This window comes from Mesocricetus auratus, unplaced genomic scaffold (genome assembly GCF_017639785.1).
Source record: "Mesocricetus auratus isolate SY011 unplaced genomic scaffold, BCM_Maur_2.0 Super-Scaffold_100014, whole genome shotgun sequence".
In the NCBI taxonomy this organism is placed as follows: domain Eukaryota; kingdom Metazoa; phylum Chordata; class Mammalia; order Rodentia; family Cricetidae; genus Mesocricetus; species Mesocricetus auratus.
Window position 1 is genome coordinate 13,842,161 of NW_024429197.1, and position 131,269 is coordinate 13,973,429.

The 131,269-nt window shown below is 46.8% G+C and overlaps 4 protein-coding genes across 21 annotated transcripts; 2 read left to right on the top strand and 2 right to left on the bottom strand.

Annotated features, from left to right (window-relative positions):
- Positions 1-10,110: 10,110 nt before the first annotated feature.
- Positions 10,111-40,923, top strand: Kiaa1522 (KIAA1522 ortholog). Of its 3 annotated transcripts, none has more exons than XM_040756566.1 (7): positions 10,111-10,332; positions 34,332-34,502; positions 34,589-34,644; positions 34,892-35,012; positions 35,824-35,937; positions 36,021-38,579; positions 38,957-40,923. In XM_040756566.1, the coding sequence occupies exons 4-7, from the start codon at positions 34,949-34,951 to the stop codon at positions 38,962-38,964; spliced, it is 2,745 nt and encodes a 914-aa protein (XP_040612500.1). In that variant the 5' UTR covers positions 10,111-10,332; positions 34,332-34,502; positions 34,589-34,644; positions 34,892-34,948; the 3' UTR covers positions 38,965-40,923. The 3 variants fall into 3 exon arrangements, with proteins under 3 accessions (XP_040612500.1, XP_012975673.1, XP_012975671.1); XM_013120219.3 differs by having other exon boundaries at positions 10,113-10,332; positions 36,021-38,609; XM_013120217.3 differs by lacking the exon at positions 10,111-10,332 and adding an exon at positions 20,726-20,912 and having other exon boundaries at positions 36,021-38,609.
- Positions 40,924-41,208: 285 nt separating this feature from the next.
- On the bottom strand, positions 41,209-68,360 carry Yars1 (tyrosyl-tRNA synthetase 1). Its single transcript, XM_040756567.1, has 13 exons — positions 68,147-68,360; positions 61,247-61,393; positions 60,942-61,117; positions 57,940-58,069; positions 55,747-55,827; positions 52,815-52,907; positions 50,394-50,529; positions 49,551-49,636; positions 46,078-46,213; positions 45,451-45,548; positions 44,253-44,446; positions 42,948-43,089; positions 41,209-42,026 (listed from the first exon to the last, which is right to left on the bottom strand). The coding sequence occupies exons 1-13, from the start codon at positions 68,309-68,311 to the stop codon at positions 41,916-41,918; spliced, it is 1,695 nt and encodes a 564-aa protein (XP_040612501.1). The 5' UTR covers positions 68,312-68,360; the 3' UTR covers positions 41,209-41,915.
- LOC101832004 (S100P binding protein) lies at positions 67,696-107,733 on the top strand. Of its 16 annotated transcripts, none has more exons than XM_040756576.1 (9): positions 68,559-68,653; positions 75,983-76,099; positions 77,316-77,881; positions 78,008-78,118; positions 78,513-78,595; positions 80,485-80,576; positions 92,361-92,483; positions 103,706-103,790; positions 107,353-107,733. In XM_040756576.1, exons 3-9 carry the CDS (start codon positions 77,318-77,320, stop codon positions 107,492-107,494), a joined length of 1,200 nt encoding a protein of 399 aa, XP_040612510.1. In that variant the 5' UTR covers positions 68,559-68,653; positions 75,983-76,099; positions 77,316-77,317; the 3' UTR covers positions 107,495-107,733. The 16 variants fall into 16 exon arrangements, 15 of the variants coding, with proteins under 15 accessions (XP_040612506.1, XP_040612510.1, XP_040612508.1 ...); XM_040756574.1 differs by having other exon boundaries at positions 77,316-77,639; positions 77,748-78,118; XM_040756577.1 differs by having other exon boundaries at positions 77,316-77,516; positions 77,748-78,118.
- Positions 107,734-114,080: 6,347 nt separating this feature from the next.
- On the bottom strand, positions 114,081-121,062 carry Fndc5 (fibronectin type III domain containing 5). The gene is made up of 6 exons (XM_005079481.4): positions 120,926-121,062; positions 119,333-119,448; positions 118,587-118,785; positions 118,187-118,276; positions 116,367-116,500; positions 114,081-116,027 (listed from the first exon to the last, which is right to left on the bottom strand). The coding sequence occupies exons 1-6, from the start codon at positions 121,011-121,013 to the stop codon at positions 116,022-116,024; spliced, it is 633 nt and encodes a 210-aa protein (XP_005079538.4). The 5' UTR covers positions 121,014-121,062; the 3' UTR covers positions 114,081-116,021.
- Positions 121,063-131,269: the final 10,207 nt, after the last annotated feature.

The window sequence follows — 131,269 nt, forward strand, 5'->3', positions numbered from 1 at the left end:
AAGGCGTGAGCCACCAACGCCAGGCCTGTTTTTCAAGACAGGGTCTTTCTATGAAATCTCCCTGGCTATCTTGGAACTCACTCTATAGACTCACAGAGATCTGCCTGCCTATGCCCTCCCAAGTGCTGGAATTAAAGGTGTGAGCCACCACCACCCAACTTTGTTTTTTTTATGATGTATTTTTATTTTATGTGCATTGGTGTTTTTGCGTATCTGTGTGAGGCTGTCAGATCCCCTGGAACCGGAGTTACAGTTATGAGCTGCCATGTGGGTGCTGGTAACTGACTTTGGGTTCTCTAGAAGAGCAGCCAGTACTCTTGACCACTGAGCCATCTCTCCAGCCCCAGCCTTGACTCTTCGGGCCTGGGGATCTGAACTCAGGTCCTCATGCTTGTGCCTCAGGCACTCTAGCCTGAGCCAGCTCCTTAGCCTCGGCACTCTGTCCGTTCCTCGTGTCCATCCGGCCTTCCTCCCTCCCCTTTCTCCCTCACTCTCTTCCTTTCACCCCTTACTATCTCTCTTCAGGCTGGGGGGTCTAATGCAGGGCCTTGTATACTCCAGGCTAGTTTCCTACTCTGTAGCCCAAGCCTGTATGTTTTACATAATCACATTTGCATAAAGCAGGGATGATGCTACCAACCACACTGCTTGCTGGAAGTTTTAAAAAGATCTGACAACATCCTTTCATGCTGCCTCCTGAAGAATTGGCCTCACTAAGAGTCAGCCATTTTCCCTTCTCTTTCCATTGCCTGGACCTGGAGTTTTACTTGTTAAGTGTGACTGTGTGTGGGGAGCTAGTCCATGCGTGTCTCCTGTGGTTTATGGGCTGCTGAACATGTGTCTGTATGTGTATACATACATACATACATACATGTGTATAATCAGTGAGTATATATGGGGATGTGTGCATTTATGTCATCTGAGTGTACCTGTGTAAGCAGATGGAGTGGGTGTGCTGGCAGTGATGTGTGTGTATTTAAGTGTGTGTGCATCTGAGTGCTTCAGAAAGTGTCTGTTCTGTTCTGTTTACACGTGTTTACATGTCTGTCTGTCTTAGCATATCTGAGTTTGTGTATTCATGTGTCTGGATGTGCCAGTATGAATCATTGTGTATGTGGGTGTGTGGGTGTGTCCCTCCGTTTTTTCTGCCCCACTGTGTTTGTGTATGCTTCACTGTGGATGGAAGGCTGAGAAGGTTGTCTCTGAGAGCCCTCATCTCTTTCCCTTAGTTGATGGGCAGGAAGCTTTGCCCCCACTCCCTCAGCTCCCAGAAAGCCATGTTGCCCTCCTAGCCCTGCCTTTGGACCCAGGGCCAGCAGTGCTGCTGAGGACTGGTGAAGTGGGTGTCAGCAGACACTTGGAGAGGGGCCCCTTCCACACTCCCTCCAGGGAGCTTTTCCAGCTGACAGACCAGGCTGTGTCAGAGATGTGTGATCCCTGTGCTCGGAGAAGGTTGAGCCTTCTGCACCTTAGGTCAGGAAATGCCTGCTCTTCCAAGCTAGGTCATCGTCCATCTGGGTGAGCTCTGTGAGCTTCTCAGATACTGTCAGACAGTTGGGGGAAACAAAGCCTGTCTCCATGGCAACCCGCCTCTGCCTTCCAACTTGGGCAGTTCAGTGGTTTCATGGGGCCCAAGTTAGGCCCAGTTCTGTGATGGGGGTGAGTGGAAGATGAATTAAGACGACTTCTACATATGTGGGCTGCACCCTCACAGTCCACATACCCAGACACTTCCATTGGCCCACCTCATGTGCAAATCAGACATTCATGCAAGGAAAATTGTGTCCGGACAAGGCAAGTTCCTTGCCCAAGGACACCCAGCAATTAGTGATGGGGGGGGGGTGTGTGTGAGAGCCAGGTTGGCTTCAGGGTCCCTTTTGTGGTTTCATTCTAGAGCAGTGATTCTCAGTCTGCAGCTTGTGACCTCTTTATCAAACCTCTGTCTCCAAAAATATTTACAATACAATTCATAACAGTAGCAAAATTACAGTCATGAGGTAGCAACAAAAATAATTTTATGGTTGGGTTCACCATAACATGAGAAAACTGTATTAAAGGGTCCTAGTGGTAGGAAGATCGAGAACCATTTGAGACACCCCCACACCCACCCACACACTCAGTTTATTTGGAAGCCAGCAAATTGACTCAGCAGATAAAGGTGTTCTCTACAAAAGCCTGACAACCTGAGTTCCAAACCCAGCCAGCATAAAAGAGAACCAATTCCCCAAAGTTGTCCTCTGCCACCCCCACACACACACACACACTGTGGCACACTGGTGCCTCCACCCCAATAATAAAAGTAAACATCTTAAAAATTAAAATAAGAGGCCAGGCATTGGTGGCCTTTAATCCCAGCACTCGGGAAGCAGAGGCAGGCGGATCTCTGTGAGTTCGAGGTCGGCATGGTCTACGGAGCAAGTTCCAGGACAGCCTCCAAAACAATACAGAGAAACCCTGTCTCGAGAGAAAAAAACCAAAAAAACAAAACAAAACAAAACAAAACACACACAGCCGGGTGGTGGTGGCACACGCCTTTAATCCCAGCACTTGGGAAGCAGAGGCAGGCGGATCTCTGTGAGTTCAAGGCCAGCCTGGTCTACAGAGCGAGTTCCAGGACAGCCTCCAAAACAATACAGAAAAACCCTGTCTTGAAAAAACAAAAACAACAAAACAAAACAAAAAACAAAAAACCCCCACAAAACACAAATAAACAAATAAAAATAAGATGCTGGGCGTTGGTGGCTCACACCTTTAATCCCAGCACTCAAGAAAGAGGCTGAGGCAGAAGCAGGCAAATCTCTGTGAGTTGGAAGCCAGCCTGGTCTACAGAGAAAGTTCCAGGACAAGTTCCAAAGCAATACAGAGAAACCCGTCTTGAAAAAACAAAACAAAACAAAAAAACAAAACAGGGGGGCAGTGGTGGCTCCCGCCTTTAATCCCAGCACTAGGGAGGCAGGGGCAGGCGGATCTCTGTGAGTTCCAGGCCAGCCTGGTCTATAGAGTGAGTTCCAGGACAGGCTCCAAAGCTACACAGAGAAAAAAATTAAAATAAGGCTGGGAAGTGGTGGTGCACACCTGTAATCCCAGCACTCAGGAGGCAGAGGCAGGCAAATTTCTGAGTTCAAGTTCAGTCTGGTCTACAGAGAAAGTTCTAGGACAGCCAGAGCTGTTACACAGAGAAACCTTGTCTCAAAATCAAAAATAAAATGTTATTTGGAGTCTGAGTCTCACTGTGTGACCAGGCTACCTACTTTTAAGCTCTCTATGATAAAGTCCAGACCAGTCTTGCACTTTCAGCAATCCTCCTGCTTCAGTCCAAGATATGAAAACATAACATCCTTTTTTTTTTTTTTTTTTTTTTTTTTTTGGTTTTTCAAGACAGGGTTTTTCTGTGAAGCTTTGGAGCCTGTCCTGGAACTCTATAGACCGGGCTGGCCTAGAACTCACAGAGATTTGCTTGCCTCTGCCTCCTGAATGCTAGGATTATAGCCCTACACCACCACCACCCTACCTGAAAACATTTTTTAAAGTAATGAAAAAAGAAATCTATAAAGTTGGGCTCTGTGCTAAATTTTTTTTTTTGTTTTGAAACAGTCTCATGTAGCCCAGGTTGTCCTAGAAATCACTGTGTAGCAAAGGATGACCTTGAACTCCATACCCTCTTGCCTCTACCTCAGGAGGGCTGGGGTTACAGGTGTGTACCGCAATGCCCAACTCTGTGCTAACTTGTTTTGTTTTTGTTTTTGCTCTTTTTCTTGAGGCTGGCCTCCAACTATGCCACCATACCCAGCTTTAAGCATGGCTGGCTAATGATGAGACTCTGGGCAGAACTCAGTATATTTCTACCAAGTAGCTAGACATTCTCACCATTTGCCCCTGCTTGTCTTTGAGACTCAGCATTTTTTAATTACTGGCTAACTCAAATCGTGGCAGAAATAAATTAAATACTGGCACTCATTTAAAACCATAACCACCACCTATAACTCAGAGGTTCACATTTTGAGGCCATCAAAATGTCATCGCTACTCCCACTGATTCACTTTATGGCAAGTTAATATTATCACGTGGGCTTTCTTTCTTTTTCCTGACAGGGTGGTAGGTACTCAGCTGGCTTTGGACTGTTGATCTTCCTGCCTTTATCTTCCAAGGGCTGGGGTATTGTCATATGCTATTACACTCAGCCAAGGCTATAGCGCTTTGATTCTTTTGTAAAGTGTATGTATGTGGGGCTGGAGAGATGGTTCAGCGGCTAAGAGCACTGGCTGCTCTTCCAGAGGCCCTCAGTTCAATTCCCAGCAACCACATGGTGGCTCACAACCATCTGTAATGGGAGTTCAGATTCCTTCTTCTGGTGTGCATGAAATACATGAATAAATAAATCTTTTTTAAAAAGTGTGTGCATATATCCTGTGTTTAGTGCAGGCTCATAGGTATCCTGGCACTCGTGTGGAGGTCAGAGGACAATGTCACGTGTCATCCTTGCCTCTTTACCTTGTTTGAGGTAGGATCTGTTCTTTGCCAATGAATCTTTGTCCAGGCTATCTGGCCCAACAGCTTCGGTGGATTCTCCTGGCTCTATTGCCCCTCTCCCTGCAGACTTTCAGTGTGTCCAACTTCATGTGGCTTCTGGGGATCCAAACTCAGGTCCTATCCTGTCCAGGAGGTTCTTCACACTCAGAGCCATCTCCCCAGCCCTAAAGTTTTGATTCATAAAATAAAATCCACTCCAATTTTATCCATTAGAAGTGGGGATGGACTGGGTATGGAGGCAAGTGGATCCCGAGTTCGAAGATAGCCTGGGCTGCACAGAGGAACTCTTTCTTCAAAAATAAAAGGGCTGGGCAAGATGGTTCATCAGGTTAGCAGGTAAAGGCCATCGGGCTTGGCAAGGAAAGAACCAACTTCTGAAAATTGTACTCTGACTACACATGCTATGGTGCACACACACACACACACACACACACACTAAATAAACAAATAAAATTTGTAAAAATCAAAAGGAAGCCAGGTATGATGGGCCATACCTGTGGTCCTTGGGAAACTGAAGTGGGAGGATTGAGGATATAAAGTTAGTTCTAGGCCAGCTACCATATGAAACTCTGCCATAAAACAAAACAAAACAAAACCCAGGGCTGAGAGGGCTGGAGAGATGGCTCAGCAGTTAAGATTGCTTGCTGTTCTGGTAGAGTATCTGAGTTTGGTCACCACTCAAATATAACTCTAGCTCCAGGGAGTATGACTGCCTCTCTGAGTTCCATGGGCAGGTGTATACATATTCACATAGACACATACACATAAATAAAAATGATTCTTGAAAACCCCATGAGGCCTGGGTATTCAGCTCAGTTGACTTAGCACATCTTTGAGGTTCTGGTTGGTTCCTCTCCAGCATAGTATACAGTAGGAGAGAAAGCAGACACTTGTAATCCTAGCACTTGGGAGGTAGAGACGGGAGGATCAGAAATTCAAGTTGAGTCAGGAACGCAAGGTCATCCTCCTCCTCAGCTACATAAGGAGTTTTGTTTTGCTTTGTTTTAACTGGGGAGGGCATGAAAATAATCGTAGACTTTGAAAGACAAAGGAATCCTCTTGCACACAATATGGACTGAGACCTGAACTCAGGGCCTCGCTGGCTTGCACTCAACCACTAAACTGTATTCCTCCACCCGCAGTGTTTCTTTTTGAGATGGGACTCTCAGTGTGGCCTTAGAACTGAACATCGGATGGCATGCTCCTTCCACGTAGCGTAGCTGGATTACAGGTGCTGGCAATACACCACCAAGTCCAATTATTTTACTCTGTAGGAAGTGGATAATAGGGGCTGGAGAGAGGGCTTGGAGGTTAAGAGAACTGGCTGCTCTCCCTGAGGATTCAGGTTCATTTGGTTCTCAGCACCCATATGGTAGCTCATGTGGAGTTACAACCATCTATAACTCCAGTTCCAGGGGACCCAATCAACACCCTCTTCTGGCCACCATGAGCATCAGGCACACGTGTGGTACCCATACATACATGCAGACAAAACATACACAGAAAATAAATCTTGTTTTTAGAAAAAATACATGAATAATAATAGGGCTGGAGAGTTGGCTCAGTGGTTGGGAGTGGTGTCTGTTCCTCCAGAGGACCCCAGTTCAGTTCCCAGCACCCACATGGCAGCTCACAACTTTCTGAAACTCTAGTTCCAAGAGATCTAACACCCTCACACAGATAAACATGCAGGTAAAACACCAATGCACATCAAAACGTAAAATTTAAGAAATAAGCGAATAAGCCGGGCGTTGGTGGCGCACGCCTTTAATCCCAGCACTTGGGAGGGGGAGGCAGGCGGATCTCTGTGAGTTCGAGGCCAGCCTGGTCTACAAAGTGAGTTCCAGGACAGCCTCCAAAGCTACAGAGACCCTGTCTCGAAAAACCAAAAAAAAAAAAAAAAATTCAGTGATTGTGGCCGGTTTCTGGATGCCGGGAACCCAGAACAGGTGTTGAGATGTCTACTGAGACAATGAAGGGGATCCCCACCTATTCCACAGAGGAGGCTGCTGGGTGGCAGCAGTGACCTCTGCCTTCTGTTCTTCTCATTTCTCCTTTCCCCCAGCTTCTAGCAAGCAAGCACTAAGTGGGAACTGGGCGTACCTGCGCTGGGCCACACACCAGTGACCCTGGGCAGTTATTTCACCTCTCTGCCCAGAAGGGTTGGGAGAGGCTCGGTGGGTGGACTTAGTCTGGGGCTCTGACTCCAGGAGACAGAGGGAAGATCAAACAAAATCTTGGCAGGGAGCTTGTTTGAAATGTTAACAAAGCTGCTAGATGCCCAAGGAGCCTCACAGTGGAGGACACAGGCATGGGTGGGCTGTGTGTGTGTGTGTGCATTAGGGAGGAGGTGGAGAGTGTTTCTCTTCCCAGGGTTTGGTTTACTGGAGGATCTACAATTTTGCAGGATTGCTCCGCCCTCCACTAAGATTTCAGCCCTTCCAGTTGGTACAAAACTGACAGGGGAGGGGACAGGCACAGCGGCTCCCAACCCCTTCCAGTGTCCTGCTGAAATGAGGGACTTTTCACACCTGGCCAGGAGTCTGTCCTGAAGAAAGCAGGGGCCCAGAGACACAGCTGGTGCCTGTGGGAGGCAGATCTCTTGAGCTTTCCTAGAGTTTTAGAGCAAAGTTAGAGGGCCCTTGGGCTGCTGCCCCAAGTCTGGCTATTGCTAGTTCCTCTCTGGGGACAGGTTGGCAACTTCCTGCTGGGTCAGGTGACTGCCTGGTTCCAGGTTGGACTTTGTGCATGGGTTACAGGGACTGCTGGGAAGTCAGGCAGCTCAGCTGAACAAGCACAAGTCCAGGGGAAGCACTCAGCCGCAGCTGGAACCCAGGCTGGCCCTTCCCAGGTTGGGTGTCCCAGAAACGTATCTGAACACTAGGACAGAGGACATGGTGGGCCACTGCACATTGGAATGTACAGGGCTGTGCATTGGAATGAGTGAGAGAGAAGAGAACATAATCCTGGTTTTTCTGTGTTCTTTCCTTCCCTGTCTGAATCAGGGGCTTCCATTCTGTGGGTCATTCCATGAGAGGAACTGGATTTTTGGAGTCACTTATGGCCTTGAACTCAGAAAGGTCCTGGGTGAGACAGAACATTTTGTTGTTGCCCCACCCACCCGGATTCTCATAAAATCCAGGCTGGCCTCAAACTCACTGAGTAGCTCAGGATGATCTTGAATTGACCTTCCTCCTGAGTTCTGAGTACTGCATTATACAGATCTTGAGAGCTGGGGCTGAAAACAGGGCTCAGTGCTTGTGGGGCAAACATTCTGAGCTACTAGCACGGATGCTTTCCTGAAGTCCTTTCCTTTCTCTTCCCTTTGTGTAGAGATGAATCCAGGGCCTCAGACATGGGAGGCAAGCACTCTGCCACTGTGCTACAAGTTCATGGAGAGCAATGATTTAATAATACACTTTTTGTTTTGTTTTCTCTGTAGCTTTGGAGCCTGTCCTAGAACTCACTCTGTAGACCAGGCTGACCTCGAACTCACAGAGATCCGCCTGCCTCTGCTTCCTGAGTGCTGGGATTAAGGTGTGTGCCATGACTGCCCGGCCTTGTTTTTATTTTTATGTGCATTAGTGTGAGGGTGTCAAATTCCCTGAGTAACAGACAGTTGTGATCTGCCTTGAACCTGGGTCCTCTGGAAAAGCAGCCAGTACTCTGTGCTTTTAACCACTGAGCCATCTCTCCAGCCCCAAGAGCAGTGATTCTTTGCAGCCAGGCCTGATGGTGGTAGCAGCTTACATAGGTCCATCATGAGATGATGACATGATAGTTGAACAAGGGGCCTTGTAAATTATATAGCTAAACTCTGCCACTGGAAGGGGTATTGAAAGAGTTGGTACTGGGCAAGAATAATGAACACTGTGCTCTTTGCAAAAGCCAGAGAAAGGGCTGCAGTTGGATCTCCAATCCACCTTCCCCCTCCTGCTGAGTGGCTGGCATTAAAGACTTGTTTACACAGAAAAACAAACCAATGAAAATCCAGGGTGTTTACCTTCGTACTCCTGAATGCATGCAGACTATCCCTTTCCTGAGGCCCTGCTCACCTTTCCCTGTCCTTTGACAGTAATTAACAAGAGGAAGAAATGGGGTCCTTAGGTTAAGATTAGATTTCCAACAAAAGCACCCTGAGGTCAGGGCCTGGTGCCTGTTTGGGAATGAGAGCTCAAAGAGAGGGTAGGAAACAGGCCAAGCTCGGGCAGTAGGTGATCTGCCTCGGGGCCCAGGTTCACCACAATTCTTGGGACAGTCAGGGCTAAGGCAGGTGCTGTAGTCAGCTCACAATGTTCATGATTGAGGTCTACTGCATGTCAGGGCAGATGAGGCTGTGATCAGATCCTGTCCCCGTCCTTATGCAGGCCAGCACCAGGAGGAAGCTGTGTGACAAGTTTCTAGCTGATAATGGGGGCGATCACAAGACCTTTCTGGCCTGGTGGTGTGGTGGCGCACGCCTTTAGTCCCAGCACTTGGGAGACAGAAGCAGGCAGATCTCTGTGAGTTCGAGACCAGCCTGGTCTACAAGAGCTAGTTCCAGGACAGCCTCCAAAACAATACAGAGAAACCCTGTGTCAAAAAACCAAAAACCAAAACAAAACAAAACAAAAATAAAAACGAAACAACAACAACAAGACCTTTCTGGGACCCCATGGGGGAGGTTTCCTAGCCTTCAGGCAGAGGTAAACTTCAGGATAATCCTCCTTCTGTCCTAAAGGGTAGCATTCCCTACTTTGCTTTCCTCATAGCTTATAGAATCAGAGCTATAAAAGGGCTTGGTCAGCTATAATGAAGCACCAGAGGCCTGCAAGGAAATGAACACAGCATTTTCCAGACTTCTAAAGCCTTTCTCTTTACCGGCTTCCCCAGGCACTCCAGTCACCTACTAGGACCCACCCTAATTTATCTTCCGTGAGCATCTCAGTGGGAAAGCCCAAGCCTTAACAAGGGTGCCCTGGGGAAAGCAAAGGCCAGGTAAGGGTAAGTTGAGGCCTGATCTTCTCATTCTAGGTACTTAGGAATCAACAATCAGGAAAAATCAAGAACACAGAACACTGCTGGAGGCTGTGGCTGCTGTGGTCCTGAGCCAGGGGAATACCTGTTACCCGCCACCGGTCTCAGGTGTTTGGGAAAAAGTCTTCCTTAACCAAACCGGAGACAACCGGCTCTCCGGGGGTGGTCCAAGCCCAGCACTGCGCTGCTCCTTCCTGCCCTACGGATCCTGAACTCTCTCGGGGTTCTCCGCGGGAGAGACTTTCACAGCTCGGGGACACCCCCCTCCCCTGTGGCCCGACCTCCGTCTTCGGGGCTCTGTTGGCGGGGACGGGCGATTTGCCACTGTGCTGCCACCGTTCCCCCCGGCCCCCTTCCCCGACGGCCGCTCCCGCCGCTCGCGCCCCGCCCGCCCCGCGGCCCCGCCCGCGCTGCCCCCGCCTCTGCAGCGTTCGCTCGGCCTCCGCCGCCCAAACTTTTCTCCGGGCGCGACTCCAGCGGCGGCCGCCCCCGCGCATGGGCGCTGCGCCGCAGGGGGCCTGACCCCCGCCGCTGCGACCGCGCGCCCCCAGCCCCGCGCCATGGCGGCCCGCGCGCCCCCCGCCGCACCTGCGACCGACGAGCCGGGGAGTCCCGGCGGCCCCCCGCGCAGGAAGAAGTCCCGCTCCGGCCTCCGCCGCGCCTTCAGCTGGCTGCGGGGCAAACGGCGCAAGAAGAAGGCGGCCGGGGCTGAGGGCGCGGAGTCAGCTACCCCCCGGGCCAAGAAGGCGGACGACAAGGCCAAGCGGACCAAGGGCAAAGGCCGGGGTAAGGTGGCTGGACACCTGGGTTGAGCGCTCTGAGGGCGTGGCAGGGTGGGTCCTCTGGGGGGTCGGCAGTAAACGGAAGGGTTGTCTCCTAGGCAGCGGTGTTGGAGGAGTTTAACAGACTAGGGCACCCCAAGATAGGTACTGCGCCGTTCCAGGGATACAGCCTAACTTGGAGGGGTCGAGACCCCCGTCTGGGCCAGGGATCCCCTGGCTGAAGCAGGAAGTGCTGACTGGCTGGCTCTCCCAGGTTCTGCCCTCTGCTGAGTCAGGGGGTCAGAGACTTGACTCTGGCCTGGGGCCAATGGGAGAGGCAGGTGGCCTTGGGTCTTGGGGAGTCGGTTTCTTTGGGTCTTTAAGGTCAACCTACTCAAAAGGAGTTTTTGCCCTCCAGGTAGATCCTGGTTCCCAGCTCCGCAAAGGTTTCAGCGCGGAGTCCTTTGCCTTAGGTTGTTACCAGTGTTAGCTTTTCTCACCCCCACCCCCTCCTTACCTGGGCCAAACCACAAACATCCACCTCCTGGGGTGGTGAGATCACCATCCTGAACCGAAGGCCTCTCCTCTTCACAGTCCTGGTAGCGACCTGCTGGTGTTGACAATGGGGGGAACTGAGGTACACATTAATTGGAGAGGCTGTGCCTAGGCTGGGTGGGTGACAGTCCAGCAGCTGTTTCCTAGTCTTTGAGTTTGAGCCCATGGCTCTTCCTGGGACCTAAGGGATGGGCAACCTGAGAAATGGGGAAGGACCTGGCCCATCCCTGTCAGGGTCACTATACTTACTTGTGGCCACTTACTTGACTTTTCCCTCATCTGGTTCTGCCTTTAGTTTGGTGGGGAGAGTTTTAGTCTCTGCTGGGGGCGGGGGTTGAAGGCTGGAAGAAGAATGTCTCTCCAATGCTACCCAGCTCCAGGGCTGAAGGTGAGGAAATCGCAGGGGTCAGGGCCCACCCCGCCTAGCTGTGTTTGCCTTTTCACTGGCCTTTCACCACCTCTGGAGAATTAGGAGGAACTTTAGAGGGCAGGAAAAGGGTGGAAAACCTGTTGTGCGATTGCATCCGGCCTGATCTTCCTTTTGGATAATGGCCCTGCTTCCCTGTGGCCTAGCCACAAATAGAAGTTGGGGTGCTGGGACTGAGATGAATGGGCCAAGCCCTGAGGGAAGGTTTGGATGCTGCGGGGTGTCTCCAAGTGTTCTGCAGTCTCTAGCTGGAGGGTGTCCGGTCAGGGTTCCCCACTAGAACGGCGGATGAAGTCATCCCCATCTCCCTTAAGACAGCCTGGGTCAGAGCTGCAGCAGTGTGGGTTGCGGTCAGGTTGTCAGGTAGGGTATTTCCAGGTAGCCAGCCTAGAGGCAGAGCGCTGCAAATACTGAGTTGTAGGTTGGTACTCCAGCCTCCTGGGGTCATGGAGTCAGAGACCTAGCCTCCTCCTACCTTGTGTTTGATATTGAATGTCACTGGGCTTTCTGGGTCCACGTGCATGGGTGACACCCTCTGCCCTGAGCTGTTGCCTTCCCAGGTCTGGAGGTGGCCCCAGGTACTTCTGAGGGAAGTCTTGTTCCTTTTTGCTCCAGCCTTCTATTGTTCTGATTGTTTCCTTGTCACCTGCCTGGCCCAACTTCTCTGTTTATTAAGAGAAATAAATCCGATCTCTGTAATCTCCACTGGCCAGGAAGGGAAGGCTGGAGACTTAACTCTTTCAGGGAAAATGGCTATCAGGATGGAGCTTGGGGAAGGAGGAACACAGAGGGGCATTTCTGGGAGGACAGGGAGGCCTCTGTGGAAGCTCATCGGGTCCATCACTTCTCAGAACCTGGGACCTGGGAGACACAGGCCTCTGCTGCTCTGTATAAAGTGGGAGAAGGTGCTGGCAATGGGACTTCGAGCTTCACATCTTCCCCCAGGACTCTTGTACTTCCTCTTTCAGACTAGAAAAAATGTGACACTGATTGATTACTCTGACTGTGCCAGAGACTTACACCCATTTCCTCACTAGATCCCATTTGCAGAGCCCTGCACGGTGGCAACACACTTACACTCCCAGCATTGGAGCTGCTGAGGCAGGAGAATAAATTTGAGGCCAGCCAAGTCTACATATCAACACTTCATCTCCAAGGGGCTGGGGAATCCCATTTGTAGAAGAAAAAAACCTGAGCAGTAAATGATTAATTTGACCAGACTGAGATTTAAATTGAAAATCAGATGTCTCCCCAAAAGACACAGAGGTGAGGCTTGGAGATTTTTGTTTTGATTTGTTTTTCGAGACAGGGGTTCTCTGTATGTATTGCTTTGGAGGCTGGCCTCGAACTTACAGAGATCTGCCTGCCTCTGCCTCCCGAGTGCTGGGATTAAAGGCGTGTGCTACCAACACCTGGCTTTCTTTTTTTTTTTTTTCCTTTCTAGACAGGGTTTCTCTGTAGCTTTGGAGCCTACCCTGGAACTCGCCCCGTAGACCAGGCTGGCCTCGAAATCACAGAGATCTACCTGCCTCTGCCTCCCAAGTGCTGGGATTAAAGGTGTGTGCCACCAACGCCTGGCCGAGGTGAGGGAACTTAACAGAGTGGGGATAGTATCAGAGTCAGGCAAGTGACTTTAATTCTGATACAACTACTAAGACCCATGACGCTGGACAAGCAACTTCGCTATGCGCTCACAGTGCTTGTAGTTGCCTCATGGGAATGGGAAGGGACTGTTTCCTGGACACAGCCTTGATCCAAGGTTCTTATAAGAGATGATATAAAACTTACAGGAAAGAGAAAGCAATATGGAATGCAAGGGGTTACTAGATTCTGTTTATAAATGTGGTTGAGAGTCTGGCAGGAGTGGGTTTGGAGGCCAGTGAGAACAGTCTTGCTGTCCCTCTTGAGCTGCAAGACACAGGCTGCCCATTCACCCTTCCATGCCTGCCCTTCCTTATCTGTAAAATTAGGTGTTCAAGAATCTAATTGGAGCCGGGCGTTGGTGGCACATGCCTTTAATCCCAGCACTCGGGAGGCAGAGGCAGGCAGATCTCTGTGAGTTCGAGGCCAGCCTGGTTCTACTGAGTGAGTTCCAGGACGGCCTCCAAAACAATACAGAGAAACCCTGTCTCGGAAAAAAAAAGAATCTAATTGGGGGGTTGGAGGGATGGCTCAGTGGTTAAGACACTAGCTGCTCTTCCAGAGGTCCGGAGTTCAATTCCCAGCAACCACATGGGTGGCTCACAACCATCTGTAATGTAGTCTGGTGCCCTCTTCTGGCCTGCAGGGATACATGCAGGCAGAACACTGTATATATAATAAATAAATCTTTTTTTTTTTTTTTGGTTTTTCGAGACAGGGTTTCTCTGTATTGTTTTGGAGGCTGTCCTGGAACTCGCTCTGGAGACCAGGCTGGCCTCGAACTCACAGAGATCCACCTACCTCTGCCTCCTGAGTGCTGGGACTAAAGGCGTGCGCCACCAATGCCCGGCTAATAAATAAATCTTAAAGAAAAAATCCGATTAGAAAACAGATATGCAAAACTGTGAACTGTGGAACATGGTTCAGTGGTGGCAGGCTTCTTAGGTGGGATGCTGAGAACTTGGGCATTAGTTTAGTCATTTTAGTCCATGTTTTATTAATCTCAGACATGAATGGTGATTATTACTGATGAGAAGCCACAGAAGGGGAGTCTTACCTCGTCTCACATAAGAGGAAGTTGAAAAAGCAAAAGCAAACAGGAATCCATATTTCCATAAAGATCACCTGAACAAGTGTAGGGATGGAGTGTTCTGGGACTGAAGCCAGGACAGGTTTAGTGATTCACCAGGGAAGGTTTTCTGGAGGTGGCCGACAGGAAGAGGGTCCAGGTTGAAGGGTGAAGAGAATTAACAGGCTGGTCTGCCGGACTCCGGCCGGCTCCTCTCTGTGTTTGGAGGTAAGTGGCTCTCACCAGCACAGGTGAAAAAGTTCTCAGAATAGAAGCAAGTTGGTCTCATGCATTGGAAAAGGAGTCTTTAGTACCCAGTCAGGCATTGCTCAAAGTGATGGGTATACCTGAAGCCAAGTTTAAGAGCCCGAGAGCTCAGAGGTCCTGAGTTCAATTTCCAGCAACCACATGGTGGCTCACAGCCACCTGTAATGGGATCTGATGCTCAGAAAGACAGAACACTTATATACATAACACTGGTTTTGATTTTTTTCTTTTCTTCAAAGACTGGCCGCTTGGGGCTTGGGACGTAGTCCAGTTGGCTCACCCAGCATGAAGCCCTGGTGCTGGTCTCTGTATCCACAGTACAGAATGAACTGGGTGTGGTGGTACACACCTGTAAGCCTTAGACTTGGGAGGTGTCTGGATTTCAAGGTCACTTCAGCTACACAAGAAGGTTAGGCCAGCCTGAGACCCGAGACCCTCCCCATCAGTGGAAATGATAAATGATGTTTGGTACAGCATTGCGTGACAGTCTTCAAAGGCCATGCTTTCAAAGTAATGTGACTACTGTTCATGAATTTCTGACTGGAGAGCGTCTACCTGAGACCTTTCACCAGGACTAGCTTTGGGGAAGGGGTGTGTGGCCCTCCTGTTTCCTTTGGGCAGTGATTGAATTCAGGAACTCCTTCTCACTGCCAGCCCAGCAGAGGTCACCCTAGGAACTCCTTACCTTCCATTTGGCCACTCACTGAGGGAGGGCTGGCCTGGGTGCAGGCCTGTGGAGAGTCTAGGATGGCTTTTTGTTTGTTTTTAAATTAGGCAGAGTCACTCAATATTATATTCTTTTTTTTTTTTTTTTTTGTGGCTCACACCTTTAATCCCAGCACTCTGGAGGCAGAGGCAGGTGGATCTCCGAGTTTGAGGCCAGCCTGGTCTATAGAGTGAGTTTCAGGACAGTCAGGAATACAGAGAAACCCTGATTCAAAAGACAAACAGGGCTGGAGAGAGGTTCAATCCTCAGTCTCTACACGGCAGCTCCAGAGGACCCGACACTCACACAGATGAATATCAAAACATCAATGCACATAAGCAACTTCTCAAATTTTATTTATTTTACGAGTATGAATATTTTGACAGCATGTTGTATGTGCATGTGTCAGGAGCCTGTGTTGGGGTGTTGGATCCCCTAGAACTGGAGTTACCAATGGTCGTGAGCCACCATGTGGGTGTTAGGAATTGAACTGGAGTCCTGTAAGAGCAACAAATACTCTAAAACCAGAGTCATCTATCCAGTCCCTGTCCTTCCCTTTTTTGAGACAGTTTTACTATGTAGTTCTGGAACTCACTATGTAGACCAGAGACCTAGTAGCCTGGCATTTCTACCTCTCTGTGCTGAGCTATATGGTTCTAAATTTTATTTATTTATTTATCTATTTATTTTTGAGACGGGGTCTCACTGTGTCACCTTGGCTGTTCTGAAACTTGCCATGTAGATTGGGTTGGCCTCAAACTCGAAGAGCCCTGCCTGCCTTTGCCTTTTCAGGTGCTGGGCGTAAAGGTACCTATTATCATGCTCAGCAACTAATAATAGTCTGTATCATTCTATTTTGTTTGTTTGCTTTGCTTTTTGTTTGTTTTTGAGACAGAGTTTCTCTGTGTAACCCTGACTGTCCTGGACCTTGCTCTGTAGATCAGACTGGCCTTGAAGTCAGAGATTCGCCTACCTCTGCCTCCAGAGTGCTGGGATTAAAGATGTGTGCCACAATTGCCTGCTGTCGATATCCTTCTAAAAACAAAGTGATGACCCAGCGTCTCTTTGGGCACACTTTGCTTGAGGCCGGGTCTGCTTGCGTTTGGTTGATGCCGTGTATTTTCAGGTGCTGTGACAGTATGTTCATTTTCTTTGCCTAGGATGTGTTTGTCTTCATTTTTCTATCCATTGAGCTTCTGTCCATCCTTTAAGGCACCCCTGTCTTCATCTCTTTGATACTCCTAGGGAACATCATTGCCCTGGCCTTTAAAGTACCCTGCTTAAGAGATTTAGGCTAGAATTTGTTTTTGTGATTCTCTTCCCTGTGGGTGGGTTTCTCTATCCAGGTTTTTAGCTTGGGGCCTAGGCCATGGTTATAGAGGCAGGGGTCCCTCTGCTACAGTAGAGTGGTTTTTCACACAGGAGACAGTGGCTGTTCTATGTATCTTCTAGTCCCTGTGATCAGAAGTGCATTGCCAGTCTTTTAGACAGCAAAGGGAGACAACTTAATTTCACACCTGCTGTGTGCCAGGCACTGAACAAGAGAGGTGAAGTCTCGGTCCTTGAACCTCAGAATCTGTGAGAGTCTAGCTGGGAAGGACGAGTCATTGAACAAATAAATGAAAATCATGACCAGAGCTAGGTGTGGGGCACAGGACTACACTCCCAGCACATGGTTGGTAGAGGAAGAAGGACCAGAATTTAAAGCCATCTTCAGCTACACAGCAAGTTGGGGGCCAGCCTGGGCTACAGAAGACTCTGTTTGAAAAATCTAAATCAAAACAATAAAGAAAGGGCACCGCAAAGACCCTTTGGGCGACAAAGGACTGCTTCCCGAGGTGACACATGGGGTGAGAGGAAGAGGGGTGAAGGAACGTGTAGCACTTGCCTTAGGTGGTCCTTGCTGGCCTTTTGGAGAGTTGTAGGGGAACCTGGATCACCATACCTTACTATTCAGGAACCCTGAGACCAGGAGCTGGGTGGAATGGCTCTTGCCTTGGCCCTGCCCAGCACAGGGCCTGGCACTAAGGGACTTTGGGTCATAGATGATTCAGCACTGGCAGCTTTAAATCCTAGATGGTCAGAACTGATACCATAAGGAAACTTCATGGTACCATGGATAGGCTCTGAGGAGGGGGTGACTTTCAAGGACCTGCCTCCTTGAGAGGCTGACCTGAGGGGGCTGGGTCTTAGTGCAGGACTGGAGCCTACCCCAGGTTGGGGGGGGGGGAAGGCAGGCAGGCTGACTTTGGATTCCCCTACTCCTTTGTTCAGACTTCAAACAGAAAAGCCCTTCCCAGAGAGGTGCCTCCACCAGGGTGGGAAGAGCAGGAAGGAAGCCAGGAGAAGCCCAGGGAACCTCCCCTTCCCTCTCTCAGACACCTTCGGGCCTTGTTCAGTTCTCGGCCTCATGCATCCAGCTTGAGCCTCCCTCAGGCCTGGGAAGAGCTTGCAGTCTGTGGGCTCTCCCCCACTGCCCCCCTCCAGTCCTGGAAGCAGCACTGGCCACGGGGTCTGCTGAGCTAGGGTATGGAGCAGCCTGACACTGTGACCAGGAAAACCCACCCCATAGTGTTGCAGGGAGCAGAGCAGGACGCCCTCCCACACTCCTGGAAATCCCCTCTCTCTCCCGAACCCTCAAAGCCCTCTCAGCTGCTCCTGGCCTGTCACATGCTGAAGATCTGGAATGAGAGGGAGCATTGTAGCATTGTATAGTGTTTGGCTTGAGCTTGATTGGGTGGGGAGAGTGGGTCTGCAGCCCCCAGGGCCACCTCCAGCTGAGCAGCTGCCCGGGGCAGGCGGATTGCAGTCTCCCACCTTGCCCAGTGACAGCCCACACTCTGTGCTCCACTGTTCCCAGGGCTGTTCTGCAGAGGTCTGCCGGCTCCACTCACTGCTGGCCACACACAACTGCAGGAGAGACAGCACGGCCCACACAGGCATTGAATCTGAATCTGAGTGTGTGATGCACTCTGGGGTGGGAGGAGATAACCATGTCCGGCCTCCTGTCTACTGTGGATGTTCTCCCCTGTAAGTCTCCAGCCAGGTGAAGCCTTCACCACCATTCTGCAAGTGGGGGTGGTATCACAAGGACCCCAAGACTAATCATGTGGTTCCTGGGTCCTTGGCCCACATGCTTACCATATTGATCCCTCCTAACCCCAGCTCATTCTGCCTTCCCCATATTTGACAGCCAGGGTCTAAACCCCTTCCCCAGGATCCTGCAGCAGGTACTGTCTTTGAAACGAAAAGCACAAATGTGCTATTACCACTGCCCCCATCAGGACCACCACTGCCCCCACCAGACAGACACAAGAGCCACACTGCTGCTTCTACACAGTAAGCAGGCCTTGCCATCTCCATCCTCACCAGACTCAGTGTCACATAGGGCACTCCTGCTGTGTGCTGAGCTTGAATTGCCAAGGGTGACGCACACAGTTACTACCCTTGTGGATATTTTTGTGGTTGGTAAAGCAGATAGCTAAATAATTTGATGAGTAAGTGCTGGGGTAGAGTGTTGGGAAGCCCTCAGGTGTGTTCAGTAGATCACATGGCAGCACCTGGTGAGTACAGAAAGTTGATCCAGAGAGAAGGGTACATGGAGGAGCAGAGGGTCAAGCAAGGCTTTGAAGATGAAAAGGAGTCTTCCAGGCAAAGAGAGGAGTCCGTAGGTGTGAGGTCTGGAGGTGTACACTAGAGAGGTTAAGTCATTTTGCTAGAACTCTGAGAACTGAGACATAGCTGGAGAGAAGGCTCCTGGATAGGCAGGGGCAGGGTCTGCAATGCCTCTGGTGGCCAAGGCACCCTCCCAGGGTCCTTGCTCACCTGTCCACATCAGTTCCTGCCAAGGACAGATGTGCACTTACTTTGTGAGTGTTCTCCGCTCCCACACACCACCTGTCCCTACTGTGTACCTTGGTTTCCTCATCTGTGAGTGGAGTAAGGTCTCTACCATCTTTCTCCCCTATTTTTTTACGTGTTCATTTATTTATGTATTTCTTGTGTGCGCATGCCACAGCATGTGTGGAGGTCAGAGACAACTAATGGGAGTTGGTGTCCTCCCCTGTGCATCCTGGAACTGTAACTTAGCTGGCAAAGCTGTCAGTTGGTGATTTTACCTGCCAGCCAGTCCTCCCTAGCTTTGGTACAGGGTTCTAGTCTGTCTACAGAGCAGTGAGATTGGTGCATACTTCTTGGAACACAGAGCATCTCAGTTTCTATGGATGAGTAAAATGCCAGCTCTTCAGGGACTGCACTGTTGTTAACCTCAGGTTCTTAGTAAGAGCAGGGCCTCAGGGAGGGTTGGGATCAGCTTTGACCCTCCCATTTTGCAAGAAGAGAGGCCGGTGTCCTGGAATCGCTGGGCCTTCCAGCAGTGTGGTACAGTAGAAAGACTTGCCCAGCTGGCAGAAAGAATAAGCCATGCTGCACAGAAACTAGAACCAAGGGCTCTGGACTCAGCCCAGCTTGAGAGGTCCGGTGAAGTGATGATGACTGAGGGTTGCTGTGGATGCTGTAGGGCAGTGGGTGTGCAGTGCATCGCCCAGGGGCAGCTGTGAGTACACAAAGGCAGCCTTGGGTAGCCTAGAAGACTTTCAGAACTGGTAAGGCCTAGTGTGGGTTTTGAAAAGAGAGACTTCTGTGAGGGACACACAGCTCTACAGTGTGATGCATGGGTGGCTTCAGATGTTTATACCTACATGCACACACAACAAGCACAACTGCAATATACACAAAGCATAGTCTTATTGGCAAACATTATGCATATATATACACAATGGTTCGTTACAAACTCAAACACAAACAAATCAGTGATATTCAGCTACCCTGATCAATACAATCACAATGATTAACAAATACACAAAAGTACACATTCAGACATGCACACGAGTGCATCACACATGATTATACTACTCAGAGACAACCCAAATGTTTAGGGTGGAGGATATATATATATATATATATATACACACACACACACATATATACATATGCATATATATATGTCCACCTACACTATATTAATGCCCCCAGCTAATACACATATCCAGGTACTCATCCTTCAAGGTCAAAGACAGATAAACAGAAAGAAAGGCATGGAAGACTGTAGGTACTGGTGAGTTTGGAGGTGACTCCTAGCTCTTTATCTCAGTGAATGCTCTTGGGATATGGGTCAGTCAGCTGACTTCAATGAACTCTGTCGGTAAAATGAATAAGACAAAAGTACCTACCTTGTGGAATTATTTTTGTGGATGAAGTGAAACACTGCATGAAAGCACGGTGCTTCGCACACATTGAGCACGAAGTAAAACGATGCTGCTATTATTTTCAGCATTCTAAGTACAGAGGTAGTTAGTTCAATGTGCAGGTAACATTCAGGAGAGAGGTTATACACAAACACGTGACACTCACGGGGTGGTGGCTGGTGGGCCCAGCAATAGCAGAGGTCCGGCCCTCGCTTGTCTGGAAGCCAGCCCCTAGTTCTTCCAGTTCCACTGCAGTCCTCCCCAAAGGCAGGCCGCGCTGGGCTGGGAGATCTCGCGACCCGCCTACCCAACCTGGATAGCCGAAGCCCTTTCCCGAGCGCTCAGGGCGGGGCGGCTCAGCAGGTCTCCCTGGTCCCTTGGAGGGGTGGAGCGGAAGGGCCGTCCGCCAGGCCCCGCCCCTCCGCTGGCCCCACCCTCGGTATGACCATTGGCCGCAGCACTTGGGGGCGTGTCCGGGCTGGGGCTGGGGGCGCCTGCGGTGGCCGCCCGCGCGTCTAGCTGCCTCCCTCCCGGGGCTGCGGGGCCCGGAGGCTGGGCTGGCAGGGCCGCGTTTGGGTGCCTACCCCAGCTCCCTCACTCGCCATGGGCAACTCACACCACAAGAGGAAGGCTCCCAGCGGCCCCCGGACCCGCAGTTTCTGGCGCTTCGGGCGATCGGCGAAGCGGCCCGCAGGTAGGGGTGGGGGCGGGGCAGGTGGGGAGGAGGGTCCCTGCAGTCTCTGCGGCCGCTGTAATGTCCCCTCCCGGGGCCTGGTGGGCGTGAGAGTGGGGCCCCCGGAATCGGTTCAGATCCCACCCCTCACTTGCGCACGGACACACACGTACCCACTCATGCCTACGGGTGGACGCGCATACATTTTTACATTTTTGCACACAACACCCATTCTCAGGTTTGTCGGTGCAGTGGCTAAAACCACATACACAGTCACACCCACACACTGGCACCCGGACACAGATCCCGGGGCGCAGGTATATATACCTGTGCACACGGTTTACATGGCCACATGAGCTACACCCACGCTCAGGTTGACACACAGGCACACACACGAGTCATGTAGGTACAGTTGTCCAGTGTCTTAGGCACCCAGCTGTACACACGGGCAGATCCCAAGACGCTGTGTGCTAAACACATGGATGTGCACACACAACACACGCACTTGTCCTCCAAACCTGTACCCCCAACAGTCTGAAAGTTTGCAGGAGGGAGGGGAGACAAAGGTGGGAGGGAGGAGCAGGAAACTAGGGCTGAAGGCTGGGGACCTCCTCCATCTGGCTCGATCGGGAGTCTAACTGGCTCTCTGAACCCACCCCCACCGCGCCACTGCATCCTGTCCGTCACTCCAGCTCCCCCTCCCCGCAGTTCCCGAGGTCGCCGCCCCATCTCCCCCCCCCCCTTTCAATGCAGCCACCGGGCTGGAACGCAGTTGCAGCTCTTCCCGTCGTGCTGCGGGATCCCTCCGCGGGTCACATTCCAGTCCCCAAGGGTGGGGGCTAGAGAACGAGGAAGGCCTCCAATCCCAAAGCTGAGAGAGAGCATTCTTGGTCTCCCCTTGTCAGTGCGACAGTTCTGGGTATCCCAGAGAGTCCCAAGGGATTCTGGAGGGGGTGCCCGGTTTTCTCACCTTGTAAATGCACAGATTTAAAATTGCACCTCGTCAAAAAAAAGGGGGGAATCCAAGAGGAAGTGGGACGGGGCCCTGGAATACATACACCTCTGTTCTCAGGATGGCCCACATTCCTAGAGGACAGCATGTAGCCTGATGATCTCATTCTTCCACCAGGCTCCACATGAGGGTGATGGGAAGCCTCCATAGGGAGAGGGGGTCTGTTCTCAGTGTGGCACAGCCAGAGGCGCTGGTGACCTTGGGCAGATTCTTTAGGTTTTCTGGACCTCCTTGGCTCCTACACTGGACCTGTCTGAAAGGAGGGAACCTTAACATTGGTGACCTGGAACCCTTCCAGTTCTGGCTGGCTATGTCAAGGATGAAGAGATTGGGGTCTTCCTTGTTCAAGGTCATTTGCCTTGGATGGTGTTGAGTTATTGTAATGATGATCAAACAGTAGGAAGGGGTTAATATCGTTAAGGGGGACTCTGACAATTTCTCAGAAGGTGGGTGTTGATGAGGAATTCCAGTAGTTTCCCTGCTCTGTCAACTGTGAAGTCCTGGCTGTGGCTCTCCCTCCCTCCCTCTGGGAGCTGCACTGAGCCAGCAGGCTGGGCTTGGGCAGGGCTCCTCATTTGCTTTCTGATGGTTGATCTGATGTGTTTTTTTTCTGAGAACCAAGTGTTGGTACAAACTTGTGACTGAAGGAAAGCATAAGAAGGCGGTGTTTAGAGCTGGTCATGATAGCACGTGACCCCTTAAAGGATGGAGCTCACGGCTCACGGCTGTTTTACTTGTTTCTGTGAGATAGGGTCTCACCTTGCTGAGGCTGGCCTCCTCACCTTACCCTGACTCCCAAATTCTGGGGTTATAGGCACGAGCCACAAGGCCTGGCTTTGACATCCTGTTTCACTCTGTGACTTCAAGCGACTCTTGTGCTCTACTGACCTGCTGCTGCTTCACAGCTAATCAGGCTCTGAGGTGTTGCTAAGAAGCCAGAAGCATTGTCAAGGCAACACAAGTGGCAGGGCTGGGAACCGACCAGGCTGTACATCAAATCTGTTGTGCTGGGGTCAGTTGTAGGAAGCTAAGGCAGTGTTCTGGACTCAGTTTTTGGAGTGACTTACAGGATTGAGGTTATCTCTGGATTGTTGGTGAAGCTAGAGGGCACAGCTGGCGCTTTTTTGTACCTGTCAAGTATGGCGTGGCATAGAATTGGGACTGGGCATGGAGGCCAGAGAGTTGTTGAGGCTCCTTCTTTGTGCCTGGGAGAAGAGGTTCCATTGTTACGTTTCGGTCCCTTTTGCTTATTTTCTTTTTGGAGGGAGGGTTGAGATAGGGTCTCAACTGTGTAGCTCTAGCTGTCATGAAACTCACTCTGTAGACCAGGCTGGCCTCAATTCATAGATCCATCTGCCTCTGCCTCCCGAGTGCTGGGATTAGAAACATGGGTCAGTCCCTTTGTGTGTGTGTGTGTGTGTGTGTGTGTGTGTGTGTGTGTGTGCTTTGTTTTTTCGAGACAGGGTTTCTCTGTGGCTTTGGAGGCTGTCCTGGAACTAACTCTTGTAGACCAGGCTGGCCTCGAACTCACAGAGATCCGCCTGCCTCTGCCTCCCAAGTGCTGGGATTAAAGGCATACGCCACCAACGCCCGGTGTGTGTGTGTTTTTGAGACAGGGTTTCTCTGTGTTGTTTTGGAGCCTGTCCTGAACTAGCTCTGTAGACCAGGCTGGTTTTGAACTCCGCCTGCCTCTGCCTCTCTAAAGATTTAAGGTCGCTCTCTCAGTCCCCTGGGTCCAGGTTGGGACTGGCTTTTGAATGCTTGCACACTTTGTCAGTCTGTGAAAAGGGATTGAGGAAGTGCAGGGTGGCCAGAGGGGACTGAAGAATCCAGGTCATGGGGAGTCAGTGACAGTGTTTGAGAAAAGGGAGGAGCCCACAAAACTGGTGTTAGGAAGATGGCTCCGGGGCCAAGGCAGGTGCAGGCAGGGCAGGTTACCGTAGGGGTGGGGTGTGAGAGTGGAAGCTCAGACTCTATTGCAGTAATCCAGGGGAGAGGTGATGAGTTGAGGGCTGGGCCAGGGCGGGGGCTGTGGGAGTGGAGGGGCAGGGGCAGCAGAATGGACCATACCTGGGACTCATTGGATGTGGGGGGCAAGGCTGTGGGATGGCATCAGAGATGTTAATGTAGAGAAAAGTTAGGCCCAGTGCTAGCGTCCTTCACTAATTCATTTCTCTTGCTACAGTTAACAAGAGAGAAAAATCTTTGCTCCATTTTACATATGGGTAAGGTAGAGCGACAGAGTAAGGAGATGTAATTCAAACCCAAGTCTGTCAGTTCATGGGTGGATGGTTTCACATTGTAACTGGTGCACAGGTCTAAGACAGAAAACGTGTACCCTGGGAGATTTGGACACTGCGGCACCCACACCAGTAGGAATCGTTCTGGGAGAGGGGCAGGAGTTAGTTTTGAGGCCCCGGGCTTAGAGAGTGAACAGAGAGGAAGGGAAGCCTGGAAGGTAAAGTCCTGACTTGATCAAATGCCCTTGGAGGGTGGAAAAGGACCTGGGTGGGTAAAGCAAAGCCTCCCACCCCTGGGGGAGGGGCGCTAAAAAGACATTGCATCTTGCTTCTTAGGTATCCAGCACAAATTGTCCTCCCAAGCCAGCAGGGTCCCTGGTCCTGGGCAGGTTGGGGAATGAGCATTGCAAACTGAGAATGCCGGAGAGCATTGTCCTGTCAGGTACACAAGGCCTGGTGGGGAGACCAAGGGAAGGGGCTGATGGGTCAGACTGTCTGGACTTGCTGTGTCTTCTGGAGAGCCTGAGGTCTTCCAGGTTCCAAGACTGGGAGGAGGCAGAGGCCACTCCCTATGTCCCCTTCCTCTTATGGGGGAGACTTGTGACCAAGGGCTTCCAGATAAGGGACTTACCCAGCCTGCAGTGATCTGAGGAGTCTGATAAGCCGAACCGCCTTTCATTTTTTTATGATTTATTTTTATCTTACATGCACTGGTGTTTTGCTTGTATGTATGTGACTGTGTGAGGGTGTTGGATCCCCTGGAGCTGAAGTTCCAGACAGTTCAGAGCTGCCATGTGGGTATTGGGAATTGAACCTGGGTCATCTAGAAGAACCATCAGAGCTCTTAACGGCTGAGACATCTATCTCTCCGGCCCCTGGATCACCTTTATATTCCATGTGTGATCCTAAGTGGGGACTGCTGCTCCCCTTCTAGGGCCAGAGTTATACATACAAAAGGGCTTTTTAGAGGTTATCTCTCCCACACTACAATTGGAGAAACCGAGGCCTATACAGATTAAGCTGCAGTTGAGGGACAGCCAGAGTGTAGGCTAGTTCTGACTTCCAGGGTTGGAGTCTGCCCGTTCTTGGGCCTGGACTGCCAGATAGGGCTAGGTCACTGAGGAGAGATTTGGAGCTGATGTTAAGTGTGCTTTATCAGACTTTATCTTAATGGTCATTAACTCCACTTGAGATTGGAGGAGAGCTCCGGAAATGGGCAGGGGCAGGAAGTGGGCAGGGGCAGTGAGCAGCTGGTTGCATGGGAAGAACCTGGTTTTGTAGCTAGTCAGAGCTGGCTTACAGAGTGACTCTCCTCTGTCTTTTCTAGCCCTGTGACCTTGGGCAAGTCACTGACCCTTGAGGTGTGCCTCAGCTGGCCTTCAGGAATACTCGCTGTTGCTGTGTTGTGAATGGAAAGGCCTTTTCTATACTGCCCACGCCCTGAACAGGCTGAGGCCAGCCCAGATGCAATACTGTGTGTTTATGCTGGGTTGTGTACCTTTCTCTTTTTGGACAGGGTTTCACGTAGCCCAGGCTGGCCACTGTGCCCCTTTTTATGGGGGGCTGGAACTCAGACCCAGGACTTCTTGTAAGCATTCAGTCCAATCAACTTTTTGTTGTTGGATATCAGACCCATAGCCTCTCATCATGCCGGGCAAGTGCTGTCCCACGGAGCCTATCTCCAGTGTAGCTAGCTTCCTCTCCCTTTCAAATGATTAATTTACATATTTTATGTGTAGGGTTGTCTTGACTGCCTGTAGGTATGGCGTGCTTGTAGGACTGTTCAACAGATGTGTGCTGTGCCCCCAGAAGATCCACTGGGGACTGGAGTTAGATGATTGTGAGCTGCCTTGTGGGTGCTGGGAATTGAACCCCGGCTCTCTGGAAGAGCAGTCAGTGCTCTTAACCGCTGAGCCATCTCTCCAGCTCTCTCTTTGAGACAGGCTGAGTCTCAAACACACAGTAGTCCTCCTGCCTCTGTCTCAAGTGCTGAGATTATAGGTGTCATCACCATTGCAGCTGGTGAGGTCCTATCTCAGAAAAGAACAGACAAGGCGGAGAGACCTAATTTATTTGTCCAAGGCCTGGAATCCGGTTTTTCTGACTCTTAGCCCTTTCCCCTACTGATTCCTGCTGGCTGCTTCTCTGGCATCCATAAAATGGGGATAACCATGCTTGGAGGGAACAAAAGAAAGGGCTTGGAAATTCAGAATTCCCTGGCCGGAAGGGGCCATTATGTCATTGTTGATAAATGCTGACCTGGAGACTCATTATGACACTTATTATATTATTGTAGCTAATTCTTCCTTCACTACCTCCTGTCCCCCTAGGGCACCCTGTGGGACCGGATCCTCCCCTTCTGCTCCAGGCACTCCCTGCCCCCCAATATTTACACTAGAACTGGCTTGGTGTGTCAGCTCTACCCCATCGAGGTGGGGCTGGACTCTGGGAGAAGGGAAGTAGATCTCTCATCTTCAGAGGTGAGGTGCACCTTTTTTGGTCAGGGAAGGCCTGAGGCTCTGGCTATTCTTTACCCATTAACAAACTTGGGACTGCCCTGGCATTTGGTGTGATTTAAATGTGGAGCCCACAACTTCCTGGTAGGGTGACCTTTAGCAAGTCAGTTTCTTTGCCTTGAGTCTCCTTGTGCCCTTTGTAGAAAAGTCAACTAATCGTGTTGGGTGGTGGAAGAGAGTGCTTGTGAACAGCGAGGTGGCGCCTCCACCTGAGTTAGTTGCACTCTGTCCCAGAGTTGTCTTGCTTCCATGGGAAGAGCAGCTACTGACGCTTTTGGTTCTGCCTCTGCTTCTAGAATGTGTGTCTGGAAGAATCCTTCCTCCCCTTTCTCTCCCCAGCTTGTCTATCTGGATAGAGAGGGATTGAGACCAAGAGCCTCTAAACACCCTGAATCCTGGCTGGAGAGGTGACCAAGGGCAGAAAAGACAGAGCAGGGCCTGGCTGGAGGGAGGGTGCCAGCTCCTGAGCAAGGCCACCTGGCCGGCTGTGCCCTCCCCCCTCATTCTTCTCCCCTGAGTCAGGCCTGCTCATTTGTGGGTGCGCCACCCCGCCCCTTGCTCTGGAATGGGGCAGGTTGAGGCCTCACCCTATAGAGGATGGTGCCAAGAGAACACGCGCACATGCGCACACGCGACTGTGGCTCTGAGGGCGCCAGGCCCGGGTCTCTGTCTCTAGGCTCAGGAAAGCCCCTGAGTGTAAGCATCCACACCTGCCTTCCTGTACATGCAGCCACTTGGCAGGCCCTGTATGGGTCTGCGCCCTGCGGTAGGTGAGGAGGGAGGCCTGTTGGCTTTGGTGTAGTCCTGGATGTACCCTTCTGTGGAGGTGGCCACAGTGGGACGTTCTCAGGGCACATGCCTCTGCCCCGGTCATGGACGGGCGTGCTGTGTGCTTCCTGGTGTGCCAGCTTGATGGGACCTGGCAGGGACATCTTAGATCTCGAGGCCCCCTCCCTTGGACAGGTGAGGGTGGTGGCTGTGCTAGACTTCACCTCAAGGTCCCTGCCCCAGGCACACCTCTGGCCTGTGAGACTGAAGCCTGAACTGGGACCCTTTAAGTGCAGCCTTGGAAAGCTCCTCCCCTTTGTGAGGTGTCCCTCCCTATCAGGAGGGTTGCAGAGCCCCTCCCCAAGCAAGTCACCTATGCCTGGGTGGCTCGGAGCAGGGTTAGGGTAGGGGGAAAGGTGTTGAAGCCACCAGATGTTATCAGGTGTGAGCACCTTGGCTCTCTCTGGGGTTGTTTTTGTGACCTTGAATGCCAGCTGTGGGTCTAGGACTCTGGCCTAAAGTCACCCTACCCCATTTTATCAGGAGCCCAGCCCGCCCCCCCAGGGGAACTGCCCTGCACAGTGAAAGGCACAGGAACTGACTGGAGCTTGAGAAGTCTCCTAGCTCCCAAGCCTCCTGGGTCCTTGATGAGTTACTAGGAGAGTACCTGCCTTCAGGGCTGTGTAAGATGCAAGGGTTTTGCTGGGAGGTGGTGGCGCAGGCCTTTGATCCCAACAATCAGGAGGCAGAGGCAGGCAGAGCTAGTTACAGAGCTAGTTCCAGGACAGCCAGAGCTGTTACAGAGAAATCCTGCCTTGAAAAACCAAAAACCAACCAAAACAAAGCAAAACAAAAAAACAAATAACCTCTCCAGTTTATAGGGATGATGGAGTCCTGCCTCCCTGCCCCCTCAAGCAGGGAGGTCATGTTTGTAACTGACACAGTAAATAGGACATGACTTGGGTTCAGGTTGTCCTCAGTGAAAAAGGTCCTGCCACTTAAGCAGTAGAGGCCCGAGTGTGCAGCTTTATAACATCTGCCCCCACTGTCCCATTTCCTCATCTGTAAAATGGGATGAAGCACCTGCTTTAGGTAGAGGATGTGGCTCATTTGGTAGAGTACTTGCTTAGCATGTAGGAACCTCTGGGTTTGTTCTCTTGCAGTACATAAATTGGGTGCTGTGATACAGGTCTATAATCCCTGAACTTGGGAGGCAGAGGCAGGAGGGCAGAAGTTCAAGGTCAGGTCAGAGAGATGGGTCAGGGAGTGGGCAGAGTGCTTGCTGTCAAGCTCAACTACCTGTGTTCAGTTCCCCAGGATCCACATGGGGGAAGGTAGAACCAACTCTTTTTTTTCTTTTTGGTTTTTACGAGACAGGGTTTCTCTGTATTGTTTTGGAGGCTGTCGGTCCAGCCTGGCCTCGAACTCACAGAGATCCGCCTGCCTCTGCCTCCCGAGTGCTGGGATTAAAGGCGTGCGCCACCAACGCCCAGCAGAACCAACTCTTGATGGTTATCTTTTGACCTCCACATGTGTGCAGTATACTCAAAATGTATAATTAAGGTTAGTTTAAAAGGTCATTCTTGGCTGTCTAGCAAGTTTGAGGCCAGTCTGGGCTACAAAAAGCATGTCTCAAAAGAAAAAAAAAGGTACCTATTTCTACTAGGTATGAAGGCACATACCTGCAATCCTAGCGCTTGGGAGGCTGATGCAGGAGGATTGCTACAAGTCTGAGGTCAGCCCAAGCTAATATGTATCGAATTAGCCAGGTCTACTTTGTTGTTGAAAAACAGAATAAAAACCCTCCACTTCATATGGGTGGTAGTACAGGCCTTTAATCCCAGCACTCAGGAGGCAGAGGCAGATTGGTCTTAGAATAAGTTCCAGGACAGCCAGGGCTACACAGAGAAACCCTGTCTCAAAAAACCAAACTAAACCAAACCAAAACAAAACAAAAGAAAAGAAAAAAACCAAAACCAAAATGCCTTCATTTCTTGAGATTGTTGTGAAGGCACAGTTATTTCATTGCTGCATACACATAAATGTTTCCTTCCTTGCTTCCTTCCTTCCTTCCCTCCCTCCCTCCCTCCTTCCTTCCTTCCTTTTCCCCTTCTCCTTTTCTTTTCTGACACAGGTTTCTCTGTGTAGCCCAGGCTGTCCTGGAACTCTGTAGACCAGGCTGGCCTCTGCCTCCCAAGTGCTAGGAATGAAGGCATGTACCACTGTTGTCTGGCTAAATGTTTGTTTTCTAGAATGAGGTTTTAGTCAGTGCTTAAGTAGTCTCTGAGAGGCCAGAGCTAAATGGAGGAGGAGGAGCTGAGGGGTCTTAGAACTTTGGAGACACTGAATTCTTAGCTCTTCAGGGAGAGGTAGTGAGGGACAGGTAGCCTCACAGTTGGGTTGGAGCAGGACACCACACAGATCCTTTAGTCTCTGCTACTGTGGACTTCCTAGAGGATCTCAGAGTAACTGTCACTGCCCAGCTGAAACCTTCATTGATGTCCCAGGTTAAGGGCTAGGTCGGGGGTCCCATGATCTGGCTCCTGATTCTCCTGGCAGCTCTCCCCAGCTCACTGTAGTCCAGCTGTGCTGACTCCCCTGGTTAGAGAAACCCACGACTCCACCTCAAGGCCTATGCATTAGGCAGGGACTGCCCTGGCTAGTGCCTCATGATTCAGGGCTCGGCTCTTGTGTCCTTTCTCTTTCTTTATTCACATTTTTAACAATTCTGTTTTAATGTTTATGTAAGTGAATGTTTTGCTTGTGTGTATGTGTGTGTGTGTGGTGCTCAGAGGCCAGTCAGATCCCTTGGAACTGGAGTTACAGATGATTTCGAGCCGCTGTGGTACTGGGATTGGAACCTGTGTCCTCTTCAAAAGCAGCCAGTGCTCTTAAACTCTCAGCCGCCTCTTCAGCTCCTTTTTTTTTTTTTTTTTTTTTTTTTTTTTGGTTTTTTTCGAGACAGGGTTTCTCTGTGGCTTTGGAGGCTGTCTTGGAACTCGCTTGGTAGTCCAGGCTGGTCTTGAACTCACAGAGATCCACCTGCCTCTGCCTCCCGAGTGCTGGGATTAAAGGCGTGTGCCACCAACGCCCGGCTTCAGCTCCTTTCTTGTTTTTTGCTTTTTTTGAGACAGGGTTTCATTTTGTAGATCAGACAGTCTAGAACTTGTGACCATATGTCTGTTATATGTGGAGGAAATAGGTGTGTGTTACTATACATGACTTGTTTCTTCACTTAATTAAAATTTTTTTGTTTGGTTTTGGTTTTGGTTTTTTGAGACAGGGTTTCTCTGTGTAAAAATTCTGACTGTCCTGGAACTCACTCTAGACCAGGCTGGACTAGAACTCACAGAGATCTGCCTGTCTCTGCCTCCCGAGTGCTGGAATTAAAGGCATGCGCCACCACCACCTGCCTTCATTTAATTAAAAATTTTTTTATTAAAATAAACTATGTCTTAGAAACATGCATGCATGCTTCACATGTTAATCCCAGCTCCCTCCTTCATTTATTTATTTTTGTTATTTTTTTATTTTTGGTTTTTCGAGATAGGGTTTCTCTGTATTATTTTGGAGGCTGTCCTGGCACTCGCTCGGTAGACCAGGCTGGCCTCGAACTCACAGAGATCTACCTACCTCTGCCTCCCGAGTGCTGGGATTAAAGGCGTGCACCACCAACGCCCGGCTCCCTTCATTTTTTTTTTTTTCTCGAGACAGGGTTTCTCTGTAGCTTTGGAGGCTGTCCTGGAACTCACTTTGTAGACCAGGCTGGTCTCGAACTCACAGAGATCCGCCTGCCTCTGCCTCCCGAGTGCTGGGATTAAAGGCGTGTGCCACCAACGCCCGGCCCCTTCATTTATTTTTATATATGTATCTGCTCTCCATGTGCTAGTGCCTGAGGAGGATAGAAGAGGGTGTCCAGTCCTTGAGGGAGTTACAAGCAGCTTGTTATGAGCTACCCGGTATGAGCTCGGGAAACCGACTCCTCAGAAGGAGAAGCAAGCACTTGGAATCACTGAGCAGACTTTCCACTTCTGCTCCACCCCACCCCAGACATGTTCTTGCCATGTATCCCAGACTGACCTGGAAGTCACTATGTACACTGAGCTGGCCTTGAATTTGCCTCCCTCCTGGCTTAGCCTCCTGAGTGCTGGGACTGCAGTGTGCACCACCAAGCCATGCCAGATGTTAACCTTGCTTTTATAAGGTGAAGACTTGTGTTAGATTTGAATCTCCACTCAAATCTGGCATTCTTACTAACTCCTGTCTTCTCTCCTCTCCCCTGCCCTTCTACCTGTTTTTCTGAACGCCACCTAAGGCTTGCTTCTGGGGTAATTCTTTGCTCTGGTACCTGCTGAGCACTTATTCTCATGATGTCCGTTGTTTGTCAGGGAGGAACTGTAGGCTGAGGGAACAGGTCTGGCCCTGCTGTTTCTCAGCCTTTCTAACCACATTGCTGAAGTGGAAATTAAGTTCTTCAGACAGCGTGGGGCTGACCTCGTGTGAGTGTCCTGGAAGTCTGTAGACCAGGCTGGCCTCTCTGATTCCCTGGACATCTCTCTGGTGTCACATTATGGGTTGTACTCTGAAGCCGGCTCTTTCTCTGCCATCCTCACAGGCAGCCCTGGGTCCTGCCTTGTTTTTCATGAGCTGATCTCTTTCCTCAGAAAATTACCTTGTTCGTCAGGATGGCTGGGTCTTGGGCGTGGGCACCACGCCAAGTCTGGTCTGGTGGCTCATCCACATGCCATCTGGCCGCTGGGACCCTTCCCTTAGCTTCGACACCCAAATGGTTTGACAAGACCTTGGGGGCACAGTCAGTGACCCACAGCTAGAATTGCATGCCTTCTCTGTACTACCGCCTGTCATACTCAGAAGCAAAGCACCCAGTCTCTGGGCCTTAGTTTCCCTTTCCCTGTATCCTGCTTGGAGGTAGTGGGGTGGGGTTAGTGCGTGGGCGGGGTCTGTGGCAAAGGTGGGAGGAGAACCTGGAGCAGCCTCGCCCCCTCCTGCTGGACCTGGGCTGTGCGGCTGGCAGGAAGCTTGCTTTGCATCTCTGCATCTCCGAGTTCCCTTGGGACTGGGCTGTATTGAAAGCGCAGTCTGCTGCTCTGGGAGCCATCTGCTGCAGACATGGTGGTGTTCCTGGGCCGACACCTCCCGGTCCCTCTTGAGGTGTTTAAGAAGGGTGAGTGGGTGTGGCTGTGGGGGGAGGGTAGGGAAGGGGTGACAGCTCCCTTTGCCAGCCGCTTTAGGGTAGTGGCGACCTAGGCTAGGGAGAATGAGGCGCGGGGGTGCTGGTCACTGGGCTGGCCGCAGTCTGAGTGTGCAGCCATGCTTTGTCCAGAGGCTTTGTTGCAGCCTTTGTGTGAGCGCTACCTGTGATCCCGGAGGACGGACCAGGTGTTCTGACCTTGGAGTCTGCTGCCCTAGCCCAGACTGCCTTCCTGCTGGGATACAAACTAAACATCCCAGTTTAGAGAGAGGGCAGCCCCCTCCCGAGTCATCTCTGGGGTGGGGAGGATATATGGGAGCAGAAAGGACAGTATGCTGGGAAGCACACTTGGAGGAGGCAGTTTTGAAGGTGCACTCGTTTGCCTAGGAGCCTGGCCTTTAGACCTGGCTTCTGTCTTGGAGGAGCTATAGTTTCTTGCACTTTTGGAGGGTCGGGTCCCTTCTGGGAATGCAGACTTAAGTCCTGGCTGGTTGAACCATTTGCTCTGACTGTAGGCAAACATTGCCATGTGAGCCTGTTTCTCCACTTGTAAATCATGGGGTTGGGGTGAGGGCGGGGCACCCAAGACCTCCTGGGGCACCTCTTAGTTCTGACTTGGAAGGACTCCTGGGCCTTTTGGGGGCAGGTCCACTGGTGCTGAAGAATACTGAAGAGGGGAGATGGCAGGTGTCTGCTTGAGACAGTTAAAGGGCTTGTTTTGTTTCTGCCCCTCTTCAGGGTACTGCCAAGGTCACATGACCCTCCCAGCGCTTTTGCTTATGTTGTGGCTTTCATTTGAACAGGGGCAGGGACTGCAAAGTGCTGACACAGCCCCTATCCCCAGGTTAGATGACTAGCCCCTCTGTGGACAGAGCCTGTAACAGGATCCTTGTAATGGAGCTCTGGCTCCTCTGGACCTGGGGCCAGGCTAGGGCCTCCAGGAGAGCCCATACCTGGCCTGTTCCCCCAGGAGAGGCTCAGCTCCCAGTGGGAGTTGTAGGGTCTGATCCCTCTTCTCCCCTCCCCTGCCCGTCCTTCTAGAGGGCAGCCATATGGGTAAGTAGGTGTCCTGGCCTATCCTTCCCTCAGGGTTTCTGAGAATCTAATTGTGACTGACAGCTCCCTGGCTTTCCATAGCATCTTCTCCTTGGACTTGGGCCAACGGGCAGTTTGAAGAAGGTGGTTTGTTTCCCCTTAAAGTGGAACTTCGGGTCTTAGAGATGAGAAATGTGTGTGCTGTAGGCTCTGTGTGTATCAGGGTTGTCTGTGGAAGCCTGAGTGACCCGTGGATGCAGTTTTATATGTACTTAGATGCTGTTTGTGGTATGCAGAATGGTGTTTGGGTCTGTGGAAGCTGGTATAGGTACATTGTGGTTTTATACTTGGATAGTGTTGTATGTATACATCACTGGAGCCTGTGAATATTGTGTGGATATAGTGATCTGTGTGTTCTGTGTGTTGGCCTATGGTCCCATTATATGATATGACTACATATACATATACATACATATGCATGTATATATATGCATGCACTCTCGGGTGTTGTTAGTGTGCGTACATGGGGTCTGTATGTCTAGACAGTATGGTAGGGTGGACATCGAATGTATGGGCACTACATGCCTGTGTTACTGAACTTACGAATCTCCAGGCCCGTATGTGTTTGGACCTCACTTACTCCTCCCATCCCATCAGGCTCTGCCAAGGCTGAGAGTGACAAACGTCAGAGTGCAGGGCCCAGCCAGGGGCCAGGATCTGTAGTAGATGAGCACCAGGACAATGTCTTCTTCCCCAGTGGGAGACCACCTCACCTGGAAGAGCTGCACACGCAGGCCCAGGAGGGGCTCCGCTCCTTACAGCACCAAGGTAACTCTCCCCTGCCTTTTCCAGTGCTGCTCTCAGCTCCTGGGGGTCAGGGGCCTAGGTCAACACACCCTTCTGGTATCTTCTAGAAAGACAGAAACTGAGCAAGGGTGGCTGGGACCATGGAGACACCCAGAGCATCCAGGTGAGCCCTGTGCCCAGCTCTGCCCTGCTCTTTCCTCCTGGCTTAGCTCTGGCATGCATGGCTTTGGGCCTCTCTGGACTGGCTTCTTCTGTATGTTGAAGAGGTAGATGAAATGACCTTTGACAGCTAGTGCAGGGTTGCTCCATCTGGTACCTGCTCAGTGCTGGGTGATGCTGGGAGAATCTGTGAGGGAAAGTTCTAGTGAGAGGCCTAAAGCAGCCTGTCCAAGCTGATCTTATTCCAACAGTCCTCCCGGACGGGGCCGGATGAAGATACCATCTCCTTCTGCAGTCAAAAGTCCTACATGACCGAGAGCTCCACAGCGGAGGACGCTCTGTCTGTCCGCTCAGAGATGATCCAGCGCAGAGGTGTGTTGTCACCTGCTGGGAGTCCTGGGGGGGGGAAGGGAGAGAGGTGACAGGCACAATCACATCCTAGAACCTTGGCCTTCCCTTTTTCCTCCTAATCCCAAACTTAGTGATTCATCGAATTTAGGAGACGGTGCCCTTTATCCTCTTGGAGAGTCATGGTGGACACTGACCCAAAGCAAGCTAGTTAAGGGTTGGGGGACCTGGATTTGTGGTAACTTAACTGCAATGTGACTAGGAATATTAACCCTTCACTTCTCTGAGAGTTTGACTGAAGTTCTATAAAAGATGAGGGATTGGCTTGGGATATAGCTCAGTTGATACTGTGCTTGCCCTTGTATGCAGGAAGTCTCTGGCATTATATAAAACCGTGTGGTAATATGCACCTGTAATCCCAGCACTTGGCAAATAGAAGTATGAGGATCAGTGCCATAGTGAGTTACATAGTGAGTTAGAGGCTCAAAACAGAAGCCAAAGGATTGGCTTGGGGCTGCCTCAGAGGACATGTGTAAGGTTTTGGGTTCAGTCTCCAGCAGTACCCCTTGCTCCAGACAAATCAGATGTTAAGAGCATTTACCCTATTGGAATGAATATCAAGCATTTAATATGATGACATAATGTGTTCACTAAGTAATAAGAACCATTTGCTCAATGGAAAGATCGTTGTTGAATTAGTAAGGAGATTTCCGGAAGTCTTAAAGAAACCTAGCCTTGCGGGAACCCTTACTAGTACCGTGTTAGTACAGGGCAGTGTGCTATAGCGTGTTCAGAGCCCTGCTCTCACTGTTTTCTCCCCTGGGCTGACCCTTAGGCTCCACCTTCAGACCCCATGACTCATTTCCCAAATCTGGGAAGTCGGGGCGGCGGCGGAGGGAGCGGAGGAGCACCGTGCTAGGGCTGCCTCAGCATGTGCAGAAGGAACTTGGTGAGCCTCTGTTCAGTGGGCAGTGGTGGTGAGCGGAGAGCCTGGCCAGCCCCTCGCTGACTCCATCTCCTTGTCCGTTTCAGGCCTGCGGAATAATCGTGAGGCCCCAGGCACTCCACAGCCGCCTGGTCCACGGGATACTGTCCGCATTCCCACAGTGGATGGTCGTCCCCCGGGCCTGGCCTTGGGGACAGGGGTCCGGGTGTCCCTGCAGGCTCTGGAGGCAGAGACAGAGGCTGGGACCGATGCAGAGGCTATACTACAGCGCCACATTGACCGTGTTTACCGTGATGACACACTTGTTGGCCGATCCACAGGAGCCCGGCCACCGCCATTGACTCGGCCAATGTCTCTCGCGGTGCCTGGACTGACGGGAGGGGCAGGACCTCCAGAGCCACTGAGTCCAGCCATGTCGATCTCACCCCAAGCCACATACTTGTCCAAGCTGATCCCGCATGCTGTGCTGCCACCCACAGTGGATGTGGTGGCTCTGGGCCGCAGCAGCCTGCGCACTCTGAGCCGCTGCAGCCTGCTGTCTGCTAGTCCAGCTTCCGTCCGCTCACTGGGCCGCTTCTCGTCAGCGTCAAGTCCGCGGCCCCGCAGCCGCCATGCGTCCTCGTCCAGTGACACCTGGAGCCATTCTCAGTCCTCTGAGACCATTGTGTCTGATGGCTCCACCCTCTCCTCGAAGGGGGGCTCTGAGGGCCAGCCAGAGGGCTCTGTGGCTAGCAATAATGTGGCACCCCCTCCTCCAGGGGGTAGTGGGAGGGGATCCCCCAGTGGGGGTAGCACTGCTGAGGTCTCAGACACAGCCAGCATCCGCAGCAGTGGGCAGCTGTCTGGCAGGAGTGTGTCCCTGCGGAAGATGAAACGGCCTCCCCCGCCTCCCCGCCGGACTTACTCCCTCCATCAGCGGAGCTCAGCAGTGCCCGATGGGCCCTTAGGGCTGCCGCCCAAACCTGAGCGGAAGCAGCAGCCGCAGCTACCCCGGCCACCCACCACAGGTGGGTCTTCAGGGGTGGCAGCAGTGCCTTGCCCACCCAGCTCAGCAGGCAGCTGGGGCTCTGGCTCGTCTCCAGGTGGCTCCAGACGCCCCCCACGTTCCCCAGAACGAACACTTTCTCCTTCCAGTGGATACTCAAGCCAAAGCGGTACCCCAACTCTCCCTCACAAGGGTCTGGCAGGTGCCCCTGCCTCCCCAGGCAAGGCTCAGCCCCCTAAACCAGATCGAGTGACATCCCTTCGATCTCCTGGGGCCTCTGTGTCCTCTTCCCTCACATCTCTGTGTTCTTCTTCCTCAGACCCTACTCCCTCTGACCGCTCTGGCCCACAGATGTCCACCCCCTTGGGTGACAGATTTGTCATACCTCCTCACCCTAAGGTGCCTGCCCCTTTCTCTCCACCACCTTCCAAGACCAAGAGCTCTAACCAAGCTGTCCCTGCTGTGGCTGCCCCTGCTGTGGCTGCCCCTGCTGTGGCTACCCCTGCTCTGGCTCCTGGGCCGGTTTCTACCATTGACACCAGTCCTGCATCTCCTTCCGTGCTGCAGACAACCCTGACTCCACCCCAGGAGTCTCCCATTGCCTCCAAAGACCAGTCACCCCCACCGTCTCCACCCCCATCTTATCACCCACCTCCACCGCCTAGTAAGAAGCTTGAGGTGGTTGAGGAGGTCCCACCTACTCCAGAGACAAGTGAGGACTCCCTCCCAGATTCCAGCTGGCCACCACCACCACCACCTGCACCTGAGGAACAGGACCTGTCCATGGCTGACTTTCCCCCACCTGAGGAGGTCTTCTTCTCTGCAGGCCTGGAGCCTGGCCCTCTGGAGCCCTGCAGCTCGCTGGCTGCCACCCCTTCAGCTGCTAGCTCATCCCAAACCTCACCCCAGCATACCGAAACTCCTCCACCGGCTCCACCACCTCCACCTCCCCCTCCAGCTCCAGCTCCAGCTCCAGCTAGTTCTGCTTCAGAACTTCTGGCCAAGCTTCCTCAAAAGGACTCTGTGGGCAAGAACAGTGGGGCTCCCAGGGAGGATGCTGGCACACCTCTGGTCACACCCTCACTCCTGCAGATGGTACGGCTTCGCTCTGTGGGTGCTTCCACAGGGCCTCCAAGTTCGCCTCCAGGGTCATCAGCTCCACAGAAACCACTTCGAAGAGCCCTGTCAGGGCGGGCCAGCCCAGTGCCTGCCCCCTCCTCTGGGCTCCATGCAGCCGTCCGACTCAAGGCCTCCAGCTTGGCTGCCACCGAGAGCCCTGGAAATACCCTGTCCATTGGACCACCAGAGGCAGAGCCACGGTCTCCACAATCTCCTGCCTCCAAGGCCAGCTTCATCTTCTCCAAAGGCACCAAAAAACTGCAGCTCGAGCGGCCCGTGTCCCCTGAGGCCCAGGCTGACCTCCAGCGGAATCTGGTGGCTGAACTCCGGAGCATTTCAGAGCAGCGGCCATCACAAGCCCAGAAGAAACCTTCCAAGGCTCCCCCACCTGTGGCCCGCAAGCCCTCTGTGGGAGTCCCTCCTCCCTCCCCCAGTTTTCCTAGGGCCGAGTCTCTTACTGCTCCAGCCACCAATGGGCTCCCTCATGCTGAGGACAGGACTAAGGTGGAGCTGGCCGAGAATGGAGGTGTGCAGCTGGCTGGTACGGAGAAGATGGGCCCCCCTGGTTCAGGTACTGTAGGCACTGGTGTAAAGTCAGTTTTCTGGAGGTCTTCCCTAGGGGTGAATGTTCTTGGGTCTGGTTTTGTGATCTCTGGGATAAGTGGACTTCATCTTTAAACGTGGTAGGGAATTGGAGGAAGGAGGGTATATGGGACACACACTCCGGGAGCAGACATGAGTATATTCCAGTTTTGTCACATCCGTTCCCATCTCAGTTACGTTGTAAAATGAGCAGACACCCATGTTCCAGTTTGTGGAAAGTGCCTAGCCCAGTGTCAGTCAAGTGAGGGATACAGAAAGATTAGCTTACTGTCAGAATCGAGCTGGGAGGCTTGCTCAGTGTCACTTTCTTCACAGATCCATAGAAGAGACTGGTCTGACCATCAATGACTGGCACTGCTGACCCATCCCAGGAATACAATCTCTCAGGGACCCGAGCAGCTCCAAGGAAGAGAGGATACGGCACACAGTCTAAGAAGGATGCCAGCAGCCTTAATTTCCACAGCCTTCCATGTTTATGCAAGCCTGGTGTCGCTCCTCCCTCATGCCTTTTCCTGAAAGGATTCACCTCCAGCAGCCCGTCAGCCGTGGCCTTAGCCTCATCTTGAAGAAGGTAGCTGGTGGGAGTGGGTGGCTGTGCCCCCACCCCCTCCCAAGGCCACAGAGGTGGGAGCAGAACGTGTTTATTTTTGTTTCATGTTGAGAATCATGTATATTGTAGTCCAGAATCAAAGCACTTTGCAAAGTGGCTGCGTGTGCATCCTCCAGGACTCATGAAACCACATTCCAAGAGCCTGTTTACACAGTGGCAGCATCAGTCCTTGGTAGCCAGCCCCAGCTGGGACCAGTCTGTCCATTCTGCCAGTCCAGACCTTTCCTTAGTTCTTGGAGATGGGCAAGTCATCCCACAAGCTTCCCGGCTGGTGGCAGGAGTGAGGCTGTGGAATTCCAAAGCACAAAAGGTACAGATGGGGCTAGCCTTCCTGTGCCTCACCTCATCACCAACCACTCTCCTGCCTTCCAGTTCTGTCAGGTGCTCCTCCTTACAGGGGGGTTCATGGATGAGGGGAGGAAGAACCAGAGGTCTGTAAGCACCGTGCACTAAGAAACCAAAATCAGACCAGAGTAGGGAGCCATCTGGGATCTTGGCATGCCAGGTACCTGTCCTGTGACACTTGAGTTTGGGTAGATGGGCACAGCTTCAGAGCCAGGAGCTCATGGGATGTGTCCACTTCATGTTGGGAATACTGCCAAGATGGGAGGAGACTGGCAGGGCCTTACTTGGGCAGTGGGCCCAGGCCTGGCCCTCACTCTTTGTCTGATCTGTCGCTACTCTTTGGTGCATGTTCCCTCTGCAGCTGCCTTTCAGCCAGGTGGAGGGAGCTGAGGCTGAGTGGCAAGGATGGGAAGCCAAGGGGGTGTCTTGGCCCAGATTCTTCCCTAGTCCAAGAGGGGATACCCAGTGATCCTAAGTATGCAGTCTGGTGGCTATCCCAGGTAGCAGTCTCTGCTACTAATCTCTTCCTGGAATCCAATGACCCATTTTCAGCCTGGACCACCTCTCTAGGTAGGCTGGAGTTCCTGTCAGCGCCCATGGCTGTGCCTCCTTTAGGGCCACCTCTTGAGTCTTTCTTACTGGGAGCTTGAGCCTGGTAAGAGAGCTTGCTTTTAGCTTCTCCACTACCAAGAAGAGAGTGACACAGTACCCTCGCTCCTGACTTTCCTGTCAAGAGCTGGGGAAATGGGTGAGTCCAGGTCCCTTAGCCCTCTTGCTAGGATTGCTTGTTTCACTGTCTTTCCCTTGCTCAGTGTGTGATGGGGGCTGCTGCTGGGTGGATGTCACTGTCCCATGAGATGGGGAGGGAGGACAATAAATCAGTAAGCACTGTTCTGCCCCAGGATCCAGGACTGGTAAGGCCCCATGTAACCAGGCCCTGGCAGTAGTCTGGGAGCTTCTGGGGGTGGGGAAGCAACAACCCCACCACCAGTGTTACTGGAGCTCTTGCCCTGACTTGGGATCTTCTCTGCTTGTTTCCCCACTGGGTAGGCCAGAGTACAGAGAAGAAAGGAGAATCTTGAGGGACAACCTCTTTCTCCTCTGGGGTAAATAAGTTTGATCCTGTGCAAATGGAGAGACCAAAAGCCTCTGATTTTTAATTTGCATAAAAATGTTAGAAGAGACATATATATATATATATATTTCCTTAAATTTTTGAGTCTTTGATATATCTATATAAACAGTTCTCTCCCCACTCCTCTGAAGCTTGAGTGAGTGAGACACATGACAAAGCTGTGTTTCATTAAAAGGTATTAAATGATTGAAACTTGGCTGTGACTACTCTTTTCCAGACATCGACAGCAGGTGATGCTGGGCAATATATGTAACAGGGTTTGGGGAACACACACCTCACAACAGCATGAATCTAATCCTAGGCTAATGAACCACAAAAGACCTGGCTGTGCAGGGACAGGGCAGTGCTCCGGCCTCAGTCAGAAGAGGTGGTGCCTTGCCTGCTGCCAGCACGGCCCCAGGTGAGGTGACACAGTTGCTGCTGTGTGCGTATGCCATCTCCTAACATAGTGTGGTTTTGACGAATCCATCCAGATACCCTTGTTCAGACACTTTATTTGAATTTGACAGTGGCGATTATTGATTTGATTGAGATGCCTTATGAAGTATCCCACGTTCTGAAGAGAGCACCACACTATGTCAGTCCATTCCCGTCCTGCTGCTGACACACATCTGCTTTAGTGAGTGTTCCAACCTAGCCAGATCAAGGGAAACCCAAAAGAGCCGGGCCAGATCCTGCCACTGGTGCTAAGCCTCAGGGCAGGCAGGCCTTAGAATGCTTCCAGCCCTGGGAAGCTTGATAGACTTCTAGGCTGTTTCCCCTTCTTTTCAAATCCCACAATTTCCTGTTGGGGAGAAACTATAATTAGCCCAGACCAGGCAGTAGATCCCAGCTAGATGTACAGCTGTGGGGAGAACCCCTCGGAAACTTAGGAACCGGTGTTTTTCCAATTACAAGGATGGGCAGAATAAACTTTTTCTCTTGGTTCTATTGAAACCAGATTTTTCAAGTCAGCTGCCAAGGGAAGGAGGTGCTGCTGGGCAGCCTTCCTTACCCCAAGCAGTCAATTTCCTTGTAGTCAGGTGGGATGATCCCAGAGGGTAGGAAGGTGAGCTATCCTTACCAAGTCCCATGTCTAATTAACAGTTTCAGACCTGGAGCTTCAGTGTCCTGAGATGGGAACAGGTGACGGATGAACAAGTTGAGACGGCAAACGGCATGGTGGGAGGAGGATGCTGGGCCAGCTAGCTAATGTTCCCCCCTTTTAGTGATTTACAGGAGATGGACCCCAGCTTGGTCATAAAGTTGGCTTGTTTCCACTGTGCAATGCATTCCTCAGAAATCCTAAAATCAGCCTGGACAAGACAAGACAAAAAATAAAGTTATGGTGGTTGACACAAAATTCCTTACATTACTAGCATGAACTGGCCCAACTTTTTCATTTTGGTTTTTGAGACAGGGTTATCCTGAGTAGTCCTGGCTGTCCTGGAACTCAAGAGATCTGCCTGCCTCTGCCTCCTGAGTGCTGGGATTAAAGGTATGTGCCACCACTGCCTGGCTGGGATTAAAGGCATCACCACCCAGTTACAGCAGGTGAATAGGCCCCAATACACTCATTATACTCATGACCCCTCCTGATATTTAATAAGAGGAAACACTTTCAGGGATAAAAAGCAGACTAGCTTGAATGCCCCTCTGTCCAGCAAAAGATAGTCTCTTCACTTTAGCCTTGTATTTAAGAAACTTTCCATGTCTGTTCCACAAAGAGCTAATTTGCTACACTGGTGTAGTCCAGGCATTTAGGACAGTGCCTGACACACACATCCGGGACTTGATATTCATTGAAAAAGAATAAACGAGTGTGTTCAGGACAACTGGAGCAGCTGTGTTAGTATTCGTGCTCTAAATTCTGCTGGAGAGGAGGGAATCTCACTTCCTTTTACTCACTTATCTCTTGTGGTATGGAGGGTCAAAGCCTGAGGTAAAATGGGAATAACCTCCTATCTGCTGTTCTTGGATTATGATCACATGGACAAGAAAGTCTCAAGTCTCTCCCTCAGTACTTCGTGTCGGCACTTAGCACATGCAGGGTCCTGCTGAGACACTAAGCCCCTCACATTCATCCAGACCTGAATGAACATGAAGGGACTCGGGTGCAGAAGTGTCGACTGGAAAAGAGGCAACTGTTGATTCAGTAACGGCAGCCTGGGGCAGCCTGGGCAGGAGAGGACAGCACCCTGGGGCAGCCTGGGCAGGAGAGGACAGTAGCATTTCACCTGCAGCTTCTCAAAGACTTTCTTCTTGGGCTTGAGCTCCTCATCTGGTTGGCCCTTCTCATAGCCCTTTACAAATACTCGCTCACCAGGAGCAGAGCCTGCGGGAGGGTCCAGAGGTTCAACCTGGCGGCTCACCCCTTCTCTGAAAAGACACAGGGCAAAAAAGGCAAGATGATGGGTTTCCCAACAGCTGTAGATGTTTGTTTTTGTTTTTCAAGGCAGGGTTTCTCTATGGCTTTGGAGGCTGTCCTGGAACTAGCTCTTGTAGACCAGGCTGGTCTCGAACTCACAGAGATGCTCCTGCCTCTGCTTCCTGAGTGTTAGGATTAAAGGCATGCGCTACCATCGCCAGGCCACAGCTGTAGATGTTAAAGTGATTGGGGCCCTAAAGGGATTTAGGGTGCCCTTAGTGCCATAGCCACCGCCTGTCTACAGCTGTAGGTGTTATAGTGATTTGGGCCCTAAAGGGATTTAGGGTGCCCTTAGTGCCATAGCCCAGGAGGTTCTGGTCACTTTTCCACATCTCTGAACACTTAACCCAGGATTGTATTCAATACCTCTGGGTCTCCAGCAATGATTCTGTACCCAATCACAACAGGTTTGCATCCTGGCTCCACTTCTCACTAGTAGTGTGACACCCACGTTTGTGTTTGTTTGTTTGGAGAGTCTCATGTAGCCTAGGCTGTACCTGAACTGCCTCCTGCTGCTACTTCCCCGGTGCTGAGATCATGGGTGTGGGTTACCACAATCACTTTTATGAGGTGCTAGAGATCAAACCGCCAGCTTTTGCCAGCTAGGCAAGAGCTCCACCAACCGAGCTGTATCCAACCTCCTTCCTTTCTTTTGGCAAGACAATTTCACTGTGTAACTCAGGCTGATCTAAAACTTGAGGTGTAAACCAGGCCTATAGAGATCCCTCCTTCCCAAGTGCTAGGATTAAAGGTAGGTGCTGCCGTGCCCAGCATCCATTTTTATTTCCTTTTTTAATAAAAAAAATTTTCATGGCAGGATCTTACTATGTAGCTCTGGAATTCACTCTGTAGACCAGGCCGGTCTTGAACTCTTGATGGTCTTCCTATCTCTGCTTCCCAAGTGCTGGAATTAAAGGCGTGTTTCACTATGCCTATGTCTAGTTTTAGCTTAACAACTTGACTTTTATGCAAGGCATTTAATTCACAGCACTTGCACAGCAACCCTTTCAGGCCTTATCTTTAGCACCAGTGTGGCAAAGGGCGTTTTCTTAGGGCTTGCACATGGCGTATGGAAGCGTATCCTCCCCTGCTGGCCCACCAGGTCCTCACTCACACGGAAGCACACAGCAGCATGCCTTGGGAGTCCACGCCTCTCATCTTCTGAGGTTTTAGGTTGCACAGCACCACCACCAGCCTGTCCTGTAGTTCTTCCTTGGGCACAAACTGTACGAGGCCGCTCACCACAGTTCTGGGTTCAGCTTCCCCCACGTCAATTTTCTCCACATACAGGCTATCTGCATCTGGGTGCTGCCAGCAAGAAATTCTTATCAGAGGGCCTGAGATGTCTCAGTGGGTAAAGGGGCTTGTTGCCAAGCCTGACTGCCTGAGTTAGATCCCCAGGTGCCACATGGTGGAAGGAGAAAATGAATCCTCTAACTTCCACACATGAAGCATGCATATTCCCCTCAATCCCCAAAACAGACATAAATAAATGGGAAATGATCAGAGTGGAGTAGATCAAACACCCAGTGAATCAGCTCCACAAAGGGACATCTCTTTCCAAAGCTCCCCTGGACCTGTCTTTTTTTTCCTTTCCATTTTTGAGACAAGGTCTCACTATGTAGCCAGGGCTGATCTTTAACTCATAGTGATTCTCCTGCTTCAACTTCCCAAATCCTAGGATTACAGGCATATGCTATCATGCCTGGCTTTGAGAACATGCCTTGAAGAACCGTTTATTCTTCAAGGGACTAGATTTGAGAAAGTGAACGTAATGGCTTGTAGAAAAATCTCTTAATGGAGATTAGGTAGCCTGAACTGTTAGTGACTGCCATTATGTCCCAAGTGCACTAAGGGTTTCCAGATGTCTGGGAGGTAAGAGCTGATGAATATTGGCTTCACCATCTGAGGTGGGAGTACCTGCAGCCATATCAATAGTTTATCCAGTAGTTGGGAGGCTTAGGACCATAGAGTGTCAAGCCAATGACTGATTACATGACCTGTCTGCAAAAAAGGAAGCCCACCTTTCCCCAGCCATTGTCTAAGGGGCAAATGGCCAACTTAAGGTAAGACCAGAAGTAGTTCAGGCAAGCTGGTCCATTCTAGGTACATCAGGCCACATTCAATGGCTAAGTTTTCTGACCAGTGTCCCTCTCTCCAATCCAGAGGCTGCCTGCAATTAGACACCTGGGTTCTGACTTGCAATATGAGCCCAGGGATGCTACTTCCCTTCTCTCGATACATTCCCTCCAGATGGAAACATACGAACCTAACTCTTCTCTGCCTCTTTGGGATGTAATGACAAATGATACCTTCTCCACGCTGATGATTTTGCCTACACGGATATCCAGCCGGGATGGGATGACTTCCTCTGGTTCTGAATTCTTGGCAGGGCCTTTGGCAGTGGGCTCTGGAAATGAGAAGAACTCCATGGAGTTGGGATTGTCCTCTCCCACCCTAATGGCAGGTCGGTTGTGACTGCACTGATGAAGGTACTGAAACCAGGCAGGATTTAGGAGAGACTCTCAGAGCCTGTCCACTGAGTTACACTTTAACACGGGCCCCGCAGCTTCGCAGAAGGGACCAGTTTTCCCTCCCCACTCTCTCTGTTACTGCAGTAGTATGGCCACCTTTGGATGTATCTACTCATGAAATTCATGCAGAATTTTCTGAGTCTCTTCTGGATGGGTCACACAAAGGTATCTACAGCAGTACCTCAGCATCATGGGTAACTGGACTCACAAGGCAAACAGAGAGAGGGGAGCAGGGAGGCTGTTAAGATGTGTTTTTTCAAGAAGCCTGAGCAGCTGTGAACAGACTGCCACTGTGAATACCAACTGGGGACATGTTCACTAAGCCCAAGAGGTAGGTTTAGCAAGCATAGACTAGAAGGTTCTAAGTGCACTCTCAATCCCAGGCTTCTTTGCAGCTGGCCTTACTCTGTTTTGAAGCATCTGGGTAGGCAGCACTGGCGAGTTTCTTCAGGGCTGGGGTATTAAACTTTTCTCGAATGGGGTCCAGCAACTTGTTCAGGGCAACTTCCACAGAATTCTTTAGGTCTCCAGGGTGTACAACCTACAGAAGTAAGCAAGGCCTGGTGAGATGAGGCCTGGATATCAGATCTATTGGAGAGGTGACATGTGACACAAGTCTGTTCCCAGCAGTCTTGAGCCTTACAACACTTTTATGAGACAAGGTAGAACAGGAAGAGTGACTTGTCTCAAAGGCAGATGCCTACGTGTCTCAGACAGATTTCACTGTGTAGCATAGGTTACACTCAAACCCACAATGTTCCTCCAGCCTCAGCCTTACAAGTGCTGGAATTACAAATGCTTGCCACTGTACTCAGCCTGGCATCCAGATCTTTTGACTTTGGATTCTGTTCTAGCTTAAGGGCTTTTATAGGCTGAATGTGCTCATTATTCTCTTTTTTGTCTTGTTTTTGTTTTTTTGAGACAGGGTTTCTCTGCGTAGTCCTGGTTTTCCTGGCACTCACTCTGTAGACCAGGCCGGCCTCGAACTCTGGGATATCCATCTGCCTCTGCCTCCCAAGTGCTGGGATTAAAGGTGTGCACCAGCACCACATGGCATTCATTATCCTAATTCTACCAGTCTTTCCATTTATACTTTGATCCATAAACCAAATGCTATCCACAGGAAAATGTTCACACAGATAATCCTAGGCCTAGAGACTGAATTAGACATACAAGGATTAAAGTTCTGGTTAGGGGCCTGGGAAGATGGCTCACTAGTTAAGAGCACTGGCTGTTCCAGAGGACGCAGGTTCAATCTCCAGCATCCACATGTCAGCTCACAATTGTCTTTAACCCTGTAACCCCAATTCCAGGGGACCTGACAACCTCATACACGCAGGCAAAAAAACCCAAAAAAAACCAACCAAACAAAAAAACAATGCACCTGAAAGAAAAAAAAAGTTCTGGTTAGTCGTGTAATTGGACACTTACTCCCCCCCTTTTCTGTTTTTTTGAGAGAGAGTCTGTGGCTTTGGAGGCTGTCCTGGAACTAGCTCTTGTAGACCAGGCTGGTCTCAAACTCACAGAGATCCACCTACCTCTGCCTCCTGAGTGCTAGGATTAAAGGCGTGGGCCCCTTTTAAAATTTGACATTAATGACTTTCACTACTTTTCCTACTCCCCCCCCCCCCCCACAAGGTACCTGGGGTTGAACCCAGTCCTTGTACATGCTAGGCAAGCTCTCTATCACTGAGCTACATACATCTCAGCCCAGTCTTGGTTTACTTATAAAATGAGAATAACAGGCCTCACACCTATAGTCTCAGCCCTGGAGAAGCTGAGGCAGGAAGGTTGCTTAGAGAGAGCACCCTAGGCCATGGTGCAAGATTCAGACTTAGAAAACCAACATTAAATCGTTAATAAATTAAACTGAGGATGACAGCAGGTATATCTGGGTCAGACTGAGGACTAAGCCACACAACATGGTGGCAATGGTGAGTGCCGCCGCTACATGGTAGTGCCCCTGAACATCCCTCACCTGAGAGGCAGATCTGAAATGCTTCCAAGTCTGAGCACCAATTAACACAAGAACAATCCCACATACGACCTCATATGAAATGCTACAGTCAGAGCACCAGCACATTGCCGGGCATGGTGATGTACACCTTTAGTCCCAGCCCTTAGGAGGCAGAGGTAGCCAGATCTCTATGAGTTCAGAGACCAGCCTGTTCTACAAAGTGAGTTCCAGGACAGTGATGGGATTAAAGGCAAGTGTCACTACCTTCTGGCTGAAATTCAGAGTTTTGTCTGTATCCTGTAGTTACCTTTTAGTACCTAAATCTAGTCTGGAAGTACTTAAGATACTTAAGGTTGAAGGAACATCCTTAGGTATGATTGCCGCAACACATTAATGACTATTTTTGTTTCTGATGCTACTTATCTCCTTGGGAACAGTTAAAACTTTGAAAGCTTTAGGCCTGCAGCTATCCAGATGCAAATTAAAATCTAGTTTATTGGTTGCAGGCTCTACACCACAAGTAAACAGCAAGTGGCTTCTCTCTCAGGCAGTGAAGACCAAAAACACAGACACACCAGACTTGAAATTCTACCGTGGCAAGTGCTTTGGGAATACGTGGCTGCAAAATTTTCCAGAAGCATTCCTTCTAATTCTGCTCAGCATTCCCACAAAGAACTGCTTTCAGGGGTGTGGGTTCTGTGGCCTGCCTCAGACAACAGAGAAGGGTTTCAGAGTAATGTCTGCAACACATCCCCAAATGGACCACACAGCTTCCAGACCTCAGAGATCAGAGTCACCTCCAGCTGCCACTCAAACCCACTTACATCTAGCATTGCCTCCAAGTGGTTTTCTAGCTGTTACCCCCACACCTCTAAGGGCAGGGTCTGCAAAGTCATTTGAGTCAGCTCCCTTTCACCAACTACTGAGGCTATCAGAAAGTTTCTCTTAGTTGGGGCATCTTAGTGTCCACCTTTAACCCTAGCACTGGAGAGGCAGAAGCAGATGGATCTCTGTGAGGTCCAGGATAGTAAGGGCTATATAGAGAGAGCCTGTCCTAAAAATCCAACATAACTCTTTTCTCAAAAAACCAAAAAACAGCCAGGGGGTGGTGGCACACGCCTTTAATCCCAGCACTCGGTGGAGGCAGAGGCAGGTAGATCTCTGAGTTCAAGACTAGCCTGGTCTACAAGAGCTAGTTCCAGGACAGCCTCCAAAGCCACAGAGAAACCCTGTCTTGAAAAACAAAAACAAACAAAAAACCAAACCAGAAAAATTCAATACATGCATATAAATCTTTTTCATTTTAAAAAAGTTCCATGTATATGTGTGTGCTTACATACGTGTATACTACTGCCTTTGGAGGCAAGAAGAGGGCAGCAGGGCCTCTACAGCTAGAGCCATAGGTGTTGTGAGCTGCCTGGCATGGGTAACCGAACCCCAGTCCTCTGCCAAGAGCAGAAAGTGCTCTTAACCACTGAGCTGCCTCCAACCCTTCTCTCCCAACCTACAGTCTTGCATCAACCCTCTAGAGTCACAAGAAACCTAGTCCTTCCCCTGGGAAGCTCTTCTTATAGCTGAAGATGGACTATATACTTGCTTTCTGGCTAAACATGCCTACTATTTTTTTTTAACTGAGATTTTATTTTTATTTTTAATTATGTGTATAAATGTGTCTGATGTGGACATGTGCCTACAAGTACAGGCATGGAGAAAGGCTCTTTATTGTAATGTATTAGCCCCTTGAACAGTGATGAATATCAGTATCTTAGGTGTTGGCCATTCACCCATCTACTTAATAAACTAGTTGAATCCAAATCTAAGTCATTAACAAAACAGCTGGTGGCTCATCTACTACAAGTGGCAGCCAGCAGGGAGAAGGCTGTTAGACTCCAGTGCATATTCATTTTTCCTCTAGTATTACCTCAGCAGCAAAGTCCTTTTCCAGTTCCAGGTAAACGGTGTAGGTTTTGTTTCCACCCCACTTCTCATCTCTCAGGATCACAAACTCTACAACATACCAACAAACAAGTCAGTAACTGCACGCACAATATCCCTCCATCCAAGGCATGACATTTGTAGTTTTTGCTATTTATATTTGTGTGTGCATGCTCACATATGTACACACTGAGCATCATATTTAAAGTATTTACTTTTACCAACTGAATCATCTCACCAGCCCTGGCATTTTACTTTTTCATATTTTAGTGCTAGGACTAACCTATGATCTGATGCGTGTTACACGTGCTCTCTACAGTGAGCCTTCCTATTCTTTAATTAGATAAGCTTCCACACTGTGTATTCAATTAAAAGCATGGCTTAGAATTCTTCTGTATTCAGCTTGGCAGTGGTAACCCCTGCCTTCAATCCCAGCACTCAGGAAGCAGAGGCAGGTGGATCTCTGTGAACTGGAGGCCAGTCTGGTCTACAGAGCAAGTTCCAGGACAGCCAGGGTCACATAGAGAAACCCTGTCTTGAAAAACAAACCAAACAAAGAGGAGTTTTTATATTTGAGCACAGCATGTCTGTCTCCACTCTCATTTCTGACACCCCTCTACAGCCTGGCAATCTCAGATCCTGCCTAGTAACGGACACACAGACAACAACTGAGGGACAGCCTCACAATGCACGTGACATATATGAAAACAGGACAGAGATTCAGGGCAGCCAGAGCCTGCAGAAGAATCTGTGACAGTTTTAAGCATAGTCAAGCAGGAGCTTGGAGCTTCCAGCTTGGCCCCTGAGAAACAAGCAGGGGGGCTCTTACCAGACTTGAGGGGAAAGAGGACATGCTTGATGAAGGACAGAACCCCGTTGTTCTCCACGTTGCCCGGCTCACAGAAGGCCTTCTTCAGCTTTTTCTTCACATCCTCCTTCCGATCTAGGAGGTCGATTTTAGACTCCTGGAAGTCATGAGGGAAGAGACCTCTAGTGGTTGAAAATGAGAAAGCACTCAAACTAATTTTAATATATGTAATTTTTTAAAAAGCTTATTTTAATGAAGTCAAATCTGTCCATTTTTTTCTATCATGGATTACGCACATTCTTTTTTGTCTTCTTTTGAGCTGCGGTCTCTGTAACTCAGGTTGGACTCAAACATGCTATGTAGCTAAGGATATTCTTTTTTTTTCTTTTGGTTTTTTCGAGACAGGGTTTCTCTGTATTGTTTTGGAGCCTGTCCTGGAACTCACTCTGTAGACCAGGCTGGCCTAGAACTCACAGAGATCCACCTGCCACTGCCTCCCTCGTGCTGGGACTAAAGGCGTGCGCCACCAACTCCCTGCTTGCTAAGGATATTCTTAAACTGAGCGTTCTGCTTTTACCTCCCCAGTGCTAGAATTTTGGTATGCACTATGAGGCCTGCTTTATGCAGTGTTCAAACCTAGAGCTTCATGTATGCTTGGTGAAGACTTTATCCCAAGCCCTAACCATTTATCGATTGTCTAAAAAAATATGTGAATGTGTATATGCCTGAGTAAATAAATGTATATGCTAGATGCATGCAGGTGCCAGAAGAGGGTGTTGGATGCCCTGGAACTGGAGTTACAAGTGATTGTTCTGATGTGGGTGCTGGAAACTGAACCTGGGTCATCTTTAAGAATAAGCGTTGAGACTGGAGAGATGGCTCAGTGGTTAACAGCACTGGCTGCTCTTCCAGAGGTCCTGAGTTTAATTCCCAGCAATCACATGGTGGCTCACAGCCATCTATGGTGGGGTCTGATGCCCTCTTCTGGCATAATGGTATATATGCAGACCACTCATACGTAAAACAAATAAATAAATCTTAGGAAACAACAATAAACAAAATAGGGAGTGCTCTTAACCGCTGACCCATCTCTCTAGTCCCATATACATTCCTTACCCCCACCCCCAGACAGATAGGGTTTCTCTGTATAACAGCCCTGGCTGTCCTGGAACTCTGTAAACCAGGCTGGCTTTGAACTCATAGAGATTTGCCTGCCTCTGCCTCCAGTGTTGGGATTTTAAAAAAAATTTTAATGGAGATTTTAGTTATGTGACACATCACTCACTAACAGTTTGAAGACAGGCTGGTGAGATGGCTTAGCAGGTAAAGGTGTTTGCTACCAAGGCTGACCTTTACTCTCTATCCTCCTGCCTCAGTCTCCAGAGTGCTACCATTATGAGTGGATGGCATCATCAAGGCCAGCATAGTAGGGCTGAACTTTATCATAGCCCCATGAAAGAAGACATGTAATCTGACCATCCTGGTTATCCTCAAGATGGTTAACACAACTGGATGACATAGTGTGCCTCCCAATACAGACACCCAGACGCTAGTTAGCTAGGGGACTGTTCTTTGCAGTCTTCAGTCTGTCTTTTGCTGAAGTTTTCTAGATTCAAGAAATGGTTGTGGGGAACTAGCAAGATGACTCAGGCGGTGAAAGTGCTTGCTTACCAAGCCTGATGACCTGCGTTCAATCCCTGGTCCCCACATGGTAGAAGGAGAGAACCAACTTCCCCAAGTAGTCCTCTGGCCTATTTACACGGGCCATTGCAGGTGTGGACCCACCCACACATATACATACAAACAAATCAATGTAAGAAAATAAAAGTGGGGCCAGGCGGTGATGGAGCACGCCTTTAATCCCAGCACTCGGGAGGCAGAGGCAGGCGGATCTCTGTGAGTTCGAGACTAGCCTGGTCTACAAGAGCTAGTTCCAGGACAGCCTCCAAAGCCACAGAGAAACCCTGCCTTCGAAAAACCAAAAACAACAACAAAACAAAAAACAAAAGAAAAAAGAAAAGTGGGGCTGCAGAGATGGCTCAGAGGTTAAGAGCATTGAACTCAGGACTAAGAGGTCCCGAGTTCAATTTCCAGCAACCACATGGTGGTTCACAACCATCTGTAATGAGATCTGGTGCTCTCTTCTGGCATGAAGGCATATATGCAGACAGAACACTATACATAATAAATGGGTAACTCTTAAAAAAAGAAAAGAAAAGAAAAAGAAAAAAGAAAAGTGGTTGTGGCCTGGGATGTGGCTATGGAAGGGTGCTTGCCCGACATGAGAGAGGCCTTAGGTTCAATTCCTAGCATTAAATAAAAGGGAAAGGAGAATTGCAATCTTTGGGCTGGCGGTGTGGCTCATCGGGTGAAGGACACGTGGACACACACACCAAACAGATAAATAAATGTAGAAATGTAAAGAAATAGTTAGTGATTTACCTCTTCTGAAGAGCTCATTTTGCTCCCAGTTAACCCTGGGACCATGGGATTCATCAGATGGACCCGTTTTGAGTATCCAAGTGCAGGGAGGTACTGGAATGAAAACACAACAATAGCAGATATTAATATAAATTCCTCCTCAGTGTTCTGTTCTCATCTGGTCTGACAGGCAACTTTGGGGCACTATGTACCACAAATTCTTCCTTGTCTTTTTAATGAACATATATAGTTTTTAACAGTCATCATTATGTTAGTAGGCTTTCTTGTTTTGTTTTGTTTTTTTTTGAGACAGGGTTTCTCTCTGTAGCGTTGTTTGTCATGGCATTCACTCTGTAGACCAGGCTGGCCTTGAATGCACAGAGATCTGCTTGCCTCTGCCTCCTGAGTCCTGGGTCCAGGGATTAAAGACTGCTGGGGATTAAAGGTGTTCACCACCACTGTCTGGCATGTTAGAAGGCTTAAAAAAATACGTGTGTGTGTGTGTGTGTGTGTGTGTGTGTGTGTGTTTGTTTTGTTTTAATTTTATGTGCATAAGTGTTTTGCACTCTACCCACTATGAGTGTAGCTAGCCAGAGCTGCATAGTAAGACCCTGTCTCAAAGATAAAAATACAAGGGCTGGGAATAGGGCTCAGTTGGTAGGTGCTTGCCTAGCGTGCACTAGATGCTGGGTTTGATCCCTAGGACTGCACAAATTAGGCATGGGGGTACATGCCTATAACTCCAGCATTTGAGAGGTGGAAGCAAGAGGATTAGATAGTCAAGGTTATCCTTGACTACATAGGAAGCTAGACGCCAGATTAGGCTGTAAGAAATCTATAGGGGTGAGCCCACAATACTGTGGTACAGGGGTAGGTGCGGGACAGGTAAGGATATAAGGGCAAGAGAAAGCAAAAGTCCTCTCTCTTGGAAGCTAGCCAGGTTCCAGATCTCCTATCCCTCTGTTTATCTTGTAAGTATCTTTAATAAATATATTAGACCTCCTTTTTCAGATAGCGTTATTTTCATCTTCTGAGATCCTATCTCACCAACCTGCTATGCCATGTCATATCCCTTTAATCCTAGCACTCTGGAGGTGTAGGCAGAGGCAGAAGGAGCTCTGATTGTAAAGTCAACCTGGTGTACTTAGGGAACTGCAGTCATCCAAAGTTACATTGTAACGTCCTGCTTCAACTCCTTCCTCAGCCCCCCAATTCCCAAACTGTGCCACCCTTCCCAAAAAAACATTGTATACATTTTCCCATCCATTAATAAATCTGAAAACTATGTTAATATAGTGTGTATGTGTGTGTGTGCATGCATGTACATGCATGTGTGAGGGTGCCTCACCCATGTGGGTGCATATTAAGGCCAGAGGTCAATACTGGGATGCCTTCTTCAATTGCTTTTCCACTATATTTTTAGAGACAGGGTTTCCCACAGACCAGGAGGTGGTGGCACGTACCTTTTTACCTCAGCACTCGGAGGCAGAGGCAGGTGGATGGATCTCAGTGAGTTCAAGGACAACCTGGTCTATAGAGTAAGTACCAGGACAGGCTCCAAAGCTACAGAGAAACCCTGTTTCAAACAAACAAACAAACAAACAAACAAAAAAAAAAAGAAGAAAAGAAAAGAAAGACAGAAAGAGAGAAAGAAAAAGAAAGAGAGAAAGACAGGGTTTTTTACTGACACTGGAACTTGTTGTTTTGACTACACTGGCTGGCTAGTGATCCCCAGGATCCATGGGTCTTTGCCTTTCCTACAGACTGACTCTAGACACACACCACAGCAGCAGGCATTTAAGTGACTCAAACTCAAGTCCTCCTGTTTGCAAAACAAGCACTTTACCCACTAAACCACTCTTCAGTCCTCATAACATGTTTATCTAATTCTCTGCCGTTGGACATATTTATTTCTAAATATTTGCCTTAAGTTAACAATGTGGCAAGTACTCTCACACACAACTCAAGTTGTATTTGTTTGTTCTTATTTCCTTAGGTCAGGGTTCCAGGAGCAGAATCTAGCAAGTCAGAGGACAGGAATGTTTTAGAGCTGTCAAAGTATTCTAGGAATTTCTATTTCTGCTCAAGTTGTTTTCTTTACAACTTGCCAATATCAGGTTTGGAAAAACCTTGAAAAATTACCAACTACAGAGGCTGGGGAGATGGCTCAGTGGTTAGCAGCACTGGCGCTTTTCTAGAAGACCTGGGTCCAGTTCCCAGCACCTACATGGTGGCTCATCACCACCTCTGACTTCAGGCTTAGGGTATCTGACATGCTGTTTGGGCTTCTGGTGCACAGACATATACAAAGGCGAGATACCCATAAACATTAAGAAAACAAAAATAAAAGTCAGCCCCCGCCGGGCGGTGGTGGCGCACACCTTTAATCCCAGCACTCGGGAGGCAGAGGCAGGCGAATCTCTGTGAGTTCGAGGCCAGGTTGGACCGACAGCCTCCAAAACAATACAGAGAAACCCTGTCTCGTAAAAACCAAAAAAGTCAGCCCCCAAAACCCAAACTAAAAATACAACAACCTTCACAATGTATTCAAGTTCTTTCTAAGAAGAGAACGATGTGTTTGTGTTGATTTCCCCCTGGACCCTGGTGAAGTTTATCTCTGAGACCCATGGGTTGTATGAAATAGTAGGCAGTGCAAACCAAACAAATGCTCTAGAAGAGAATAGCACTCCTGACTGATAGCAACAGGAAGGAACCAAATCCAGCAAGTCCTGGAGCATCTTTCTGGGGGTAGACATTGAGACAGTGTGTGCTGCTGAGGCAGACAGACCTGGCTTGGTTATGCCTGTGTTGTTTTGGACATTGTTTTCTGGTTCGAAGAGCAAGAAGGGCACCTACCATCCAGTGTGCATCTGGCGGGTGTGACTATGTATCATAACTGAGTCAGTTTCATCTGTGTATCTCAGAGGCATGAGAGTCAGAAGTGCTTACTTACCTTCTCTGCAAAGGTAAAAATCTTCCTCTGGTCAACACCACCAAACTGGGCATCCACTTTTAAGTATTCTTCATCCAAAGCCTGTGGAAAGAAACACGAGTGTAAACACCTGCTCTATTTGTCTCCTATGGGTCTGACACAGAGAATTTTGAATAATGCCATTTTTCACAGGGTAGAGCCAGGAGGGAAATAAATAACACAGCGCCTCCCTGGTGGCTCAGAAACCGTTGCTGAGTATCTGTGTGAACATTACCACAGATGGTGTAGGCTCTGCTCTCAGGATGCTCCTAGTCTACCGAATTCAGTGGGAAGGGAGTGATGTTGAAGGTCCCCCACTGAATAAGGCAGCCTGTGTCACATCAAAGAACTGGCATAAAGTAGTAATTCCTGCCTGCTTGCCATGACATTTACTTGGGAGGTAGAAGCAAGAGGTTATCCTGAGGTGTTTAAGACCAGCCTGAACAATATAGCAAGATGCTGTTTGGGAAAAAAGGTGCATGAGTCAAGGGTAAGAGCACATGCTTCACTTGTCTAAGGCCCTCAATTCAGTCCCTAGCCCCAGACCTCACACAAAGGGCTGGATGACTTAGATAAAAGGTAAAAAGAGGTTCTTTACTCATGATGCTCTCTTACAGCTTGCAGGAGCTGACTCTCTCCTTTCACCCTGTGAGCCTTGGGAGCTCCAAGTCAGATCATCAGGCTGGGTGGAAAGTGCCTTAACTTTCTGAGCAATCTCACTGGCCCAGTATTCAGATCCTTTCTATCGATTTGCTTGATACCTTTAGGAAAGGGGAGGGTAATACTGAACCGGGCTTAGTGGCTTATGACCATAACCCCAGCAATCAAGAGGCTGAGACACAGAGATTGCTAGAATAAGTGAATTGCAGGTCAATTGTCCCATTCTTTCCCAATACCAAACAACAACAACAACAAAAACCCCAAATCCAAAAAAGCAGTAAACCAGGATACTAACTGAACAGTGTCTACCACTCATTACTTGTCAGGCCTGGTGCCAGCCCTGCAGATCCAGAGATGAATCAGACCTATATCCTCCCTGCAAGAAGCCCAATTACCTACTTGGGGAACAGGCAAACAGATCATTTCAGCACGGTGTGTAAAGGCTAACTACATGTTCACGTAAGGAACAGGGCTGTTATCAAGGAAGAAACCATTCCTGCGGTCTAGTCAGCTGGGTGGGGGAAGTCTTCCTAGAATCAGACTGTGGATTGGACTTGGTTTAAGAATATCTAGAGCTGGGCATGGTGGTGCAGGCCTTTAATCCCAGAACTCAGGAGGCAGAGAGATCTTTGTGAGCTCCAAGATAGCCAGGGCTATACAGAGGGACCCTACACAGCTGGGTGTGAAGGTGCACCACAGCCCAGGAGGCAGAGGCAGGCGGATCTCTGTGAGTTCAAGACCAGCCTGGTCTGCAAGAGCTAGTTCCAGGACAGCCTCCAAAGACACAGAGAAACCCTGTCTTGGAAAAAACAAACAAAACAAACAAAAACAACAACAAAACAAACAGAGAGAGAGAGAGAGAGAGAGAGAGAGAGAGAGAGAGAGAGAGAGAGAGAGAGAGAAGGAGTGGGTATGGTGGTGCACATCTTTAATCCCAGCACTTTCGAGGTAGAGGCAGGTGGGTCTCTGAGTTCAAGGCCAGTCTGATCTACAGAGTGAGTTCCAGGACAGCCAGGTCTATATAGAGAAACCCTGTCTCAAAACAAACACAACAACAAAAAAACTTTCCATATCCCATTGGGCAAAAACAAAACAAAAAACAAAAACCCAACAAAACAAAGACAAAAACCAGAAAGGAAATGGGAAATAGGTACTTACAAATAAAAATGTCTCCAGGAAGGAGACGAACCAGGAAAGAAGGTATAGAGCTACCTGAAGAGTGATTACAGGGTACAGCCAGTGCCCTGAAAGGTTTGCATCTACTCACTAGGAACAGTGCAGAGGGCTGGAGAGATGGCTCAGTGGTCAAGCACTGGCTGCCCTTCCAGAGGACCCAGGTTCAATGCCCAGCACACATATGGCAGCTCCTGACTGTTTGTAACTCCACTTCCAGGGAACCTGATACCCTCACACAGATACACATGTAGGCAAAAACAGCAATACACATTAAGAAAAAAAAATCTTAAAAGAAAAAAGCGTACAGGAAGGTAACTGGTACCCTGCCCTCTTAAGTACCTGCAGTCCAGGGTACAACAGGCCACTCAGTAAAGGATGCTCCACCTGCTTCACGACCTCAGCCCCGGCTTTCTTGGCATCATGCTGTGTAACCACGGAGGACAGGCGGTACACATCCAGTGTGTACTCTCTGAAGAGAAAAAGCAGAGGAGATAGCCGTAAGACTGGGCCTAGATCTCAGCATCCCAGGACAACCCCTGACCTTAGGACGTTCTAAAGATAGCACTGCCATGGCTTCTACAACCTGAGATCCATCCATTCAACCAAACTATTACTTTAAACTTCTATTTTTCCTTTTGGGAAATGTTTTGCTATTATCTTATGACACACTGTATCTTTGCCACTCCCCTTTCTCTTCTGGAATCCCTAATCAATAAATACTATAATTTCCCAATCTTTCTTCCATATTTAAAAAAAAGGTTTTAAGTATATGGTATATGTAAGAAATAATGAACTAGATAGAAAAGGTGGCTTGGTTAAGAGAATTTGTTTGGCTGGGTGGTGTCAGTACATGCCTTTAATTCCAGCTCTTGGGAGGCAGAGGCAGATGGATCTGAGTTCAAAGCCAGCCTAGTCTACAGAGCAAGTTCCAGGACAGGCTCCAAAGCCACCGAGAAACCATGTCTTGAAAACAACAATAATAATAACAACAAGAAAGAGAAGTTGTCATGCAAAGGACCTGGGTTTTGGTTCCCAGCACCCACACAGTAGCTCACAACGGTACATAAATCCAGTTCCAGGGGCACTGACAACATCCAAGGTGTGTGAATATATGCATGCAGACAAAACACTCATACATATAAAATAAATACATCTAAAAAAAGAAAAGAGTACAATACAATGCACAGCACCTATCATGCAGTTTAAGAAAACCTCTGCAGTTCCCAGTGCCCTCTCCTAATTCTACCCACTTATGCTCCCATTAGAGGGACCTTATCTGAAGCATGTTGCTGATTTTTCAGCTTTGCATTTGTGTCTGTAAGCAGTAGCCTGTAAACAAGTGTCTATACTGGTATATACAGGCACATAACCTTTTATGTGGTCCAGATTCCCAGATCAGAGGGGAGTTACATCTCAAACTGTAGTGGATAATGTCAAACCATTTCCCAAAGTGATTTTTGTCAATTAAAATTGGAGTTTTGCCTGCATGTGTGTCTGTGTGAGGGTGTCGGATCCCCTGAAACTAGAGTTGCAGACAGTTATGAGCTTTTGTATGGATGCTGGGAATTGAATCCAGGTCTTTGGAGGAGCAGTCAGTGCTCTTCTTAACTGCTAAGCCATCTCTTCAGTCCAATTTCTGTAAACTTTATTATCAATTTTGCCACATTAAAAAAAACCTCCTGGGGTTGGAGAGATGGCTCAGAGGTTAAGAGGACTGGCTGCTCTTCCAGAATTCCTGAGTTCAATTCCCAGCAACCACATGGTGGCTCAAGACCATCTATAATGAGTTCTAGTGCCCTCTTCTGGCATGCAGGCAGAACACTGTATAAATAATAATAAATAAATCTTAAATAAATAAATAAATAAACCTCCCATTTACTGACTACACTGTGATTTTTCACTATGATTTTAATCTCAATTTCTCTGCATAACAACCAAGGGCCATTATTTTTTCCATATGATTAGTAGTCACTTGAGAATTCTAAGAAATATTCAAATGACCAATTGAAAAAATTGACTATGGGACTGGAGAGATGACTCAGAGGTTGAAAGCATTGATTACTCTTCCAGATGACCCGGAGTTCAATTCCTAGCACCCATGTGACAACTCACAATTGTCTATAACTCCAATATCTGACACCCTCACACAGACATACATGCAGGCAAACTACCAATGCAGGTAAGATAAAAATAAATAAAATTTTAAAAATTGACTGTAATTTTTATTTTTTTATTTTTTGAGGCAGGGTCTTTCACTAGATATCCCTGGTTGGCCTAGAACTATGTAGATCAGACTAATCTTGAACTCATTGTTTGAAACCAAGAATTTATGTGTGCAAAGTATTCAGTATTCACTTTACCACAGAATTACACTCTACCCTGTGGCTTGATATTGTTTTAATTTGATGTAGTGGAGGTCATACTTTGATATGGGAGGTTTCTGGGAATTCCATGCAGGACTTCATAAATAGCAAGTGTGTGCTCTACCACGGCACTTCAAATATCAGAGTTCTGATTATTTAATATTTAATAATTTATACCCTTCATCCTATCTATTCTACCCATCCAAAGAGCATATGCTCCAATACTTAACACTCAACATCTTTAAAATTGACTCTCACAAGCAATGGTATGTACATGACTTAGCAGTTATTTTAAGGTATTTAAGATACCCTTTGGGGGGCTGAGGAGATGGCTCAGAGATTAAGAGCACTGTCTGCTCTTCCAGAGGTCATGAGTTCAATTCCCAGCAACCACATGGTGGCTCACAACCATCTGCAATGAGATCTGGTGCCCTCTTCTGGCGTGCAGACATACATGGAGGCAGGCTGTTGTATTCATAATAAATAAATAAATCTTTAAAAAAAAAAAAGATACCCTTTGGTATCTCAGGATGCACCAACTATACCAAGAGCCACAAATGTCCAAATCTGCCCCTGACTAAGGTGGCATAGCATCTCCATGCAACATCACAATAAAAACTGTCGGAAGAAGGATGACTACCTCCTCTCACGTTTCTTTTATCATTATTTGTTTGCTGGGGCTAAAAAAGAAAGGGAGGCTGGATGTTCCTCATCCTTTTCCCACAGGCTATGGGCTCCAAGGCTGAGGCTTGGTTAGGGTTACATTTATATCTGCAGCAAACAGCACAGAACCTAGGCGTTTCCAAGCCAATGCATTTTTGATGGGTGAATTAAACCAACAAATGCTATAAACTGTGTAATGGTTCTTAACAGGTAGTATCAAGCAGCTTCCAACCCAAATTTTAAAGAGTGCCTGGACTCCACAGCCCTGTAATTAGCAAGGAATACCAGATCTACAAGGAGTGATCAAGTGCTTACTTGCTGAGCTGGTAGTCAGTGCCTTTGATAAACTTGAGTTTCTCCAAGGGTACGCCAATGCTCTCCAGCATTGCCTTGATCACATTCTCATAGTAACTGGTCCGAAGTTCTAGAAGTTCCCAGGGAGCTTTCATGTTGTCCAGGTAAGCATGAAGGTCCGCAAACAGAATCGTTACCTTGACAGAAACATGAGAAAGCCACCAACATGTAAATTTGCCCCAGGACTTCCCACCCACTTCCCCACCCCCAGGTTCTCTCAGTCATTTAACAGTGACAACTGCTTGGCTCCCAGCATGGGTTCTCACCTCACACCCTGCCTTCAAGAAGTCAGCAATTTTGGACATGGGCACAAAGTAAGCCACATGTGGCTTCCCCGTGGTGGCTGTGCCCCAGTAAACTTTAAGTTCCCGCTCCTTCAAGATCTCCTTCAGCTTCTCTTCCCCAAGAACCTCCTGTTACGGAAGAAGAAGAGCCAGTTTAATGCTGATCCCCTACTCTGGCCATCCTTTACCCTGAAAACAAAGTCCTGTTCACTGGGGGTTCAGGCTCAGAGCCTATGAGCAAATGTCACTGAAGTCAAACATGTTCTCAGTGCTGAGAGCCTACATAATCTGTTCCTGCTGCTGCTGGTGCCTCTTCCAGAAAGTGACACTGCTGCTAGGTATGAAGGCACAAATCTATCCATCTTTCCCATCTTGATGCCCTCAGGTACCTCTTACCCTCCTTCCTTCTGCCGTCACCTCAAACATTTTGTTTTTCTTTTAAAATTTCATGTATATGGGTGTTTTGCCTGTGTGTCTATGCACCACACATGTGCAGTGACCCAGAAGGCCTGAAGTGGGTGACAGATCCCCGAAGACTGGATGTACATTACATATGGTTGTAAGCCTCCATGTAGGAGCCAGGAATCATGCTGGCAGTGGTGGCACACACCTTTAATCCCAGCACTGGGGAGTCAGAGACAGGTGGATCTCTGAGTTTAAGACCAATCTGGTCTACAGTTTCAGTATAGCTACAGTTATATAGACAAACCCTGTCTTGAAAAACAAAACAAAACAAAACAAGAAAAGAAGTCAGGAACACAGGTCCTCTGCAAGAACAGCCAGTGTTTTTAGCCACTGAATCACTCCTCAGACCCTGGAGCCACCTTCTTAATTTAGCCACCCCCTCTGGTCTCATTTGCTTAGGTTTCAGGAGCCTGAGGCAACTAACTGCAATGAACGCTGTTTAGTCCTCTTCCTCCTGGAAACACTTTCTTCCTTTGGCTCCCTTACTCTTAGTTTCCCTCCTCTCTTTCTGCTTAGGCATCTTTGCTACTGCTCTTTCAGTCATTAAACATCAGCAGTTCTCTTTGATCCTACACTCTCTGTTTTGTTTTGAGTCGGGGTCTCCTGTAACCTAGGCTAGCCTCAGACTTCTCATCCTCTTGCCTCTATCTCCTAAGACTGCAGGTGTGTACTGCCATGCCGGGCCAGTTAGGCATCAAAACTAGGCCTTAGTGTATGCAACGGTGAGTGAAACCATTTTTGTGTAACCTGGAAACCATGTTGAAAACATGTCATATTGTTTTGAGCTGAGAATTTGTTTTGACAAAATGAATATAACATGTTTTGACTTAAAGGATATTGCTGTAAAAGGAGAAAAATATTTACAAACAATGTGAACATTAAGTTTTGGCTGTTAGTAGAAAAATGGTTAAGTTAAAATGGTGAGCCCGATAAAGCCCCGAGCTGACACACTCAAAGAGTTTAAACTGAAAATAGGGGCTGAGAGATTGCTCATTGGTTATGAGTACGGAGGTCTTGGGTTTACTTCCCACATGGAGTCTAACAAACATCTATAGCTGTCGTCCCATGAGAGACGATGCCCTTTTCCAGTGTGCAGACATACACGCATACAAAACACATACATACATAAATCTTTTTTTTTTTTTTTTTTTTTTTTGGTTGTTTCGAGACAGGGTTTCTCTGTATTGTTTTGGAGGCTGTCCTGGAACTCGCTCTGTAGACCAGGCTGGCCTCGAACTCACAGAGATCCGCCTGCCTCTGCCTCCCGAGTGCTGGGATTAAAGGCGTGCGCCACCACCGCCCGGCCATACATAAATCTTAAAAAACATCCCTGAAACCAAACAGTGGACCCCAGGATTGCACCACCATGCTCCCAAGACCCCCCATAGGCAGGTAAATTTGAGACTGGCCACTGTGACTGTCTGCAGGACCACAGAGTTTCTGGCATTATTGCTGTCATCACACCCGCCTACCTATCAGCCCTAGCTGATGGCTGAAGCTCTAAAGGACCTTCTGGAGGTGTCAACAGTGCCACCATCTCAGTTTGCCCCAGCTGAAGGTCTCAGGTCAACTTTGCTCCTACAGTGCCCTCCAAGATGCCCAGTGGAAGAGTCAGTATTTCCTGCCCTACTGTTCCCCAAAGGTGAGAAGTCTGTTTCTGTAATCTTTGTAAGGAAATGTTTGTGTGACCAAACCCAGCATATTCGTGAGGCAGATCTCATGTGGACACCCTGATTGTTGAGTGCCTCACAGCCCACTGGCTGTGCTTGTCACACTAGACAAGCACTTTTTTCTTTTAAAGATCATTTATTTATTTACACCAGAAGAGGGCATCAGATCTCATTATAGATGGTTGTGACCCGCCATGTGGTTGCTGGGAATTGAACTTAGGTCCTACTGGAAAAGCAGCCAGTGCTCTTAACCTCCCAGCCACCTCTCCAGTCCACTAGGCAAGCACTTTATCAATGCAGTTACATCACTTCTAATTCCTAATTCCACATTCTGCCTAAATTTACTCCCTTTGGTACACGTCACTGTATGGCTTTTCTAAGGGTTAAGCATGCTTGGAGATGTGACTCAGTTGGTAGAGTGCTTGCCTAATATGAAGAAAGCCCTGGGTTTGAGCCTCAACACGGAATAAAACCGGGTGTGATGGTAAGGCACACATCTGTAATCCCTGGAGGCCATCCTGGATTATATAAGAAACTATCTAAAAACCTAAAAACCAGAAAAAAACAAAGATTTAGTACAATTATTAATTCAGTCATTCCTAGCATTTGCCGAATGGTAAATGAGCATTAGTTTCAATTCTTGAATGATTTATTTCTTTAAGTTACATGTAGGTTGGTGTGTACAAGTGCCTTTGAAGCCCACTCAGCTTCCTTGGTGTTGGGGTTACAGGCAGTTGTAAACTACCTGATGTGGGTGCTGGGAACTGAACTTGGGTCCTATGCAAGAGCAGCACATACTCTTAATTGCTGAGCTGCCTGTTCAGTACCCCCAAATAAGTTTCAGGGGAAGCCAGGTGCCTTGATCTACATAGAGAGACTATGTGGTGATATCTGCTTCTGAAAATACCTCCTACTTTCAAAGAGATGGGACTTTTCCAGGACCTAGCTGTAAAATTACTATGCCTCGACACCATTGAAAACCATATACCCAGTCTGCTATCCTACTGTGTATTTGGTCTGCTATCCTACTGTTCACTCAAGTCTGCTGTCCTACTGTGTACTCAGTCTGTGTAAGCTTAACCTGCCTTTAAGAGAACAATGCAACTAACCTTACTTGCCTAGAATTCCCCATGCAATGAGTTTTTACAACCCAAGCTAAATGCAGAGCTCTTTTACTTTTAAATTACATACTTTCCTATGCCCCTGACTGAGAACAATGTACGTGTGTACGTGTGTGTGTATGTGTGAGATTTACTGAAAGCAGCCAACACCTGTGTGAGGTTTTGAGCTCTGTTCTGGGTCAATGAAATAACTTCTTCCTTAGTAAAAACTCTGCTAAAGATCTCTGCAGAAAATTGTGCCTCATTACCTTCCTATTCCTTATTTTTGTGCTGTTCAGTAAATTCAGAGCAAAATCCTTTGTTAGATACAGACAACAGGAACAGACATGCCACAGACCATAAACTTAGACAGATGGAATACACAGGGAAAGAAACAGAGAATTCAAATTTTATTTTCTCTTTTGGTCTAAATTATTCTAAGAGGAAGTATCTTTCTTTAATTTCTTTCTTTCTTTTTCAAGACAGGGTTTCTCTGTATTGTTTTGGAGTCTGTCCTGTCTCTCTGTAGACCAGGCTGGCCTTGAACTCACAGAGATCTGCCTGCCTCTGCCTCCCGAGTGCTGCGGATCAAAGGCGTGTGCCACCAAGTAAGTAGAATAACTCCAATGGCCATCAGTTATTGAACGGATAAATACAATGTGATATGTTCATATAATGGAATATTAGTCTCAAAAAGGAAGGAGGAAGACAGACTGCAGAGCTGCATGTGAATCTACTTTGAAGGTAGATCAGATCCAATTACTGTTAGCCTGTCGAATAGGCTTAAGAGAGTAGACCGTGGGCTTCCAGGTCCCAGAGCTTTGATAGCTGGTTATAGGTATCGTTTTCTTTTCTTTTTAAAGACTTATTTTATTTTTAATTATGTGTACCTGTGTATGAGTATAGGTGCCTGAAGAAGCCAGAGGCATCAGATTCCTCAGAACTGGAGTTTTAGGTTGTTGTAAGACATGAACTTGGGTTCTCTGCAAGAACAGCAAGTGCTCTTTAACCATTGAGCCATCTCTCTAGTCCCCATTTTCTTTCTTTCTTTCTTTCTTTCTTTCTTTCTTTCTTTCTTTCTTTCTTTTGGATTTGGTTTTTTGAGACAGGGTAACAGTCCTAACTGTCCTAGAATTCACTCTGTAGACCAGCCTGGCCTGGAACTCATTGAGATCTGCCTGTCTCTGCCTCCCGAGTGCTGGGATTAATGGTTTTCACCACCATCACCCACCCCCTTTTTCTTTTTCAAAAAATATTTACTTTGTCTCAAAAGCCACAGTACAATAAAGGGCAGTGGCATCTGCTTCTTCTTCTTCTCTCTCTCTCTCTCTCTCTCTCTCTCTCTCTCTCTCTTTTTGGTTTTTCGAGACAGGGTTTCTCTGTATTGTTTTGGAGGCTGTCCTGGAACTCGCTCTGTAGACCAGGCTGGCATCGAACTCACAGAGATCCACCTGTCTCTGCCTCCCGAGTGCTGGGATTAAAGGCGTGCGCCACCAACGCCTGGTGGCATCTGCTTCTTCTTGTCTCACTGTCCATGCTTTGGTCTCTGTAAATGTCTGGGCACTGTTGGCTCTTGCTCTCTGCTTCAGGGTGTCTTTGTCTCTGGGTTTCTGTTCCCCCTCCTAATTCTTTCCTACATACCAGAGCCCTTTTCCACGGGGAAGGCAGTTTCTTGTTAGAGACCAAAGGTCAGAAGGTCAGATAGGCCAGTGAGATGGGGAAAGGGATAGGGAGGCCTGCGGAGGAGCGAGAACATGGAAGGGGAGAAGGGAAAGGGTGGGAGAGGCTATGTTGGGAAAGGAAGGGGACTGGAGAAGGGAATCGAGTGGCAGGAGAGTGAGAAGGCTGGAAGGAAAAGAGGAGTGATGGAGAAGGGGAGGAGGTGAGGCAAAAACAAAACAAAACAGGAGGCAAAGTGGAAAAGAGCTGAAAACAGAAAATACGAGTGAGATTCTGATAGGAACAAAAACACAGATGAGCCTGTACAACTCTGTCCTGAGAAAGAAGCAGATCCCAATGGGCACATGTTATAGGATTCTAGTCATAGGACACAAACTGTCCAGGAGAGGCACACACAAACAGAAAGTCGATTAATACTTCCTTAGGGCTGGGGTGAGTAATAGAGCAGTGAGCTAATGTTACAAGTTTTTCCTTGTCTTTGAGATAGGGTCTTATACAGTCCAAGCTGACCTTGGGTTCAGCTGTGTAACTGAGGGTGACCTTGAATTCCTGATCATCTTGCCTCCACCTCTGGGATTGCAGGCATGTACCACCATGCTCAGGTTGGTTCACATTTTACTGGGGGAAATAAAAGTGTTCTAGAACCCCAACCTTGTAGATATACAAAAACTGACTAAACTGTACCCTTTGAAGATTTCTAAGGAAACAGGGTCTCTGTATATAACCCTAGCTAGCCAGGAACTATAAACAGGAGGCTGGCCTCCAAGCTGCAGTTACTCTCCCGTCTCTGCCACCCAGGTACTGAAATTACCCACCACACCCAGGAACTACAGTTTAAAAAATAAAATAAGATAAAAGGCCAGAAAGACGCTTCGTGGTGCAACTGCCCTTAGCATAAGTCTAATTCAGTCTTTATCTGGCTTGCTTGTAAAACAAAAATTTACAAGGCCCTCATGACTTGGCTCCTGTCTGCCTCTCCTAAAAGAACAAGTCAAACCGACAGTGTGAAGAACTGTGGAGGGACACAGAGACGCGGGCCCAGCAAGGGTGAAGACGGCTCTACCCGCAAGGAGTCTGAGCAGCACTCTGCATGCCCTACTCCAGATAAATCCGTCTTCTTGGAGTAAGGGTATGAGGCGGCTCTGAAGACTGAGCCCAGGGCCTCACAGTTGCTCTTCCAAAGAACTATACCCCCAGCCTTCTCTCTGAACCCCAATACTCTTGCTCCCTTCTGGCCTTCCCTGTCTGAAACTGCTCCTCAGGATTTTTCTGGTTAACCCCTACACTTGTAGTTGCTGACAACTGAAGAACCCGCCAAGTGAAGGGACGATGCACGTGTTGTTGGGCACAGTTTGGAGGACACTTCCTCAGAGGAAGCCCTATTCCTAAAGTGTGCATTACCCATGGAGGCCAGAAGGGGGTGTTGGGTCCCCTGACGTTTTAGGACGTGTGGAGCTGCCTGACACGGGTGCTGGGAACCGAATCCGGGTCCTCTGCAAGAGCTTTTAACCTCTGAGCCCCACCCGCCCCCGTTTCTTTTCTGGACTCCAGTCACAGGAGCTTTCCATACTTGCTTTGCTTGCAGTGTTTTCAGTTCTGGGTCATTTTAAATTTCTAGTTCTTTCCACAAGCGCTCTGGGAGGACAGGGCCCCGACTCCCTGGAACCTAGCACTGAGCCCGGCATACGACAGGGTAGATGGAGTGGGGTTCCCGGCTCCAGGACGCCTACAGCACAAGGTACGTGCACACGAAAGGTGAGCCCGTTGTGGTTTTTGTTTGTTTGCTTGCTTTTGCACCCCGGGAATGGCTCTTGACTGACTTACTGACCAACTAGTAGAGAGGGCCTTAGAGCCGCCCAGGCGCGCAGAACCAGGCCCTACACACTCAGGACCCGGGGTCGGGCTCGGGATCACCGGACTAAATAGTCCCCAGGACCCAGCGGCGCATTCCAACCCTAAGGCCCGACCTGCAGGTTCCGGGTGATAAGATGCAGCTTCTCTTCAGGGCTGGGAGCATCCCCCATGGCTCCGCTTTCTCCGCTTCCCGCGCTCAGACGGCACCCGCGCCCTTTTCTCGTTCGCCGCCTCCGCCGCGTGCCGGGAACTGTCACGCTAGTCCCTTCAGGTTGCATCAGCTGAGCTCGGAGCTCCGCTTGCTAGGCCTAGATTCTCTTCCGCCCCAGGAGCAGCCCGAAGTCAGGAACAGTAGAGAGTCGAACGGATCGATGGAAAACAGGAAGGGGCGGAGCCATCAGGCAGGGTAGGCGGTGCGGAAGGCGGGGTTGGGAAGGCTGCCCGGGACGCAATCCTCTGAGGGGCGGAGCGGTTTCCTGCCAATCATTGTTTGCTCGCCCTCCCCCTGGTGTTGGCCTGGTTGCCTCGGGGAGGGGGAGGTCGAGAAGGGGGCGATAAAATGGCGCAGGGGGCGGAGTGAGGTGCAGCCGTTCGCCCAGGCTTTGGCCCGGCTTCCGGAGGTGAAGAGCGGGAGGGACGAAGGGTCGGCGTTCGTCGTTTGGGCGGAGGGTCGGGGTCGCCTGTTGCATCTCCAAGGGGCCGCAAACATCGTCTGCCCCGGCGAGGAGGAGGGAGGCCCCCGTCTCGCTGAGGGAAGGGCTGATTTCTCGCTCCTGAGGTGATGGCGCGCGGGGAGGTTGTCCCTGCCCCCCACCTCCACATCCGTGGGCGAGTGACGCCCCTCATCCTGCTCAGGGAAAGAGCTGTCAGGTCTTCGGGCCGCGAGCGAGGTCGCTGGCCCTGCCCGTGGGGGAAGGGGTCTGTCTAGCCTGCCCGGGGCTCGTGCCGCGGTGGGTGTTGCCAGGGAGAGAGAGCTAGGGTGGCGGGCGGGCTTCCCGCGGCGCGTCGGGGTGGGAGAGGACGACCCACTCCCGGCGTCAGCGGGCCGCAGCCTGCCGAGGTGTGGCTGTCGGCGTCGGCCCCCGGGGGTCGGCTGCACCGCCAGAGCCCGCGGGGACCTGTGTCGCCCCGGGGGGAGGGGCACGGAGAAAACCCGCGCTTCTCCCGCTACCCGCGAGGAGGCGAGTACTCGCTTTCCCAAGTGGGAGGAGGGACGTGCGAAGGCCCTGGGCGCGGTGGCAGCGTTCCTCCAGGAGGCCGGGCGGGAGCCTTGAAAAGGCATCCCTGGGCCACCGTTGCTCTTTTCACCCAGGCCCTTAGGGAGAGGCCCCAGACATCTCAGGATGAGCCCGGAAGAGGGCCACCGAGAGAGGACGTAGTTCCCTGGCTTGTCCTCGTTTTTGTTTTGTTTTGTTTTTTCGCGGTTGTTAGGGGCCCCGAGCTTTAATAGAGCATTCTTATAAAAGAAACCTGTTGCTTCAGTTTAGAAAATTCCTGCTGCTTGGGCCGGTGTGGGACTCTTTTGTCACCCTAGCCTCGGGAATTGTTACCTAAAGCAGAGATTTCCAAACGAGTTATCTTTCCATTTTACAATGTTCGCAGTTACCACAGAGGAAGTTGCAAAATTCTTTCTGACAGTTTCAGTTCACTTTGTTTTTGTTTCAGTTTTTTTTTTTAAATTGGGTCCATTTTAGTGAAAAAGCTTTTTCTGTGTGCTTGTGTACTTCACGTGTAGTGTTTAGGAGAGGTTGGAACTCAAAGGCCGGTGAGAAGCCCCCTCTGCAAAATGATCCTTCTTTTGGCCCTGCGTATCAGACTGTAACGGCTTTGGTTTTAGAGCCTTGAAAGAGGATGTGTAGTGTACATATGGCATTGGCGTTTTGCTGTCCTAAATAGAATGAGGCTTTGTGCTCTAAGGCAATAGGTTTTCTGAGGTAAGATAAAAATAGATAGGGCACCCGTTTCTGAGGTTGCAACCAGGAGGTTGGAGAACAGAGAGGGGGTGGCTCGCTGAGCGTGCAGAAGGGGGTGGACAGGTGAGATGTGGAAGGACAGAATGGGGTCACAGGGTGTGGAGCAGGAGAATTAGGAGGATTTGGAGATAGGAAAATACTCCCTTAAAAATAAAGAAGCCTCCATGTTTAAGGGGTTTACCAGGCAAGTGGGAAGTGCAGGTGATGGGAGCATGGGAGACAGTGATTGTGGAACTTGAGAGCCTCAGGCTTATTATTGTTATTATTATTATTTTGAGACAGGGTCTCAGTAGGTACCCTGGCTAGCCTGGAACTCAAGAGACCCGTCTGCCTCTGTCTCCCAAATGCTGGGATTAAAGGCATCTGCCACCATGCTTTTCAAGAATTTCAGTTTTATTGAAGGTTTCCTTCCTTGAAAATTCAAATTGACTTTATCTCAAACACTTCCCTTCCCCTCCCACCTTTCTCCAGTGTAGCACATACTGGTTTGGAATTGGAAATGGGGCCTCAGGTAGCCTTGAATTCACCTTCCTAAATGCTAGGAATACAGATGAGTGGGCTCATTTATATTGAAGTTCAGAGACTTTTTTAAAAAAGATTTACTTATCTATTTATTACATATACACCAGATTGAATTGTAGATGGTTGTCAGCCACCATGTGGTTGCTGGGAATTGAACTCAAGACCTCTGGATGAGCAGTCAGTAATCTTAATCTCTGAGCCATCTCTCCAGCCCCCAAAATTCAGAGACTTCAAATGAATGAAGTCTTTGAATTTTAGCCTGGTGCCTCTAATTATACAAGACACTTCATGGGCCATTAATTTGAAGAAGTTACCTGATATTTCAGCTATCCATCCAGTCTGGTTTAGTGACAATATGATTAGATGTTTCACTAAGCAGATTATACTGAATAATTTCTAAAGTGGGCCTGGGGAAAGTTTCTTATCAGTTTATTCCTTTCCCTACCATTCCTGTGTTTAAGATTCTTCAGGTGAGGTGTAGGTTGTAGGTTGAAATAATAACCGTATCCACCACTTCTTAATTGTATCTGTAGTGTACTAGGTCCTTATGTTCATAGTCTTACTTATTCTTGTTAATAACCTTGTGAGAGTGATGTATTGTGAAGTTTCCTATTTTATAGGGGAAAATATTTGAGACTTGGGGTGTATTTTTCACACTGGCTTTATAACTTAATTTTTGTTGTTGTTTTGTGTTTTTGTTTGTTTGTTTGTTTGCTTTTGAGACAGGGTCTCTACTGCCCTGCTGGCTGGCCTTGAAGTGACAATGTAGACTAGGTTGGCATTGACCTCACAGAAAGAGATTCAACTGTTTCTGCCTCTTGAGTGATGGGATTCTAGGTGCATGTCACCTTACGCACCTATAATTTTAAGGCCAGTCTGGTCTACATAGTGAGTACCAAGCCAACCAGGGATACAAAGTGAGACCCTGTCTCAAAAAGACCAAAACCAAATTTTTTTGGGGGAGGGGGATTTCAAGGCAGGGTTGCTCTGTGGCTTTGGAGGCTGTCCTGGAACTAGCTCTTGTAGACCAGGCTGGTCTCGGAACTCACAGAGATCCACCTGCCTCTACCTTCCGAGTGCTGAGATTAAAGGCCACCAATGCCCAACTTAGTTTTGGTTTTTCAAGACAGGGCTTCTCTGTATAGCTGGCTCTCTTGGAACTTGCTCTGTAGACCAGACTGGTCTTGAACTCAGAACTCAAAGATTTGTCTGTCTGCCTCTGTCTCCTGAGTGCTGGGATTACAGGTGTGAGCCATCACCACCTGGCTCTTTTTTTTTTAATTTTTAATTTAAAAAAAATTTAAGGCACCAGATTGAAATTGTAGATAGTTGTGAGACACCATGTGGTTGCTGGGAATTGAACTCAGGACCCCTGAAAGAGCATTCAGTACTCTTAACCTCTGAGCCATCTCTTCAGCCCTCCTTTTTTTTTTTTTTTGGTAGTTAATTTATGTAGTGTATGGTGTGTAAGTTTCTGTGCATGTACATGGTGTGGGAGTGGAGTTCCAAAAAAACTAGTTAGTTCTTTCTATCTTTACCTGGTACTAGAGATTGAATTCAGATTACCATGCCAGTGGGGCAAGTACCTTTACTCACTGAGCCATCTGTCATCCCCTAAAAGTATTTCTTTTTTTTTTTTTTCCGAGACAGGGTTTCTCTGTATTGTTTTGGAGACTGTCCTGGAACTCGCTTTGTAGACCAGGCTGGCCTCGAACTCAGAGATCCGCCTGCCTCTGCTTCCCGAGTGCTGGGATTAAAGGCGTGTGCCACCAACGCCCGGCTCCCTAAAAGTATTTCTTATTATATATTTCAAGCTTAAAAAGTTAAGCAAGGTAGCGTAATGATTATACTCACTGTTCAGGTTTATCTTTCATCTCCATATTTGTTGGTTTTTTTTGTTACTGATTAAAAAAGTAGACAAAAACCTTATTATGGTTCCTAAAGTTCTAGGACTTGGGAGGCAAAGGAAGGAAGGAGAATCAGGAATTCAGGTCATCCTTGGCAAGTTTCAGGATAGTCTGGGCTACCTGAGACCGTCTCTCAAATACAGAACAAAAAATAACAGCAAGACTGGTCCATGTCTTCTTGCCATTCTTGTTTTCTTGTCACTACCAGAAGTTCTTGCTATCCTGAATTTGGTGTTTTTTGTTTTTGTTTTTGTTTTTTAGAGACAGCGTTTCTCTGTATTGTTTTGGAGGCTGTCCTGGAACTAGCTCTGTAGACCAGGCTGGCCTTGAACTTACAGAGATCCACCTGCTTCTGCCTCCCGAGTGCTGGGATTAAAGACGTTTACCACTACTGCCCGGCTCTTGTGGATATTTTTATAATTTTGTGATAAGTGTGTATATTCATAGAAGCTTTCTGTAACAGATAATTGCAGTGGGAAAAGGTAGGAAATCTTTAGAAGTCATCAGCCTGTTGCATTTTTGTAGGCCTTATGTGGATCCTGATTGGTTTGCTTTTCCTTAAGCCTGAAAAATATGAATAAGATAATTAGAAAATTTGAACAGGGGTTTAAATTTTTTATTATTTTGTTTTATGTGTATAGGTGTTTTTCGTGTATATATTTCAGTGTACCATTTATGTCTGCTGCCTGCAGAGGTCATAAGAGGCTATGGGATCCCTTGGAACCAGTGTTACAGACTGTTGTGAACCACCATGTAGATGCTGGGAATGGTACCCAGGTCCCCTAGAAGAGGAGCTCGTGCTTTTAACGTTTGAGCCACTTCTTCAGTCCTTGAGCAGGATACTTTAGGATAAGGAATTGTTATTTATAAATAAAATGTAGTGCCTGAGATTTGTTTTAAAATAATCTTTTAAAGGAGAGAGATGGAGTGAGAGATTAGCAATGGATTGGTAGTTTGGCAGCTGAGAGTGATGACTGTTTTTGTTGTTGTTGGTTTTTTATTTTGTTTTGTTTTGAGACAGAATTTCTCTGTGTAACAGCCCTGGCTGCCCTGCACCTCCCTTTGTAGACTTGGTTGACTTCGAATTTACAGAGATCCTTCCTGCCTCTGCCTCCAGAGTGCTGAGATTAAAGGCATTCACCATGCCAGGCCTACTTAGCTTGTTTTAAATTATAATAAAAATAATTTTTGAAATTCAGGGAAGTTGTAAAGAAAAAGAAAATGGTTTGTGTGAGTTAAATTTGCTTCTGTTTGTCTCTCTGTATGTGATATTGTTTGGGATGCTTTTGCTATTTGGGACATTTTGCCATTTGGGCATTATGAGAGAAGCTCAAAAGAGCCAGGTTTGTGACTTTGGATGATGGGTGAGGACAAGGGCAGCTTCTGGTGTGTTTTAGGTAGCTTAAATTATTTTTCCAAGTAATAAAAATCTGTCTTCAATATCTACATATCTCATAACTTATTAGCAAGCATACTAAATTTAGAAGGCCTAGGTTTGAATTCTAATTTTTCCATTTGCTAACTGGTTCTGGAGGTAAGTCTATGACAAAAGAGATAGGGAAAGATTACCTTTGGCGTTAGTCTTTGGTTTGGATTCTTGCTCTAGCATAATCATGTAGTGAATTTAAGTTACTTTATTTCTCCCACCTTTCACTATGAAAATTTAATGAACATTGCATTTGGCCAAGCAAGTGCTTGAACTATATGTTTTTTTGGAGTGATTGGGATGAGGGGGCAGTGGCTCAGAAAGGACTTCTAAGAAATGAAGTTGTAAACTGGGTAGTAATAGCATATACCTTTAATCCCAGCATTTGGGAGGCAGAGGCAGGTGGATCTCTGAGTTCGAGACCAATCTGGTCTAGACAGCGAGATCCAGAGCAACCAGGTCTACACAAAGAAACCCTGTCTCAGAAAAAAAAAGAAAGAAAGAAAAAAAAGTTGCTCAGTACTGTGATATTTGTATTTAGTAATATGAAATTATTGTTTTTTTTTGTGTTTTGCTTTTTGTTTTGTTTTGTTTTTAATTCTTGCTGTGTAGCCCAATCTGGTTTCCAGGTAGGGGGATTATAGTATGCACTACTGCAACTGGCACTAGTTTTTTTTTTTAATATTCATTATATGTACACTATTCTGCCTGTGTGTATTCCTGCAAGCCCAAAGAGAGCACCAAAACAAAAATGAACAAAAAAACAAAACAAAACCAAAATTATATGTTCTGGGAGGTTGGGAATATTTATTTCTCAAAAGTTTTAGAGTCATACTATGTAGCTCAGAAAATTGTTGAAGGAATGTATGAATTAAAGCTGAAAGTCAAAGTCTGGTATGGATGGTAATAAAGTGAAGGAAATGTTACAGTTTAAAAAGCTATAAAGGAAGCCAGTCTGGAGGTGATTCCTTTAATCCTAGCACTTGGGAGGTGGAGGGAGGAGGATCAGTTCAAGGCCATCATCCTCCACTGCATGGTGATTTGGATGCCAGCCTGGAGTATTCGAGACTCTGAGAAAACAAGCACTTGCCTAGCATGAGCAAAGCCCTCTGCTGGATCCCCAGTATTACATAAAGTAGGTGTGGTGGTGTGTGCCTGTAACTCCATCCCCTTATATATGTTAAGCAAGCATTAAACTACTCATCCATATCCCTTTCCCCACCCCCTCAGGTTTCAATTAATACAAGTAAACATTCAAGTAGAAAAAGAATAGAATGACATTGACGCTTGACCCTGTAATTGGTAATAATCAACAACTGTTGTGTTTATATCTTTGCTGACTTTTTCTTTGTTTTTTATATATATTAAAAATGAGGAAGGGGGTTGATTGGTATGGTCATAATTTTTAGAATTTGGTAGAATATAGTTTTTCTCCAACCCTTTTCTGTTTTACAAGGAAACAAATCCAAATGGTTAAGTGACTAATGGATTTAGGGCTTGTTAGTGACAGAGCTAGGTCTCAGGACTCTCAGTACTTATTTACCCCACTAAAGTAGACAATAGTCTTAAGAAAGTGCCAGTTTGCCGGGCAGTGGTGGTGAGCGCCTTTAATCCCAAGCAGAGGCAGGCAGATCTCTGTGAGTTCGAGATCAGCCTGGTTTACAAGAGCTAGTTTCAGGACAGCCTCCAAAGCTACAGAAAAACCCTGTCTCAAAAAACCAAAGCAAATAAATGAATGAATGAATGAATGAATGAATAAATAAATAAATAGATAGATAAAGTGCCAGCTCTAGCCAGCACTTGGGAGGCAGAGGCAGGCCGGTCTCGAGGCCAGCTTGATCTACAAAGCTACACAGAGAAACCCTGTCTCAAATCCCCCCCCCCCAAAAAAAGTGCCAGTTGTTGGGAGGAACGAAACCAGTTCTTAGTTGCATAATTTTTTTCTTGTAAAGATTTCTCTTTGGTGTTCTTCACTGAAAATAATCCAACTTCCTGGTTATTTTTTTTAAAATCAAGATTAAAATTAATAGATGGAACACCTTGAAGCATGATGCAGTTGACTTTGTAATTAGCAGAGTTGAAAGTGATGAGAAGATCCTTTCATTTTCTTTGTGCCTGCAGGAAGGTGGGAGTCAATCACTTTGACAAGTCTCCTGAAAGGAACAGCCAGCAGGAGTTGGAACCTTTTTCCATTTGGTCTCGTGGCAAAGGCAGAGATTGCTTCAGCAGCTCCACACAGTATGGAAGGCTTTTAATTTTTGTTTTTTGAAACAGGGTCTCACTGTATAGCTCTGCCTGACCTATAATATCCACCTGCTTTTACCTCCTGAGTGCTGGGATTAGCGGAAGGAACACTATACCCAGCAACATTTATCTCCCTCTCCTCCTGATTTTTGTTTTTGTTTTTTATTTTATTTCATTTAAAAATAATACATGTTTAAGTTGGGTCACAGGCCTGGAATCCCAGCTTCTATGGAGGCTGAGGCAGGAGAATTGCAAATTCAAGATTTGGTTGAGCAAGTTAGTTCCAGTCTGGGCACCTTAGTAAGGCCCTATTTAAAATTAAAAATTAAAAAATAGTCTATACTTAACTATAGAAGACTTGAATTGCATGCATGAAGCTCCAGGCTCAGTCACCAGAACAGGAAAGTTATAGTGTTTTCTTTTTTAAAAGTGTAAACTTTGTGTCTAAACAGTTTACAAAACATTTATTTTGCTTGTATATTATAGTCACCCCATGGTAGTACATCTAAAGTTATTTAATGTGCTTTTAAATAATTGAAAGTGTTTTTGACTCAGATGTCTCATGATTTTATTAAGCATTTCTCTCAGAGGTGGATGCATTTGACTCCTTTGAATAATACTACTTTGAACATACTGTGTTTCCTTGTACATTTGTAGAAGGTAGTTCTATATGATAAATTTCCAGAAGTGAGATTGCTAGATTAGATGGTTTTGCCAAATTACTCTTCACAAAATATTATATTAACTTAACCACTTTTTTTTTTTTTTTTTTTTTTTTTTGGTTTTTTCGAGACAGGGTTTCTCTGTATTGTTTTGGAGGCTGTCCTGGAACTCACTCTGTAGACCAGGCTGGCCTCGAACTCACAGAGATCCGCCTGCCTCTGCCTCCCGAGTGCTGGGATTAAAGGCATGCGCCACCAACGCCCGGCTAACTTAACCTCTTATAGTAGTGAGTGCTTGTCTCTACAGCCTCACCAACACAGATTATCATTCATCTTAATTTTTGCCATTATGATTGGGAAAAAATGTATCGTAAACATTTATTTCCATAATGCTGGTAATGATGATATCTTAATTATTTCTCAAGTTTAAAATCATAGTGCAAGTACAGAATTTGAGATACTAGGATGCTTTTTCTCTCTATATAGTAGATTGGAATCAGTTTAAGATATTTCTTGTTCTTCAGCAAAACCTTCTCATATTTTTCCAGATATGACGTGTTCACTGATGCCCTCTGAACAGTCTTCTGGTACCTCTTTTTTGGTTAAAGACAATGCCTCATTTTCTTGGGGTTCCTCAGATGAAGATGAACTGGATGACTCCTTGTTGGAGTTTTCTGATGGAGAAGAAGATGATGGCCATTTCAGTTTCACAGAGGAAGAGATTGAGATGCTCTTGAAGGATGATAATGGTGGGCATGATGAGTATGGAGAGAGAAAGTGTCAAATTCTACCTGGTACTCCTCACGAAAATTCTGTGTACAGCTTGGGACCATCAGCTGAGACCCCTGGCTTCTTCAAACTACCTCAACTAAGTACATCAGTTGGTCATGGACCAACTCCTAGTAAATCATTAAACAGACACTTTGTACTTGAAAAGAATCTTATAAAAGTAACTGTTGTTGCACCGTTTAATCCAACAGTTTGTGATCCTGTGCTTGATAAGGACAAGACCGATTCCTCCAAAGATACAGAAAACCCTGCTTCCCTTGGGGAACTGACGAGAGAAGATCATCTTCATCCAAATGAGAGTAAACATTGCACTGAACCTGAAGGGGTTAGTCCCAATAACTCTGCTTGGGATGGGCCCCTGCTTTCTTCTCCTTCAAATAACAACATCGAACAAACTGCCTCTGATAAAAATACACCTGAAAGTAAGAAACCTACCCCTGTATTCTCTCAGATCTCCAACCATTCAGAAGTACCTAACAGGGGATCATCCTGGAAAAATAGTGGATCACATAAATCAGGTTGTGAAGTAAGAATTCCAGTTGTGTCCAGTTCATCAAACAGAGTAAGTACATATTTTTCAAGACACAGTAGAAATAAAATTATTTTCATAAGGGTTCCTATATACTTATAGAGTATATGACTAGAATGCACTTGCTACAATCCCTAGTTACCCACCTTCCCCCCCCCCCAAAAAAAATGAAGTTTGCTGGGGTGGTAGTGGTGCATGCTTTTTTTTATCTCAGCATTCCAGAGGCAGAGGCAGGTGAATCTCTTTGAGTTTGAGGCCAGCCTGGGCTACAGAGAGAAACCCTGACTTGAAAAACAAAACAACAAAATTATATTCTCGTAATGATGTTTTCAGCTATAGGATACAGTTGAAAATTATAAAAATTACTTACAACTAGTAATTTTTCCTGTTGTATTCCTTCCATCTCTTCTGGAAAACAACAAATTAGCATACTTTCGACAAGGATTCTGGTGAGGTGAAAGGTGAAAGAAGACTAGGCAAAGTCATTCCTGTTCTACAAACTAGAACCAGGTAATGTAACATATAACCAACCATTCTAGTTTTCTCTTTCATTTCTTTCCTCCCCTTCTCAATATCTTCTTAATGTGTGGATGGGGGTAGGGTGGGAGGCAGGAAATCCTGCAGAAAGAATAAACATACTTGAAATTCTGAAGGTACCTGCTTGTGTTATCTTGAGCAAATCAAATAATCTTTCACTTCAGTTTCTGTATCATGTAAAATGAAGCTAATGTTGTCTTTATAGCCTCACTAGGTTATTTTAAAAGTAAAAAGGGGGCTGGAGAGATGGCTCAGAGGTTAAGAGCACTGACTGCTCTTCCAGAGGTCCTGAGTTCAATTCCCAGCAACTACATGGTGGCTCACAGCCATCTATAATGAGATCTGGTGCCCTGTCTGACCTGCAGGCATATATGCTGTATACATAATAAATAAATCTTAAAAAAAAAAAGAAAGTAAAAAGGACATACTAGGGACTGGAGAGATGGCTTAGTGGTTAAGAGCACTGACTGCTCTTCCAAAGGACCCAGGTTCAATCCCCAGTATCCACGTGGCAGCTCACAACTATCTGTAACCCCAGGGGGATCTGACATCTTCACATCCTTGCACACAAAATAAAGTTTATAAATTATTTTTTAAAAAAAGGCTGGGCATTGGTGGCGCACGCCTTTACTTTAATCCCAGCACTCGGGAGGCAGAGGCAGGCGGATCTCAGTGAGTTCAAGGACAGCCTGTCTCCAAAGCTACATAGAGAAACCCAGTCCCGAAAAAGAATATTAACCAAAAAAGGTTAAAATTCTCTTAGAAAATAATTTAGTCTTATTTTTCTTTTCTTGCATACAACTGGAGGCAAATATCAATTAGGGTTGCAGATTTGAGGCATTTTTTTTTTTTTTTTAGTTTTTTGTTGCCAGGAGATGGCAGTATCTGTACATAGGCATTTTCAATTGAGTGTACTGGAAAAGCTACTTTTTAGGTTGAATCCTATTGCTTTACTTACAATAAAATTGAGAAAAGTTGTTTTTTTAATACACTTACGGCATATTCTGTTTTAAAATTTAAAAACGACAGATAAGATTATTTGCCACTAAATTTTAGTTTTGTGGATTCTATTTCTTTTTCCACATAATTGAGGAGCGTTCTGTCAATTTTCCCCCCTTTTTTGACATTTTTTAAAATTTTTCGTGGATAGGTGTTTTACTGTGTTTATAGTGTCCACAGAAGGCTAGGGTGTCAGGTCTTCTGGAACCGGAGTTAAAGTTGTGAGCTGCTATGTGGGTAATGGGAATTGGACTACAGGTCCTCCAGAAGAGCAGTCAGCACAGTGCTTGAGCCATTTTTCCAGCCCCACTGTGAATTTCTTAAAAGTGAAATTATAACAAAACACACAAATCAGGCTACTTGGAACACTAATAAATTCACAATTTCAATATTTTCATCCACCAGTTCTTTTCATGCAGAGCTATCAATATGAACAAGGACCAGAAATTGTTGCCAAGATTGTGATTGCCTTAATCTCATTCAACTTTTCCTGTGTGGCTCAATGAAGTTGGTTAAAATTGACTTACTCAACAAATGCTTTCTGTCTCTATGAGCTACTTCATTTTTACCTTCTGATATTTTTTGTTACCATGAGTTACATTTTTTTCCTTTATTTCTATATTTTTGGTTGTGAGCCTAGCCTTTAACAGCTGAGCCATCTCTCCAGCCCTTTCCTTTACTTCTAAACTCTATGCTTGATTTTGGTTTTGTACTGTGACTAATATTATCTCTTCTGTCATTGGATCTTAGAGAATTTGTCTCTGAAAGTTGGTTGTTTTAACTATCAATATGTGACTTTTCTACAAAGCACTATATTCATGGTTCTAATGGACTGTTTTTCCTCCTGGTTTGCTTTATTCAAGGATGTTTTCACAATCAGATCTCGAAAAACAGAAGGATATTTATCTCAGCAAGGTCATTGCTCATATAGAAGACCCAGGGGACTCTAACCAAGGTAACATGGTAACCAGAGAATGGCTTACAAAACATGTATTGAGGCATTGTCTTTCCACGGTAATGAGCTTAAAACTGGGATGCTGTTTTGTATTTTCTTAAATTTGATGAAAAAGAAAACTTTCTTATGCCAAGATTTACTTCAAAGGATTATTTAAGCAGATAATTGTGCAAAGTAGTTTGGCTAACAAGTGTTAGAGAAGGGTGATTCAGGTCATTGAGTTTCTCTGTAGTTGAGGGTTATAACCCAGATCTTAATGGTTTTATTTTTTTTTAACTGGAAGTTGTCATTATTATTATTATTATTATTATTTTGTCTCTTAAATAGTAGAAGTAGTTTTGGGTCTTTTAAAATGTGGAATTATTTTCCTTGTTGCCTTTTGCTTTTAAGTGTAAAATGTAAGCATTTCAAGACTCATCCTGTGTCTTGGCTTCTCAATACAAACTCTTTTTGAAATTCTGGACTATGTTTTCTGTTCTTCACACTAATCTCTGAATCGTTTAACTTCTTTTCTTGTTCAGCTTTTGTGGAATACTTGTACAAGTGTTAAGTTTGAAAATTAGGAAAAGTAGCAGTAGGTCTTGCTTTGCCTGCTGGGAATTTATAGTCTAAAGAAGATGATTACACTAAAATAATGATTAGTTTTTTGAAAAAATACACTTAATGTAGAAATGACAAGGGACCCCTTCAGTTTGTATTTGGGAAGAATGGAGGTGATTGAGAAAGATGTCCTAGGTGTATTCCATAGAAAAGGCAATGAGTTGTCGGACTCCAGATCTATTCTGGGGACGGTTTGGGGATATTGTTCTACAGAGCAGAGCCTCCTTTCTCTTGAAGGTAGTAGTTTCTGTTTTTAAGACTACAGATGAAAAGTAGAATGCTGACATCCACCAGGAGAAATTCTTAAAAATAGCTCCGTTTTTTACTCATGATTTTATAAAGCAATTAGATACCACTGGTTTTCATTTCTTAGCCCTCTGTGAAATCTTTTTGTTTGACTATTAGGTCTGTTGGAAGTAAAGATATTTTCCCACCCATATCGTTGGAGGTCAGGCTTTAAAGAGATTTGTGCATCTTCAAGCTTGTTAAAAGAACAAAAATCCCAGTGGTTACTTTTCTCCCTGTGAGATGACTTCTTTTGTAGCCTTAGAGCTGGCCCTGATATCTAGTTATATTTTCCTTTTTCATTTGAGGTGTCCAATGAAATTTTTCCATACAAAGCAAGGTGCAATTGCTCAAATTTTAGCATTTTTCCATTTGCTTTCTCATTCAGCAATCTCTCTCCCAAAATTACTACAGTTTATATTCTATTTTCAAAGAATAGCTAGAAATACAGTGGGACAGCAACAGACTTTGTGATTGGAAAAAAAAGTTCAGAGTTAACTCCTAGGTTTATTTTTATTTTTTATTACATTTTATTTGTTTTGTACATATGTGAGCATGTATGTAGGGATTTGGAGCCACAATGTATGTGTGAAGGACAACTTGTAGGAGTCAGTTTTTCATATCATGTGGGTCCCAAATATTGAACTCAGGTCATTAGGCATAGCAACAGGTGCCTTCACCTGATGAGCAATACCACTGGCACAACTTCTGGGCTATATCCTGGCACTACTGTTGACTAGGTGGGACCTTGAGCCACTAAAAACTTGTTTGCAAAGTGAAAATAACGTAGTTTAGCTTGTGTGAAACATAATTTACCTATGCAAATGCAAGTATAATAAGTTGGAGAATATTTTATTTTAGAAATTTTAAATAGCATTGACAAAGTTTGAGGGTGAAGTGATAGCTTAGTGATTAAAAACATTTACTGCTTTTGTAGAGGCCCCAGGTTTGTTTCCTATAGCCCACATGATAATTTACAAACTGTAATGTTTAGAAAAACAAAACAAAACAAAAAAATCTGTTGACTCCAGTTCTAGGGAATCTGGTGCCCTCTTCTGACCATTGCTGGGACTAAGCTTGCATTTGACGCACATACATGTATTCAGGGAAACACATACAATAAAACTTTTTAAAAAATCTTTAAAAAGAAGAGTTCATTCTTTTTGTTATTTATTTGTTTGTTTTAGAGGCAGGATCTTTCGAAGTAGTCATGGCTGTCCTGGAACTCACTGTGTAGACCAGGCTGACCTCAAATTCAGATCCTCCTGCCTCTACCTCCTAACTGCTGTGATGAGTGGTGTGTGCCACATGCCTGGGTTCTGGTAGAGCTTTATATAGTTAAGATAGTGTGATATATTTTAATTCTCAACAAATGACATTAAAAAAAAAAAAACCTTGGGCTGGAGAGATGGCTCAGAGGTTAAGAGCACTCTCTGCTCTTCCAGAGGTCCTGAGTTCACTTTCCAGTAACCACATGGTGGCTTACAGTCTATAATGAGATCTGGGGCATGCAGGCAGAACACTATACACATAAGTAAATATTAAACAAACAGTCCCTTGTAAAATAAATTGAAATAGCTTTGCCAAAAATATTGATAAATGAAACCTAGTTGCTGATAAACTGAATCAGGCAGGGGAACTGAAGAAAGAGAGCCACTCAAGGATGCAATGAAACCTTGAAGGAGCAGGGAGGACAGCCTCAGGGGATTGAACCCTGAGCACCCTTATAAGGCTTCATTGCATCTTTGAGTGGCTCTCTTTCTTCAGTTGTCCTGCATGACTCAGTTTATCAAAATTACTCAGTTTACTAAATGTGGGGCTCAAAGAAAAGGGGTGTGTGGGAACTCCTGAACTGTAGGTAAGTGCTATCATGTGTAAGTGAGGACTCCAGGATTTTGGCAGGGACATGGAGAATTCCCTATCTCAGGAGCAGCAGCAGTATGTACAGTTGTTAAAATGTTTACTACAAGGAAATAGAGTGGAAGTGAAAGAAAAACAGATTATCAAGTTTTTAAACAGCATTGTTACTGGTTTCAGGCAAATCATCTGGCTGAGAGTGTTGAGGTGAGCTCATCAGGGGAGGCTATACCATTAAAGACTTGGTCTTTATGTAATTTATTCCCAATGCTCTGGGCTGCTGAAAATAAAGAGTCAGAAAAGACTGGGTCAGATCTAGAAAATGCAAGTAAGAAGGAGGACATTCTGGCTAGGAACTGTCAGTCAGCAGAGGACAATGTTTTTTCAGAGGAAGATGAAAGTGAGGAAAGCCAGAATGGAGAAGAGTTCCTCCTCCTCCTCCTCCTCCTTCTCCTCCTCCTCCTCCTCCTCCTCCTCCTCCTCCTCCTCCTCCTCCTCCTCCTCCAGATGAGACAGACTTAGGCAAAGGGGAAGTTGAAGAATTTGACTGCAGAATTGCAAAAATACAGATCCAAATAGAATAGCTTCAGAGGGAAAAAAAAAAAAAAGGAAGGAAAAAGGCTCTTCCTGGTAGAAAAAAGGGAACTGTTTAATCAAGGACTTATGGCACCTCCTTATGAAGGTATTGAGGAATCGTTGCCTAAAGTCATAAAGACTCCACCTCAGGTGTTTCCAGTTACTATGTAGCAAGTGCCCACCAAATAATATCCTCAGGACTATGTTCAGATTGACTGGAGATCTGCAAAAATGACAGGTTTAAGGAAGCAGTGGCATAGTGTGCATTCACCGTGTGTAAGACAGATTTTAAATATTTGGGCTGCTCGGAATAGAATTATTCTGAAAGATTCAAAGGAATTAATGGCAGCTGGAACTCAGAGCTCTCTGGCTGCGAGCTGCCTGCCAGCCCTTTCTGCCCAGGGCCCACCAGCACAGAGTGGCAACATCTGGGTTCTAATGAATGATGGGCGGGGCTCCACTGCTGCAGCTGAGCACAGCTGGCTCAGAATGTAGAATTTTCTTGTTTGCTTGATTTTTGTTTAAATGGTTTCTTTTTTTCCTCCTCAGCAGGAATAACTCAATGTCAGTAGTCCCTTCATGGGAGAAAAAATTAAAACAAGCCCAACTTCTAGTACAGAAACAATCATAGCCCTGGCATAAAGTACTAAACCAACGCTGTTTAGATTTCCAGGGGTATTAGCTATTTTATATGGAGGATGTTCTCTTCTCCATCAATGCTTAAATGAATACTTAAGTTTCATAGTAAGTAAACTGAAAGAGCAAAATTCCTAATTTTGAACTATATCATTGGGTACACTCTTACCTGTTTATCACTATTGAGGATTTGGCTCTGCTCTTTCTGTTGCTTTCTGGAAACTCTTGGTTAAATTCTACAAAAAAAAAAATGTAACACCTGAAACAGAGCAGGTTATTAGCTTATTAAGTAATGTGGCTAAGGCAGGACCTACAAAATTATTTTTCCACTAAATAAAATGCAAGTAAATTGTTCTATACTGGATTGGCAGATCTCATTAGCATATTACTTGGTATCTATAAAAAAGATCTCTTTTTAAGATTTTATAAAAACACTCAATGGGTATTGCCTAAAGTTGTATCTTAATATCCTATAGAGATTGATTTTAATGCTTGTACAATGGCTCTTAGAAAGGACTAAGAACAGCCGGGCGTTGGTGGCGCACGCCTTTAATCCCAGCACTTGGGAGGCAGAGGCAGGCGGATCTCTGTGAGTTCGAGGCCAGCCTGGTCTACAAAGTGAGTTCCAGGACAGCCTCCAAAGCCACAGAGAAACCCTGTCTCGAAAAAACCAAAAAAAAAAAAAAAAAAAAAAAAAAAGAAAGGACTAAGAACACACAAATTCAACATGCTCCACATAAAAGATTGTACCCAGTCTGGGTAACTCTGTCTAATCAATCAGCTTTTATTAAATGTTTCTCAGCCGTTGACTATTTTAGCTGAGTCTGCTGTTGACTTAAGTCTGAATGATAGTTCACTGGATGGACTAAGAAGAATCAGAGTCTTATAGTCATAATGGATAGCTTTGAAATCCCAGTTTGAACATTCTCATCCAAAATCCAGTAATCCAGTATGATATTAAATTTGTTGCTGTTGTTACTGCTTTTAATTTATTATTATTATATGGGTGTGTATGATATGTGGTTGTATATATGATGGCTTGCATGTGTTGGGCAAAGTGGCAGCTTTTTGGTGTCAGTTCTTGCCTTCCACCTTTATGTATGTTCCAGGCATTTGAATTCAAGTAAACTGGATTTATATATAAATACGTAAATCATTATATAAGTAACAAGTGCCTTTGCCCGCTTAACCATTTCACCAGCCCTTCATTGTTTTTCCTCGCTCTGGGTGTGTGTGTGAGTGTGTGTGTGTGTGAGTGTGTATGTATGTATGTATGTACTTGAGCATGCACATTTTTGTGGAGGCCAGGAATTGATAATCTGATGTTTTCTTTTTCATTCTGTGCCTTACTTTTTCGAGACAGGTTCTTTCACTGAACATGAAGCTGATTGCTTTTTTAGCTAGACCGACTGGCCAGCAAACCCTTGGGATCTACTTTTCTATCTCACCACTGTTGGAGTTACAGACATTTACTGTTTTGCTCAGCTCTTTTTCCATGGGTATTAGGGATCCAAATTCAGGTCTTTAGGCTTGTGCAGCAATCACTTTACCCTGTGAACCATCACCCTAGCTCAGTACTAAGGTTTTGTGTCACTTTCCCTATGCAGTAGTCACAGTGTACATATGCACAATCTTTCTTTGAGAGATTCTTTGAGATGGACCATCATGTATGCCAGACTGGCCTCTTATCGCTATGTAGCTGAGGATGAGCTGGCTATCTCTGGCTGGCGTGGAACTCAGTATGTAAGAACAGGCTGGCCTTGAACTCACAGATCTTCCTCCCTCTGCTTCCTGAATACTAGGATAAAGAAATTTCTTAACCACCTGCCTTTACCTTCTGACCTTCTGAGTGCTGGAATTCCAAGTACACACCATGCCAGGTTTATTTTTGGTTGTGAGTCTAGCTTTTAATGGCTGAGCCATCTCTCCAGCCCCCGTGCTAGGTTTATAAGTGCTAGGATTGGAGTTCAGTGCTTCCTTTGTGCTAGGCAAGCTGTGTTGCAACTGAGCTACACCCCAAGTGTCCTAGTTAGTTTTTTATTGCTGTGAAGAGACACCATGAACAAGACAACTATTATAAAAGAAAGCATGGTCTGGGGGACTGCATACAGTTTTAGAGAGTTAGTCCATGATCATTATGGTGGGAAGTAGGCAGGCATGGCACTGGAGCAGTAGCTGAGAGAGTGAGAGACACACTGGGCCTAGGTAAGGCTTTTGAAAACCACAAGTACACTGCCAGTGACACACCTCCTCTAAGGCCATGCCTCCTTATCTTTCCCAAACAGTTCCACCATCTGGTACCAAGCATTCATACATATGAATCTATAGAGGCCATTCTCATTCAAACCACCATACCCAACCACTTAAGCTTTGAGATTTTTGTATTCCATATTACAAACGAGGAAAGCACTGATACAGTCTTCATTTTTCCTTTCTTTTTTTTTGTTTTGTTTTGTTTGTTTCTTTGTGAGATAGGGTTTCACAGTGCATCCTAGATTATCCTTGAACTCAAAGCAATTCTTTCAACCTCTCAATCTATTCTGCCACTTAAAAATATCAAAATTAACATTTTGATATTGTCTTTCCTATAAAATAGAGCCTATAGAGGGACTATCTCAATTTGTAAATTGCTGGAGTTTTGGGTTTTTGTTTTTTTGAGACAGGGTTTCTCTTTGTAGTCCTGGCTGTCTTGGAACTCACTCTGTAGACCAGGCTGGTCTTGAACTCAGAGGTCCACCTGCCTCTGCCTCCTGAGTGCTGGGATTAAAGGTGTGCACTATTTGGCTGTACTTAAAATATTTAAGGACTCTTCCATGTTAACTATTCTATATTGAAATGGGTTTTGTTTTGTTTTGTTTGTTTGTTTGTTTCTGAGACAAGATCTTGCTGTATGGCCCAGGCTGTCCTCAATCTTCCAGTCTATAATCCTCCTTAGTGCTGGGTGCATCACCATGCCTGAGTTACACATTAGTATTTTTAGCCAAGGGCTGGTTAGATAGCTCAGTGAGTAACAGTGCTTGTTACATTAGCCTGGTGGCCTGAATTAAGTCCCCAGCATCATGTCATAGTGGAAGGGGAAAACTGACTCCACATACATTTTCTAGCCTCCACAGATGTTCGATGATGGGTCATGCACCAACACACATCATACACACATCCAGTAATTTAAAAACAAGGGTCTTGCCAGGCAGTGATGGTGCCTACCTTTAATTCTGGATCTCTCAGTTGGAGGCCAGCTCAGACTACAGAGTGAGTTCCAGGACAGTTAAGGCCACACAGAAACCCTGTCTTGGAAACCAAAACAAACAAAATAAGCAAGGGTTTTAAAAGAGATGGCTCAGTGGTTAATCAGACTTAACTGCTTTTGCAGAAGACCAGGGTTAGTTCCCAGTACCCACATGGCAACTCACAATCTTCTCTAACTCCAGTTCAGGGATCCAGTGCCCTCTTCTGGCCTTTGCTAACACCAGGCATACAGCTATTACATATATATGTAAGCCAGTGGTTCTCAACCTCCTGATGCTCTAACCCTTTAATACAGTTCCTCATGTTGTGGGGACTCCCACCCCACTGTAAAATTATTTTCATTGCTATTTCATAACTAGTTTTGCTGCTGCTGTGAATCATAATGTAAATATTTATGTTTCCCAGTGGTCTTAGGACCTGTGAAAGGGTCAAGCAACCCACAGGTTGAGAACCACTGATGTAGGCAAACATAAAAATAAACCTTTAAATAATAAGTAAAATAAATAAATTTGTATAGTCAGGAGTGGGTGGTGGGACATACCTATAATCGCAGCATTTAGGAGCCTAGACTACAGAACGACAGATCCTCCAAATAAATAACAAATTCCTTTAGCTTCTGGAATGCACCTATAATCCCAGTACTTAGAAGGATTAGAAACCTGAAACCAACCTCAGCTAAAGTGAGTTTGGGCCCAGTGAAGAGGCTCATTGAGAAAAGGCTGTGTCAGCTAAACTTGATGACTTGAGTTTGATTTGCAGAGTCCACATGGTAGAAGAAGAAACCTGGACCTTGTATTTGAGTGCCACTGCTCCCCCTTTAATACATAAAGTTTTTTAAAAATAGTGTTTGAGGGCAGTCTTTCTTACATGAAATCCTGTCTCTTAATACCAGAATAAATTGTGTATTAATTACAAAGTATTCTGTCTTGGATAATTAGGTTGTATCTTCATTAGTAATGTTATAGTGAACATTCTGGTCAATAAATGTTTATGTGCGACTCTTATTTCTATAGGATGAATGCCTAGAAGTGGAATTACTAGGTAAAGTATATAAACATTTTAAAAACTCTTGTTATATGTTACCAGTTGTCCTGATCAAAAACTGAAATTAATTTTTCATTGTCATTGATATTGATAGATAAATTTAATTGTCTTATTTTAATTAGTAAGGTTAAATTTTACAATTCATTGATTATTTATTTTTCTTTTGGGGGACAAGGTTTCTCTTTGTAGTCCTGGCTGTCCTGGAACTCATAGAGGTCTGCCTGGTTCTCCCTCCTGAGTGCTGGGATTAAAGTCATGTACCACCACTGCCTGGTTTAAATATTACTTCTTAGGATCATCTAATATCTAGCCCATATTCCAATTTTCACAAGTGTTCCAGTGTAGCTTGAGGGAGAATCTGATGAAGGTTCACATCTTTATTTATTATCTCAATCTCTTTTAATGTAAGTCTCTTTTTTCAGAGGTAGTTCCACGTTCTAAATTTTGTCTTTTTTTTTTTTAATGAGTTTTATGTTTTACCTGCAAGCATGTCTGTGTGAAGATGTCGGGTCCCCTGGAACTGGAGTTACAGACAGCTGTGAGCTGCCATGTGGGTACTGGGAACTGAACTGGGTCCTCTGGAAGAACAGTTAGTGCTCCTAACCACTGAGCCATCTCTCCAGCCCCTGATTGGTTCTTTAGTACCATTTAGTTTGATTTTCATTTTCTATATTTCTGTAGACTAAAAGCAAAATTAGATTCTGATTAAGCATTTTAGGCACAGCTAGTTTAGAGGGCTGTTAGGAATGTTTATGTTGTGTAACGTTGGAGGCATATGTGACACAGTGACAGACCGTTGAACTAATGTTGTTAACCAAGTTTGTTAAGATATTAATGGACATAACTTTCCTTTGCAAGGTAAATTTTTACCATCTAAATACTGTCATTTATGGGGTGATGCCTTAGTACCATATCCTGTTCCCCAGCAACTAGCTTTACCTAGTGGTTTGAGCATTCATTGGTGATCTTCATCTGAATTATCTGTTACACTAGGATGTAGAAAGTGGCCCCTCCACCTCTATATAATCTTTATTCTTTTTTAGAGTGTGTTTAATGTATTGACAGTTTTATGCATGTATGTAATCATATCCACCTACACCTCCCTCCTTTATGTATGATTACTTTCCTTGTGTGTATGTTTGTGCATTCTGTGTGTCTGGTACACTTGGAAGCCAGAAGATATGGATCCCTTGGAACTGGAGTTACAGACAGTTGTGAGCTACCATATGGGTGCTGGGAGTTGAACCTAGGTCTTCTACAAGAGCAGCAGTTGTTCTTAACTGCGGAGCCATCTTTCTAGCCCTAGCTCCTATTATTTTTGATGCTCAGTTTATCTCAAATTTGACTATTGGGAGTTCCTTCAAGCTGGCTTCTATTCTCATACAATCATTAATCTTTATTTTTTTCATTACTGTTTAATAGCATAAAATTTACTATATTAGCCTGCTATATTAACCCATTTATAAGTGTCATGTGAGTCTCCATTTTTTTAGATTTATTCATTTATGTGTATGAATGCTCTATGTATATCTATGCCAGAAGAGGGTATCGGATCCCACTATAGATGGTTGTGAGCCATCATGTGGTTGCTGAGACTTGAACTCAGGACCTCTGAAAGGGCAGCCAGTGCTCTTTAACTGCTAAGCCATCTTTCCAGCTCCTCTCCAGAACTTTCTCATATTCCAAATGTGAAACTCTGTACCTGTCAATAAGCAGCTCCCTTTCCCTGCATACTCCAGTCCCTGGTCAGTACCATTCTGTTTTCTGTTATTATGAAATTTGCCTACTTTCGATTGATGTAAACATGCAGACTTTGTTTTCTTACTATTATGGCATACAACAGACAACCTTTAGCTTTTCAAGACAGGGTTTCTCTGTGTAACAGTCCTGGCTGTCTTAAAATCACTCTGTAATCAGACTGGGCTTGAACTCACTGAGAACCGCCTGCTTCTGCATCCCAAGTGCTGGGATTAAAGGCATTTGCCATCACTGCCCGACTAACAGACACCCTTTTTAACATGTTCTGTTGTGTATATGTACAGTTAGTTGTTCCGGTTGATGTAAATAGTGCTACTGTGAACATGGGTCTTTTAGTACCTCCTTTAGAGTAAAAAATGAGTAGTCCTCATTTTTATAGTCTAAGATGGGTTCTTGCTGGGTGGTGGTGACACAGTCTTCAATCCCAGCACTTGGGAGACACAGGCAGGTGATTCTCAGTGAGTTCCAAGACAGCCAAGGCTACACAGAGAAGTCTTGTGTAGGGGAGATGGGAGTCTCACTCTGTAACCCAGACTGGCTTGAAACACACTATATAGCCTAGGCCAGCCTCAATTTTGTGTTTATCCTCCTAACCTTAGCCTCCTGAACGATTGGATTACAAATATGAGCCACCATGCTTAGCTCTTTGTGATACATATCTAAAGGTAGATTAAACGGTATTTTATTTTTATGTTTTGAAATCTCTATCATTTGTCTAATATTTGTTGTTTCTAGCTTTTCGTTTTTAAAAATGATTTATTTCTATTTCATGTGCATTCATGTTTTGCCTGCATGTATATCTGTGTGAAGTTGTTGGGTTCCCTAAAACTGGAATTACAGGGTAGTTATGAGCTGCCACGTGGGAGCTGAGAATTGAACCTGAAGTCCTCTGGAAGAGCAGCCAATGCTCTTCACCACTGAGCCACTTCTCCAGCCCCCAGATACTTAAATTTTAGAATCAGCCTATCAACTTATTTATAGAGCCTCCTGGGATTTTATTAAATTGCATTGGATTTGTAGAAATTGGGTAAAATGTAGCAAGAATGAATATCTTGACTATTTTGATCTTTAATTCAGCAGTATTTTATAGCGTCCAGTATCTTCAAGCTTTTATGTAGCCCAGACTGGCCTTGAACGTTTGTTTTCGAGACAGGGTTTCTCTGTGTAGCCCTGGCTGTCCTGGAACTTGCTCTGTAGACCAGGTTGAACTCCAATTCACAGAGGTCCACCTGTCTCTGCCTCCTGATTGCTGGGATTAAAGGTGTGTGCCAACAGCTGGCCTTGAACTTCCCATTCTCCTGCTTTAGTCTTCTAAGTATTAATATTACAGGTTTGAGCCTTCATGTATAGCTGTTTATAGCTTTTGATATACATGATTACACATCTTCGGAATCTGAGTATTTTATATGGTGAAGCTTTTGTCAGAAATATATTTCAGAATTTCAGTACCTGTCTAGATATGATAGCACACAAGTGTAATGATTTGAGACCAGTCTGAACTACATGTGATCCTGCTTCAAAAACATCCTCTACGTAGATACAAAGGGTATCTGTTCTGTGGTGTTATTTAAAAATTCAGTTGATTCTTATATATTAATCAAAACTCACTTGCTAGGTTTTTAGATTGATTTCAACAAGGACCTGTATGTGGTTAATCCTAGCACTTGGGAGGCAGAGGCAGATGGATCTACATAGTGAGTTCCCAGATAGCCAGGGCTATGTAAAATGACCCTGTCTCAAAAATAACAATAATAAAAGAAAAATTTTCTTTCCTTTCTTCAGTATGTTTTTATGTGTGTATCTGTGCAAAGACCAGAGGAACACTGCTGATACCCTTCTCTATCATACTCTGCCTTTCCTTGATCGTACTTGGGTCTCTCACCAAACTTCAAGACCCCAGGTTAGGTGAGTCTAGCTGAACAAGCTCTCAAGATCCTAGATTCATCTCTTCCTGCCTCCAGCTCAGGGTTTGTAGGCATGTGTAACCACACACACATACACACTGTTTTTGTTTTTCAAGACAGGGTTTCTCTTCATAGCCCTGGCTGTCCTGGATTGCTTCCCAGGTGCTGGCATTAAAGGGATGTACCATCACAACTGATCCCAACTTAGCTGCTGGGGATTCAAACTCAGGTCCTCTTTTCCCCGCCCTTCAGCTGGGGGGTTTTTGTTTGTTTTTTTTGGTTTTATGTTTGTTTGTTTGTTTGTTTTTGAGATAGGGTCTTAACTATATTACTTATGCTTTTCTGGAACTATGGAGACCAGGCTTATCTGTCTGCCTATGTATGCCTCTGGAGTGCATGTGCCACCATGCCTAGGCTATTCATTAGCTATTATCAGGTCTATACAGATAGCTATGTTGTTAGCAAATATATTTTTACTTGTTTTTTGTTGTTTGCTTGTTTTTTTTATTAAAGATTTATTTATTATGAATACAACATCTTGCCTCCATGTATCAGAAGAGGGCACCAGATCTCATTATAGATGGTTGTGAGCCACCATGTGGTTGCTGGGAATTGAACTCAGGACTTCTGTAAGAGCAGCCAGTGTTCTTAACCTCTGAGCCATCGCTCCAATCCCTGTTTGCTTTTTTTGTTTGTTTGTTTTTTTGCTTTTAGTTTCTCTGTGTAATCTTGGCTGTCCTGGAACTCACTCTGTAGACCAGGCTGGCCTTGATCTCAGTGATCCACCTGCCTCTGCCTCCCAAGTGCTGGGGTTAAAGGCATGCACTCAACATGTATTTGGAGATGACCTGAACTGCTGATCCTCCTCTGCATCCATCTATAAGCATATGTGATATATTGATTCATTTATTAATGTAAATTTAATATATTTTGGCTTCTATTATTATAGGTCTTGTAAACTTTGTTAAGTTCACTCATAACTATTTAATGCTTGTTTATGCTGTGTTAAATTGTATTTAAATTTTTTCAATATCTAGTTGGTCATTGCTAGAAGATAGAAATACTGATTTTTTTTATATTTTGGACTGTGTCATAAATTATGCTGAATTTTCCTGTTTTGTGAACTTCTTAACAGATATTTTAGAATTTGCTGTTATATACTATCTATAAATAAAGACAGTTGATTTCTTTTCTATTTATAAGATTTTTATTTCTCTTGCCTTACTGTACTGCCTGTGGCCCTGAGCACATTAAATATAATATAGGTTTATCATAGATGATATATGTTTATCATAGATGCTCTAATTAGGTTAGGGAAATTCTCTCTGATTATGTGATAATTTTTATCATGAACAACTAGCAAACTCGGTTAAATTCATTTTCTTATAGTATTTATAAATACCCTAATAGTATTTTTCCTTTATTCTGTATTAGGTTACCTTACCTTGATTGATAGATTGACTTTTGTGGTCCTAGAAACTCAATCCAAGGACTTGTACATGATAGGCAAAATCCCCAGCCTCTGTACTTTAGGCCAATGTGCTCAACTTTTTTAGTCTTAAATCACCTTTACTTAGGTTCCAGGACAGCTTCCAAAGCAGCACAGAGAAACCCTGTCTCGAAAAAGCAAAAAAAACAAAACAAAACAAAAAAAAAAACACCTTTACTTAGTTTGCTAATTTTCTTTTTAAAGGACTGTTAAAATTGTGTGTGTGTCAGAGAGAGAGAGAGAGAGGAATGTTTGACATGGCATGTTTGTGGAGTCAGAACAACTTTGTAGAATCAGTTCTGTGGGTTCTAGGACTTGAATTCATGTCATTAGACTTGTATAAGCAAGCACCTTTATCTGCTCAGCCATCCTGCTTTTAAAAGACTTTTTAGCTGAGTGGTGGTGGTACATTTCTTTAATCCCAGTACTCAGGAGGCAAAACCAGGTAGATTTCTGAGTTTGAAAACAGCAGACAACCAGGGCTACACAGAAAAACCCTATTTATTTACTTATTTATTATAAATAAACTTATGATACCTTTTCATTTTTAATTAAACTGTTATGTAAAGGGAAACCTTTTTCTTGAGAGAAGCCTTCCCGCCAGCCTGGTTCTAAAGCCACATCAATCCCAAATAAACACACAGGAGGCTATATTAATTATGAAGCTGTTGGCCTTGCTTGTTTCTTACTGGCTAGCTCTGACTTAAGTAATTACCCCATAATTAATACTTAGTTAATCTAAGTATTTCTCTTACTGGAGAATACTTCCGGGCTTCCTACCCCATGGCATTACATCTTGACTCTCTGTGTTTCTCCTTCCCAGAGTCTTCCTGGACTCCTAGTCCCACCTATCTTGTTTCTCTATTGGCCAACAGTGCTTTATTGACATATACACAGGGCTTCCCCAACACTGTTAGAAGCAGTTTACCATAAATACCCACTCTTGAGAGTGTGTCTGTGTCTGTCTGAGGATTGAACCCTAGGCTCTCCCATGTACTAAGCACTCACTGTATCATCAAGCCATAACTGAAGTGAGTAAAAGTACTTTGTAGTTTTTTTTTTTTTTTAATTTTGGTCAGTTAAATGAGAACAGTAGTCTTGTGTTTCTTTAATTCTTTAATATTTATGCTTTGTGCATGTTTGCATGTGTAGGTCTCAGCAGGATCCCAGATGCTCATTGGACAGTGGCTTTAGCCATTTAGTGAACTCCAGGTTCAGTGAGAGATTTTAACTAAAAAAAATAAGTCATAGCCTTGCGGTGGTAGTGCACACCTTTAATCCCAGCACTTGGGAGGCAGAGACAGGCGATCTCTGTGAGTTCCAGGCCAGCCTGGTCTACAGAGTGAGTTCCAGGACAGGCTCCAAAGCTACAGAGAAGCCCTGTCTCAAAAAATAAAAAATAGAGCCGGGCGTTGGTGGCGCACGCCTTTAATCCCAGCACTCGGGAGGCAGAGGCAGGCAGATCTCTGTGAGTTCGAGACCAGCCTGGACTACCAAGCGAGTTCCAGGATAGCCTCCAAAGCCACAGAGAAACCCTGTCTCAAAAAACCATAAATAAATAAATAAATAAATAAATAAATAAATAAATGGTACTACCCACTACCCAGTATTATCTTCTGGCCTCCATAGATACCCAAAAGAATTTCCTGAGGTTCAGGGAGAGGATAATAATAAAGAACCACGAAGTCAAGCTCTCTTGCCTTTAAAGACACCCTCAGAAATAAGTCATTGTTTCCTCTTCAGATTGTCTTTTGTCTGTCATCATGATCAAAGAGTGCTTCTGCTACTCTATTAACTATCTGAATTGCCTACTGTCCTACCCTGTCACTACTAAATCTCACATTTTTTAGGACAATATCAAATTGATTCAGTTAATAGCCTGTTAGTGTACACCGTGTATGTGCCTGGTGATAGCATATGCCAGAAGAGGACATTGGATCGTCTGGAACTGAAGTTACAGATGCCTCTAGGCTACCATGTAGGTGCCAGGAACCCAGGTCCTCTGCAAGAGCAGCCAGTGCCTTTGCAGCCCCACTTTTCAGTTATTAAGGTCATTTATTAGATGGCATTTTCCCCAATATAATCTTCATATTTGTAAGTTAAGGTTTACATTAGTGATTGAAATACTGAAGTGTAAAGCCCCCCCGCCAGTTTTTACTGTTAGGTAAATTTCACCACCTTTTAGCCAGAACTTAAAAATAAAATCATGATACTGTTGGTCCAAGAAAGCCCATCTGTTAGAGACTATGAAGAGAAGGGATATTTAAATGTTCTAGTTCTTGTTAGCATCTCTAACTTTGGAGGAAGAGGTTGAAGTTATGAACTGAAAGAAGGTTTTTGGATTATTAGCCTCACCAGGGTTTGAATCCTGGCTTACCAGTCAAGATACTAGATGATAGCTGAGTGTCTTATCCAACTTCAGTTTTCTTGTGAATAAAAAAAAAAATCATGACTTTTGTCTCTTAGCGATTGTTAGAATTCAATGATTTGTGTAAAACATTTAACAAGGAACCTGGAACATAAATGTTAGCTGCCATAGTCTCCAGATTATTAAGTCTTATCAATAATAAAGATTACTCTTAGGAACAAGTTCGTCCTCCCTCCCTCTCCCTTCTTTCCTTCCTTCTTACTTGGTTTTTCTTTTTTTTTTTTTTTTCTTTTTTTTTTTGGTTTTTCGAGACAGGGTTTCTCTGTGGCTTTGGAGGCTGTCCTGGAACTTGCTTGGTAGTCCAGGCTTACTTGGTTTTTCAAGAAAGGGATTTTCAGTATAGGCCTGGCTGTCCCAGAACTCACTCTGTGAACCAGGCTGGCCTCAAACTCAGAGATCTGCCTGCCTCTGCCTTCTGAGCGCTGGCACTAAAGGTGTGCACCACCACCTCCTACTAGGAATACGTTTTTAGTGCTAATAAGAATTAACATACCTTATTGCATCAGCTGAAGCAAAAGTATTGAGCCCTCTTTACTCAGTGCTGTATTAGGTACAACCTGGATGTACTGGATATGTAAAATAGGATTGTTGCTTGCTTTTTTGTTGTTGTTGTTGTTTTGTTTTTTGAGACAGGGTTTCTCTGTATTGTTTTGAAGGCTGTCCTGGAACTCACTCTGTAGACCAGGCTCTCCTCCAACTCACAGAGATCCACCTGCCTTTGCCTCCTGAGTGCTGGGATTAAAGACATGGGCCACCACCGACCGGCCTTAGACAAATTACTTAACAATTCTGTGCCTTGATTTCTGTTTTCTAAGAGTTTTTGTCATATTACCAGGCAGGCCTAAAACATCTGGGTTCAAGTGATTCTTCTGCATCCGCTTCTCCAATAGCTTCCCCGCTGGGCATTGTGATGTCTTACAAAACAACGGTAGGGGGCATGGTTCAGATCCTGTGTCTTGTTACATAGTCCTGGCAGTCCTGAAACTCACTACATAAACCAGACTGAACTGGAACTCATAAAGCTCTACTTACCTCTGCCTTCCAAATGCTGGGATTAAAGGCAAGTGCCACCACACCCACCTTGACAATGTATTTTTTCTAATGTTTTTATTTACATTTATTGTGTTTGTGTATATATGTGTTGTGTGCATACATGTGTCTAAAATAGGAGGCAAGCTAGAAACTAATGCAAGTCTCTATCTCTTTGTATGAAAGAGGTTGGGGCAACTGGATTGTCTTACACAAAGGCCAGTGAGAACAGATGTGTCACCTGCAGAGGATACATGGATGGAATTCTCTGCACAGCTCCAGGGATTAACCTAAATAGGGTGGCAGAGGGATGAAGAAATGACAAATACAGGGTTATAGAAAAAAAGACTGACCTCCGATGGGAGAAGCAACAGCACCTTGGCAACTCAGCATGTTTATTAAATGCAGTTGAATAGGGAGGCCAGGTTAGGTTGTTGGATACAGCTGAACTATGAGGAGCAATCTTCAGGCCATAAACATGAGGGGAGGGAGCTACAGTAGATATTTTTTGCATACACTGTCAACACTGGCACTTGAACCACAGTAAGGTTTTGCCATCCCTCTGAGCCTCACCCCAGAAAGATTTTTGCTAATCCTATTGCTCTGAGGCTTTGGTTCTTGACATGGCCATGCCCATGTCAATAATACACATTCATTCAGGACTTCACTTGCTCCCTACAATGGAGTGTTTGAAGAATCCCAAAATGTACATCTCTAAAACAAAATTATTTTTCTTGGCACTGATCAGGTGTTTATGCCTGTAATCCTTGTTTGGGGGGACCTGAGGTAGTTCTAAACATGGACTACTATGAGACCCTGTCTCAACAATTAAAAAAGAAAAAGTATAAAGAAAGTACAGACAGGGCTGAAGAAATGGCTCAGAGGTTAAAAGCATTAACTGCTTTTCTGGAGGTCCTGAGTTCAATTCCCAGCAACCACATGGTGGGTCACAACCATCTGTAATGAGATCTGGTGCCCTCTTCTACCATGCCAGCATACATGCAGATAAAATACGTGTATGTAATAAATAAATATTTTTAAAGGGGGGTGCAGGCAATAGCTTTCCTTTTAAAAGCTACTTAGTAAGGCTGGGCATGGTGGTGCTTGTCTTTAATTTCTGTACTTAGGAGGCAGAGGCAGGCACATCTCTTGAGTTCAAGGCTAGCCTGGTCTATGTAATGTGTTCCATGCCAGCCAGGGCTGCATAATGAAATGCTGTTTCAAAGAGAAAAGCTACTAATTACTAGTGAGTAATAGCCATTGCCTTATTTATGAGGCAAGTATCTCATGGTCTGTGTGTCCCAGAGGACAACCTTAAGTTTCATTCTTCAGCAATCATTGGCCTGGAGCTTGTAAATTGGCTGTCTGGCCTGTGAACCCTAGTGATCTGCCTGCCTCAGTCTCCCCAGCACTGGGACTACTAGTGGGTATGACAATTACACCTAACTTTTTAAAATTAATTTATTCATTTTAAATAATCCTTGTGTTTAATAGTCCTGGTTTAAGTAAGATTGACTTATAAAGTGAATATGTTTTTACATTTTGTGTTTGTGTATCACCATAATACATGTGTGAGAATCAGAGATAACTTGGCTTTGGTCTTTTAAGGACCAAACTCAGGTTGGCATGCATGTTGTCAGGTGCCCTGACCTGCTGAGCCATCTTGTCACCCACTTTGAAAAAACTTTGTTCTGTGGTAGTACAAATGTCAGGATGGATGGAAAATAAATTTAGCAGGCAGTCATTGTCTTGATTAGCATTGTATACCTATTCTGGTAGCCATAAATGTTCCCAAAGTTCTGCCACTCTTCATTATGGTTTCTCCCAATGCTGCCAATTGACTCTTGAGCTCAAGTTCCAAAATACCAAGGGACACCAGTCTACCATGTTTGTGGTACAAACCATGAGAAAACCCATCTTCATGTGGTTAAACATCTGGGATAGGACTGCCAGTAGAATTCCCTGCCTCAGTTGCTCAGATCTACACATAGAGTTTTGTTTTGTTTTGTGTTGTTTTTAGTGTACATTGGTGTGAGTGTCAGGTCCCCTAGAACTGGGGTTACAAACAGTTGCAAGCTGGCATGTGGGTGCTGGGACTTGAACCTGGGTCCTCTGGAAGAGAAGACAATGCTCTTAACCACTGAGCCGTCTCTCCAGCCCCCACATAGAATATTTTTAAAACATAATCCAATCTAGGTATAGTATGGTAACACATGCCTTTGATCCCAGCACGTGGAGACAGGCAGACCTCTGTTTGAGGCCAATCTGGTCTGCATAGAGAGTTCTAGGTCAGCTGGGCTACATCTTAAGGCCCTGTCTCAAACAAATGAACAACAAAAGCAGTAATCCTGGCTCAGTAAATAGTACTTCATGGTTTTTCTTTCTAAAGATGATTGGATATGGTTAGTAATGTTCAACTTTTCACAAAGATGGAGACTATTTCCCCCCTCACAACCTATTGAAGTTGAATTTTCTATTTAGGTTTATATAACTCATTACAGGAATACGTTTAAAAACTAGGAAAAGAGGGGCTGGAGAGATGGCTCAGAGGTTAAGAGCACTGGCTGCTCTTCCAGAGGTCTTGAGTTCAATTCCCAGCAACCACATGGTGGCTCACAACCATCTACAATTCGATCTGGTGCATATGTAATAAATAAATCTTTAAAAAAAAAACAAAGGGCTGAGTGGCGGAGACCGCTCACACCCAGCATCCTATGTTTAAAAAAAAAAAAAACCTAGGAAAAGAGTCTCTTTGCTGTCTCAGAAGTGAGCAGGATTCACCTTAGTTTCAGTTTTTGTTCCTTACCTTGTTGTAGGAAATGGTTAAAGATGTAGAAGCAAGTGTGTGTGCGTGTGTGTACTTTCTTTTTTTTTTTAAGATTTTGGATTTTTTTCCTACATAGTATATTTTGATCATACACTTTCCTTTCCCCAGTTCCCTACCCACATAACTTCATGTTCATTCTTTCATTAAAAAAAAGTCCTTCCTAAAACAAGAAACAAAAAAATGAGAATCAAACAAAAAACTAATATGATAAATAACAAAAGAAAATAAAGCCGGGTGGTGGTAGTGCATGTCTTTAATCCCAGCACTTGCGATGCAGAGACAGGTGGATTTCTGTGAGTTCAAGACCAGCCTGGTCTACAAGAGCTAGTTCCAGGACAGCCTCCAAAGCCACAGAGAAAAAACTGTCTTGAAAAAAAAAAGAAAAGAAAAGAACAAAAAACACAACAAACCACAGAAGTCTGTTTTGTGTAGTCCTGGGCATGGATCCTGCCCTGGAATGTGGTTGATATACTTAGTGAATTGCCTCTACTTTTGTTACTAACTATATCCATTACAGTTCCCTGCATCTAAAAATGCTGTCTTTTAACTACACAAAGCTGTTTTAATATACTTTTAGTATATATAATATATGCATGTATAATAGATATAACAGATAAAGACTATTTTAACATTTTTAAGGTGATTAAGAGAAAAAAAGAGGTTCTTAGATGAGCAGTGTCCCCAGACCTTCATAATCAGAAACTCTGGGGTGTGTGCCACCAGCTGTCTGTTTTGTGATCTCCATCTGATTATATATTAAAATTTGAGAACCACTGCTCTAGGGAAATTGTTTCCTAACTAGGGTTTAATTTTCATTTCTGTTTTTGTGCAATTTTAGCTCAAGGTTTTAGTTTTTTTTAATTTTTATATTTTGTTTTTATTTTTATTTTTGTTTGTTTTTTTTTTTTTTGTTTTTGAGACAGAGTTTTTCTGTGTGGCTTTGGAGCCTGTCCTGACACTGGTTCTGTAGACCAGACTGGCCTTGAACTCACATAGATCTGCCTGCCTCTGCCTCTCAAGTGCTGGGATTGAAGGTGTACACCACACCACCTGGCAGATATATTTTTTATACACCGGTATTTTGCTTGCAGATATGTCTGTACCACATGCATGTCTGGTGCCTTTGGAAACCATAAGGGAGTGTTGGATCCCTTGGAACTGGAGTGACAAATAGCTGTTAGCCATGTGAGTACTGAGAACCAAACCCAGGTCCTCTGCAAGAACAGCAAGCGCTGAGCAATCCCTCCAGCCCCAAGTTTCAGGGTGCTGATATTGTTACCGTTTTTCTTTGTTTTTCATTTTTGGGGTTTTGTTTATTTTTGAGATGTGGCCTCTGTAGCCTAGGGTGACCTTGAACCCATGGCAGTCCTCTTGCCTTAGCCTTCCGAGTGTTAAGATTATAAGCATTTCAGGGCTGGAGAGAGAGTTCAGTGACTGCTAGTGTTGCAGGGTAGAGACAAAAGACCACTCAGCATGACCAAAGTCGGAATTGAGATTCTGTTTTAGACCAGTTAAAGACTTGTCTAGAGAGAACCACTTGTAGAGCATTCCTGAATACATTGTCTGGGGAGCTTTTAAAAACAAAGATCACAGAACAACTACATCTTGATTGGCAGTTGGAGAAGGAAGTAAAGAAAGCAAGTAGCTTAACAGAAGCCAAAACATTCCATTAGCTGGGGCATTTCAACCCTGAGTTTCTAGAACAGGGTTGGGTACTTTTCACAGCTGGAGGGTGGGGAATAAAACAGGGATCAGAGTTAGTTTCAGTTTCAACCACAGATGGCTATGGCTGAGACAAGCTACAGGAATCTTTACCCTGTTACAACTAGGACTTAAGTGATCTTACAGAGGACCTGGGCCTTGTTTCCAGTACTCACATGTTAGGTAGCAACCATCCATTTCTCCAATTTCAAAGAAGCCAGTATAAATCTAAATTTTCTTTTTTTGAGACAGGGTTTCTTTATAGAGTCCTGGCTGTCCTAGAACTTGTTCTGTAGACCAAACTGGTCTGTAACTCACAGAGATCCATCTGCCTCTGCCTGCCAAGTGCTGGGATTAAAGTTGTGTGCCACTACTGCCCAGCAAAACAAATTGCTTAAAAACGCATTTCACGTAGTGACAAGAACATGGTGTCACACTGAATTCTGGGTTATTAAATAGTTATGACAAGTTTATTTCCTTGAGCTATAATTTTTCATATTTGAAATGCTGTTGAGAACATTTATCTCCATATGTGATTTCTAATAAAATCTTATTAAGAATAACTTGCAAATAACCCACACAGTAAAATTATATTTCAGTGAACAGTACAGTTATGTGGTAGCTTGAATGAGAAGTCCCCCCGTAGTCTCATATGTTTGAATGGTTGGCTTCCCTACCAGTTAGTGTAACTTTTTTAGAATGATTGGGAGGTATGGCCTTGTTGGATGAAGTGTATCACTAAAGGTGGACTTTGAGTTTCCAAAAGCCCAGGCCAGACCCAGTCTCTCTCTGCCTGCTGCCTACAAATCATGATGTAAAGCTACCACCTATAGGTAGGACCATGCCTGTCTGCTTCCTGCCATGATGATCACAGACTAACCCTCTAAAACTAAACAGGCCTTCAATTAAATGCTTTCCTTTATAGGAGTTGCCTTGGTCATGGTATCTCTTCACAGCAACAGAAAGAACATTAAGACAGGTTAGAATAGCTATTCTGAACATAAATGGTTTTTTTTTTCCTCATGCCAGGGTTTCTATGTGTAGCCTTAGCTCTCCTGAAACTCAGTCTGTAGGCCAGAATGGCCACAAGCTCACAGAGATCTGCTTGCTTCTGCCTCCCGAATACACCACCATGCCTGGTATATGCTTCTTTTAATAAGATACCATGAAGTATGTAGTACATTGTCAGGTTCTCAAAGATTGTAGACAATTGTCTTTAACAGTTTTTCTGGTTAGCAAAGAGTGCTTGTCTCCATTTGTTCTAAACTTCTAGTTTTTCTTCGATGTATTTTACTGTTGTTTGTCTCTGAGCCTTTGTATTAGCTACTTTCTTTAACAAGCCTCCTACAACCTGTTACCTCACTAATTTCTATGCATCCTTCTGATTCCTGGCTGGTCTTCCTAGTTCCCACACCCCAGTCTGAGTAGCTACTTGCATATCTCCTTATCATACTTCAAAATCTCTCATCTCCCACATTAAGTGAGGGCAGGGACAGACATAATGTCTTGTTCCTACCACATTCCTAGGCACCTGTGAAGTGTGTCACACCTTATAGGATAAATGGTAAAGGAATGATCATTGCCATTTTTGTCTGGCTTATAGTTTTTGTGCTAGTTGCTTGTCATGGTCATAGTAGGTATTGTAAGGTCAAGTGCATTTTTCTTTGTCCCTGAAGCATGTGTTTTGCTTTGATGGAGATGAACTTCATAAACTCAATTGCTTACTAAGCACTTATCCCTCTATCACAGGTACCTTGGGAGAGCTAGATGCCCTGATGGATCAAGTTCATATGCAGAACCCAGACTGGCAGCATCCTTCAGATCTTACTACACGGTAAGTGGGTCTTCTTCCTTCTGAAGGAGAAAGGGCTAGAATTTGGTTGCAAGGGAATATGATGAGCTGTTTGTTCCCAGAAAAAGAAACGTAGTATTAGAATGAACTAAGAATTGGACCACAATTCAGGTTTTAGTACTGGATGCACAGTGTCTAACTGACTGGCTCTATTGTGATACCTCAATTCTGTGGTTATCAGTAAACTTTCTATAATTGTGTGCATGTGATGCGTATGAGAGGAGGACCTGTGTTCGTGGTAAATGTATAGTCAAGTGAGTTCTCTCCTTCCACTTTACATGAGTTCCAGGGGTTCAACTCAGGTTGTTAGGTTTCTGCACAAAGTGCTTTTGCTCACTGAGCCATCTTGCTAGCCCCAATACAAGAGTCATCTTCTCCTCTTTTCTTCCACTTCATCTTCCTTCATTGCTACAAGGTCTTGCTACTCAGGCCAATCTCACCTCCCATGTCTTATTTGTTATGTAGTCATGCATTGCCATACCCAGCTTCAGTATCTAGGTGCTAGACTGGGCAGAGTGGCACACACCTTTAATCACAACACTTGGAGGCAGAGGCCAGTGAGTTTGAGGCCAGTCTGGTCTACAGAGTGAGTTACATTATAAGTTCTAGGCCAGCCAGGGTTGCATACTAGTCTGCCTCAAAATAAACAAACAAACAAACAAATAAATGCTTTGCCATAGGGTCTCCTTATGTAGCCAGGCTAACTTCAGAATCATGATCTTTCTGCTTCTCCTTCCTGGGTGGCAAGATTATGGGCATGTACTATCACATGTAAACTAAAATCTGGGTTCTTGGGCTGGCAAGGTTGCCCAGTGAGTATAGGCAGTTGATGCCAAGCCTGTCAACTTGTGTTCATCCCCAGAACTTACATGGTAGAAGGAGAGAACCAACTCCTGTAAATTGCCCTCTGGTTTTCACACTTGAACTGTGGTACACAAGTACCTGCACACAAATGCACATGTATACACACACACACACATACACACACACACACACACACACACACACACAATTAACAAACAAATAAATGCCTTAAAAAATCTGTGTTCATGATGCAGTACAATTTTAACTTTAATTCAATGACTCAAAAACCTTAGGGCAGGCATGGTGGTACACGCCTTTATTCCCAGCACTTGGGAAGCAAAGGCAGGTAAATCTCTGTGAATTTAAGACCACCCCAGTCTACATAGTTCCAGGCCAGCCAGGTCTAAATAGTGAGACCCTGTCCTTTAAAAAGTAAAAATCACAAAACAGTTAAGCCTTGATGTTACTATATGTTTCTCTCACATTCCATATTAGGACATCAGGAAATCATAGACTCTACTTATATGCCCTGTCAGTGCTTGCTTACAAGCCAGAGAGAGTCTTTTAAAGCACAAGTCAGGTTACCTTCTTTCTCACTCTTTCCATTGGCTTCCAACCAGCTAGCTATCCTCGGTCCTCTAAGAATGTCTGTGTGCTTTGCTGAGCTCACCAACCTCATCTACTACCGTTACTGCTTACTCTGTTCTAGTTATTCTGGTTTCCATCAGAGCCACAGCACTTAATCCCAGCACTCTGGGGGCAGAAGCAGGATAATTGCTATAAATTTTAAGCTATCTTGGGGTACATGGCAAATTCCGTGATACATAACAAGGGGGGAGAGGGAGAGAGAAAATATAAGCAGTTCTCAGATGGTGTGGGGATGTTACTCAGTTATAAGCTCTACTACACACACCACACACACACACACCACCTCAAAAAAAGAGGGGACAATGTAACATAGTTGTTACAAAATACATTTTGGAGTCAGATAAATCTAGGCTTTTCTTCCTACTCTATGTGGCCTTGGGAATGTTACTTAACCTGAGGCTTAATTTCTTTACTAGTGTAGAAGTTAATGTCAGCACTTTTCTTTTTTTTTTTTTTTTTTTTTTTTTTTTTTTGGTTTTTCGAGACAGGATTTCTCTGTATTGTTTTGGAGACTGTCCTGGAACTCCCTCTGTAGACCAGGCTGGCCTCGAACTCACAGAGATCCACCTGCCTCTGCCTCCCGAGTGCTGGGATTAAAGGCGTGCACCACCAACGCCCGGCATGTCAGCACTTTTCTAGTAGGAATTCACTAATATTAACTTAGATGGGGTGTTTAAAGAATTCAGTAGATAGTGTCATATAGATAAAAGTCAAATACTGTTAAAATTATTTTAAACCTTGGCAGCTTCTCACAACTATCTGTGTAATGTCCCAGCCTTAACTCCAGGGAGAAAGGGTCTAAGAATCCTTTTTTGAGTCAGTATTATTGCAAAGCCCATCTGGACACTTAACCACAGCACGCGCATGGAGGTCAGAAGACAGCTCTCTTTCCTCGTGTGAGTTCTGGGCATTGGATTCAGGTTTGTTAGGTTACTTGCAAGTACCTTTACCCATTGGACCATCTTGCTGATCCTTGCCTTGGTCCTCACCAGTGTTAGGATTGCATGTGTGACCCCCACCACACCTAGCTAAGGATCTGTATCTTTTACTAGCTTCCCAAGTGATTTTTGGCAATATTTTTTTAACTTAAAATCTGGTCAAATTATTAAGGGTCTTTCTCAGAAACCACACCCAGAACAGGTGACTCTCAAGCTTTACTATGGGCCTGTGTTGTTGGTTATTCAGTCTCTAAACTTACCATATGATAATCACATGATGACTTACCTTCTCTGGGAATTCTCTTTTTATCTAATTTTAACTGATGTGGCCTAAGCAACTTTGATCTGTATGACAGTGCAGTCCTGTAGGAGGCCTAGGTCTGATGAATTAGTGAAACACAGATCCTACTCTTAAACACTTCTATAGAGAGACAAAACTATTTTTGATTTTTGAGGCAGGGTCTTATGTAGCTCACATTGACCTCTAACTCATGAAGCTGAGAATGTCTTTACCTCACATTGCTGGGGGTTACTGGTATATGCCACCATGCCTGGCTCTTAAACATTATACATTAGGCACATACCATGACAATACCTGTGTAAGAATGAGGTGACTTTGTAAATTATAAGGAAATAGCATTTATGATATGGCTACCATATAATTATAATAGTATAAAATTTCTGAAATTGTAACATCAAAATATACAATTAGCCCTGCATGGTGGCAAATACTCCCAGCACTCAGGAGGCAGAATCAGGTAGATCTCTGTGATTTTGAGGTTAGCCTGGTCTATATAGTGGGTTCCAGGACAACTAGGACTATGTAGAGAGGCACTGTCTCAAATAAACAAATAACAGCATATATAATCTGATTTCTAGGAGTGAAAGTATCTTTAAAAATAGTTGTGATAGCAGCCAGGCATAGTAGCACATACCTTTAATCCCAGCACTCGTGATGCTGAGGCAGGTGGATCTCTCTGAGTTCGAGGCCAGCCTGGTCTACAAAGTGAGTTCCAGGACATCCTGGACTACAACACAGAGAGAACCTGTCTTGATCAAACAAACAAACAAAAAAATTAGTTATGGTAGCTGTTTTGTATCTAAATGACCATTCCAACTGAAAATCCTTCCTGTATTTACTCTCTCCTCAATAGAAATTATGCCCGGTTCCGACAGAAACCTCTACAAAGGTACAGTCTGAGTCAGTGGGTCGACAGAAACAAGCGGAGCCACCATCGTTTCCAGCGTCTTCCAGACTTCTCTTACAGTCCATATGTTTCATCTCATCCGCAGTGACAGTCCCTACCCAGGGTCTGGTCATAGCAACATCTTATTTTCCTCTGCTATTTTTGTTTGTATATTTTGAGTTTTATTTTTCACAAGATTTTTATTTAAAGAATTTATCACCTTTTGGAAATGCCCATTACTGTCTTTGAGATTTTTTATGAGGATCCTCCCAATTTGTGTCTGTCTATACATGTTTCAGCAATATTCAGTAGTATTTTTCCCTTCCTTCCTTCCTCCCTCCCTCCCTCCCTCCCTCCCTCCCTCCCTCCCTCCCTCCCTCCCTCCCTCCCTCCCTCCCTCCCTCCTTCCCTCCCTCTCTCCCTCTTTCTCTGCCTTCCTTTTTTCTTTTTAGTTTAAAATGAAGGTAGCTCCCCTTTGAAGGCTTATGTAAATACCAGCTCTAAGCACAGTGGTAATGTACTTGTAGTACCCCAAGGAAATCATCTTCCATCTACTGTAAGGAAGAGATTGTTCTGCAGGCTACAAGCCAGTGTTACTGTTGATGACTCGTTCATAGGTAGAATTCCTCTTTTTAAATTTGAGTCTCTTGAGTACTTGTCAGTATTTTAAGGTTGGCAATTTGGGACATTTAAAATAAGATGGAGTAGGAAAATAGTCCTGTTGAAAGGATAGGTTAAAAATGTAACTCCTCTTCTTTCTGTGCCTACTAGCTACCTTTATTTTTTAAACCATTGGCTGTTTTCATTCTCTGTTAACTATATCTTGCTCACAGTGTTTGTAAACCTTACACATCTTAACTGACAGGCGATGGCTGACTAACCCTTGTTGAATATTCCATAGTTTTGTGACTGGTTGGTTTCTCTGTCCCTTCAAGGATTCCTCCATTCCCAGTGACCACTCTGCTCCTGGAATTTTTACAGGAGATGTTCTTACGTCCTGTTAGATGTAGACATGCCTTTCAGAATGCCCTCTGTTTTCTGAAGAACTTCTGACAGAATCTTGCCTTGGTGATGGGTCACTTCCATTGAGATGTCTGGGAATCTTCAGTTTCATGTGCAAAACCCCAAGTTTATGTGTTGGTGTAATCCTAGGAGCCTCCTTCCTATTGAAGTCTTTGAAGAGGCATTTTTTCCTCTGTAGTTAACTACAGGTACCTTTACAACCCTGTATGTTAATATTCAGTTAGACTCCATCGTTTCTCATTAGTGCTCAAGAACATCTAGGGAAATTAGGATTGAGCCTACGCATCACAAATTACCTGCTCTCAGGTAAGGCTTGGTGTTCTAACCAAAGCTGAGAGGCTTTGTGTGTCTGTCTTAATGGATGTCTTACAGCTGTAGACATCATTTAGGAGTTCATGCTGCTATCATTCATTCTGTGAATGTTATTCATAGTTGTGTAGCCTCTGTCTGGTTTTCTTTCATATGTCTTATTTTTTATGTGGACAACCCATCGTAAATGCTAAATAACCCATCCTACTCCACTGTAGAAAAGTGATTCTGTTTTTGGAGGGGAAGGGTTTTGAGATAGTGTTTCTCTGTGTAGCCCTGACTGTCCTAGAACTTGCTCCATAGACCAGGCTGGCCTCACTCAGAGATCTGCCTACCTCTGCCTCTCAATTGCTGGGATTAAAGGCGTTCCTCACTACCATTTGGCTAAAAAAGTGACTTTGATTTAGAAAATCTTGATTTTTTTTTTATCCTAGCCTTCAGTGGGTTTGAGTAAATATTCCTAAATATTTGTTGGTTTTATCCAGTCAAGGGTTTTCTTTCTTTCCTCTCCCCCTCCCTCCCTCCCCCCTTCTCTCTCTCTCTCAAGAGTTTTCTTTCTTCCCTTCCTCCCCCCTTGAGACAGGGTTTCCTGTATAGTCAAGGTTAGCCTTCAATGCAATATTTAGCCCAAGATGGTCTTGAACTTCTGATCTTCCTGCCCCTCCCCTCAAGTACTGGGATTACAGGTGTGTATCACTATGCCCAGCAAGAATCCCCCCCCCCCCAAGACAGGTTTCTTTGTGTAGTCCTGGCTGTCCTAGTACTCACTCTGTAGACCAGGCTGACCTCTAACTCAGAGATCCACCTACTTCTGCCTCAAGTACTGGGATCAAAGGCATGTACCACCAATGCCCAGCTTTTGACTTTTTTTCCCCTAGCAAGGATTTTCTATTCCTTAGTTCTTTGGTTTAGATCCTGTGATTAGACCTTCAAAGGCAGTAAGTAGTCTAGTCTCTTCTCTTAGTTGTTATAATTTATTGTTTACTTCATTGGTCACTTGTCCAAGATGCTGTAAGTTAGCCAAATGGGATGAGGTATGCCAAATAATCTACCTTTGGGACCAAGCAAAGTTAAAATTTAGTCTAGCAGGAGCAGTTGGCGTACTGGCTGAGTAGTTCCAGTTCCCCACAGATAACACAGGGAGTGAAGGACAGCATTTGCTTAGGCAAAAATCTGAGATGCTCTTGCTCTCCTGGTACTGGGGGGTTGAAGACTGAATGTATAATGGGAGCATTGCCTTTGCCAAATCAGATGAGTGACAGGTTAACTAGAAAATGTGACAATCACATTTCCTCTAGCTCAGATAATTCTGTTTTTCCAAAGTGTTAGCAGCCTAATTAAATCTGTTGAACTGGGGGAGGAGAGAGCTGTTCTCTGGTGGTTAACATGGTATTCTTTAAGGAGAAAAACAAAGCCAAAGAAAACTCATTTATCTGGCATGTTAGCCATAAAGATGGTAATGGGCAGAATCCAGAGTTTTAATCTCTTCAGAGCTGCATATCTCTTATCTTATATTTGGTACTGGCTTCTAAGTCTTGTATTGCAGATTAAATTCTTGTTGTATTCTTAAATTTGAGTGAGGGTTATGTGCATTTAACTGTACTTAGCGTTTATTGTCCACGATGACATTTTTACCACAGGGGTCTTGACAAAGCAAAGTAAAATTTGCTGTGTAAATAGTTTACTTGTAAGTAAGGAGCCTGAGATAACCAATAGTTTTGCATCTAATATGGGCTCTTATTTACTTGCATTGTTGTCAGGATCAATTATGAAACTTAAGTTTGGTGCCGTCTTTTTTTTAATCATGTTTTTCCCCTTGTAGCAGTTGTGTTTAATGTCATTAAAAAGAAATAAAAGTTCTTGTCAGTGGCATATGTACTGTGGCCGTCTGTTTCGGGCTTCGGAGGAGGGTTCTTTGCCTTCCACTGCGTAGGTCGTTTGGTAGGATATGGGAGGGTGGCAGCATTTAGGAGGGAAGGAGGTGCTTGCTCCCTGCTCTTTTGAGGGTAAATTACAGTGTTGAGGAAGGCGTTCCCACAGTTAAGAAATGTCGAGATTGATGGGGGTTTGCAGCTACATACAGTGCATGTTGGGAGCCTGAACTATCACTGTGCTGCTGTTTTTGCAGAGGGGGAAAACTATGCAGCAACATTAGGCACATAGTTCCTCGTGTTCCTTCCCATGACTCCCTGGTTGGCCCCTGTGTCTTTCTCTTGAGCTAGCACTGACCAAGGAGGAAATCATGCTGCTCCAAGGCAGTTCTCCCTTTGAAGATAGGAGAAACCAGAATCAATTATTTTAAATTGGTGGTGGTTCTTAACCCAACTTCTCCAGAAATTGTTGCTCCCAGAAACTGGCGTGAAGATGGATGTGGGTAGGTAATGGAGAGACAGCATTCTTCAGATGCCTTTCATGAACCTAATCTTAGACTGACTCCCTAGGAGTGCGAATACTAGAGCAGCGATGACAGATCGTCACCTGCAGTAGCCAGTGCTGTGGAAAAATAGCAACATTCTTGGACAGGCTGTTCAATCATTTATTTTTCTTATTTTACACGCTTTGGTGTTTTGCCTGCATGTATGTCTGCCAGTGTGAGAGTGTCAGATCCCCTGAACTGGAGTTACAGGCAGCTGTGAGCTGCTTTTGGGTGTTGGGAATTGAACTCAGGTCCTCTGTAAGAGCAACTAGTGCTCTTTACTGCTGAGCCATCTCTCCAGCCCCATGGAGAATGTTTTTGAGACAGTCTCACTATGAAACCCAAACTGGCCTCAAAAGTGAAGTTATGCCTCCATCTCCAGAAAGGAAGGCGATTACAGGCAAGTGCCACCATGCCAAGTTCTAGATTACAGGCAAGTGCCACCATGCCAAGTTCTATCTAAATTTTGTTGTGTGTGTATCTGTGTGTATTCTAGACAAAGCCATATTTACTCTAAGCAGAAGACTGTACGGAAATGTGGTAAGCACTTAGCTATCTGATACGCTTGTATAATATTTTTGACTTGCATATGTGCATTGTTCCCGTCAAGTGTAGAGGATCTGTTGGTAATTATTTCCTGTTTCACCCCAGGCATCAAAGGTTTCAAAGACCAGGATGAAGTCTCTAAAATGATGGTGTCTCATACCTTCCATTCATCTTGTTACAGAGAAGTGGGTAGGAGGAGAAACTAACTTTCTCTATCGGGAGCAGGCTCACTCTCCAAGAAGCCCATCTTGAGATTTTATAGGATGAGAAACCAATGCCCTGTTTTCTAGGAGAAAACAATTATTCCCCAAACAATTGCAGGGTGCGTGCGTGCGTGCGTGCGTGCGTGTGTGTGTGTGTGTGTGTGCGCGCGCGCGCGCGCGAGTGTGCGTGCACACATGCCAGGGCACCTGTCGGGTAAATGTTTCCATTTGTCACAGAAAGAGTCAGCTGGTCAATGTTGGAATTCCTTAGTGAACAAACACCTGCCCTGACATTCCAACCCATTTATTCCCCGGTAACAGCTGGAACATGTAGTTGGAAAATCTGGCCTTCCTCAACACCCAATCAGAAACGGGAGGAATATGATCTTTGGGGTAACCTTTAGAAGTCTAAGTGACAATCCTGAAATGTATCACCAGGCTACGATCTGTATACAGGAATTTTCTTAACTTAGCCTTGGGCCCTATTTTCAGGTTTGGTATTTTTTTCACACATGGACTTGTCCTGGGGGCAGTCAGAGTGTCCTGTTTATAGAAGCCATTCACTCCTGGAGGTACTTTTTTTTTTTTCTCTCTCGAGACAGGGTTTCTCTGTCCTGGAAGTAGCTCATGTAGACCAGGCTGGTCTTGAACTAACTTGCCTCTGCCTCCCAAGTGCTGGGATTAAAGGCATGCACCACCAACGCCCGGTGTCCTGGAGGTACTTCTTAAAAGTAAAATTCACTAAGAAAAACGTAGAGTAGAAGTCTGAAAGATTGTCATAAATGACCTGGTGAAATTTTATGTGTGTCTGTAAAGGGCTGGATTTGATTTCACAGGATACCTGTACTGAAAGGCTAGGGGTTAGAAGACAGGAGAAAGGACCCTGCTTCAGATTCCCAGCAGTCTTCCTCCTCCTCCTAGCTCCTTGACCTCCACTGTATTTCTAGGACAGCCTTTAGTCATTATCCTGGGTGGGTGGGCTCTGGAAATCCTCTTTGCATATGGTGTTGGTAAAAAGGAAGTTCATTCCACCCCCAGAGAAGTGCTGCCCAAGGTCAGGGTCTCCTGCCTTTCTTCCCACAGGACTGCTGTGGTCTTGGTCTCAGAGCTTTCCCAAATCATCTGAGAGGAATGGAGGGACCACTTCTCGAATAATGGCTGTAAAGTTTGGCCGTAAATAACAATTTCAAGAAGAGTCCAATTCGGGGCTGGAGAGATGGCTCAGAGGTTAAGAGCACTGACTGCTCTTCCAGAGGTCTTGAGTTCAATTCCCAGCAACCACATGGTGGCTGACAACCATCTACAATTCAGTCTGGTGTATATGTAATAAATAAATAAATCTAAAAAAAATTATAATTTAAAAAAAAAGAAGAGTCCAATTCTTATTTCAGGAGGAGGAGGACCGGAACCTTAAGCTAAAGGAGCAATTTGCTCCCTCCAGATCCTCTGTGGTGTATCACAGGTGTAGATGAACAGGGAACCTTGATCCCAGCTAACAGGGCTCTCCAAACCCCACTAACTACCTCCACCTAATGCTTCTCAGTTTGAATACATGAGCAGAGAGAGGCTTCTAAGACCTACCTTTCCCTCTGCTCTCAGAACCTGAACAGCCTCCTCCAGGCACTGCACATCTGACGTTCTGTCCGCTGCCTCTGGACAGGAATGTTGGAGGTGCCCCCGTTTCCTGGTTCGCTCATTGGTTAATGGCATCCTACTCTGCCTGCCTTTCAGCCTGCTGTGGGGATCTTAATGCTGTCCCTTTAACAGCCGGGAAGATGCAGAGTGAATACAGAATGATGTCTGCAGAAAGCAGCCTTTGCAGCTCTTCGCTCCTTCCTTACCCACCCCAGAAAAGAGCCAGGGGCCTCCAGCAGGAGTAAGCACACGGTGCTATCCTGAGGGGGAACCCTTTGTTGTAAGAAGCTGAGCAGGCGCCTGCATACCTATGTGGTGAGGCAGCCCGAGCCGAGCTTAGAGAGGAGCCTCTGAGAGAGGGTGACAGAGCAGCTACCTTCTACACGTGCACCCCCATCTGTTCGAGAATTCCCTTCCAACTCCAGCTTGGCGGGCAGGCATGTCCCTAAGAAGCAGCAGGCCAAAATGGAAGAGAACTGACTCCCTCCTCCACACATCCTGACTTGCTGCCAATTGCCAGAAAAAGAGGGCAACATTTGGGCATTTACCAGAGGACAAGGGTGTGCCTTTTCATTTGTCTTTATTTTACATTTAAAAAGTGGTTATTGCTCTAACTGGATCGAGGTAAGGACCTCTCGTAAGGAGCCTTGGCCTTGCAGCCCCATTCAGCAGGGATGGAAGTCACAAGACAATGAGTGGAACCTCATGCCCTCCCAGGAGGAAGCCCTTAGTATTGCTGACATCTGCCCTTGTCTGTCTGTCCTCCCCTGTGCTGCCACACGGAGCAAACAGGGTAGTGGCTGACCCAGCCTTGAGAGCTGTTATAGACCCAAATGAGGGGGCAGTCATTGGGTGATGGCTTTTAGCTCTCTGACTTGGGCACCAGTACTCATCATTCAGTACAACAAACACCAAGCACTATGTTCCCTACTATGTGCTGGGAACAGCCTCCCACACTGCCTTGGTCACCAATGGAAGATGTAGAATTCACTTTTCCCATGCAGGCATTTGGCAGCCATGTGCATCAGTCCCAGAGAAGTCTACTTGCCTCATCAAGCACCTTAAAAAAAAAAAAAGAAACAGAAAGGGGCAGCAGAGAGGAAAAAGAGAACAGAACACTAGCTGTCACTTCACACTTCAAGCTCTAGGTAAGGACATAAGAACCCTGGATAACTTTCATAGGACCCTGAATGAGATGGCAGGATCCAAAGACTCAGAGGCCAGTCAGTAATGATAGCGAAGCTGCTCTCTGTCTGGTGAATGGCTTTCTTCGGGTCGCTCAGCAGCCCCTAGGGTGTAGGATATAGCTGTGCCTTTTCGGTTATCCAAGCTGACAGTGCTGCAACGCCGAGGCACTGCCTTTAAAAGTGGGCAGTACCTTCCAGGTCTCAGAACTCCACACTGATGCTCTCACCACAAAGATGGAAGATGCTGGCCGTCAGCTCAGGCCTCGCTCGGCAGAGCCCTCCCCTCTGATTGTGTTTTCCAAGAGTCAAAACAATAACATCACACACATTTGCAAAGCTGTGCCTCCCACTGCAGATGTCCTGTTTGGCCGGATGCAGAACGGGCCTGATGGAGTCGAGACCCTGAAAAGCAGCAACCCCACAGCTTCGCTCCAGCCAGGCTTGGTGCTTGCTCTCTCCCAGAACTTTGTGCATTACCTCAAAGAGGAAGCCAGTCCAGAAGCCAGGAGGTGGAGGATGCGGCTCACGCAGCATTGCTTTCTCCAGCGTGCAGCCAGGCCTTGTAGCTTTGTGGCTCATTTGATTTTTTTCGTCAGAATTTGGGTTATAGTTCAGCCTCCACCGTGAGACTTAAGGTGGGGGAAAGGAACTATGGCTAGCTGTGCCCCCGCTTTAGTCAGCTTTCACCCTATGCCCAGGAAGGACTCGGGGACGAGCAGACAATGAAACCCCTCCCCTGCAGATGGGGCCAGCCACACTTGATATTCACTGAGGGCTTGTTTGGAGACTGGGAAGGCAACAAACAAGAGAAGTGACCAGAACTGTAGAGTAGACTTCTTGCAAGATGGCAAGCAGGGCAGAGGAGGGGAGGGCCAGCAGGGCTCTTGACCTCCCAGGAAGAAAAGGAGAGCCCTGCCTGGAAGTCTCTTTTCTCTGCCCTTTCACACACAGCCTGCGGCCAAGCTGAGTGGCCAAGACGAGTCCTCGGCCGAGAACCCTGGCACCCAGTCTACCTGCAGCAAAGACATCCCTCTGGCTGGTTCTCACATCCGCAGTTCTGTCTCTGGGAACAGCCTCAGCCACTGACATTGTTAAGGTGCTCCTGGAGTTAGGGGTTAACAAGAGGCTTCAGGACAAGACATCAGAAAGAGAGAAGCCAAGAGAGGAGATAGTAAAGCCCAATGATAGGAGAAGATGGACGGGGGAGGAGATGCAGAGAGGGCCAGATGTTTGCTGGACAGTCATCGTCAGAACAGTGAGGTCCTCTCACATTCTCTACTGTCTTCTGAGCTGCTCAGAGCAAGCACTGAGAAGGCTTCATATCTGTTTTCATGAAAGAGCAAATGGAGGATCAGACATAAAACGCCACCCAGGCACATCACCCCCACATGTGCTGTCCCACATCAAGCAGGAACTCTGCCATTCCCATTGGCTGTCTTTATAAAAACAAAACAAAACAATACACCACTGGCCCTTGGCACCCTGCAAGAGGCGAGGATCCAAAATCAATTTGCAGTGTCCCCTGTGTCACATAGGCAGCAGCCAAGCTTGGCTTTGCCTAGCTGCTGCCATGCCAGGCCCTGAGCTGACCCCTTCTGCAGTCCAGGGACTATAAATGTTTAAAGCACAGGACCACCCATGAAGCCCAGGTGTTAGCCTCACCTTGCTGCGGAGGAGACCCCCACCCTGGTGCTCTGGTGTGCTGGTTTCTGATGCACTCTTGGTTTTTTCCTTGTTGTTATTGGGCTCATTGTCCTTGATGATGTCGTACTGGCGGCAGAAGAGGGCTATAACACCTGGGAAGACAGGCAGGAGCAGTCAGAAGCCTGGGTCTGAGTTCTTACCTTGCCTGACTTATCCCCTCCAGGGCTTGCTGCCATCTCCAGATGACCTCTATGCTGCTGCAACCTCCTTCCAGCTGCTGCCTCCTTTTTCCACCTACCCGGACACAAGCCATCCCTGTCACTGCTGCCAGGCTGGCCTCCCACGGCATGGGTCTGATCATGTCTCCCCGTTACCCTTTCTTTTAAGCCTCTGACAGCTACCACAGGACCGATAAAGACATTTGCTGAGCCTATGCCAGGCTCTGTGCTGTCTGAACTGACGTATTCAATCTCATTTGATCCTTACGACTCCAATCTATTATTATTAGCTCTGGGGCACAAGGGAACATACTGGTGAGGGTGTCGGTAACTCAAGGTCACACCTTGGTATGGCAGGAGGGAATGCACAGAGGCTGCTTACTGTCTACTGCTGGCCTACTAACATGCAGATAGCATTCACATTAACTCCAGTTGGAGAAATGGTCCCCATTCTGCCTCTGTAGTGTTCTTGATCCGTCTTAGGTAGCTCTCAACTTGCCATCATAGTAGATGAAGCCCAACAACTGCTCTTTCCCTCCCCGCATCCCAACAGACTTCCACCACAAGTTTGAGTTAAATTTCTGTTTATAGTGTTGTGATTATGTAAATACTGTGTGTGCCAAGCCTAATAATATACCATACACAAACCTCCTCTTTTGTCTAACCCTCATCCTCCTGCCTTTTCTCAGGTACCTGTTTTTCTATGTGCATAAGAAACAGTGGTCCAGCCGGCGTTGGTGGCTCACGCCTTTAATCCCAGCACTCGGGAGGCAGAGGCAGGCGGATCTCTGTGAGTTCAAGGCCAGGCTGGACCGACAGCCTCCAAAACAATACAGAGAAACCCTGTCTCGTAAAAATCAAAAAAAAAAAAGAAAGAAAGAAAGAAACAGTGGTCCCTGTCCGTGTGTGGTGTCCCCCCCCACACACACACCTAGGGGCTGGAGAGATGGCTCAGAGGTTAAGAGCATTGCATGTTCTTCCAGAGGTCCTGAGTTCAAGTCCCAGCAACCACATGGTGGCTCACAACCATCTATAATGAGGTCTGATGCCTTCTCCTGGGGTACATGCATGTACACAGATAAAAAAAAACTGTATGCATAATAAATAAATAATTAAAAAAAGAAACAGTTCTCCTGCCCCAAATGCTTCTTCAACAGTCTTCCCTCCACCACCATGGTAATCAGACTTGAGTATGGTGTTCACATTTCTCAAAAGACTAATAGCCCTCAGCCTCTCTATCTTATTCCCAACATTCCATCCTCTCTCACAAGCCGCAGCTACCCTGAGTCAGTCTGTGAGCTTACTTTGTTGTTTCTTGAACCTCATCCCACCCATGTGGCCAAAAGGTACACTGTGGACATAGCCACCCTAGGAGGCTGGACCACGTATTGCACGGACAAAGGCAAGTGTACCCACGCTTACAAGATAGCAGTAACATGCTGTGTTTGGGCAGAGAGGACTAGAGAAGGAGTCAGATTTAGCTCTCAGAGTTGCCACAGGCAGGATTTAGGAGTTTCACCCCCTCCTAGACCTCTCCAAGCCCCTCACCCTTGGTGATGGTTGGTTGGGATCCTCATTTCCTCAGGGGTCAGTGAAGAAGGATCTGGAAGCCTCACTCACCTGCCCACATGAAGAGGACTACGACAATGATCAGCACCTCGCCTGTTCGTAGCTGCTGGTTCCTCCCCATCTCCTTCATGGTCACCTCATCTGTGGGAGAGAATAGCTAGTCCGGGGCTCCTTCCCTCCCCAGCCATTCCTCCGGGGCCAAGGCCACAACAAGAAGTGCCACTACCAATGCCAAGACATCCGACATAGAGTTCCAGGAACACTGTGAAGGCTGCTTGGGGTGGCAGCATTTGGACTCCATCCAAAGGAGGAAGTTTATGCACCATCTCCTCTTGGGACTAAAGCAAACCTCCTCAAACGTCTTTTGAGTTGCTTTGTTTCCCTCTGGCTCTGCCCAACTGCCCTAGCCTACCTGCCCTTTCCCTGGGACTCTAGCACATCCCCGGCTTGCCTTTATTCTTAGAGGCCATCTTTTCCGCCTCCCGAGGGGTCTTGAAGAGCAGAGGCTCGCTAGCTGGACTCTGGCCCTGAATGGAGATGGCTTGCACATGCACGATGTACTCTGTGTCCTCCTCCAGATCCCAGAGAGCGCACGATCGGGTGGTGGTGTTCACCTCCTGAATGAAGCGTAGCATCCGCACATCCTTCTTCTAAAAGGGGGAGGGCGTGGTGTGTCAGTGTGCAGGCACCAAACCCGCTTCTGATCATCATCCAGTCACCTTGGACATCATTATCTCTATAGTACAGCTAAAGAAACAGGCTGTAAGAGGTCAGGGTGTTACCCAAGGCCACACAGCTACTGAGGATGCTGGTATGCCCTAAACTCCTGCGTGCTTTTTCTGAATTTCTGAATTCCCATGTTCCAGCCCAGATCTCCTGACTTTGAACCCTCTGTGACCATAATTCTAAGCTAAATGTACAACTTGTCATCCATATCTCTCGTCCCATGTTTTTTTCCCTTTTCTGTTTCCCTGCCATCACCCTCCACCCCGGACAGACACTGTCTTCTTTTTCTTTCTCTTTTCAGTTTGTGTTGTTGTTTTTAGACAAGGGTCTGGCTGTGTTGCCTGGCTGGCCCTGAACTTGCAGTCCTTCTGCCGTGCCTCCTGCGCTCTGGGACGACAGGCATGCAGCACCAGATGGTTTTCTGTCACCATGTTGATATGCCCTCTCCCTCCGAGCACCCTCAAGGGTTACCTGCTGAGAGATGGCAAACCCGATGACCACCTCATCCTCCAGGACATCCCAGCTGACCACTGCAGAGTTGGCCTTGAGGTGCCTGACGGTGACGTTCACAGGCGCGGAGGGGCTGTCTGCAGGGCAGGGAGGTGCCTGAGCCTGAGCATGCCCTGCTCTGAGGCCCAGCCCCACCATGAATGAAAGAGGCTAAGTGGAGAGGGAAGGAGGCACCAAGGCTTCCGCTGGGCCACATGGCTCTCAGTTCCTCAGTGGCTGAGAAGCCCCGGGCTCCTGGTGACTGGTAGGGAAGCTCCTGCTTGCTATAGACTGGTCAAACCAAGGCTCCTTAGGTAAAACCGATAGCGCTGGACCTGAGCGGAGCGAGATCTAGTGGATGGATGGTGAGGTGAGGGGTAGTTGAGCAGAGTTACAGAAGCTGATTAGTCAGATGAAAAGCAGTCACAAGGACCGCTAGTCAGCCCACTGCTCTCTGTATAGCCCGCACTGTCAAGTGAGTGACCTTGAGGGAAGGAGGCAGACCCCACTAAGAAGAGCCAGGGAGGGCTGATCCCCGGCATGGGAGGGGCGACCCCAACTTTTGTGAGCTGGCAGAGTGCTCCTAAGGGTAAGGGTCTGTGTGAGCCTCTTCATATTCCATGGGGCCTCGAGTGGCAGGGAGGGAGGAGGTTAGAGAAGAGGGTGCTCAGGACAGGGCCGCTCAGTGGAGTCACCAAGATGGGGCGACTGGGTGAAGGAAGAAGATAAATGGGGGAAATTTCCGAGAGTAAGTGGGAAAACAATAAGGGAACAGGGCAGGAAGGACCTTCCGGGAGAGGAGAGGAAAGTCACACAGGGCTGTGTCTCTCAAGAGCTCAGGTGTTCTGACTAGGAGCCCTGGGCCTGAGCAGTAACTCCAAACCACTCAGATGAGTGAACTCAAGGCCCAGAATTATGCCAGACATGCAGACGGAAAGGGACAGAAGACACAGACAGGTGGCTGCGATCACAGAACCAGCGAGCAGACAAGTGGAACATTAGAGACAGACACGGAGGACACAAACAGGGCAAGGGACGAGGTGATTAGAGCGAGGCGGCGGCGGCAGCCAGGAGGGACAGATCGGGGTGATGTGGGGAGGCAGGGCCCCAGGGGTGGGCCAGACACTGGCTGTAGCGGGCTTAGTCCCTTCTCCCCCTGGCAACCTCAGGTTCCCGTTCTCTTCATGGTCGCTCCAGCACAGAGAGGTGCGGCTGCCTGTGGGTCCGTGAGATAGGTCTTTGGGGTATACAGAGGGAGGCCCAAGGTGGAGCACTGGTGTCCTCAGCTGCTCCCAGGGCCAGGAAAGGTGACTGAGGCAAAAACCCAGGGTTAGAGGATGGCCTGAAGGGATCAGGAGACATAAGACCCTAAAAGCCCAGGGAAGAGGTTAGTGGCTGAAGGACAGGTCTAGGGGTCAAGAAGGTTCAGAGGCGCTGAGGTCGGGCTCGAGGAGTAGGAAGCAGGTGACACAAGAGGTCCTCAGGGAGCGGGAAGGGAACCGAGAACTCCCCAGTGGCAGCGCGGGAGGGGAGGCTGCCCCCGCTCCGCCCGTCCCCCGCCCCGGGCCCCCTTACCCGCCTGCACCAGCGCGAAGCAGACGCAGCCCAGCCACAGGCGGAGCGCGGCGCGGGGCGGCCAGGCGCACGGCGGCCCCGGGGGCATGGCGGCTCCTGCGCCCGGCGGCCGCTCCCGCTCGCACTCCAGCCTGCGGCCCTCCCGGCCCGGCCGCCCCGCGCCGCCCCGCGCCGCCTGCATATCGGCTCCGCGGACAGCGACTCCCGCGCGGCGGCAGCGGCGGCAGCGGCCGCGTCCACGTCGGGCGCCCGGGGGGCGGGGCGCCCCCGCTGCGGGGAGAGGGCGGGGGCGGGGTTAGGACCGAGGGCGCCCCCACTGCTGTCCCCTATCCCCACTCTGTCGGCGCCCGGAAAACCAGGGGCTTCGGGGATCGGCGGCTCCCGCTCTCTGGCCGGTGCAGGAGCCGCAACACCGCGCCAGTCAGTACCAGCCCCAGTCTTGACCCGGCCCCCACCCCCCGGCCCGGCCCTTCCCCAGGGGAGAGGGAGGACAAGTGCTTGGGAGATGCCCATCTGTGCCCCACCTCTCACTCCAGCCCACACCGCAGGCACCACACACACACACACACACACACACACACACACACACACACACACACACACGCTGCAAGGGTGCAAGTAGGGTACGGACAGGGTAGCTCTGGGAAGGGGCTCGGTGTGCCCACTGGGACTGAGGAGGGTTTCCTTTGATTCCCTGGAGGTATAGCTGAGACCCCAGGCCAGTCTTTTCTTTTTCTTATGCCTATTTTTAATCCCCTCGAGAGCACTGTGAGCATCTGCTAGGCGCAGACACTGCCGGCCTTGCTTGGATTTGGGAGGACTTCGTCCTCACTGCAGCCCCTTAAAGTTGACTCCGCTGTGGGCATTTCGTGTAGACGGACACTGCAGTTTGAACAGCTGTTTCGTGCAAGGACCCTCCACAGTCACGATTTGAACCCAGGGTCCTTTGGGCTTGACTCAACAGACTCCCGACCCAGAGTGACTTCACACCAATCTCTCTCTATAGAACTGCTCACATTCTGGATTATTAAAAGAACAATCTGGAAACATGTTTCTTCAAGAACAGAGGGGCGGAGGCTGTGGTTTCCGGAGGCTTTTGGGACCACTCTGCCCATTCTGAGCATTGATTTAGCTAATGACTCTGAAGTGCTAGGGGCTGGGAGATGTGGCAGAGAGCTTCAGCTAATTAACACTTTGCTAACCCTTTCTTCACTGCCTCGGGAACCACCCTTCTGTCCGCTCCTTTGATGGTCTTAGAGGTAGAGAGGAGACCTTGCCTCCAGTCCCCACTATCCTTTCCCTAAAGGGGAATTGCTACAGGACAGCAGAAAGCCCCTAACCCCAGCCTGTGACATTTGTTAACTCAAGCCCCAGTCAGAGGAGCAAGACTGAGGATGGAGGCTAGACCAGAGAGCGTCTCCTGACGCAAAGGGCCATGCTCTGTCACAACAACACCCCCTCCCATCTGAAAGCTCACCATTGGGTTGTGGGCGGGACACAACTTTGTCATAGGTTTTCCGGAGATCTCTTCCCAAAGAGGGTGAACAAGGACCTTCAAGGCCTTCCATCCGGCTTTCGATTAAGAAACAGAGGCACACAGATAGAGGCCCCGCCAAGGGACAAAAGACACCCCAGAAAACTCCTATACTAATACCTCCCCAAGGACTCTTCCCCTGCACCCCCAAGCTTCTACCTGGACCCCTGGGAAGAATGAGGTGGGAGGGGACTCAGGTGGGAGGGGACTCAGGTGGGAGGGGACTCAGCGGGTTCTGTTGAACTTTCCAGTCACACCACCCAGCCCTCTGTACCCCCAGGACTGCCATGATGGGCAGGCTTACATCCCTACACACACACACACACACACACACACACACACACACACACACACACACACACACACACACACACACACACCGTGCCGCGTTTCCTTGGTCACATATCCTGTCCTGGGGATAAGCCTCCTCCGCTGGAACCTTGTTGGGACCTGGACCTAGACCGCAGCCCAGCCAGGGCCCTTCCCCTTTCTTTTTCTCTTTCTCTTTTGGCAGCTGCTGCCTGCCCCGCCCTAAAGCCCCACCCCACCAACTGCGGCTTAACCCCCAGGGACCTTCCCCAGACTACCAGGGGGCCTGCGGGAGCAACCGGAGTGGAGTCTTTCAGTTAGCCATTACGGCAGCCGCAGGAAAGAGGGGTCAGATAGAGGTCATAGAATCCAGTTTTATCCTGGCTGAGGAAAAAAGGAGAGGGTCTGAGTGGCCTATAGTCCAGTGAAGGGGAGAGGGGAGCCTCCACGCCACCTGCTGGCCATGCTGGGGATCCCCCCCAAGCTAATGTAGGGCGTTAGGAGGGGGAAAGGGCAGCGATCACTGGGAGCAAAGGCCGCAAGGCAGACTTGAAGACTTTGAAGAGTTGTGGCGTGGAGTGTAGCCTTCCCAGGGCTCATGAGAGGCTTGGGCATCGTCTCAGTTCTGAAGGAAGCCCTGGCTTGGAATCTAGCGCCCAGAAGGAGCTGGTTAAGGGCAGTAAGAACTGATGGGACCCGGAGGTGCCTGAGGGAGCCTGGGAAAGGGTTTCTCAGCACTGCTTGCTTTGTAAATACACCAGTCGGTGCTTCTCGCCTAGGCACAGCGCTAAGGCTACTAATACAGAAGGGAAATCAGTAATGTCTGTTGACTGTCCAGAACAAATTCATCCATCCAACATTTATTTATTGAGCACCTACTATGTACCCCATTCCAGGCAACATTCAGAAGAACACACAAACATATGAGCTGGGGTGGGAAACGGGAGGGTCTGGAGAGGAGGAATGCATCCTCCCTGGCTGCATTCCTGTTTCTCTACATGTATGACTCTCTGAAGACACAGACACTTAGGGACTCGCCAACTTTTGGACGTTCTTAGATGTCAAGATTCTCAGAGCCAGGGCTGGAGAGATGGCTCAGCTGTTAAGAGCACTGGCTGCTCTTCCAGAGGACCTGGGTTCAAATCACAGCACCCACAACTGTCTATAATGAGATCTGATGCCCTCATCTGGTCTGCAGGTATGCATGCAGACAGAACACTGTATACACAATGAATAAATAAATCTTTAAAAAAAAAAGATTCTCAGAGCCTAGGGCTGGAGAGATGGCTCAGAGGTTAAGAGCACTGGCTGCTCTTCCAAAGGTCCTGAATTCAATTCCCAGCAACCACATGGTGGCTCACAACCATCTATAATGAGATCTGGTGCCCTTTTCTGGTGTGCAGAAATACATGCCAGCAAAAAGCTATATACATAATAAATACATCTTTAAAAAAAAGTCTCAGAGCCTATCTCTATCATGGATTGCCATCTAGAATAGGAAGGGTTGTGTCCAATCTTGGGCTCTTTAGACACAGCCCACAGCCCCAAGTCACAGGGAGACTCAGGAGATTGCTTTGGGGTACAATAAGGGAGATCTTCACTCTTGAATCGAGTGGTTTGCCTGAGACCACACAGACAATGAACTATGAGCTGTGTCTAAAATCCATGGCTTCAAGCTGGGGACCTTATCTGGCATGCCTGTCACCCCCAATCCCTTACCTCTAAGGACCTTTCTGGTAGGGCTCCGGGGCATTCTTCTACAGAGGACCCAAGGGTGGGATGCTCACAGGGAAAGTGGCCAAGCTCACGGACCCGCTGCTCACCAAAGTTTTCCCTGTTCCAAAGTCCTCACACCTGACAGCCAGGAACGTGACAGCCATGCTACAGATGAAGAAACTGGTGCTCAACAAGAGAAAATGGTTGGCTGTGGGTTGTACAGGCAGAAGACACGGTCTGCCTTTTCTAAGCTCAGACGTCCTCATGGTGCTGCAGTTAGGCCAGGCTCATGTTTTCTAAGGTCCTACGACAAGCCAATCCTGTCGGGGCTGGGTGCTGAGGACACAGTCATGATCCAGATTGGTTCTGGTCCTTGAGCAGCTCCCATGGTCAGGGATGAGGAAGACGATGTTCTCGGAACACTAGGAGGACTGTGCTTCCAGACAGGGCACCCGACCTTCAGGGGCAGAAGACGGGCTTTACTGGGAAGGAAGCAAGGAGGGCTTCTAGGAGGAGGCAATGTCTGACTTACTGAGCACTGAAAGCCAGCCAGGAGGCTGGGCGGTGGTGGTGCACGCCTTTAATCCCAGCACTCGGGAGGCAGAAGCAGGCGGAACTCTGAGTTCAAGACCAGCCTGGTCTACCGAGCGACTTCCAGGACAGCCTCCAAAACAATACAGAGAAACCCTGACTCGAAAAACCAAAAAAAAAAAAAAAAAAAAAAAAAAAAAGAAAAGAAACAGAAAAAGAAAGAAAGCCAGCCAGGAACAAGAGGAGAAAGGAGGGGGAGTGGGAAGGAGAAGAAAGATGGAGATCACAGGGTGTGTGTACGTGGAGGGGAGGAAGGGGAAACAGTGCTCACACGGAGTTACTGGCCCTGGATTAAAACATCAGGAGCAAGCGAAACAAGACTAGTTGTGAGAGGCTGTTCGGAGCAGCTTGCAAAAGAAGACGGGGTCACCTACAGTAGCTTCATTCGTTCAAGGCTCACTGGGAAGCTACCAGGTCCTAGGGACACACTGTGCACAAGGCAATCTCTTTGTGGGTCTCACATCCCAGTGAGACAAACATGGTCAGGAGAGATGGCCCAGCAGTTAAGAGCACTGGCTGGTCGGTCTTCCAGAGGATCCAGGTTCGGTTCCCAGTACCCCATAGCAGCTCACCACTGTCTGCAACTCCTGTTCCAGGGGCTCCAATGCCCTCTCTGGCCTCCTCAGACACAGGCGTGCATGTGCTGGCAGACATACAGATTCCGAAACTAGAAATCCCTGGCTAGGTGATGCTGGGTCAGTAACTCCAGCTCTCTGGCCTCCACTGCGGTCTCTTGAAAAGGAGGCTTTTAGCACACACACTACAGAGGAGCTGATGGTGGGGATGGAGAGGAGAGGCAGAGGAGGAGAGGGAGGAAGAACCTCTCCCCAGGGCTCTTCAGATTTTCATTCGGGTCCATTTCACATTGGCCATCTTACCCAAGGCTCACAAAGCCAGATCCGATCTGCCCTGCGCCTCAAACATCAGCTCTAAGTTTGCCCCTGGAGACAGTTTCTCGGCTAAACACCACGGCCACCCGCATCTCTCAAGAGTGTGGGACGGAGGCCCTTTTGTAGGGGGGCTTAGGGCTGAAGTGGAGGTTCATGGGTAAGACCCCGTTCCCAGCAGGGACGAGGACGGTGCCCGTAGGCTCACTCTCAACTCAGCCTCTAGCTCGCTGAGTCACCTCAACACCTGCTTTCACTGACAAAGTGAGGCCACACAGAGTGAAGATCGTAGGTTCCAGGAACCCCGACTTCTCACAAGGCCTAATCCGAGGGCCTCCCCGAGAAAGGAAGATGGTTCTGCAGAGCCAGAACATGGCCAGCAGAGGGCGCCCACTCCGGCCATAATGAATCCACATTTTCCTAAATAGGAAACCCCAAGAGAACAAGAGCTCCCGATGAAGCCATGGCCACCACCCAGGATGGAAGTTCTCAGGGAACCCAAAGGCTCAGTCGCCAGCACCAGGATGGCCTTGTGAATAAGTCACAAAGCCTCGAAGACCACATCCACGGCCCATCCATGGCCTCAGGCAGTTCTGTGAGGATTCAGTGTGACTGTATGGAAGTTATCCACGTATGAGTGGTGGTGGCTGTTGTGGCACGTGGATCATAATGTTGTCATTGTTTATTTATCTGAATTCCAGATCCTCCTGCCTCTCTCTTACCTCTGACATGCTGAGATTGCGGGCATGTCCTTACCCCCACCCCGTATGCTTATTGTTGCTATTTGTACTGCTGGGAGCCGCACCCGGTTTCTCGTACCAGCACAACACCGGTCAGGTGCTCTGCTACTGAGCTACACCCTAGGCCCAGTATGCCATCCAAAAGTGCCTGACCTATATAACCACCCGGGTGTCCAGTCTTCGGTAGCCATGAAGACGTACATACACAGCAGTGTAGGGATTTAGACATTGCCTTGGGTTTCTTGAGGGAACAAGAACCAGGAGCCGACTAGTGACCCCAGGGGGCTTCACAGAAGGTCTTGTGTTTGCTGTTCTGTTTATAGATGGAGAGCCCCTATGAGACCCTTGACTCCCTCACTCTTTCATTCCAGGAACAGCCAAAGGTCACAGAAGTGACCCAGAGCTCATTATTGCTGGTGTCTTGATTGGGAAGTCTCTTCTCTTGTCCTGCCTCTGACTACAACATCCCCATCCCCATCACTGTGTGTGTGTGTGTGTGCGCGTGCGCGTGTGTGTATGTGTGTGTGTGTGTGCATGTGTGTGCATGTGTGCGAGTGTGTGCATGTGTGTATGTGTGTGCATGTGTGCGAGTGTGTGTCTATGTGTGTCCGTGTGTATGTGTGTCAAGTGTGTATGAGTGTGTGTGTGTGTGTGTGTGTATCAATATGAGTGCTTCTGACTCTGACATTGAGGGGTCTGCTGCTGAGGGGAAGAACCCAAATGCTTGCAACCCAACAGTCCTATGCTTAAACTGTAATGCGGCCGGGCATTGGTGGCGCACGCCTTTAATCCCAGCACTTGGGAGGCAGAGGCAGGCGGATCACTGTGAGTTCGAGACCAGCCTGGTCTACCAAGCGAGTTCCAGGACAGCCTCCAAAGCCACAGGGAAACCCTGTCTCGAAAAAACAAACAAACAAACAAACAAAAAAACAAAAAAAAACTGTAATGCAGTCCGTCCATCACTGTGTGACCACAGGCAAATTACTCTGCCTCTCTGAATCTGTTTCCTCATCTGCCCACCGCCCCCGCCCCCTTGTGTTGTGAGGACTACAGAAGATGCCACATGCAGTCCCCAACACGTGGTCAGTAAATGTGCTGCAGTGGGTGTTGGAAAGTGGAATCCCACATTCCCAAGACTTCTCTGCACCAGGGTGGACTGGGGTGACTGGGGGAGTGGATTGCACCCACCAGGATGATCTCCTATCCCTTTGTGGGTGAGCATGCCAAGGGCTGGGCCACTGTGCATGTGTCTGCATACGCAAGAGTATTCATGTGTCTATGCAGGACCATGCATTCCCCGCCCTGGGTACGCACGCTGTGCAAAGGCATGCACATTCGCTAGAGGCTGCCCCATCCCAAGGATTCCCAGGGCACGCATGGACTTGCAGGTACTGGTATCTGTGGTATCCCCACACTGCTGCAGGAGGCCCTCTGTTCCCGTTACTATGGAAACAGGAGGCAATCCCAGGCCTGCCTCCAGAGAGCTTGAGGTGCTAGGATTGAGAACTGGCTGGGTTTTCCTGACAGAGAGACGGACTGAGGAAGGCCTGAGTCAGGGCTCTGGGGCTCTGGGTACGTCTGGAGTCCCTGCGAGACCCTCATTCCTTTAAGGCAACCTGGTTCACTGGCTCCCAGAGGCAGAGCTAGCGCTCACCTCAGATCTGACACTGACTTTAAGCAAGTCTCAGTCAGAGAACTTGATCTGTTTGTGCCTCAGATTCCAATTCTCTAAAATTAGAGAAACTAGTGGGTGACCGCAGAAGCAGTGTCCCCTCTCTGGGAAGCCATCCTCTGTGTGGTCGACCCTAGGCCTGAAGGGTCACCTAGCAGCCCCTTCATGTGCATGCCTCCCCACAGGTGCCTCAAGGCTCTAGAAAGGGGGCATTCCACAGAGAGCAGAGCCCTTGGGAGGCACTGCTGCTCAGTGGTGAGGCCCTATCTGCCCCCTCCACAGAGTCTGCCACTGGGGCAGCAGGACAGGGGGAGGGTGGTGGGATTTCAAACAGGTTTCTGGGGTGTGAGAAGCTGTCCAGGAAGATGGTCACCTGAACCATCAATACTGGAAATGGCATTCTGCTTGGCCAGGTCCCAAGGTAGAGTTGTTGGGTGGGAGGGGCTTTCTTTTCAAAACCTTGACTTTTAAAGGGTGGGGGGAGCTTGATGTCCTGACATCCCCAGTGCTGGGGATTGAACCTAGGATCTCAGGCATATTAGTCAAACATGCCATCATTGAACTACATGCCCCGGCCATAATCTTAATTGTTTTTGAGTCAAGGTCTCATGTATCCCAGCTTGGGCTAGAACTCACTATGTAGCTAAAGATAATATTGATTTCCTCGCCTACACCTCTGGAGTGCTGGGATTACAGGCATGTACCATCATACCCTGCAGAATCTTGACTCCGGCTAATGAGATGACTCAGCAGGTAAATTGATTGTTGTCAAGCCTGATGAAAATTCCTGGAACCCATCAAGATAGAAGGGGTGAACCCAGGCTCACAAAGTTGTCCTCCGGCTTCCATGTGTGCACTGGCCCGTGTACATCTGTACACACACACCACATACATACACACCACACACATTTTAAAACTTAAACAAACAAAACAACAACAACAACCTTAGCTGGGTATAGTGTTGCACACCTTTAATTCCAGCACTCGGGAGGCAAGCAGATCCCTGTGAATTTGAGGCCAGCCTGGTCTCCATAGTGAGTTCCAGGACAGCCAGAGCTCCATAATGAGACCTTGTCTTGAAATAATAATAGCACTTGATTCCATCTATCTTGACTGAGATCTCCCCTGTCCTGCACACAGGTCGTAAGTCATTCCTACAGAAATACATATCAGCTGGGCATTGGTGGCGCACGCCTTTAATCTGCAGCACTTGGGAGGCAGAGGCAGGTGGATTTCTGTGAGTTCGAGGCCAGCCTGGTCTACAGAGCAAGTTCCAGGACAGCCTCCAAAACAATACAGAGAAACCCTATCTCGAAAAACAAAACAAAACAAAACAAAAAAAAGAGAAAAAAATGCATATCGAGTTACAAAGGTGGAAAAGCTAGATATGGCGGCTCATGCTTGTAATCCCAGGACTTAAAGGGCTGAGGCAGGCAGGAGGGTTACAATGAGTTCAGTAACATAGTGAGAACCTGTCTCAAGAAAAACAAAATTTAGGGGAAACAGCTTCCAGTCTCCACTCCACTTCCATAAGTGATTACTGCCTTTTCTGTGGCCCCAGGGAGACTGGGGAGCTGCCTGAGACAGAGCAGACAGACACCCAAAGGATGGGAAGATGGGGTGCCCAAGCCATGCACGATCTCAGTGTTTTTTTGGGGGGGTGAGGGAAGTTCATCCCTGGCTTTACTTTGCTTGTTTCTTTCTTTTATTTAGGTTTATTTAATATGTACACAACATTCTGCCTCCATGTATGCCTGCAGGCCAGAAGAGGGCACCAAATCTCATTACAGATGGCTGGGAGCCACCATGTGGTTGCTGGGAATTGAACTCAGGACCTCTGGAAGAGCAGTCAGTGCTCTTAACCTCTAAGCCATCTCTTCAGCCTTGATCCCAGTGTGTTAACTATCTGAAGCTATGACTGGGGGACAGCTGGCCCAGCTGAGTGACCTCAGGCAAAGTACTGTCACATTCTGGCTTCCAGCTAAGAGTAGCTTCCCCCGGTGGCAGAGGGAAGAGCAATTATTGTATTGGATGAGAGTTGGCTGGGATGAGTCCCCAGCTGCCAGTCACTTCAACCACCCCCATCCAGACCCAATCCCATGTACAGAGATTAGGGTTGGCGGAGGGCCAGGAACTCCTTCACTGGGGGGGGGGGGGTCACATGGTACAGAGGTGCCGAGCTGGCGTTACAAAGGTGGGTGGGAAGGTGTGGGTGTGTGAGCCTCAGATGTCCCTGTGCCCTGGAAGACAGCAGGAGCCATGGAAGGTTATTTAGCAACGAAGGCTCTAATCAGATTTAGAGAAACTGATCCCAGTAGGGGGATCTGTGAGAAGGTCAGAGCAGGGATCTGAGGCCGATCTGGCCAGTCGTGAGGGGACAAGCAGGGACCCTGCCCACTTTTGTAGAATGAGCTAGACCTGGGGAGGCAGCAGACACAGGATCAGCCAGCAGGAGGGTCCTGGACGTGGTGGGGTCTTGGGCTGGCTTGCTGGGGTGGAGGAGGACCCAGAGACCTGCCAAGCCGGAAGGAGGAGAGCTGGTTGCCGGCTGGCTTGAGTCGGGGGTGTCTGTGGGCTTCTGGGAGCGAGTCCAGGAAGCAGCTGGAAATGTTGGTTTCACAGAGAAGGAACCAGAAGGTCAGAGGGCTATTTTTGCCAGCTTTCTGCGGCTAGGAAGAGGGCCAATGCAGGATTTGAATGCAGGTCTAAAGAGGTAACGCTATCATCTACCACCCCCACCCCCCACTGGCTTCAGCTGCCTTGGCCCAGGAACTCTGTTCTTCTTGGGGGTTAACGCAGCCATCTCTGCTGTTGAACCCAACAACTACAGGGTGTGGCAGTAGAACGTTCAGGTCCAAAGCTCTGTGAGGGCTGCTCTCTTGGTACTCTGTGCGG

What these genes read in the sequence shown, in the direction of transcription:
- Kiaa1522 (XM_013120217.3), top strand. Translation starts at nt 20,822, where the DNA reads ATGGGCAACTCACACCACAAGAGGAAGGCTCCCAGCGGCCCCCGGACC. An exon ending in CCGCTCCTTACAGCACCAAG is followed by an intron (nt 34,503 to 34,588) that starts GTAACTCTCCCC and finishes GGTATCTTCTAG; the next exon opens with AAAGACAGAAACTGAGCAAG. An exon ending in GCATGTGCAGAAGGAACTTG is followed by an intron (nt 35,938 to 36,020) that starts GTGAGCCTCTGT and finishes TGTCCGTTTCAG; the next exon opens with GCCTGCGGAATAATCGTGAG.
- Yars1 (XM_040756567.1), bottom strand. Translation starts at nt 68,311, where the DNA reads ATGCAACCTGAAGGGACTAGCGTGACAGTTCCCGGCACGCGGCGGAGG. An exon ending in AAAAGGACTTTGCTGCTGAG is followed by an intron (nt 46,214 to 49,550) that starts GTAATACTAGAG and finishes TTACTTCTGTAG; the next exon opens with GTTGTACACCCTGGAGACCT. An exon ending in CCCAGATGCTTCAAAACAGA is followed by an intron (nt 45,549 to 46,077) that starts GTAAGGCCAGCT and finishes TCTCATTTCCAG; the next exon opens with AGCCCACTGCCAAAGGCCCT.
- LOC101832004 (XM_040756572.1), top strand. Translation starts at nt 77,318, where the DNA reads ATGACGTGTTCACTGATGCCCTCTGAACAGTCTTCTGGTACCTCTTTT. An exon ending in TGTCCAGTTCATCAAACAGA is followed by an intron (nt 78,119 to 78,512) that starts GTAAGTACATAT and finishes ACAACAAATTAG; the next exon opens with CATACTTTCGACAAGGATTC. An exon ending in CCTTCAGATCTTACTACACG is followed by an intron (nt 103,791 to 107,352) that starts GTAAGTGGGTCT and finishes TCTCCTCAATAG; the next exon opens with AAATTATGCCCGGTTCCGAC.
- Fndc5 (XM_005079481.4), bottom strand. Translation starts at nt 121,013, where the DNA reads ATGCCCCCGGGGCCGCCGTGCGCCTGGCCGCCCCGCGCCGCGCTCCGC. An exon ending in CTTCGCGCTGGTGCAGGCGG is followed by an intron (nt 119,449 to 120,925) that starts GTAAGGGGGCCC and finishes CCTGCCCTGCAG; the next exon opens with ACAGCCCCTCCGCGCCTGTG. An exon ending in AGTCCTCTTCATGTGGGCAG is followed by an intron (nt 116,501 to 118,186) that starts GTGAGTGAGGCT and finishes CTGTCTTCCCAG; the next exon opens with GTGTTATAGCCCTCTTCTGC.